Source organism: Limanda limanda, chromosome 11 (genome assembly GCF_963576545.1).
Source record: "Limanda limanda chromosome 11, fLimLim1.1, whole genome shotgun sequence".
Lineage (NCBI taxonomy): Eukaryota > Metazoa > Chordata > Actinopteri > Pleuronectiformes > Pleuronectidae > Limanda > Limanda limanda.
In genome coordinates this window covers 11,376,168-11,514,921 of record NC_083646.1, presented here as the reverse complement: position 1 = coordinate 11,514,921, position 138,754 = coordinate 11,376,168, and the positions used below count along the sequence as shown (strand labels likewise).

Here is a 138,754-nt window from a genome sequence, read left to right as displayed (position 1 = left end):
AGTTTCATAGATGAAAAGTATTATCATTATCACCTTTGCATTTGTTTGGCACATATTTATTTGTTGTGCTCTTCTTTTTTTTCTTTGTCTGCATGGTTTTCGTTTGTTCTGTGTCATACAAACACAATGAAAATAGTGTTCTTTCTTCACTTTATATTGTTAAAACATTTTTGTGAAAATCTGAACAAAATTTGACACAATGAAAACAAAAAATTCCTTGAGGAGGAATAATTGATTCTACTTTCTGTTATTCTAAAAATAAACTACTGGTGTGTACTATATATGTTCGACTAATGAACTCAAAGCATCACACAGTACATAATAAAAAGTGATTTATGTATATTGAATTTGTATTTAGTTTTTTCTAACAAACAATGCGATATGAAGGTACCTTTCATTGCCAGGTTTGCAGTGGGCTGAGGTGTTGGAACCTCAGGTTGTTCAATCACAGTGAGCGGCTCTTCTTTAGGTTCTTCATGTTCGTCGATGTCGGGTTGACAGCTGGGAACAGTTTCCTGCTCCTCTTCACTACAACAACAGCAGAAATATTCATTTAAAATGGGGTCAATTGACCAAAATACTAAAAACAAGAGCATGTCTATAAATAGCGCTGGTGATAGGCATGCATTAGGTTTTGGGTTTCATTGTCTCTGTGGGTTTTGCTGCAACCTCAGGACAATAGAGCTGAATGGAATTGTATTTGTAGAGCTTTCAGTATGAAAAAAATGCAGTTAAGAGATATCAATGTCTATAGTTTTTATTTAAATTAACAAAATCAAATCTGGCAGCAGAGTGTTCTGTAGATGTCTGACAGTAACAGAGATGCTGATACCGACACTGCAATGTAGATTGTTCTCTTTACATCATAAATAATGATCAGGGAGAGATATTTTAAAACAAATAAAAGCATAAATAAATATGTGTTTGGCCAAATTACGATGAAGCCCTAAAAGTCTAGAATAGTCCGACAAAGAACATGCAAAAAAAAATTTTTTTTCCCCAAAAGATTTCAGGACTCAAGTGTAGATAGAGAAAAAGACTCATTACTACGAGATGTAAAAAGGAAAATCTGTATTTTTGTGTTTTCCATTTGCATGAACCAACCCCTTAAATATAAAATAAGATATTAAGGGTAAGATCTCCAAGTTAAACCTTCATCTTACCTTTCATCGTCTTTCAGCTCTTTCACAGTGACCAGCTTGCTGCCCTCTGAGATTTGTTCTCCCCACGGTCGCAGCGTTACATTGTCTTTCACAGTCGCTCCCCAAAGCATATTTGTTTTCACATTTTCACTGAGGGAGAACTGCAGCCTCTCCTCACACACCTACAGCAACAAAACAACAGAGACAGTTGAATAAAGTCTGAATAATAAAAAGGGCAAACTTCACTCACGAGAAAAAGTACTCGCCTGCATCATGAGGCCGTTCTTCGTCGTCATCTTGGAGAGAGATCCCTGGTCTTTGACGTCAGATGTCTGGACTGAGGATCTCAGCTCGTCATTGCTCACCTCCTGTGAATCCAGGATCATGGCTGGTGCAGACTCACCCAGATTATCAAAGTTATTGGAGATTCCATCCACCTTCAAATCCACCCTGCTCTCCCCGGGAGGAGAGGAGCCACAAATCTCCTCACTTGTGTCCCGATCCCCGGAGCTGCCACCTTTCTGATCAGGGGATTTCTTCAAAGATTCCAGGAGCTCCAGGTTCCCCAAGAAAAGCTCCCCCAGAGTGTCCTCCTCGTCCCCAGATATGCAGCACAACTGCTCCAGTTTTTCAAAATCCTCCAGGGGCTCCTCGTCCAAATCTTTCCACTCAGAAATCAATAGTTCTGGGAGATTGTTGAGAGGAGCTTGGGGTACAGTGGGGGTGGTGGGTGATGTTTTCTGGCAGAGGTCATTATGTTCCTCCTGACTTTCACTGTGGGATGTAAAGTCGCCGTCATCATGCATTGTTATATGCACAGAGGGCAGGTTCAGGTTGGCCAAGATCCCTTTACTCTGGGTTGTAGCAGGGGGGGGGTCTTGCAGAGGAGGCTGTGAGACGTCTCTGTTGTGAGGTGGGGAAATATACGGCTCAATGTCAGTGCTGGCAATAAAGTCGTCTAGATTAATGTTAGTAATGAAGTCCTCTCCCTCGATAACAGTTGGCGGTGGGCTAGGAAACGAGTCGTCCAAACTTTCCAATTTATCATCTTGCACATCAAGGTCTATGCTCATTGGAGGACTTGGAAAATCGACGGAGCTGAAATTATCTACCTGTGGATCTATCTCCTCCTGTGAGTCAAGGTCACAGGGAGCACAGATGGGATTTGACTGACTGTCTCTGTTATCCTCCTCTGTGTTCATGAAGATAATTCTATCTTCTATGTACTGGCCAGACGGCTGTGGTCTCATTTCGGCCTCTGATTCTAAACCTGATTCTTCATTTTCCAGGTCTGCAAAGTTCACATGAGGAGCTTCTGTGATGCAAATCGATATATTGGCGCTGTTATTCGGAGTGTGACTTAAGTAGTCATCTAAATTAGATCCAGTTTCCTGGTCACCATGCTCAGATGATGCCTGCTCCTCCGTTTGGATCTCGCTGAGGTGATTCTGAGGCCAACTGTTAAAATTGTGATTCTCCTCTATCTCCGTGGAGTCTAGCCGACCTTCCCCGTACCCGACCGTCTCTGTGCATGATAAAATCTGCCTCTCTCTTTCCTCTGAGGTCTCCTGCTCGGGGATTTCTATATTCTCCACTTCAATATCTGACATTTCTCCTTTCAGCTCCTTGTTGAAACTGTCAATTTCTCCAAGATCCTCAATATTTTCGTCCTGTTGTATGCGTACTGATTGGGAAGCCGGCTGGTTTTCTTTGTCTTCCTGGTCAATGTCTTCCTTCAGGCTGAGATTAGAGGTCAGTCCTTGTGTTTCATCGTTCCACGTTTCTTCACAACCCTCCTGGACAGCTGGGTGAGGTTCACTTTCTGCACGTTCATCGTTTTCCTCAGTCTCCCAAAACTCCTGACCCACCACGAGCCTCTCCCCCACCTCCCAAGCTTTATTACTGAAGCCAGAGAAGAATTCAGCTCTGAGCTCCATATCTTGGCACCTCTTCTCCGGAGACGCCCACTGGTCATTTTCATTGGGCCACAAGCGCAAGTTCCCCGACTGTGAGAAACGGTGGCAGTCGAACTCTCCTCTGACCACCTCAGAACCTGATCTTTCTTCATCGTCCTCCAGAGCACTCCACAACTCTTTAGATTTAACATCCAGACCCTCGCAGGAATCGGTATCCGCATCTTTAGGAGAGTCAACGCCACTTGCTCGTTCTCTCATGGGAGACTTTTCCTTCATGGCGTTACTCATCTCTGCAGCAGCCAGCTGTTTCTCCGTCTCTGTAGACGTCTTCTTTTCCACAGTGCGGTTTGAGAAGCAGAGGTTTCTCAGGCCCAGCTCATTGTGGTCGACACCAGGCCTTTCTTCACGTCTCTCAGGGTCTTCATCATCCCCCTGATCCCACCTCAGTTCACTCTCTTTATCACTGTCAGACTTCCCATCATCACTTGGCTCAACCACTGACAGCGTTTCTACCATGAGTACGGCGTTACTGCTTGTAATGCTGTACAGTTGAGATATTCTGGACTCTCCATTTTCCACAGTGTCACTTCCATGTTTGAGGGAATTCAGTGCAGAGAGATCAACATCTGTCTCTGAAACACCCGTGTCCTCTTTGATGCTTGATCTTAACATGCAGTCTTTGGATTGACCAGATACAGACTTGATCACAACGTTTGTCTCAGTCAGGCTCTTTGAATCGTTATCTTCAGAGTCCTGGTATCTGCAATCTGTTATCTGAGAGACGATGCCATCTGTGTAGTGGCTGTCTACACTACTGTGTGGCCGCCCTTTCAGTGGCTCATCGTCTGATTTAGGGAACAACTTGTCAATAAGGTCAACACAGTCCTTGGCCTGGGGATCGTCACATGACAATGTTGACATTTTGCTGTCGTTGTGGAAAATGCCAGAATCGTCTCTCTGTGTTGACTGTAGCGCTTTGCCAAGAATATCTTTGTCATCAGCCAAATTAGAGAAGCAATTTTCGGTATTTGTAATTGTTATACCCTTCTCTTCACACGTCATGACAGTTTTTCCAGTTCCGGTTCTTAAAGGACTCTTTTCCCAAAACTCTCCCTCCTCCTCAGTTTTCTCCTCAATCCCTGTCAGTATTCCCCGATCTCCTCCTCGACCGCTGCTCGGCCTTGAGGCGTTGAGTCCATCGCTGCTCCTCCTGTTCGTCCCGTCCCCCTCCCAGTCACTGTCTGAGAAATAGGCAGAGTCTCGATGAGGTGTTTCATTTCCCAGCGCTCGCCACCCGCTGCTTCCCACTACTCCCGTCCATGAGTCACTAGGTGTGAGGCAGTCGGCCGAGCTGGAGGTCATAGGTGACAGGACCGAGTCTGTGGGGGTGACGAGTGAGACATCAGAGGAGGGGTCCCAGTCTGGAGTGGTTGGAGTGGCGGCAGGAGTGGCTGCCTTTTGGCAGTATTTTTCTTGGCTGCGATCATTGAAGTGAAGTACACTTTCTGTCTTTGTCTTTACAGAGCTTTCGTCGTCGTTTTGAAAACCCACATTTTTTGAGTTCTCCAAATCCGCTGCTGCAGAAATGGTATCAGCGTGGTTCTCTTCTTTCTCAGGATCATGTGACGAGGTATCAGTCTTTTCACATATCTGATCTCCTCCCTCAGGACTAGTGGCCCGTAGGTCTTCCATCACCATCTCACCGTTCCCTACAACAGCAGCATTTTGAGTATTTGCCTCATGCGTAAAAAGCGATTGGTTCTCACGCAGCGTCACAGTGTTGGATTCTTTAACATTCTCAGAGGACTCCGGAGAAGACTCCTCTGGGGGATCTGTTTGCTCTCCTCTGGCGGGTAAAGCAGGGCCATCCACACACTCCTCCTCCTTCTGACATGCAAGCGTCTGGTTGTGCAGTAAACCGTTTTTGGGCATGATTTCTGAAAACACAAACTCACCAGATTGGCAGGCGTCGGCATCGTTTCCTGGGCTGTCAAGTTTGAGATTCTGTTTGTTTGATCCTATGTGAAGGATTGGGATCTCGGGTCTGATGGAAACTTTTATCTCGCTTTTTTTAGCACGCTTGGTCACTTGGGCATAGATGGCCTCAGTTTGCACTTCATCTTTGCCTTTGCTTCGCATGGAGCTCTCTGACTGAAAACTAATGGTCTGTGTGGAGTCTGGGTCAATGCATATGGACTCATATTCAGGTGATAGGGGAGTAGGAGAGGAAGCGGGTTCGGCCTCCTTCTTGTTTGCCGCAGCGTTTTGTCTTGATATTATTTCGGTCAAAAATGTCTCTGCCGACTGGATCTCCTTCAGGAACTCCTCCCTGGTCATTTCAGTTCTCCGTGGCTCCTTCTCAGTCTGCTGTAGATCCGACTCCTGCTTGCCGATGGTGATCTCAGAGAGTAGAGAACGAGACCTGCGTATACCCTTTGAATAAGCCTCCTCAGCCTCAGTGCATGAGGGAAAGCCTGGAGGGCAGACAAATGGCCGTAATCTGGATCCTGCAGGATAGAGGTATTTTACTGGGTCACTCGATCCTTCCTCCACATCTGCTTCCATACTCCCTGTGTCTATCTCTGTGAGGAAAAGTTCCCTCTGAAGTGACTCTTTAGTAACTGTATATTCCTCCTCAGCTCCTGTCTGGTTGATATGTTTCTCTGGCCCCCACGACTGCCCCACTGAGCCCAGCTCTGTAATCAGAGACTGGGAACGTCGCATCCCTCTGTTGGGCAAGACAAAGTTCCCCCATCCCTCTCCATCTCTTTTCTCCTCTTTCTCTCCCTCCCATGGAGCCTCGGACTTGGACTCATTGGACTCCGTCACAGTGGATATTTCTGTCAGAAACAGATGCATAGGGGATTTTTTCGCTGCGGCTACACGTTCGGCCTGAAGTTCAGCATCTTCTTTCCAAATGGCGGGGAGGATAGTGTCGAGCCGAGACTGCGTCCTTTTCATTCCCCTGTAGAAGTTGTCTGAAATGGCTGGGTCTGCGTCTTCAGACAGGCTGGAGTGGGGGACATAATTCCCAGGGCTGGGTCTCTCAGGAGACGTGAAGGGAGAGTCATCCTCGTCTGAGTAGGTGGGGCTGGACGAAGACTGGCGTTCATTCTGGGGGCGGGGTAGATTGCGATAAATAGGGCGCAAAGGGTTTTCTCGACGAACAGGGGAGTCAAAGGCTTTTGCACGTGTATGAGAAGTCTCCTTGGAGTTGTGCGACGACGCTGCATGTCTGGTGACGCTCTCTCTATGTGACAGGTCACAGGATAGTGGGTCTCTATTGCATCTCTGCATCTGCGGCTTACTGTATCTGGAGTAAAATTCATTGTAGCTGGGGCAGCTTCTTTGTGGTTTGGAGTGGGGAGGGAGAGGAGGAGGACACATTTGAGGAGGCTGAGGGTAAATCGGATGGCTGCACGGGGGGAGGGACGGGGAGAGGGACGGGGACGGGGGTAGAGTCTGTCTGGAGCGATGGAGCCCAAAGTGATCAAAAGTTGAAGGCGGACAGCAGCTCATGTGATGGGGGTCTGTCTCGATTTTACCGCTAATGCTGTAATGAGGCAGTCCTCTGTATCCCAGCGGAGGGGCGGGAAGGGGGCGTGAGTGAAGGTGATTGGCTGATGACATGGACATAGAGCGAGGTTTGGGAGGGAGGACTGGGGCTTGGGAACATGAGGATTTCTTATCTCCCTCACTGCTCTTCTTGTACTCCTCCTCTTCGTCGTCCCCTAAATCGACCACTGAGAAGTCAGTCACTCTGCTGGAAGTGTCTCTGAACTCTGCCACACCTGAGCTAGGCACCTGGAGCTGAACCTCGCTGGATCTGACCGTCTGCAGCCCCTTCCCACACTTGTCAGAGGAACAATACGGGATGCGCTCTTTACCCAGCAGCCCACTGCGAATCTCCACCAACTCAACGTCTCCAGGGCAAATCGAGTCGGAGCGGAAAGAGGACTGTGCCATCCCTTTAAGAGTTGGCGACCTGTCCTGGGGAGTGTGCTCCTCTAACCTAATGTAGTACTCGCTGGCGAGGGAGGGACTGCGAGCGCTAATAACCGGGACCACAGTGGGAGTGTCCAAAGACTGTCTGTGGTTATTAGTCACAGTAGGGATTGGCTGAGGAGGAGGAAGTGGCTTGTAGCCTCGTCTGGCGTGAGCCTTCTCCCAGAAATACTCAAAGTTCAATCCTTTGCTAGTTTCAGTGACTGTCAGGATGTCGTCCAATTCAGACGAGGACGAGGTGATACAGTTCCCCACCGGGTCCAGCAGGGGGTAGGAGTTGTCTCGGTCTTCCCTGCCGTACTGTCTCTCCCTTTGCCGCTCGCTTGCTGCAGTCTGGAAGGCAGGTGGTCGAAGTAAGTCCCAGCGTCTTTCAAACGACTCCTCGCTCTCGCCTCTCCTTCCCCTGCCCTCCTCATACTCCTCGTCCTCTTCATCCTCTTCCCCGACACTCCCCCTGGCCATTCCTCGCTCTGCGGCCAGGAGGGAGGAGAGGAGGAGGAATATCTCAGCTACAGATGGACGCTGAGATGGAGGTAACCAGGAGGACTGCATGATCTCATACCTGCAGACAGGAGCAAACAGAGGAGCCAAGTTACGAGAGACACAATTAGGGTGTTTTTGCCTTCGATTAACATCATTAATAAATAATAGTTTCTGCACAATTCTTTCTGTGACTAAGTGCACTGACCAGTAGTCTGCGTGGGAGAGTTTGAGTCTGGGCTGGGCCAGCGTGATCTGTCTCTCCCGAATAACGAAGGTGAGCACCTCTTCATCACTTAGGTGTCTGTGGGGTTGGGAGCCAAATTCAAATAGCTCCCATATCACCACGCCCAGCGACCTGAAAGAGACAAGGATGAAGGGACAGTGAGACTAGTGCTAACAGGCCTCTTAGGATTTGGTTATGTAATGCTTGTACCACCATATTCACACAGAGGTCTGACTTCCCAACAGACAAGATTGAAAGCATAAAAAAAAAAAAATGTGTGTAAAGATATTATGTATGTGACTAAATTATTAAAGGGAAATGTCTGAAGACGGAACAAGATCATTTGTATCTTCAAGTCAATACACTTCCACTTTGTTTTGTTTCAGGATTTTTTAGTTTTGGTTCCTTTAAATAAAAACACATTCAAGTGGAGTCCGTATTATCAGTTATCGGTTCAGTCCATTTTGGGCGTTTGCTTTTCGATCACTCCCTTTGGTATTTCTGGGCCTGGCTATAACAAGAAGACTGCTGACACACAGGTGGAAATCCAGACTCTGCTTCAGCAGCATTGAGGTCGCACTGATTTTTAAACAGAAGGCTTACTTTTCTGTGGAATGAGTTGTTGGAGAGCATTTTCAAATCAGCTGCCTTTGTCTCTTTATTTTCACTTCACTTCAATGTAAGATTCAGAAGAGTTTTACATTTCTAAACTACAAACAACACTCATCACACTCATTTGTGTTTCAATAACAATTTCCGCTACAATGTTCAAAACATGTCGTCCAATGAGTTCAATGAGTTCAACTGAATATGTATCAAGAGATTAAAGGTATATTCTTTAACATTTACTCTTTTTGTCTATTTAAAAATTATTTTACTTATGTAAAATGTGTGAGTACTTAGGGTTAGGGTTCCACCACTGATGAGAACAGGGGAAGCAGACTTTAAGTTTAGTATTTTTTACAGCAGATAAAGGAGCAGGATCACACGGGAAACCTACCACACATTGCTGGTCTTGGTCTGGTCAGTAACGATAAGAGATCCTCTGTACTCCTCCAGCAGCTCAGGAGCAATCCAGCGCAGTGGGATCCATAGCTTGTCTGGGGTTAGGTAATAGTCCTCCTGCACAAACACACAGCAGAATTAGTTAGAATACATAACCTCACACACATCAACAAAGAGGAAAAACAGTGCATGGTTTAGGATCGGAAGCACACATCCACATACCTTATAATGGTTGTGTGAAAGGCCGTAGTCGCCTATCCTCACAGTGAGGTCGGAGGTCAGCAGACAGTTTCTTAAAGCCAAATCACTGCAGGACCAGAACACAACCACCAAACATCGATCAGAGAACCACACTCTCTGTCTCTAACTAAACGAGATATGCAATCTTGTTTAAAGACTATGGTTGTGTTATAATTGAACTGAGCTGAATAATGCATGAGGCTGAAGCCACAGCTGACCTGTGGATGTAGTTGTTATCATGGAGATGCAGCAGGCCCGAGGTGATCTCAAAAGCCATTCTCTGAAGAGTCAGCAAATCCCGAGTCGGCAAATCTGGAGTCATCCCATCTGACTTGCGCTGGGCTCGCAGATATCTCTTCAGGTCACCCTGTTTGGAGATTAACACAATAATAATGCAGCAATTGGAATGTATGTAGACTTTAGTAGAAGATGAGATAATGCCATATCGGCAGTAAGCAGGTTTGCCAAGTGTTTGTGCTCTTTCTCCTGCTGCAAGAGATCAAACCTGCAGGCAACAAGGATATTTGTGACTTCTGCATTAAACGTGTCCTCATTTAGGTACTTTCCATAATAGAGAGAGAGAGAGAAACAGCAGGGGAATAGGTAATGAGCTGGCGACTTTGTATTAGTCATCTGTGCTTCAGCAAGGGCAAGGAAATAAGATGAGGACTTTATAAACGGATGAAAAATATCAGCGAGGAGAGAACCATCAGAGACTTTGTCGAAGAGGGTAATGGCCATGTATTGGAACATCAGTGTGGTTTGGCTTCTCTCACTGTGTTGCTGTCATTGATCTGCTTGTGTCTTTGTTTGGCCTGAGAGCCCACTCACATGGTTTTCTTAATCAGCCAGTGATTAGGGCAGCTAATGGAGGGAAAACAAACTGACCGTCTTGATGCAAAGATGTCATAGTCTCTGCGACACCTACAGTTCTAATGACGCAGTAATAAACAGAGCTACTGAAATGAAAACAAGCCATAAACATAGTAAAGCACTCATTAAAAATAACTTCATGTTTGATGCGGTTAAAGCCTGATTACAAACTGCAAGAAATGCTGAATATAACAGCTTGCATGCTAATTAACAGAATTTGTGATAAAAGCAGTCTGGTCATTAGCACTTTTCCCCTCAAAATGTTACAATTAATAGGACTCCAAAGCTGCCATATTATTTGTGTACGAATATGCAGGGGCACAAAAACCCCAAATAAAACAAAAGAATAGTAAAATTAGGTAGATATTGTATTCTGTTCAACATGACCCACCTCTCATGCAGTGCTTGAAATGTGAGGCACTTTTAGCTGCTTTTCAAGGCACATATATTATTTTGTCAATCCCCTGTATGTTCAGTTTCACCTTTTCCCTTTGTCCTAAACGGTTTACTACAATGTGTATTGTCATATCATTATTAATGGTCTGATTTGTATTTACCAGCTGACAGAACTCCATAACCAGGAGGAAAGGGATGCTCTCACTGCACTGCCCCAAACACTGAAGGACGTTGGGATGTTTCAGGCTCCTGTAGGGAGAAAGATAAACAAGAGAGAGATGGACACATTGATTAAAGGGCAGTTAGAGATAAACAAGACAGATAGAATGTGTGTGAAACTGACTCCTTGTGATTGTATTATTAGGGCCCGAGCACCTACGGTGGGAGGCCCTATTGTATTTCGAAGGATTTGTATTTCCCTTTGGGGCTTTTTCAGGGCCTAGACATGCTCAAATTCTTACCAAAGTTTGCAGGAAATTCAAAACCCCAAAAAGTAATTGTATTCTGGGGTAATTTGAAATGGGTGTGGCAACATGGCTCAACAGCGCCACTATGGAAAAGCCCCTCAATTAGCTTTCACCGATCTTCAAAAAAATCGTAGCCAAGGTGTATCATGACTAGACAAAAAAAGTCTGAGTTGTAATGGGAAAACCAAATAGGAAGCCCGCCATTTTGGATTTAGCGGCCATTTTGGCCGTTTTCTACATTTTTCCTTTTACGTACTTGTCCTAGGGTTTTCATCAGATCAACTTCATATGGACATGAGTGTCCTCACACGAAGATGGAGATATAAACTACCTCGAATTTCAAGTTTTCATCAGACGGTGTGATCGTAGCATGGCGTAAAAGTTTGATCACACGCCATCAAAACACGATGTTCTGTATCTCAGACATATTTGGTCCAATCAAGTCCAAACTAGGAATGTAAGACAAGAGTCCCGGCCTGATGACATCTACAAAGAAATTATGAATTAAAATCACAGCGCCCACTGATGGCAACAGGAAATGTCTTGTTTTTGGAACATTTTACACTTGGAAGTATTCCTCCTCATCACTTACTGCAACCGTGTCAAACTGTGTCAAAATTGTCTCAAGACATTGATAATGGCATAAGATTAATGTGACATTTCATCAAACGCCATATTAGTGGCGTAGCGTCAAAGTTCATCAATTCGCCGTTAAACACAAAATTGCTGTGACTTCAGGGTTCATTCTTCAGTCTCTCTCAAAATACATACAACAGCATCCCCCTGAAGATATTTATATGGTTTTAAGGAATTGGGGTGACAAAATAACTGACTAGCGCCCCCTAAAGTGCAGCCCTGGCACTAAGATTGGCCGAAATCGATGGGGATATTTGTCTTTTCATGACAAACAAATAAGTCTGATGAACTTGTCCTTGGGCTTTCATTAGATCAACTTCAATTTCTGTGAATGTCATCTCAGCAAGATGGAGATATAAACTACCTCGGTACATATGATTTCATCACACGGTGTGACCGTGCAAAAAGCATGCAACGCGGAGACGTGCGCTTGGTCATCGATTGCTCTCTCTCCACCGACCGCAACAGAGTTCAACGTCGAGTGCTCGGGCCCGTCAGTGCTACAACGCAGCCCTAGTTCAGTTTGTGTTTGAGTTGGGATGGTAAACGCTGGTTTTGAGTAGAGAGTAGAGAAAAAGAACAGACAGGCCTGACCTTGAATGTTCTCTCGCTCACCCTCTCTCTCTCCCTCTGTGTGTGTGTGAGTGTGTGTGTGTGTGTGTGTGTGTGTGTGTGTGTGTGTGTGTGTGTGTGTGTGTGGAGGGAGGTGACAGACAGAATTATACTCAGATTCTGAGTCTTTGAATAGGTTACTTGTGTTTCATCTACCTGCAGGAACATGACCGATGTAAATATACAAATAACACAAAAAAACCTCTATAAACTATTTTTAGATATAGTGTGGTTTGTTGTCCTGTCTGTCCTGAGACCAATTATATTAATTCAAACTATATGTTGTTTGCTCTATTCATCAGTGAGTAAGGTGAGTCTTATAATAGTTGATAGCAGATCATTTTGATTTGGTAACACTAGGTGTCATTATATAAACATTTAATTAACTTTTATTACACATGTGTTTTTTTATATTTTGATTTGGTATCTATTAATAGTGCAGCTTCCACTTATGGGTGATCACAGGACTCACAGTTGTTGACAAACTCAATTATATTTAGCTATAGCTGATGACCCTTTACTTGTGCTTATCTTAAACTAATGTCACCATACTACGGCTCAGTGGCTCCTCTTGAACAAAGGTTACACTGTCTGACTTTAAGGTCCAAAAATGGTTACTTGACTTTCAGAAGTTTCTCCCACCTGTACGGCTCGGACTCAGCCAAGAACTTCCTCTGCTCCAGAGGGCTGGCACTGACACGCAGCTCCTTCACCACAGCCTGAGAGGAGCTGCAGTCACACAGCACTTCAGCCAGGATCACCTAGGAGAGATCAATGGACTATAACATGGAAGAATGCCCAGGAGGAGTTCGGCAGTAAAAGAGCTATTTTGACTCTGACTTGACCTGGTCGGTCTCCAGTATTAAATTAAACGTAGCACACTGTGTGTAGTAAGGAAAAAGAGAATCCACAGCATGACGAGGCTCAAACTGAAATGATCTGATTGTGAGAGGTGAACATCTTACCTTTCCAAACCAGCCATTTCCGATTTCCTGAAGGTAGTTTAAAGTGTGTCTTTTGAAGCACTTAGACTTAGAGTCTGCAAAGGAGAAGAGAAATATAAAAAGATCAGGGTCATGCAGCCGTCAGCAAGTGATGTTCTTTCATGATATAATATCACACAACAGAGGAAAAAACTGCTCAAAAAACTGAGACGCTGAGGAAAGCTCATAGGCACAGCTCACATGAAATAAAAAAAACACGCATTCTTGCAATGTGCTGCAAAATAGGAAACACTGACAGACACAAAGCGTTCCCTCAGACAACAATCTATTCCCATGTGCCAATTATTTTATCAAGTCACTTATAAATTGTTCAATATATAAAACATCAGAGGATCAGGAACAATGTGAATGACAATCTCTTACCGCTGAGGGTAACGTCATTTAACAGCTTGTTTTGTTTGACCAACAGAACGAAACCTTGAGATTTTCAATTTACTTCCAACTCTCAAATTTGTAAGGCTGGAAACAAAATAATGTTTGATTGAAATAAGCAATAAATTAATTATTAAAAATGCTGCCAATTAATTTTCAGCTGATCAATATTTGATTAATCAGCTAATCGTTGGAGTTCTAATCGTTACCATCCCACAGCTCTGGGATCTCTGACCATGAATCTCTCACTCTGTCACTGCAGGTCAGACAAATGTCAAACATCACCTGCTCACACAGAGCGAGGACACAGATCATAGTTTCCACTTCACTGATGTTGAGCACGGAGGCCGACGATACCGGTTGAACACTCGGTTTGAGGCCTTTAATGGATCCACTTCACTGATTCAGGCAAAAGAGCCTGAAGGCGTTTTAGTGCCGGGTCTCATCCCAGCTTCAAATCCTTACAAAACAAAAATGAACTCATGCTGAAACAAGAGAGAGTGAGAGCAGGATAATGGTTACCTGCTCCCTCCTGCAGGGCGGGGCAGCTGGACCTGTCCCTGACTGGTAAGGTGTAGACCTCGGGGAGGGAGGGACATGACGACAGGCTGTCCTCCTGGATGGGGCTGGAGCCTCCGGAGCACTCCTCCCCATCCGCATTGTCAAACTCCTGGTCAAATATTAAGAATAGACAATAAACCACACTCTTTCACTCTGTCTCATTTCACTTAATGAGGTAAAAAGGTTGACTTGAGCTGTAAGTATCAGGGGCAGACAATGAGTGAGCAGCTCCTCAGAGTAATGACAGCCTGTGTGCCAGCTAAACAACAACAACTCTGTGGGGTGGAAAGATGGAGGCTTAGTCAAGATTAGTCAGACAGATGATTATTGACCATTTCTACCTCATTAAATAGGAAGCATTGCTATTTCCATCAGTTTACCAAGTGAGTCTAGCTTATAAGAAAACCCATGCAGGAATGCACAAGACGGTGTGACACAACAAACTAACTAGAGGGAGGTGAATAAATCTCTTACATGTTGAAGACTTACATTGAACCCCACTCCTTTCTTACAGCACAGGCAGGTGAGGAGCAATAGGACGAAAGAGACCAGCCCAGAGCAAGAGATGAGGATGACGACATAGGGAGGTGGAGAGAGGGGCGCAGCCCTAGATTGAGAGACTGAGGGGACGACAGGAAGGAGAAAAGAAAGAAGGAGGAGAGGAGTTAATACAGCAAGTGAGGGTGTCTGTGCTTCTGTAAGGTGGGGAGGGGCAAACTGGTAGGTTTGAGTCAGTGAGAAGAGAAAGAGAAACTTCACTGAATCAGAAAAGTGTAAATTCTTGTTACATAGACTTTTTATTAAGAAGGGGAAACGACTGGAGCTTTTTCTTAGCAGCAGGTTTGGGACACAGTGGAGGACCCCAATGGACAGCTTGCATCAGGGGGTTTGGGGTGGGGGTTAAAAAAGCAGGAAGAGAAACTGAGCTGAAGATCAAAAACATTGTCTGGGTCAGTAAAAGAAAATGGAGACTGGAATTGAGAGTTTGAAAGTGGGAGAATATACCATTCCAGTAAGGACATAAGCACGGGGGGGAGGGGGAGATATCAGAAATGGCATTCCACTCAGGAAACACAATTAAGAAGCAGGGGAGGGGGGGGGAGCTGGAGTTGTCATTTAGGTAAAAAACGGGAGCGCTAAATTGGGAAAGGGTTGGAAATTGGAAAAGATTGACTCAAATCAGGAAGGTTGATTACTCAGGTGAGAGAGGGAGGGATCGGGACATTTGATATTTGTACCTCAACATGGTCGATTGTGAGAAGTGAACCATCTGTAGAAAAGAAAAGGGGCAGGGCAGGGTGGTTAAATACCCTTCAGGTGGTTTCGAGAAGCTTTCATGTAAATACGACAGACAAACATTTCAGTGCTAATGACGAGAGAGGAGCAGCAGCACCTTGAAATAAACAGAAGGCGTCCAGCTCAATCGTAGATACTAATATTTAAACCACATGCGGTGATAAAATACTCATATTAATGTCTGTTTAAACAAAAGAGCAGTTAGGCTGCCAGAATAACATATAGATCCATGTAGCTCCAAATGCTTAAAGGCTGCTCGCAATGACATTATGTAAAGTACATTATACACATTTGAAATATGTAACAATACAAACACAATATAAAACAATCCCCAATAACTCTAAGTAATTAAAAAATGTCCAAAAACAATCACAGACGTTTTTTGGGGGTGATATTAAAACCTGCAAATAAAAAACTTATTCTATTTTTTATTCACTTTGTCTTAAAATATCTCGGTGTCCTTTATAGAAATCCAAAAATACATTCATTCACAAGGTCATGATAGTGTAAACACTGCATACATCAATTTTGAAGTACATTGAATAATTTACCAACTTAATAAATATTGTAAAGAAGAAGATCAACATTCCTCTAAAAATATGAGAAAGACACTAAGTGGTGATGTCTCTGTTTGTGATTTCTAGGAAACAGGCTTGAATTCTATTGACATTTTGATCATGAATCTCATTTTGTTGCTTATGAAAAGTTGCAACAGAAATACGAGTCACCTATTGAACACAGGCTCCCTGAGCAAAGGTAAGTGAGGATGTGTTCAGCATGTAAAACCACCTTCATATCAACGTATACAGGCTGCTGGTGGAACGGGAAAAATTTGGCACATTGCGGATTTCAATAAATTCTCGATAAGTTGGAGCAGGGGGAACAAAGAGGGATACAGCTAATCTGCTGATCAGAATCATTTGTCCATGCACCTGCACAAACAGTGGAGTCTACTTAAAAAAGAGACATGCACCACAGACGACGTGATTGTGTTGGCTCCAGATTCCTTGTGCACAATTCCAGTACATGTGCCTTTCTTTCATCTCTCCCCAGACAGAAAGACACTGCATATAAATAGGAAGCTAACACACAGGGCCTTTTCCCACCAGCAGCAGCAGCCCCGGTGCCAGCAGCTCTCATCAAAACAATACACCACCAATACAATGACTGCACACACACACACACACAGACATCACACAAACAGCCCTCTGCCAGCTCTTGTGGGATGGGGGGGGAGGCATATTCAGATTGAGGAGAATAAAGATGCCAGCAGTGGTTGATAGGCTAAATAACATCCAGGGGCTATTTATAGACCCAATATCTCGCACTGACCGAGGGTTTTTAATGTTGATGACCACGTATTACATTGTGTTTTGAAATGGCATCGACGTGAGGCCCGGGATCGAAGCATAAAGACCCCCCCCCCCCCCCTCTAATATTTGCATCACGGCATGCAAACATGGTGCCCTCCCCATCACCCACCAGCCTCGCACTGCAATAATAACACATCGCATTATGTCTCAGGCATATTATATATATACAGAGAGAGAGAGGCCTTTTCATAGCAGACTACATCCCCCCTCCTCCTCCTCCTCTTCCTCCTTTCTCCAGCATCCCTCACAGGTTTTCAAACCTCCTCCTCCTCCTCCTCCTCCTCCTGCTCCACCGACTCCGCTCACCTTCCCTCTGCGGGGCTCCGAGCGCTCTCTCCGGGCTGAGGTAGGACATGATCCCCGCCAGCGCCACCATCATCCAGCAGTGTGGCCGCATCGTCGCCGCGTCCGGAGCGGAGGAGGCGACCACAGCATCCGAGCGACGCCGCCGACCGTCGCTGTTCTCCCGCTGCTCTGCTCCGCCTGCACCGCCGCCGCCACGGTCCGTGTCGTCTCCGGGGCTCACGCTGTCTCTGCCTCCCCCTCCTCCTCCTGTTCCTCGGCTCTCCTCCTAATAAATAAAGAGCGTCTCCTCGTTGTCCTCCCTCCTCCTCCTCATCCCCCCCTTCCCTCTAATCCGGCAATTAAACACGGTGTGAGAGGAGATGCTCTTTTGTGCCTCCTCAGTCCACAGCGGCTCCCCGGGTGAACGCTCACATCCCCGCGTCTGAGAGCAAGCCCACCGTCATCCCCCTCTTCTCTCACTCATCTTCTTTTCTTCCTCCCTCTGTCCTCAGCTTGTCTGTGTTTTTCTCCTCCGCCAGCCTACGTCACACTCACACGGCGCGCATTGTCATGGTCCAAGCTCCATCATCAAGAAGCCATAAAAACATATCTGTGATCATATTCCCACAGGAAGCTACAGTGGGGAGGTGTTCAGAGTAGTGTGTTTATTTTTATTTTATTTTTTATTTGTCTTTGAATATCATTTCAGTATTCATGTGATGACTTTTGTTCTAATTGAAAATCGTAGGGTTAAAATGGTGTTAATTGACCACACCTTCAAAAAGACAAAATGCCCAATATTGTTACTTTCTATAAAAATAACAATATTCAATTAAATATTCTCCCTTCAGCAATTAAATATCATTTCATTACTGCAGAAAACACTTCCTCACAAAATTGTCTGTCACTAATGCTGGGCAATAAAACAATAACTAACAGAGATCCAATATATATACCTTCTTCATATTTACTGTATATATATATATATATATCATTATGATTAATTAATTGTGTCAGGTGGTATAACTCAATTGATCCACCTCAGACAATATTTTGCTGTTTATCAAGTGTTTTTCATTCTCTGCTCATAAAGACGAGTTTAAAACAAGAACCTTCACTCTTAATATAAGTAATAATGTGACGTTTATTGTGACATCACATAGCATATCATTTAGCTAGCTTTTATCCAAAGCGGCCTACAATTTTTGTAATCATTATAACATTTTTGGCCATATCACCCAGCCCTAGTTTAACATAATATATTTGTATAAAAAATACTAGCAGAGGAAAAAAAAGCAAGTTAATGTCAATATTTTGTGTGACTTCTTTTTCATCTATCCTTCTCTCTGGCGTCTTCACTTGTTCCATTTCTTTAACAGTTTCCAGGTACCAGGCAGTGACCTCAGACCCAGGTGATGATACGAGACATTTTGAAAAGTCACGACAGAGAGCTACTGCTGTTCACACATCTGCTTTTGTTGCTGTGATACGTTTTCTCTGAAAGTGTCCCATAGAGTTTAATAACAGCAAACCAAATAAGGAGGCTACACAAGGATTATAGAGACGTAAACATCAGAAATGGTCAAAATGACTCTTGATGATCTTTTACAGTGGATGTGTACTGAATGATTTCACCTCTATCTGCAGATAACAATACTCTATTCTTGGGTAAGGGTTAACTGTTGACTGTAAAAGTCACAACACTCTGAGATTGTTTGTTTTATTCAACCAAAATTACAAAACTCAACAAGATTAAGCTTTTATCATATATGACAATGAAAAGCAGCAAATCAACAAATATGAGACGATTAATTTTGATCCCCAAAACTGAAAATTTGATTTGCAGATTAATTTTCTCACGACATGACTATCTCAGCTCTGCTCTTCACAGTGTGATGATTGAGACTTCAGTGTGTGAGAGATCAGTGTGCGCTGTGGTTGTTCACCTTACACCACACACCTTACTTTTCACGTTTCATACTGACCATGACAATAGTGAATAATAATTATAATATGAACCATGTTAACAGAGCGCTTTCTTTGTTGACAGTCTGGATTCTAGCCCCCTGTGAAGGCAACCATCTGCCCTGCTGACGTAACAAAACACAGCATGGGCAGAGGTAGCTGCAGCTGAACCTCACTTCTGACTTTGATGCAAGTATTTAAATAAATAAAAATGGACGATCTGGTGCCTCATCATCCTCAGTATCACCAGGTTACAGGTATGTATATAATGTGGCTCTTTGCCTAGTTCCCATGTTACCTTCTTTTCCTCTGGGTTTCTACAAATAGAAGCAAACTCTCAAATAACTGGGGAAGGACAGTTCATGATTTTAATATCTCGTCTCTCCAGCTGTCTCGATCCCGCCTTTGTCTCTTTCGGGCCAGTTCTGGGAAGTAGGCGGCGTTGTACGGCCTTTCCCTCTCATTCAGCTCACTCGCAGCCTCCTTGTCCTTTCCTTTGCCGCTCCTCTGATCGATCAGGGCCTGGGCTCGTCTCCTTTCTTCAACCTCCCTCTGTAAACGCTCAGCACGTAATTGTTCCATGGAGCTGGACACGACAGAAGAGACATTATGTTAATGCTCCATGTGGACACTCTCCACAACATCACATTCATATCCCCAATGGTTCAGGAGAAGAACTGATGAAAAAAATATGTTCAGAATTTATGTAGAGTTGAGATTCAGAGAAGGATAACAAAAACAAAAAAGTAATTTGGATAACCTTCATATTCTAAATAACGAGGCTAAAATACTTATTGAATATAATGTTTATTATATAATAAAAAGTTAAAAGCAAGATAAAGATTCAGGTGATTAAAAAATTCCCAGAAAAGCCGTATTCATGTTCTTACCTCTCTCCACTGCTCTTCTTTACCCCCAGGTATCGGTTTAGCCTTTTCTTGCTCTTGTGTCCTTTTTTGTCTTTTACAGCCATTAGTTTTTTCATATTTTTCAATGGATCCAACATATCCTTCAGTCTACGATCCCTCTTCTCTTTCTCCTCCTCACTTACTGCCTTTTTCTTTTCTGTTTCTTTTCTTTCTTCTTTTTTTTCTTCTTTTTCTTGACCCGTTTTCAGGTACCATGGAGTGACCTCAGACCCAGGCTGGGGTCCGAGAGACACCAGCAAGCCGATGGCACGCTCCTGCTTCTCCTGGGGAAAAACAAGGAACACAAATTGGGTCAGACTCAGAATGGAAACAACAGCCGGGATACCCTGATTATTGCTTCAGTGTAAAGAAAGGAACAGTATCAAAATAATGAATAAATCATGTCAGAGGAGAGTGAAAGACATTTTAGCCCCGTCACCTGTTCATCTTTCTTTTCTTTAAGGTAATCTTTATTCCCTTTCTTGTCTGAGGGATCCTCCAGAGGAAACAGATTGAGATGCTCCAGAACTCCACTTCCTCCACTCGGTTCCTCAACAGCCTCATCTGGCAGTAGTCCTTCGGCCTGAAGAGCAGCTCGGGACTTTCTTCTTAGATATTCTGTACGTGCCTGTGAGGAGGAATTGTTATTAACCTTCTTTTCCCAGTTGTTTGACAGGGAAATAAAAGGGAGGCCAGTAAACAGTACAACATTCTTAGGACGTATTTACAGTAGGTGTTTCACTGGATTACATTATATTGAGAGATGTTTGCATTGTCTTCAATCCTATTTACGTAAAGTAATACTTGACTGAACATTATAAACACCAACTATAATGTAGTCCAATACAACACCTACCTACTGCATCGCTGACCTCACTGCCTAAACCTAACTAAATCACCATCTTTACGACAGTATCTGTGACCGTAACTCTGACGGCTCCAGTTTGTGATGCTGTTGAATTGTATACCATTAAACACATTAACAGCATTTTATTCTCTCATCCACCTCATCCTGAACTGCCTGCTGCTGTAAAAACTGAATGTGTCTGGATCAATACAGTTTGATCTGATCTCATCTTTAATCAGTTATAGAAGTAGCTGCCAACTCATTTTCTGTTGATGAACTAATTGATTAAAAGCTTTATTTAAAATACACTTTTGACTTAGTATCAGACTTGAGGGCTTGTGTCGATCTACAAATGACCATCTCAAACATGAGTGTCTGAACAACACAAAGAAACTGGTGGACAGTTTTAGAACCAGACTATTGTATGATGTCTGCCCTTTGACCTCATTGCTTGAACAAACTAAATCACCATCTTTACGACAGTATCTGTGACCGTAACTTTGACGGCTGCAGTTTGTGATGCTGTTGAATTGTATAACATTAAACACATTAACAGCATTTTATTCTCTCATCCACCTCATCCTGACCTGCCTGCTGCTGTAACAACCGAATGTCCCCGGTGTCTGGATCAACACAGTTTTATCTTATCTCATCTTTAATCGGTTATAAAAGTAGCTGCCAACTCATTTTCTGATGAACTAATTGATTAAAAGCTTTATTTACAAATACACTTTTGACTCAGTAACAGACTTGAGGGCTTGTGTCGATCTACAAATGATCATCTCAGAAATAAGTGTAATGATGATGTCTGCCCTTTGAAATACTTGAACCTTTATTAACTATAACCTGCTGCACGGATAAAGATTGATTGATTGATTGACTAATTGATTGATTGATTGATTGATTGATTGACTGATCGATTGATTGATTGACTGATCGATTGATTGATTGATTGATTGATTGATTGATTGGTCCCTCAACGTCTGCAAGACCAAGGAGATGATCGTTGACTTCAGGAAGCTGCAGAGGGGGGGTCATGATCCCATACATAACGATGGAGCTTTGGTGGAAAGAGTTTCCGAGTTCAAGCTCCTCGGTGTGTTCATCACGGATGACATGACCTGCTCTAAACAAGTGGACTCGGCGGTGAAAACTGCACAAAAGCGACTTTACTTCCTAAGGCGACTGAAGAAGTTTGGCATGGCTGCAAAAACCCTGACAAACTTTTACAGATGCACCATCGAGAGCATCCTCTCAGGCTGCATCACTGTCTGGTTTGGTAGCTGCTCCGCTGCTGATCGCAAGGCCCTGCAGAGGGTGGTGAAGACAGCGGAGCGGATCATTGGCTGCCATCTCCCTTCCGTGCAAGGCATCTACAGCACAAGATGCCTGAGAAAAGCACGGAAGATCATCAAGGACCACAGCCACCCAGGCTGTGGACTTCTCACTCTGCTGCCGTCTGGGAAACGCTTTCGGAGCATCCGAGCACGGACTACCAGACTCAAAAACAGCTTCTTCCCCCAGGCCGTAAGGCTTTTGAACAATCAACACTGACCCTCTGAACAGTTACCATGCACATTCTGCTCCACCACCCATACAAATACACTTACTACACATATATTCATATTCATATTATTTAATTTAATATTCCCCACTCCTTCACCCAGTGAACACTTACTGCTGCTTCTTTTTGCAATCTGCTGCTTCATTTTGATATGTTGCTGCTTCGTTCTGCTATATGTTATATGTTATATAGTATGTCATTTTTTAAAATTTTGTAAAAAGCCTGTCTACTGCGTAGATGTTGCCTGTCATGTCACAAGAATTTTACTGCTCCGATGACATTGTCAGTGGTGCATGTGACAATAAACTTTGATTTGACTGACTGACTGACTGACTGACTGACTGACTCATTTACTAATTGATTGATTGATTGATCATCACCTCCTGCTCCGCCCGCTCCACGCGCTTCTGGGCCTCGCGCTCCTCCTCAGCAGCTTGGGCCTCGTCCTTCCTCACGCGCGCGACGTTGTCCTTGTTCCGCACGTGCCAGCTCTTCTTCGGGAGGATGTTCATGGTTGCCTTGACGACTGCTGATGCTGCACGCTAGCGGCTAGCTAGCTCAGAGAGGCTAGCGTCGACTGTAGTCGGATAGATCAAAGGAAACCGGGGGAACAGTTTCCGGTGACGTAAGACCTGAGGGAAGGCGGGGAGTTAGCAAAGCTGCTAAATGACAACACAGATACACACAGTGTTGATGTCAGTGGGCTGGCTACGGCTAAGCTAACGTTAGCATATGTTTGCTACCTCCCAACCTACGCAACACACGTAACTGCGCAGCTTCGACCTTTAACATTTAACTTTCACCTTCACAACAAACGCGTCACTTCAACCATTTTGATACTAAAACAAATTCAAACGGAGATATTGTCGCAGAGAGAAGAGCTGACGATACTCACAGCTGGCAGACAGGAAGTAGTTGAGCCAAACAGGAAGTAAACATTACATAGTGGTGCAGCCTATGGGTGCAGCACCCTGAGTTTGACACTGGAGGTCGCTGTACCTCCTGTTATTATTTAATTGTGCATAGAGGAAACAAAAACATTAAAAAAATCTATTTTCAATGGACAGACACAAGGTGTGAAACTTTTGTAATAATTTATTATAATATACATATGATATAATGATTTTTATAAAAACTGTTTTCACGTAAATAACCGTACCGCATAGGTTTACTCAATATAGACATCTTGATTTCCATCTGTTAAGAACCACAGGATTTTAAATTCAATAATCTTGGTGCAGGATTGTCAGCTAAAACCCAGTCAGCATTGGATTTTAAACATTGGAGTACATACAGGTGCATAAGGTGCTTTTGGATGTCTCACCTTGTTTCATTTCTAAAGATCTGATCCAGACATTTTCAAACAGATGTATAAAAAATACTCAACTTTGAACTATAAACTGTGTCTCTTAAGGTTTCTCCATACAAAAATAAAATTACTCGGTTGTAAAAATTTCACACGTACATTGCCAGAAATCACCTTAAACCCCAGTTTATAATGAGCACAGAGAAACTGTTTTGGCAAAACAGGACAGACGTGTCAATCACCACAACAGTTTTGAAGACAGTGAAAAAAGGTTGAAGGAACCAAATATTTTCCATATGTTTAGTCTTGTACTCCTGCATTATGTATGGGTATGTGAAGCTGTCGACCCAGCTGCTCGATCTGCTTGACCAAGAACTGCTTGTCACGGCCCTCCTGCAAGTCAAACACTGTAAAAGTAAAACTGAATGCCTGTGAGTGTTAGGCAGTCCAATGGCCAGCCTGCATATGATCACAGTTTAAGACCATGTAAGTCTTTACTTTAGAGTGCCCTATAAATGTTAATGCTAATTACTTACCAGTTTTAGCTGCATTCTTAGAAGAGCAACACTTTTCCCATAGACAGAGGCCAAGGCTATGAAATAACACATCACCACACTGTCAGGAAGAAATGAGACAGGATTAAACTTCATAAAATAGAAAATGAAGGACCACATAGTTAGATTGTAAATTATAGGCTTAAATCAACATTTAGGGTTAAATACAGTGCTGTTTACTCCAGAGTAATAATCCTGCAGAAAATAACAAATTGACTCACCACGATAGTGCAAACAGAGGGATGGAGAACGACTGGGAGCCAATGAAGAAGAGGAACTCCTGTGTAGTTTCAGAGAGGTTGTAGAAAGACGTCGGGACGACTGACCACATGTTGGGGAACAAACGGAAAGGACCACAACTCAAAGACGGACGAATCCTGCGAGGACAGAGGGAAACATTTCTCTTCAACAATGTAATACATCATGGAAAAACCTATCCATAAACAAATAATTTCCTTAATCAAAAAGAGCCTCTGTTATATTTGTTAAAGAGAACAATGCAGCAATCAGCACTCACTCGGACAGACTGTAAACCATAACAACTGTGGCCATGCCCCAGCCGAACAGCAGGACCACCAGGAAAAAGAAGGTGGAGGTGGTGGAGCGAAACGTCCTGTTTGCTGGTCGGCAGTTATGGAAGAGCGTGATCTGAGGGGGGACAGTGATGATGAGACGTGAGACACTTTTAGGGACAAAACCAAGTGGAGTTGGTTGACATGTTTTTACAGCAACGTCTTCACCTTCTTGAGGTAAAAGATGATGATGAACTTGATGGTATTGATGAGCGGCAGCAGAGGGCAAAAAAGAGTCCCAGTCCAAACAACAGCCTGACCATAAACAAGGCCGAGCACGTTGGAGGGAACCACAAACTCCTGCCGACCCACCCACTGGGCCAGCTTACAGGAACATTTGTCCACCACGATCCTGACACACACAAAAAACACAGTCACATAACTAAACAACTTACTCTCAGCACAGTCTGTGTATACATTTTTCATAAATTGATTTTTACCTGCGGGGAAACTCCACCAGGACGAGCACAGCGATGTTGATGAGGAGGTCAAATAGTGTCAGTTTGTACATCTCCTGTCCGATACGTGTTTCCCAGCACTAAAGCATGAGACAAACATGTAAAACACGTGCATGTGTGTATCCTAGGTAGTCATGTTAACTTCTGACTATGTTTCTCTACAGTAACCTACATACAAGATTTAATTGAATCTTCATGGTATTTTATTAAATTCTCTAAAGTGTCAGGACATGAGGCAGTTAGCTACTATCATCATGAGTTAATGAAAATCTTGTTGGGCAAAAAAAAATTCTATCACTGATATATGACTTATTAGACAGTAGCAGATTTACTTGTTTTCTTGCAGAATTATTTAATTTATAACTAAATAAACCTTAAGACCTGTTTAGTTGAGCATTCTCTTAACTCATTGGATTGAATCTACCTGCTTTATTTCAATCTATATAATTATTAAACATTTTCTCAATTTATTTTGTTGTTCATTGTATTGTTGTGTTTTATTTCAATGTTGTAATTTAACTGTATTGTTCACCAGCTTGTTTTGCAGCTTTGCATGAAAGGCGCAATATCCTATAACTACTTAACATCCCACTACTTTAACATAGTCCCTGCCTCTAGGATGTGTTGTTGCAAAATGTCAACACATTTCAGGAAGTTGGATTAGAAAATGTCTCATCTCAAACTGCAGAATTTTATCATGTTTCTTATTTTCAAGTGTTCCCTCTGGGTTTTGTCTTAAATAGCCGGTACTTGTTTTGGCTTGGTGCGACTCATTCGATCCTATTAATAAAAAAAAAGCATCTTTGAAAAAAACAAGCATGCACTCAAAGGCTGTCAAGTGTTACTTACGGGGTATAAATTATAGTTGTACTTGCAAAGTGTACAATTTGCACTATTTATGTTCCCATCGCAGGTGATCTGACGCCACAGGGTGAAGAGGAGAACTCCCAGACTCACAAGTCGCAGGAACACGGCCCTGGACAGGGAGAACAAAATGACTATCCACTGTTCTCATACTAAGATTACTTGAGTTACTGAAGAGATTCTTCAGCTTAAATCTATACACGATTATCCCATGGAAACACCAGTGCAAACCTTAGTAGTGCCACTATGACAGTGCCGCTGGGGGAGTATCTCTCTATTAGGGCGATCTGGTCACACATCATAGGCACCAGGAAGTTCCCAGTGGTGATGACGATGGAGGGAAGATACTCATAAAACAAACCCAGGATGCCTTGCACCGCGATATTTTTCTGTTTGGATGATATGAGAGCTGACATGTCACATATGAGTTGAACAAGACAACCTAAGCATCACCTCTTGGCTCTAGCATGATTTACCTGGCTGAAGTCGGCGGCCAGAAAGATGCTGTAGAAGGCTGCTCCAATGAGCCCAAAAGCAACCAGGTGCAAAAAAATACGTAGAGAGTATAGAAAAACTTTTTGACACGAGGTCAGAGCAGCTGCCCGTTTCTTTAATCTCTCCTCCTCCAGATCCACCTGACGGAGACAGAGAGTACAGAAGGGGGGGGGGGGGAGGGGTCAGTAACTACTGTGTAAAACTGCAGAGAGATAAACTGACACATGTCGGTCACGTTTCTCTTCTTCTGCCCTAATTCTTGCTAAGTGGGACGGATCCCCTCTGACCTGCAGCCGGTAGTGGATGTTTTTCTGTTTCAGTCTGGTATCTCGGTCTCTGAGGCAACTGTAGTCCCAACCGGTGAACACTACCATGCTGTAGATGCCCATGGTGCGGCCTCCCGTTGCCACGGCAACCCGAGCGTTAGTCCCCATGCTGTGTGGGAGAGGAGGATGCACTGAAAGCTCGACTCAGGCACTGACCCTTCGCTGAGACGCTACACAAACACACACAGACACACACTCCACATACTGACTGTTGATGCTGAATGTGAACGTGTTTGTACGACTCACCGTGCTATGATACAAATGAGACAGAAGGCGAAGTAGAACACGGCAGTCAGGATGTAGGCCAGGGGAAGGTTGTAGGTGACGTTCTCGTTCTCCACCACTTTGTCGTTGTAGAAGCCGTAAAACAGATAGGAATACTCCATAAAACCCTGAGCAAAGAGGAGAGGATCAGAAACTCGGATGTTCTTAAATATTTGTTGACTTTCATCAGCAGAAGATAAAGGAGGAGGAGCCTACAGCCACTGAGGTCATGTCCACTGTATTTTTGATGGAAGATGGGGATGACTTTCAGTTTTGTGTAAAGGGTAAGGGTGCTAAGTGTTGAGCCTGCTATCATTTTGATAACTTACTTTATTAACTTTTATTTTAAAATGTACACTTCAGCTCCCATCTATTTCAGTCTGTTATGTACAGTATCTGGTATTTTTAACTTTATAACCACATATATTTATTTGTGCACTCATAAGACAATAGTCACAGATGCCTTATTGAATGATTAGAATAAAGTAGACTTTATTATTTATTTATTTGCTTTCTTGCTGAGACTCAGATGTGAGAATCAACACCAATCTCATGTCTATTCATGTCTCCAGCTCCAAATATGGAGACAGACAAAAAGCAATAGTCTGTGGGTCCACAAATAGCTAATATCTTAGTGTTGCACTATTGCTTGGATGTAAGCAGTTTCTTCTTGTAGTGTTTTATCCGAAACAAGTCACAGACCTCAGTGTTTCTTAAATCCAGGTTTTGTCAGTTCTGTCATGGAGAGTCCAAGCTCTTATATGTGAAAAGTGTGGAGGATCATGTTCAGTGGTTCACATGCTGCAGTTTCTCACCGTTCCCGACAGAAAATCCAGGAAGTATTGATAGAACACCGTTTCATTAGGATTAGGGTTATACGCAATACATTGACCTGCAAAACACAAAAACAATATTATTTCTACAGGTTCTTCTGCACTTCTCTGATTGAACCGGCCTTTTGTTTTAGACCTACGGTTTTAGGATTAACTCAATCTAGATTCATTTTTACAGTTTAGAAGAATAAAATGGCTTTCATTCCTAAAATGTATTTTTTTCCTCCTTTGACAAATCAAAATGTCTGCAGTGAAAAATGTTTATTGTAACCACTATGTTTTTAATGAATAATAAACTTCTCATAGTTACATTTTTCTCCAGTGTTTTGGGATCTTGCACCTGAGCATTCTTTCTTATTAATCCTGAGTAAAAACCCCTGAATGATAACATGGACTCTACAATCACCCCGGCCTTGGGGGCTGTTGCCTAGAAACTGGTGCATCAAACTGTGAGGACGTTTCCTGTTTACAACGTAAATAACTAAGCCAAAACTTAAAAATGAAACCAAGAACCATGAAAACACAATGTTTGTTCAAAACTAAATGTTGTGGGCTACCAAACTGGATCTTGGACACATGATTACCGGTGCTATTATCGAGGCTTGAGCCAACATATCTGAAGACGATTCTGGGGGCGAGGACAAATCCAGCGATCAGAAAGAAGGAAACAAAGTTGAGCACCACCAAGAATCTCAGGAAAAGAAAGTAGGAGTGGACACCACTTCCAAAGTTTCCTGCGGAGGAAGAACAAGAGGCTTGATTGAGTACACTTGTTCACATTTGTTTGAAAGAATACACATTGTGATTTGTAATCTGAAAAAAGCTTTTGAAACCAAGCTCCTTCATTTCTATAAGAAATAATCAAATGTGTACCTCCAATCTTTTGCAAAGTCTTGTGCCACAGTGCAAAAACATAGAGAACTTGTTTGGAGTTGTCTTGAAGTTTACGCAGAGATTTGGTTTTCTTCCGTTTCCAAGACTCAGCTCGGGAAACCACGGGAACCTTCATCTGCTGCACCTGCCTGTGGAGGACAAGTGTTAACTGTGACTCTGGAGGAGTTTAGTTTCATTATTTGTAAGACTTTATGTTTGGTAATTTCTAGTTATAGGAAACTGGGAACAGTGTTTAGTTGATATATTGTAAGTTAATGAATTCCAATTTATTGCTGATTGAACCTGGGGGAGCATTTTTTCAGTGTACAGCTGAACACGCAAATGTGTGGAAAAAAGGAACAACAATATTTTAAACATTAAGATTCCATTAATTAACGAAAAGAACAAATGATTATATTATATAATCATTTGTTCTTTTTGTTTAAACCCAAGTATATAATTTATATACTTGGGTTTAAACATTGTTTTCAAGAAAATGCATATTTTCCCTATAATCTACAAAATTACGTAGTCATTTTCCAGGAAATGTCTTATATTTTGTTAAAACCTGTCTCAAGAAGATTTTTATCCAATAAATGACTAATGGTCCTCTAAATCTTAACAAGTACTTTTGGTACCTCACAGCTCTTTTCAGACTCATGGGCAGTGGGATGCTCCTGAGTTCCCGGGGCTCGCTGGTGCCCTCCTCATCCTCCTCTGTGTTCCAGTTGAACTGAGGATAATTCTGATTTGAGTCTTGAGATGAAACTCTGCGTGACCTCAGCGAATGCTGCTCACTAGGGTAACTGCTGCTCCCTGTGAGCGAGCAGTGCAGCCAAGGAGGGAAAACAGCAAAAGGAGATCAATCCAGAAGTTTGTATCATGACAGTTCACTCACATTACAATGGGATTTCATATCAACAGTTACATTATTTAGATAGTCAGGCAATTCAGATTTAAAATGAATAATATGAACAAAGGCAAAAGACAAACCTTCTGTGTATTCATACACTCCACTTGAGTCTTGTAGTTCACTGGCCATTTCTCTGATTCAGTTCAACACAACCACCATTAAAAAAATCTATTCCTCAGTAACATCTAATATTTCACCAACAACAGACTGAGAATCAAGCAAATGTTGAAGCAGCTTGTCATGAGGAAATGTCGCTGATCCTGGAATCCTTCCCGTCGACTTCTCTCACGGACTTTACTCCCTTTTTAACTGGACACACAGGTACTTCCTTGTGCGCTTTAACCCATTATATCCAGGGAGATAGTTACCACTGCTGTTCTTATGTGTTCACTGAACCAACAGTGTTGCTGTGGGAACCATAGAAATGTGTCATGACTCGAAGCCATGAGGGATTACTTTTTGGATTCATTGCAGGAAGTGAACTTATGAAAAACACATCATCAATCATGTAAGTAAATAATGTGAATTCATCAGGGATGTGGTTAACTATGGGATCAAACTAGGGTAACTAATATTCTGCACTTGTAAAAATGTTAATGTTGTAGTTGTATATCACTTGCTGTGTGTGTGTGTAAAAGAGGTTTGTCGTTTTAGCAACTTTTAATGTATAATAATTTTATAAGGGATAAATTTGTGCAGGAATATTTTAACAGTTTGTGAGAGACAGACACACAAAGGTCCTATATTTGCATGATGAAATACAAACAAGAATTTCTTGACCCAGTCCTAACACTTGTTAACTACACCCACTGGCTCTTAGCTGAGAGAAAGCAATGAAACTCTGTTGTGAGGTTACTACACAGGTGTGTTTGTGTTCACTGAGGCTGCAGAGTTAATGATTTTCCAGACCGACAGGTGAAATCATTTGACAAATAGAAACCTTTTTCCACAAGTTTTATCTTAATGCATTACACAAAGTCACCATGAAGTTTATAAGGAACAAATAATTCACCCACAACCACATCAGGTAGACTTTAAAAAGAGAAGACACGTAACATTGGTGAGGACTGGCTGAAGTAGGGTCACTCCACATGTAACACTAACAGAGAAGGGAGTGTTACAGTTGGTGAAGGATACGAAGGCAAAGACACGTAAACAACACTCTGTTGTAGTCATAAAAATAAAATAAAAGTATTTCTGTAAGGGTTGAGGTTTGGCACAGAAACGACAAAGGGAAGCAGCAAACCATAAAATCTATGTAATGACGTTTTGATTCTGCATTCAGGCATGCTCATATAAAACAAATTTCTTTTGGCAGAAACAGATCATTCCAAAAATCTTCATTTTCTGCCGTTTCAGTTTGATCATTTTGTTTATGTATAACCTTAGATTAGTCTTGTGTGATTTGCAATTTTTTTTATGGTGTGACATTTATCAATACTGGAAAACATTGTATTTAACATTGTGATATCACTTCCACTGTATCGTCCAGACGCAACTGTGCTGTTTTCCTGACGTTGGCAATATTTTTCTTATACGATGTTAACGTGCCACATTTTGTATCAAACGTTTGGTCCCAACCCTGAATGGTCCCCCGATGGCAGTACAGACGTTTTGGCAGTGAGTGGACTGTTGCTGTTTTTCACATGGCACTCTCTTCACTGGATGCAACACTGCTATAGAGATGTCAGTGCATGCAATACCCTGATATGAGCTGAGAGGAAAAATCAAACACAAACAGAGAAACATCTCGGATTCACAGGATCAGGGGAGAAAACTATTTTACACAGAAATAATTAACCACTAATAATAACGCTGAAAATGCTTCAGCTTATCTAAACACATACAGAGGTCCTTGTGTTGTTGGGCAGCGATATAGATGGAATCTGGACCTTGCTGTGCTCTGTCAAGACCAAATTTGTTTCACTGTGCACCACAATCCATGTATTATCTACATCTAACTAGAAACTCAATTTAGTTGAGGTTGTTTGCTGTTGGTGTTGATTTGAGATCGAAACAGCAGCAAAATCCGTTTTGTTCCATACAATTTATAAATTACAATCACACATGCTCAGACAAAAACAACATCCTCAATTGAAATTGCGTGAAAAGCAAACAGAAGTCTGGTTTAGGAAAATCAACAAATGTGCAGTTGCCTCAGGGAAGTTCCAGGCATGGCTGCATCAGCCCGGTGAGCTGGAAGCCAGGAGGAGAGGGGCGGCGAACCGTGTGTGGTTAAACGTAAAGTTGTTTAGTTGTTTAAACACTTAAACACATATTATTTGTTGAAATCATCTTCACGTCCTGAAAGCCATAAATGAAATTATGAAAAAATGCTGATATCTGTGGCCAAATGTAATGATCGGCCGGCCCTACCAGTCGGTCACTAACTGACCTGTCTGCACCAACCCTACTCGTGCTCTCACTGTGCATGACCAGATCTTCACAAGCGGGAGATGTACACCGCTGAAACCGAGATGAATTTAGCAAGTCAAGGATAAACTTGCTTCTAGGAGTTGCTTCACCTAAATGCGCTTTGGGGGCATAGATTTGACAAGAGGACTGAAGAAAGGGGGTCGGATGAATCAGTCCTAAATGTAGCCTGCTCTTAGCTTCTTCAGGTCCACCTACCCTAGCTTTAAAGGTCGTAACATTCCAGTGCATTTGGGCACCACGTGAAGACCTCTTCTCCTGGCCGAGACCAGACTAGTTTAGGGGCAACATAGAGATGTTTCTATCTATCTACAGAGGGACTGGTGTTATGACTCAGGCCATTACAGCTGAGCCCTGAAGTCTATGCCATGCTAATGTGTTTTCCATCACTATCCATTCATCCTTTACTCCAGTATAAACGTACTGTAACACAATACTGAGTGCTGCTGGAATGATTTGTTGGTTGTGGTTAGTACACAAGATAATTCTGATGGTTACACTGGTTTGTCAATGACGAGCGATACACCTCCAAACCCACTTAGGACTGAGAATGATAACTTGAAGTAAATCACACAGTAAGTACAGGCAGACGCCGAGGTTACCTCTCACAATACAAAAGTAACATTCATTGTGCTCAAACATTCCTACACCAGTGTTCACAGTCCTTGTATATGAAAAGTCTCCAGTGGCGACCAGTTACCGACATTTACATGTGACATTTTTGTCTGACTCGGTGTATTTGCATTTAATAAAATTGAGTTGAACTTTTCTCACTGGAAATCTTGTTGGCCTCGTATTGGTGTTGTGAGTGTTGGTGCAAAGGATGAAAATAGCTCATGTCCGAAAAAGCATCACCTCGTTTTTTTTTATCATACCTTTAGTCTGTTTTTTCTCCAGGTTTCTCGTTCACTTCTTCTACTTTCCCTCCCTCTCTTTTCTCCTCCTTTTCCCCTCGCCTCCCTTCCCTTCTCCCTCCCCCCAGCACCCTGCCCACTACTATGCAGCCAACAGCGATGATGTGCATGATGAAGTAGATGGACGACCAGTAGTTGATAGTGTCGGAGGCCTGGAGCAGCACAAAGCCCATGCACATGTAGTCGTAGGCCCTCATCTTCAAGAACCAGTGGACCCAGTCGAAGACGTTCTGGCCACGAGGACCCAGTTTGGCTCGGACGGAGGCTTCCATGGCCGACTCGGCTGCGATGCACAGGGGGATGGTGAGGAAGGAGAAGTAGTAGCCGACGTGTAGTCCGTGCCAGTAGGCGCTGATGAACATAGTCCAGCCCGCCCTGAGATATGAAGAAAGAGAGGAGAGATGTGAAAGTCATACAGAAACACAGCTCCCATTAAGTGGTACACAACCAGCAGCACACAACCAGCCTCACTTGAGAGCGTAGGCTTTGAAGGGGGAGTTGGGGTAGATGTAGTGATGCAGCCACCACTGCACCGTCATGTTCCAGTAACGCATGCCGTGTCGGACCTTCACACAGAAGTCCGTGTTGTAGCAGTCAATGTTCTGGATGGTTTTGAAGTCGTATTCTTCTTCAACTGAGGGATCAGGACTGAAGACATTTTATAAAGAGAAAAAGAGAAGAAACTGACGTAAATACAAAATGAATGTAACAAAACCATAACCCACACACGTTAAAAAATGTCAGTTAGCCATGAAGTCCCATTTTACTGCATAACTATATTTACAGAGGTGGAAATATTGATGCACACTCTTGTAATCTACTTGGTGATGTACCTGTAGTTGACTGTGGGTCCTCCTCCCGGTTTGCACAACGCCTTTTCTGGATAACAGCCCAGACCTGCACTGATACAACCGGCCTCAGCTCCACACCAGGCCGCATAGAAACGCATCCGAAACACGAAGAACACAGCTATCATGTAGAACAACCTGGTAAAAAAGAAAACAGAGAAATCTTCATATTACTAAATAACAACTCTGTTCATTTTATGCCTACTTTATCTATCTTTTATAAAATTATTACCAAAATAGTGTGATTACATGAATGTTTAACAATTCTAATACCCAACATTGTTATGTTTATTAAAAGACATTATCGGGGCAGTAATGCTTTTTCACAATACCTGAAGAAATAGTTTTGATCCAGGAAGTCGTCCGTGCGAACATAAGCCAGAGGAAAGACGGAGTTTACGGCCAGGAACAGAGCGCCGTAGACCGGCACCAGCTTCAACCGCTGCAGGCATGGTGCCAAGCCGGGGAGGGCGAGCGGCGCCGGCTGCGTCAGCCAATCAACGTACGTTTGGAAGCGAAAGAAGGGACCTTTACCGAGATGGGCCGATGAGATAAAGGGATAAAGGCAGTGTTGAGAAGACAGTGGCAGACACAAATGGACAAACGTGATAATGTAAGACACAAGGGGGGAAACAAGTGGAGGACGATGGGGTTCAAATGATGAGAGGGTGTTTTTGGAGAACAGAGGAAAAAAAAACAAAAAGAGAAATATTTAAAAATTGATGCAGTTAGGATATAATACTGAAGACAGTATGGACTCACACAATATTGGACAAGAAGCAGAGAGCGAGACAAAAAGAGACAACAGTTAAAATTCATGCAAAAGCAAATGGATCAACAACAACAGCTCACACACAACAGCATGCACAATATTCAAATATTGACTTTACATCTCAACTGAAAAAAGAGAGAAGATTCTGAAGAGACATTTCTACGTACCGGTCATTATACCGACATAACAGTAGCTATAGGACAGAATATCGTAGAGAGAAGGCTCCTCGGACAGACCCCCGACCACAGGAGACTTAGAGAAAGAGCTCACGTCCATTTTCTTCTTCATGTGGAAAGTTTTCACCTCATTGGCTAAACTCACCATCTGGGGTAAAAACAGAAAGACAGAAAAAAAAGTTCAACAAAGATCGTGTTGTTAGAGGAATCTGCAGATGTCTGCTCCTGTGTTTCTGTACCTTGAGGGTGAGAAGGAGCTGGACGGCATTGGCGAAAGGTGTCGGTGGGGGGAGACCGAACCAGGTGACCAGCCGGAAGAAGAGCAGGTAGAGAAAAGTCCAGCTGAGACTCAGTGCTGGGGCATGTCTTGTAGACACAGGACAAAAGTTAGCAGTGAGTTCATGTGTTATGTCTGTACAGTTACAAAAAGTACTAAGCGGGTTTCCATGAAACTTGATGAAATCAACATTTGAACTGACTATAGTCTAACTAATACTTAATGGAATTTAAGGGAGTTGTTGAGCCTCATGCTGTACTGAGTGACATTCTAGTTTATATATTTGTTTACAGTTGAAAAACCACAATTATTTAAAATAAATGTGACACAAAGACATTCACATGTACACAAAAGCTAGAAGTAAAGGAAGAAACAGAAGGTCCAACAATCAGTATGGTAATTCATGGGTTACCAGTGGTGGTTTAATGTTTTTTAACCTGCAGCTATTTGATGATGGATTCATCGTTTTAGTGTCTTAAAAAATGTGGTGCAGATCCTGACTTTTGCGCTAACAGTGATATATAGTGATAATGAATTTTGGAAATATGTTTATCACTCACTTCCAGCTGCTCTTTATAATGATCCATGTTCCAATCACCGTCACCAGAGAGTGGAGTGTGTGGATGTTGCAGGTGGCGATGGTGATGGAGAGGCCCAGGAGAAGCGCTGCCCCCTGCTTCCCTGGCGGACCTGAGATCAAAGCAAAGTTACACAATCAAACCACAAACAGGAAGAGGGGGGAACAGTGTGAAATTCTCACTGCTTTTAACTGCTTTTGAATTTACTGTCAATCAAAGCAGGTGGAACCCAAATGCAACAGGTTCGTCAACAGAGGTTTAAAATGCTGGTGAGGTATGTGGGGATTCATACGTGTTCACACTCTAGACAGAGGTCGTACAATCGTCCATTTCATTTCAGATGCTTTTCTCCATTAGACTGAAAAGGAAACAAAGAAAAATGACATACGTATGATATTTTCCACTCTTGAACAAAATACCCACTGAGGTAACGGAAGAGGAATCCAGCTGGGATAGAGGCAGCAAGAATCCCCAAGTACACCAGCTCATCGGGGGACATGGCTCTGCCGGCACAGGAACACGACTCAGCTCCAAACTTATGGAAAACAATGCAAATATGACGAGTCAATACAACACATTGTAATACACTGCAGCAAATGACCCACTGCCTTGGTGAAGCAGATAATTCCAACAGGTGTTTGTGGTGATTCACATAATATTGCAAATTGTAGGTAAAACTTTTTCCATAACATCTCCATATAAAGAGAAAGGGCTGTGTTTAAATGAAGTTATGTGAAGAAATAAGGCCTGAGGAGTTTGTAAGAAGAACATCACAACTTTGAGACTGTACAGACTAGTTTACTTTACTTTATCCCATGCCTGATTTCTGACATTTAACAGCTACTTCATATACAGTTTATTACAATAGTTTCCAATTTAGGTCAGGTCACTCCAAAGTGTCCCTAAATAAATCTGTTAAGATTGTTTATTGATGTGAAAAAGATTTAAACAGATGTTCTCTTGCACAAATGTATGAGTTTTTTCAATCCTACTTTATTTTTTGTATATGATTGGATCATTTGACTTTGAGCTTCAAACGACTCCAAAAATGAAACTGTGTTCGACAATATCTCATTAGTTGAGCTGCTGCAACATTTGTTTCTTAAAGTGCACTTTAAATTGGAGAAGTCCCCAAAGCTGCATGGTAGCTGAGTTGTATTAATAGTGCAATATTTCCTTCCATGTAGTGGAGTAGAAGTATACAATCAAATGGGAATACTTAGTACGATAAGTACAAGATACATTTTATGCTTATGTAATAGTACTTTCCAACACTGGGGCGTGTTATAGTAGGCACGTTGTAACCTTGTTTAGATAAGTGCAATACAAATACACTTTATCTGACTGAAGTTCTTGAATCTTTCTTTTATCTCAGGGTCTCATCTTTCCAGTGTCAGCTCAGAGAGAAGTGACTAAGTTTTGAGCAGCAACATTTGAGAAATCTTCAGTTTGTATTTCCCCACATGTCCAAGTGTGAAGTAAACACCACCACGGTTAATGCAACATCCCGGAAGGAGCAGGAAACACGAAGCAGCGATGGATGTGGACGTTGAATTACAAAAGGTTCATGAATACGTTAAAACAGAAACGTTACATAACATGGCTGAACATGTCTGAGCTACTTACATTTGTAACAAAGCAGCCATGTTTTGTCATTAAGCAGTGGAAATGTTTATATTAAATGAATGCACCGTTTAGGAACATGTCGATCACATGCTGTTCTGTTTCTGCTTTAAACATAACATGACACCGGGCGGAACAGAAAGAACGGAGGTTTACCCGGGTCTGCGTTTACCGTTAAAACGTGTTCATACAAATCACTCACTACTTTAGTCACCAACAGTTACATTAACAAGCAGCTAAACTTTCCATTACTCACGAGTGTTTAATCTCTCCTCTCAGAGGGCTCCAGGCACCAGATGAGCTTTAACATCCACAACGCAGTCCTGCTAACATCTACTGCTTTTAGTTCCGGGTCGAGGGAATATGACGTCGTATGGTGCACCAGGACGGTACTACTTCTACTGCAGGGGTGTGGACCTCTGCACTCTGTTATTCAGGCGCTGTGCAGGCAACATTTATGAAGCAACATGCTCCCTATTTACAGACTTTATAAAGATCTGCACTCATGGTACCAAGAAATATCAAAATATATCATTCATAACTATTTAAATACCCAAATGTATAATTTATAACTATTAAATAAACAAGACACAAGTCAGTTTTCTGGTCAAAGAAAATATTTTTTTATTGAACAGTTATTTTCAACACAGTCCGTGGAGGAGACCCTTCTTAATCCTCTTCCTCATCGTCAGCTCCTCCAGCTCCACCCTGGCCCTTCTTGGCGTTCTTTCTCTTGACGCGGCCTGGGCGTCCGCCACCGTATGGCGACCTCAGGGAGAAGTCGATGTGCTTCTGGCTGTCCAGGCGCACCACGAAGGAGGGGATGTTCACCACCTGCTTGCGCACACTGCCAAGAGAGAAAGAAACATTTAATTGGATGACAAACTCAGGTTTAATCTCAAGCATTGACCATCTAATGAAATCTATAATTGTTTACTGCAGGGTTCATTTTAAAAAAAAAAGGACTAAGACATAAAATCTTAAATCAGCCTGTTTACAGCAAAGTGTATAAAATGAGCACTATAATTGCCCGAGGTGCAATCCCCCGTACCTTACCTGACAGCCACACCACAGAGGCACAGTCTGAGCCCTCAGCAGCAGGATTGGCTCTGGGCAATGTCTATTGACAAGGTATACGGTTTTGATACCGAATTGACCTTATGAAATGTATATCTGACCTCATGGGACAGTGTTACAAGCTGGCAGTTCTCTGATGGAACAGGAAGCAGCAAGAGTTTCTTGTGAGTCCCCAAGAAGACTCAACACCCTTGTATGTTTGCCATTTGTTCCGCAGGAGCCTTGAAGCTTACCGGATGTGCCTCTGGCGGATGAGGACACGGGCATGGTGGATGCTCTTGGCGAGTCCGAGCTTGAAGACCTGTGTCTGCAGCCTCCTCTCCAAGAAGTCTTCAACCTTCAGGCCCAGGATGTAATCGAGCTTCATCTTACCCTCATCCAGCACACCGATCCTCACCAGACGCCTGAGCAAAGCATTACCTGGAAAAACCACAGAGATGCCATTAACTTACAGTTCCAAAGACAATCTGTGCACGTTATTAAGTTTACAGTTTTGGCCTCATTCACGAGGAATTCTTGACACCATAGAGAGTCTGTCAGTTGATTATTTAATCATCGACCAACCTAATGATAAATGCAGTGTGGACTTGTTAGTTTACCTTCAAACAGACGCTTGGGTTCCTTCTCGTCCAGAGTCAGCAGCTCTCTGGCAGCTTTGCGGATCTTGGCCAGGGTGAACTTGACCCTCCACACCTCACGCTTGTTCCTCAGACCATACTCGCCTGGAGAGGACAACAGATTGCAACTTCAGTTAAGACAAAGGAAATATAGAGCTTTACTACTTAAATTGAAGTGTTGAAATCAATAAAATCACCAGACGCCTGAGAAAGGCATTAACTGGATAAACCACAGAGCGCCAGTAACTAATAGTTCCAAAGACATTGTGTGTTATTAAATTTAGAGTTTTGGCCTCATTCACGAGGAATTCTTGACACCATAGAGAGTCTGTCAGTTGATTATGAAATCATCGGCCAAACTAATGATAAAAGCAGTGTGGACTTTACTTCAGTAAAGACAAATGAGCTTTACTACTTAAATTGAATAGTGTTGAAATCAATAAAATCACAGCATACCAATGAGTTTCAACTCCTGGTCGAGACGGGACTTCTCGAAGGGACGGCGGGGGGTGACATAAGTCTTGCGACAAACCCAACTCCTGGCAACGGGCATGGCGGCTTAGAAGTGCCTGCAACATGAGGACACCAGACACAAAGTTAGACAGAGTACAAACATTGAGACGCTATGCGAGTGAATATCCTGTGGGTAATTCTGCCATATGAGTTGTAATCATAGCCTGATATTTAAATCTTAATTTCGTTCATACTGAATAAACTCTTCACTTACAGCTCCAAAGACACTGTGTTTGTTATAAAATTTAGAGTTTTGGCCTCATTCACGAGGAATTCTTGACACCATAGAGAGTCTGTCAGTTGATTATGTAATCATCGGCCAACCTAATGATAAATGCAGTGTGGACTTTACTTCAGTAAAGACAAATAAGGAGAAATAGAGCTTTACTACTTGAATAGTGTTGAAATCAATTAAATCACAACATACCAATTCTGCCAAATGAGTTGTAATCAGCCTGATATTTAAACCTTAATTTCGTTCATACTGAATTAACTCTTCATCGTATTTACTTTTGAACAGTTTACTGCTCAGTGGACTTAAGCATGTTTAATTACGTGGTATGGGTAAGAACATTGAAAGGTAATCAGCGTCACACGAAGGTAAATAGATCGACTAAAAACGACCCGATTAACTAGCTTAATGTCGGAAGCTCGGAGATCGTAACTGATGAAACACGCATGTTTGAGTCAATTCAAAGACAAACACATTAAGTGTATTAATAACTTGTAAAAATAGTCAATGAGCATTAGAAGCCGCAGACTGTCAGCCATACGAGCAGGCCGCAGCACCACCACGTTGCCCACCGGTAGAAGCTAACGTTAGCTTAGCCTACCTAGCCTTCCCTCTATCAAACAACCCCAAAATATAAAACAGGCGGTTTAAAATACACATTCTGCAAAGTACACCGGCTTCCCTGTACTACTCACGAACTTCTGTGGATTCAAATACTTGTAAAGTGGTGTTTCTGTGTGGTTGTGCAGCCGGAGGCCGCTGGTCGTACCTGTTTCGCTCAGGCTGGAGCAGTAAAGAGAACGTAACAGGAAGTCCCATTGAATTTATAGGACACAACGCACGCACTACATATCCCGTCAGGCCCCTCTGCACCGGAACGGAAGTTGGAGCGTTGGTGTTTTCGCCCCCTGTTGGTCACAGATGTTGTAGGTTACGAGCAAAGTGCTGAAAGAACAGAATTTGCGAGATTAAAATTAGATAAGTAACTTTTCCCTCACCTAACCTCATTTTTTTATATTTATTTTTGAATTTACAGTTATGTCTGCTTTTATTTGTTTATATATACATCATTGAGTCCTTTATTCATTTAGTTCCAATTCTGGTAGTTTAGATACTGGATATGTATATCATGAATATAAGTACATGTGCTGGATGAATTAATTAATTAATGAATGTAGAAATGCCCGAATAGATAAATGCAGAATTGAATAAATAAACTTTTCCCTCAGCTAACTGCATTTATTTTTTCTTCTATACATGTATTTACTATTCTGTCCTTTATTTATTTATTTTAAATTTCAGTAGTTTTGGTTCTGCATGTTTGTCAAAAATATAATTAAAATAATAAAAGACTGTCACCTGCTATACTTAACGGAGGAGATTTTATCTTTATGATACACAAGGAGTTTGAGTTCAGCGAACTTCTCTCGTCCGCCGAGGCCTGAATGTTCTTACATGTGTAACAAGCTGTAAGAAAACATCTGATGACAAAGTGTTTGTGAGTGAGGGAGGTAAGGTGGTAAACTCAGAGAGAAGGACATGGGGGACTATTTATATAACTCTGAAATGAGACCCTGAGCATGTGTTTCTGTCTGTCAGGCTGCACGATCAACTGATGGACACACAGAAGCTCACTTGCTTTCTCTTTCATTGCCTTATATCCTGTATTTTCCTGGCAGGACACCGGTTGTTCTGTGGAATCCTCTCTGTATTTTCACCTTTGACTCACTTCTAGAGTTAAACAGAGTCTTAAACTTTTTCCCTCTCACATTCTTGGATCTGCTCTTTTCTCCTGTTGGGATTTTTTCTTCTCCTTTTTTTCACTGCCTGGTTGCTTGCTCTACTGTGTGAATATCAAGCCTTCCTCTCCCCCCTGCTCTCCTTCTCCTCTTCCTCCCATCTTCCACCGTTCCCTATTTCCTTGTGCGTAGCTTTTGGGCTATGCTCTCGTCGCCCACTATGATTCTCCAGCCTTATGGACTGCCTGTCTACCAACAGACACCCACATGCTACCCCGGCATGGTTCAGGTAAACACTCTCCTTCGTTTGCTGTGTAAACTCAAAAATCTTGATCAAATGTTTGTCTTCACAAGCCAGCGTTGTCAAAAGTCCTTCCTGTCAGACACCCGGGAGCATTGAAGCCTCTTTATATGGTTCCGGGCTAGGAACTGAGAAACTAGAGATGCCATTACATGAATGGAATTCAAATAAAATGGTTAATGAGAAGCAACCACAAGTCTTTTCAATTATTCAATTAGCAGCACCAATTTATTAATGATTTGGTTGCAAAAGGGTACAAAACTCCTTGCTGACATGTTAAAATTGTATTTTTTACCAAGATAACAACAAATTTCAACTTTGAATGATTTTTTCTACTAAATTGGAAATTAGTCTCAGTATAGCAAATAATCTATCGATACAACATTCCAGTAAGGGAAGGAATTCAAAATCAGAGAAAACAGAAAATGGCCTTGACTCAGTGAGACACATCTTGAATGTACTTCAGATTAGTGATGTTTTGCTTAATAGTGACATGACATCTCATTCACAGAGGAGATACGAGGAAGTTAAAACCAAAGAGGCCTGATGGGAGCAGGACAAAGTTCCCTGATTGTAAAATATCTCATTTAGACAATACTAATGATACGTGGAGGGTTATCTTTAGTTCACTTGTCGTAGTGATGCCAGCAGGCTATACATGTGTGTGTGTGTGCGTGTTTGTATGTGTGTGTTTGTGTGTGTATTTGTGTGTGTGTGTAAGTGTCCCTGACATACCAGTAATGCCACCATGCGTCTGGTATTTCTCTACCTTGTCTCTATGCTTCACACCAGCTGTATTTTTAGCTGTCCTGATAATCACAGGAGGAGATTCTGACACCTATCTTGTTTTCTGCAGTTCCTGTTTTTAAACCAGTGTGAAACCGGCCTCATGTGAACTCACCTTCACTATTGCCCCTTTAGATATTATGTATTTATTAGCCTCTAAATAATATTTACAACAGAATACTTAATTTAATAGAGACTTAAGGTGTACTGAAAAGTATGTGTGACTGGAACCAAAATAAGAATAATTATTTCAATATAATAGATAGAATTTCCAAGACAGGTTCCCGTTTAAAGAAGATCATGCTTTCATTAACCATCTTGTCCTCACTGGATCATGTTTCAGTACACAGAGTCCTTCATCAAGGATGGCTGAGGCCTTCACTGTACTTTACTGACTGACATGTTTATGATGACATCTTGATTCATTTGATGATTTTTTTTTTATGATGAGGGAGTTAATTCTCTAAAATATGCTGGCACTATAAAATGAAGCTAACCAAGTTTGTGACAGTTTTATTGAAGTGCGCCATTGCTTTTGATTTTATAGAAGTATTCTGTCAGAGCAACCAATCATAAAACATGTCAGTCTTGTTTTTGTCTGTGTCAAAAGTGTTTCCTGTCTCTCTTCCTTGTCAAAAAATTATAAATCTGCCAAAATATACTTTCTGTGGGAACTAGTGTAGGAGAAATCAAGGCCAAGACAACAGACGAAAGTTTGAACCATTAGTTTCCTGTTGCCAGCATGTGTAGCTTGGCCGCTGCTAAAAGGCCACATCTGCAGTCAGTGTCGTCTGTGCGTAAATCCCGCGGCAGCTGTCCCAGCAGGCACCTGGCTCAGAGCTGTTGACCTCTGACCAGGAGGTGACAGCTGAGAAGGGAGACGAGAGAAACAGGGAACAAATGGAAATCAAAAAAAGCCTGTGAGGAGGAGAAGGGGACATGGTGTCTGTCATGCTCCATCAGGCAGAGGCTGGAGGATACAACAGATTGTGTTATCTTCACTTATTCAACACTTTTTATCTCCGTTTTCTTGAGATAAACAGAACGCAGGCAAATGTTAGCGTTGGGAACATGATCCAGACTGATAGTTAATGCCTCTAGTAAATGACTAAGCTGTTGCATGATGGAGTTTGAGTCACAACCATAGGTCACAACCTCTCCAGACTTCTGATAACAATTAGAAAGCCAGGTAAAAATCCATTTAAATTATTTTTTATTTACAATTAGTCCTGCAGCACAAGATGAACAGTACTCTGCTGTAAGTTCAGTCTCACCGAGCAGCAGGAGACAAGTTCCAGTCTGGATTTTTTTCTGTGTTAAACAAAACACAGCATCCGAATCAGCATTCAACATAAATAACACATGAGCATACAGCAAGTGACAAGGACCAGGACAACTGAACAAATTAATTTAAGAAATAAATAATAAATATTGGATGAATATTCATGGGATGGATGAGTATGTGCAGTACCTTGTATGACATACGTATCTACATATATAATCATATCATTTTGAGCAGAACAGGATTTACAGTTATATGATGTCCATTCAAATCTTATCCACCACATTCACATAGTTTCAGTGCATTTAACTCCCACACCTGTTTCTTTCTTGAGTAGTTGAACACAGGTGAACAGCTCCTCAACTCAGACCCCTGATGTTTTATTACTGTTCAGTCTGAGCTGTGAGACTCTCTGGTTGTCTGCATTGTTGCTGGCAGTGGCTACACACAACATTACTTCAGTGGATGTGGTTTAGAGAATCCATCTCGTTGTTTCTGCGGCCCTGCTTCTTCCAATTCCTACCACACATGTTTACCAGCATATGCATATATCTAATTTATCACACGTCTGAGACAGCTCATTGAGAGATATATGAGATATATGAGACATTATGAGACGACAGAGGACGGAGATTTAATTATAACAGATCCTTTCTAAATCCCGATGCTGGCTGGCAAAGTTGTGGTATTTTGTTTGTAAGGCAACACGAGATGTAGAGAGAGCACTTTAATCCTTCATGTACTGAACGTATTGATGATGCAGTGGAAAAATACTCATGAACCAGACTAGTGAATATATCAGCTTATATCAGGTCAAGGCTGAGAGAATAGTATGAGCTGGTGAGAGAAAGTAATTGCCATAAAAATCCCTGTAAATAAATTGTTGGGCACTTTCGGTAATAATGAGGAGTAAGGTTTCACTTAAAAGTAAATGTGAGTGCTATCATTAAAATGTCCAGAAATGAACATGATTTCAGTGTTTGGGAAATTTCCATTATTGTATGTTTCTTTCCAGGCTGAAGAAAGTTCTCTGTTCTTTTCTTTAATAAATAAGTTTTAGATAATGTCATGTAGAGCCAAGTCTGTTTTTTCATGGTCCATGAGACGTTTACATTAGATTGAACTAACAACAGCTGCATCTTAAAGGGTTATTTCATGTTCCAGTGTGTTAAGCAGCAGCTGCAGTTGCCGGATAAATGTGTCACAGCTAAAATATTAGGTTGCACTAAACATTAAGGTACAAAGTGAGGAGTGAAAGTAACAGTAATTCCAAATTGTAAAGACGTTACTCTGCTTACTCTTCTGTATCCTACAGTAAGGGGTTATCTGTGTTGTTTTGCTTTACCTCCTCAGAGGACTGCTAATACATTTTTATGTTTGAGCATGAAAAAATAAGACCTTATACTACAAGTTGATTCCTCCATTTTTTAAAAGGCAAATTAGCATATCCACATATCATTAATGTTATTGAAATGTAGTTGGTGATTTAAAACATGTCTCTGTAAAGTAATAGAACCATTTTGGTTTTTATTCTCAGAGGAAACATATATATAATGTCCAAAAACTAAAGGAAAATACAACTTTAGAGAAGAGCTGTGTGTGTGTGTGTGTGTGTGTGTGTGTGTGTGTGTGTGTGTGTGTGTGTGTGTGTGTGTGTGTGTGTGTGTGAGTGTGTGTGTGTGTAGGTGTGTAGGTGTGTAGGTGTGTAAAGTGAAGACAGGGTGGGGGGGGGGGGCAGAGAGGTGATTGACAGGTACAGATGACCACAGCTGGCGTGGCCCCCTGCTCCCTTTTGCTCCTGCCATCATTTGATGTGATTGGTGGCTGAGCAGAAGTGCTGGTGCAGTGGGCGGGTGGTCAGCTAGCGTTACTATAACATGAGGCAGTTGTCGGACAATGCATCAGAGATTGAGGAATGCAGTAAAGGGGTAAGACAATGCTTTTTGTATTGAGGCCAGGATGGTTTTTCATCTCTCTTTTCTTCTGTGGTTTTGGTCTGTTCTCACATGTACTCATGTGTTTTCATTGTTTGTCTTTTGATTTCTTAACAAAGTTTGAGTTTGGTTTGTTAAACCACATCAAACTGAATGAAAGAACAACATGATGTGAGGAAAAAGAGGTTGCGCTGTCCAGATTTTTCTCTGAATCTATGATGGTTGTTAGAAAGGCTACACCATTGGCTAGATTGATCTGGATATTGCTTTTTGATTGCTGATCATTTCATACGTAAAATGTCAGAAATAGTAAATAATTCCTCTCGTTTTGCTGTCTAAAACTAAAAAACTCACTTTACACTGAAAAAGAAGCAAATCTTGAAGAGCAATTGTATCAAAACTGTTTTTTGAATCGACGGATTGTTTTGGCTCTATTTGTTAGAGATTCTTTCATTTTAGTAAATCTCTGAAGACCCTCAGTCATCCAGGTCATGGTGTCTTCAGAAGTTTGCATAGGCAACTGGACTTGCTTGTGTTCCTTCAAGACGTTTCACTTCTCAAACAAAAAGCATCTTCAGTTCTTAAGAAGTTTTCATTCTCTTCATTTTAGTATTTGTACCTAAGTATTTGTACTAGAAGTTACAAAGCATGTGGACATTTAAAGGTTGTGACTCTTAAGGAGGATTAAACATATGTTTCCATTAAGTTGGAATACTCTAACTCTTGTAAGAGTTGTCAAAAGGCCTGACAGATTTTTGGTTCCTAGTGCAAGTGATGCAGCAAAAATGTCCTGGATCCCAGACTTCCGAACATCACAAATCAAGAAAATAAAAGTATGAAGTCTGAATTCAAGGATCCAAGAAAACCCTATCGACATTTTTGTCTCAAATTTTAGAAACGGTTCTCCAGAGCCACAGAAAACATTATTCAAGTATTTACACCAGTTGACTTGTATTCCCTGTGAGAAGTAACCTGATGATTATGTGTAAAATCAGTGGTGTGACCCCTGCTACAGAATGTTTATTTGTGATAAACCTTACATTATATGATATTAACTATGATATTTAGTCCTTTATTCCGGCATATTGTGAAAACAGAGAAACTCATCATGTTTAGCTTGTTTACACCTCTTACACTATCCTCATCCCCCCTCCCTCTTCTCTCTCCTCTTCAGGGAGGTGCCACCCAGGAGGCCGGCCCAGGCAGCGGCGACCCCGCCCTGTCTCAGGTCTACGCCCAGCCTCCCTCTTACCCCCCACCGGGTCAAGGTCCGCCAACCTCTGCAGGCAGACTGCCACCTCTGGACTTCACCTCTGTCCATGCCGGCACAGAGTATGCAGAGCATCACCAACTCAGAATCTATCAGGGCCCTCAGCTGGAAGGCGCCGAGGCCCTGACATCCGGATCCGCGGTAAGAGCAGTTTGTAAAGATGTTCATGAATACACATGATGACAAAACCTTCACGTCCCAACAAAAACATGTTCTTCCAGAAGCTAATGTGGCAACAGACCCTGCTGTGACAGGTAGTCCGTCCATATGTCCCATGAGAGGAACATGGCCAGATAGAGTTTCCCTCTATATTTAGAGAAGCACTGATGTGTCCATGTATGGGAATGCAGCTCACACTCGGTGCAGTTAAGTTGGGGGGGGGGGGGGGGGGGGGGGCAGCTGAGAGGGGGTTTGTTGTTGAAAACTAATCCCCCCTCTTCCGTCTCCCCTGTGTCTTATTTAGCTACCGTTAGAACAGATCAGCTTTCCAGATCCGAGCTGAGACAGTTTGACTCGATGCTGACGCTTCACTGTCAAGTAGAAGATTTAATGTTGTGCTTTTTCTTCCATTTCAAAAACAAAAGATTTCCCATGAAGGTTAAAAAAGGAGATACATTACATTTCATTTCATTTCATTTCCCATGAGGGTAAAATTCCAGAACAACAAGAATCCAGAAAGTACAATTTTCTTCACGAGTTAACGTGAGAGGTTGTTACAGATAAAGTAAATAAATGTGATCGACTCGAGATGTTAACTTTAGGTTGATGTTTGTTCTCCACTATGGTTTTGTCTCAAAGTGTTTTTTTCAATGAAAAAAAGAAAATTGTTGGACCAACTTAAAAAAAAAAAAAATACCTCACAGAAATGAATTAACTTGTATTATTTGGTTCAAACTGAAGCAATCAAGTTATATTTAGACAATCGATAACTCCAATTTGAAAAAACCTAATTCATCTATGTGTTAACAAGTCATTTTTTAAGTTGGTCAAACACTTTTCTTTTTCAGTGATCAGCAAGATTATTTCTGGTGGTGGGAAGTAACTAAGTACATTTACTAATTTACTACTTAAGAATAATTTTTGAGATACGTGTACTTTCTGAGTGCTTCAACTTTTTATACTTTTTACTTATTCTCTTCTACATTTAATTCCACTATTTTTATCTGACACAGTAGTTACCAATTAATTGTTACCTTTTGTGTTTTATGATTTTCAAAAATGTAATTATGCATTTTTATAGATTAACAACAACTTACATTAACATGTAGCACCACATTGACCAGCTACACTGTAAAAAGAGAATTTTCATGCCAACCTATTTAATGACTTCAATTGATAACATTTAGTAATTGTGTTGATGGAGATTAATTTTTATAAATTTTTGTGTTATTGCTTTAAGCTGGTTCACAATGATCTTTTTCAGTGTACAACGATAAGATGTATAAATTAATGCATCAGTAATATTGTGAAATAGCACTTTCATGTTGTTTTTTTATATATTTTGATACATTTTCAAGATGCTTATTGCTGGTACATCCAGGAGGAGATTTTAAAAAGATTCTTGTGATATTGGCAGATTTTTTTCCGACTTTTACTAAATTAAGAACTCACTTTAGACGCATGTTTTTTTGCAGTTTAGGATATGACATGAAAACTATGGCAGGTCGACTCTGCGTCCTGTCGCTGCAGCACATCTCTCTGCTTCCTCCTCTCATAAATGGTGTTTTGTGGCCCCATCTATATATTTTATTACTAGAGCCCCTGACATACTCGGCTCTGCGCTGATTTTCGGGGAAAAGTTGAGACATCGCCATGGAGGGAGGGGGGGAAAGGGGGAGGCTGACCAGATGAGCCCCTTCCTCCCAATGAGATATCGCTCAGGTCCAGAAACACAAATCTGCATCGTGACTTGACACCACTGCCCAACTCAACCCTCTCTCCCTCTCTCCCTGTTCCCCCCCCCCCCCCCCCCCCCCCAGCCTGTGTCTGTGTGGGTGGATGAGATATCATGTAGTTCCCCCCCGCCGCTCGCTGTCGTGTAACACAGCAGCGGCCTGTGTGTGTGTGTCTGTGTTTGTGAAACACTTCCCTCTGTGAGTGTGTGTCTGTGCCTTTTCTCTGTCAATCCCCACTTATTAATTATGCCCGGTGACATATGACCTTTAACCTTTGGCAGAAAAGCAGCACCGTGATCCCCTCCCCCCCCCCCCCCTCCCAAACTGACCCTTGTGGAACGTTTAGTGTAGATCTCTCCCCCCACTCCCCCATCACCTCTTCCTTTTCAAGCTTTCTGCGCACCTTCTTTGCCTTGTGTACTTTGGTTTCTTTTTATCTTTTCACCGCTGCACCGAGGCCCCCCCACTCTGTATCTGCCTCTTGGTACTACAATGCTAATACTTGGGACTGCAATTCATTTGATATTTTTTATATTTTTTCCTGTCAACATTTTTTTTGTTGCTCCCTGTCTTTTCTTTCTCTCTTTGCTGAAGCTCACTGTACTTTCTATACTTTTCTTTTTGCCTTTTCTTTCTCTTATTCTCATCTGGACTCATTCACAATTTTTTAACTCTGTTTATGCAATGGTTGATGATGCTGGTTGACGAACACAAACCTGTACACCCGCACACACTAGCATCGTGGTGCATTGTGGGATAGTGAATGTTTTGGTTTTGGCACATTAGTCCTTGATTTTCTTTTCTTTTGCATGAGGCAGTTTTAATTTGTCTATTATTACTGTATTTTTATATGTATTTTACAGATTATTGTTTAGATGAAATGAGATGATATAAAGTACTGTATGGTTTTTCAGAGGAATGTTAATGTTTAACCATCTTTGCCTCAGCTGGAGTGAGTGCAGTTAATTGTTGGATATTTAATCTTATATATACTCAATGGACAGGCATGTATTTAAGACGCCTCACTAAAAATGGAACCCTTTTCACGGCTCCTCACATTTGCCTGAGAGGGATCACTGGTTGCTGAATGCTCTTTGGATTTTGGTTTGGATCACTTGACTTCATGGACGTTATCTTTGCCTAATGCCATGTGATGCTTACGCGACTGAACTTTTACACAAAGCAGAAACACTCTGACAGATATTGCTCAATAGAAATTAAATGATTATTCTACCCTCTTTTCTTTTTTTGCTTTTCTACTGATGCCCTCTCCCCATTTTTCCTCACATCTGTCTCATTCTCCCCATTGTTTGTTCTCCATCTTTCTGTTCTTGTGCGTTCCTTCCCTCTCGTTCGTTCTTCTTTGGTCCGTGCGCTGGCAACCCTTCCTTTTTTCCCTCTTCGTCCTCCTCCTTCTATTTCATACTTTCTCGCTGTCAGGAGGACGCTTTGGTACCTGTGACCTCTGACCCCCAGTGTCTGAGTGTGTCCGTGTCATCGGGAGGGGGTGCAGGAAGTGGAAGTGACGAGGAGGGGTCAGGTAAGGCCCAACCCAAACGCCTCCACGTCTCCAACATCCCGTTCCGCTTCAGAGACCCAGACCTCCGCCAGATGTTTGGGGTATGAAGCTCATCCTATACACTACAGATAATAAGAATACACAGATTTGTCATATGGATGCAATTATCACAAACACTAATTACTGTTATTCCAAAATCCATCCATCTGACACCTGCAGCAATTTGGCAAGATCCTTGATGTGGAAATCATCTTCAATGAGAGGGGGTCCAAGGTGAGTGTCACAGAAACAAACATGAGAAGAATATATAATGAAGAGACATAAGGAAAATAACCATAAGATCGTACAAACCTGAAGGGCTTTGGATTCGTCACCTTCGAGAGCGCGGCTGAGGCGGACCGAGCCCGAGAAAAGCTAAACGGAACAATCGTGGAAGGGAGAAAGATTGAGGTCAGTGAAATTTACCAACATTTGTCAGTTTTCCCCGTGATTATTCTGTAAAATCCCGCTTTTATCGCTGCTTTATTGTTGTTGTTGTCCTCAGGTTAACAATGCCACTGCAAGAGTAGTGACCAAGAAGCCACAGACGCCTCTGGTGAACGGGGAAATTTCAAGTAAGATGCAACTTGTTAATAAAACGCACATTTCTGTTTTGAGGGCTGAGGGATTCTGGGAAGTTTCAGCTTCTAACAATGTTTTTTTTTCTTCTGTGCAGCTTCTGGATGGAAGATCAACCCAGTCATGGGAGCAATGTATGCACCTGAGCTCTATACAGGTGAATAAACTTATCAACTTCATTGCTTTTTTCAGATCCGTATAATTAACCATTTAAAATGAAATGTATTGTTCTTTGTTTTCTGCAGTTGCCGGTTTCCCGTACCCTGTAGCGGCTCCAGCCTTGGCCTACCGCGGCTCTGCCCTGCGTGGTCGAGGTCGAGCCGTCTACAACACGATTCGCTCTGCAGCTGCAGCCACACCCACTGCTGCTGTCCCCGCCTACCCTGGGTAAGAGTCTGAATCCTGTGGTGTCAGGTCAACGTTTAATTTATTCACTACAAATCACTGATCACTTGTACTCGTTTGGTTTCAGGGTTGTATACCAGGAAGGCTTGTATGGACCAGAGGTCTATGTAAGTATCTATGCTTTTTTCTTACACTCCATCTATTCATCTATACATCCTTCCATCATATCACACTGTTGTTTGAAATCAGTAAATATCCTGTATGTCTCTGTCTGTATTTGTACCAGGGTGGATATCCAGCAGCGTATAGAATGGCGCAATCAGCATCTCCTGCCACAGCGACCTACAGTGATGGGTAGGTGGATAAATATCATATCAGTCATCAATGTGTTACTCACAACAACACTTGAAATGTTGAAAATAAAACAGTGATGTACCATTGTAACTGTTGGATAGATGTTGAGACTCGGGTTCTCCCGTAAATGGAGACATATCACAAGTGATTTGATGGGTTTCAAATGGAAGAAAAAAAGTTTTTTGTAATTTTCAGTAAAGTAAATATGTCGTCCAAGTTAATAGCTACCATCAGAAATGACCTTTGTATTCTTTTGGTGTTTAAATGACATGTTAAGTCTCTTTTAACCAGAAGTTCCCATTGTGGCTTTTATAATGTGTTGAATTAAAATCTAATAGTTTTGTATTTCGGAGTGCTGAGAAGGTTTGGACATGGCTCTGGACTGAAGGCGACTGTTTGTTAGTCAGAACTTCCTGTGGGACCATCCTGGCAGCGGCCTCCATCATGACATGTGTGATATTTACATCTGTCTTTGTCCAGATATGGACGGGTGTTCACCACAGCCGCAGACCCCTATCACCACACAGTCGGACCAACGACGACATATGGAGTCGGAACAATGGTGAGTGGAATCAAAACACACACACGCACACACACACACACAGAGACACACACTGCAGCTGCTGTGTTCCTACATCTGCGCTGACACCTGCTGTACTGATCTGTCAACAGGCCAGTTTGTACAGAGGAGGATACAACCGCTTCACCCCATACTGAGTGCCCCCAGCAGAGGGGGGAGAGAGAGGCTGGTGTTTGTCTCTCTTGGGACTCTGGGATTGGCTGATCCGTGGACACAGGACAGTTTATGAGATCCTTATACTGAACGTGGAAGTGGTTTTTACCTCCTGCCTTCATCGCACTCACCTCTCCCCCGGGAGACTCAGCTGCCGGAAGTTGTAAATACTGTAGGAACCAGTTGCTCTCCACAAGGAAAACTCAGCACATGGAAGAGGATGATATGTAATATTTATATAGATATAGATATATAAACAGATGCTTAAAGCCTTTAACGGATGATTGTTTTCTGAATTTAAAGAGTTAAACAGTAGAGAAGTAGGAAGCTGCTGAGAAAAATACTGTGAGAAAGACTTTGGGGATTCGTGTCTGGGGTTTGTCAAGTTTTCCCGGGTCAAACTGTACAATGTTAAAGGACTAATTTTCAAATGACAAGTATTTACATGTGTGTTTGAGTGTGTGTGCGTGTGTGTGTGTGTGTGTGTGTGTGTGTGAGCATATGAGAGAGGGTCATGCATCAACACTGAACCCAGAGACAGCTCTGACACTGGTTTTACAAACACACAACTAATGTTTGTCTGGATGTAGTTGGAATTTCACCATTTTTCGTTCTCTTTTCCTTTTCTCTAACAATCTACCTCTCGTTCATTTTTAGCTTTTCACACATCGACCCTGTTTCTTTTTCTCTGATCTTTAATCCTAAGGAATTTTCTTTTCCTCTCAATGAATTCTATCTAGTTTCTGTTTCCGTGGCTCTGTACCTCACTGCCTGACGAGCCTGGGGCCTGTATCCAGAGCTTTGAGTTACTTTTTCCAGGTTCTTTTAAATATTTATCTTACTTGTGTTCACCCAGGGAAGTTTGATTTTACTGAGTTGCTTTTATCCCGGTTTTATTCTCAACGCTAGTTGCAGTGAGAAGCAGTGTTTTGCTGTTGGCTTGACTTCACAGACTGAGGATTAGAATCCTTGGTTTCCAGAACTTTTCTGCTGAAAAGACAGATACAATCTCACTGTGTAAGAATTTAATTATTTTCTTCTGTACTTTGCCTTGTTTCTTTCTCTGTTTCCTGTATTTTCTCTCCTCCCTCGCTCAAATCTGCTGTTAGACCTCTAGTGTTGATGGTTTCCTCTTGGTTTTGTCTTCGTGTTTGTTGCACTCTTTGCTGCTGAGCTTGACATTTACACCTTTGAATAAAACTTTTCTCTCTTTTCTTTTTCTCTGTCCTTTATTCTAGTCTATTGGTTTTCCTTTCTGTTCCTTTTTTTTGCCATTTCTTATCATTTGCTTTGCCTCTTAGATAGATATTTATCCTATGCACCTTTCACCAAAAGGCCTTGATTTCGATTTGACTGAGGCTTTCACCTCATCAGAAAATGAATCAGCCTCTTTCCTTCTATTTATTGCTTCTGTTTTCTGCTTCCTACTTTTTTTCCTCCAGTTTCCATGCATTCTGCCTTGTTTCCTTATTTTTCTCCTCTGTTTTCTCTCTTAATTCTGTGTGAACTCCTCCTGTCATTCTCTCGCTTTAATCTGCTGTGCAGTAGTTATACTTAGTGTCATAGATTGAAATCTCTCTTCCTGCTATTGAACTTTTCTTTGAGCATCTTTCCTTTCAAACATTTTCTTCTGACTTCTCTCTTTTTGCAAGATGCTTAGTTTCCTCTTCTCATTTTCTCTCTTCTGCTCCTGTATATAGATCTTGCTTTATTATTTGCTCCTAGTTTCTCTGCTACTTTTCCTCTGTCCTCTCTGACTTTACACTTTTTATATGATAAGACTGAGTTTTTCATCTCTTTTTCCTATTTCTCTTTCCTGATTAGTTCTTCAATTGTCTATTTTAAATATAGTTTATGTTCCTCTATCTCTCAGCTCTTTCTCTGTCTGCTTCATTTCCTTTAAAACTCACTCAACATAAAATTATATTATATTATAATTATATATAATTAAAATATGTTGAATATTTGATTTCATTTTAATGGTTTATTGTAAAACACAAGAGGCTGTGGTCTTCTAAAGACAATTAAATCAACATGCATCTTTAAAAGGTGATGTTATTCTAAGTGTTGTGAAAAATATCTAAATTTATGTCAAATTAAACATAAACCTTCACAAGATTTTGAGCCACAAATTATTATTGGTTCATCCCATTGAACGATTATTTTGATTCTTTTCCACTTTGAATGCACTTTCTGCTAACAGCTTTGAACTTTTAATCTTCTTCTGCTGCTTTTCCAATTTTCTTTACTGCCTTCTGAATTTTCCAGTAGCTTAACTTTTCCCTTTAAATCTAACCCGCATGAGCTCAATTCCTTTTTCAACTTATCGCTTGTAATTTTACATTTTCTCTATTCTTCTGTTTCTGCTCTACTTTCTATCATTTCAGTTTTCTTATCTTATTTCAGCTTTTCTCAATGTATTCCTGTCTAGAATTAAATACTTTTTCCTACCAACTACTCCATTCAATAACTTAAAGGTTGTATTTTACTTTGAACAAAGCTGTCAAATTAGTTTTATGCAGGAAGTGTTCATTGCAACCTTTAATAAGTTGATTTGTTTTTCTCATGTCACAGGTTCCTTATTCCACAATAAACTGTTGATGCGAAACTTGACGTCTCGCTTCTTCTGCCTCATTTTAAAACTGGTCAGTTTCATATCTTGTATTTTAACTATTATTGTATTTTAGATATTTGTAATTAGATTTAATTTAGTTTCTGGTTGCCTTGTGAGAACTGGCTTGAGACATGAAAATGACCCATTTTGCCTGTTGGTTAATAAGCACAGCCCCTGTCCACCAAAGAGACAACTAATTAAGATACAATTACTCAAACCACATTAATTTGCTCTTTATTAGTTTTTCAAAAGATATTATGTACACAATATTTACAAAATGGCAGTTTGTCATATTAGATCTGTAGAGGCAAGGGGAAGTGAGGGACGGGGATTGGGTGATGCAGATAAACCTTCAGTTGTTAGTGAGCTGGAACATAAACTATCCAAGCATTGCAGAAGCAATACAATACTTACTAGTGAGAGTGACTTTAGTTGCACCTGGCAAACAGTCACAAACAAACTCAACAACATTTAGGGAAAAGAGGAGAATGAGAATAGAACCAATAGTGTTTAGTTTTGGAGGAGAGGAGGGAGGGAAGAATGCAGGGAGACGGAGTGAGAGAAAGTGAGAAGAGAGACGAGATCAACTTAACTTAAATGAAGTTAAATAGGGGAAATGGGAGGAAATGAACAGAGCTGAGGTGAAGAGACACATGGGAGTTCTTCCAGAGTGACGTGTCAAGGAAGAAGTTACAGACTGATGGGAGATATACAGCAAAACAAGGGAGCAAAAAATACTGAAAACATGACTCAGGCATCGGAGGAGGGTGGAGGCGGGACATCCAAATTAAATGTGTATCGTTAGTTATCTGGGGTGAATTTCTATTAAAAAGAAATGATAATAAAGTGAACTTCCTGGTCTGTTTCAACCTGAGACATCAAAAGTACACACTTTAACCCTGTGTAAAAAGTGCACATTTACACAAGCCTAAGGAAACAAACAATCACAGTCAACAATCATCACATGTGACGCTACTGAAAGGGGAATCTGAGCATGGAAGCACACACCAGCACTTTTCAAAATAGAAACTTTGCCTAGATACCAGAGAAAGTTTTGTAGGAAAACGATTTGTTCTGTATGTGCAGACACATTCAAGACTATGAGGGAAAAACTCTCTAAAATAAACAACTCCGATTCACGTAAATCTGCTCAAGCAAACCCAGGCCTAAAGATTCCTGGCAATAAATTAATTAGGTGAAAGAAAAAAAAGTAAATAGCGAAACTTCAGAAGAAAAAAAAAAAAAAATAGAAAAATAAGCTACAAATGTGTCTGGACAAACAGATAAGCACATTATGACTTCCATCAAAACAGAGTCTAAAACTAAACAGGCGTCTCATAGTACAAGCAAAGTGTTGAAATATCTGGACTAAGCAGAAAAATCACATCTGCAGCAGATCAACATTTTCATTACATTTCATTACGTGAGGCTCCCATAGATCAGCTGTACAGCTTCAACTTGAGCACCAGACTTGGATTTTGCTCACAATTCTCTCTCCCTCTCTCCGGCTGGCGTCTGGAGGAGGTTCGCCCACTTTCTGTGCTCCTGCATTGCAGCAGTGCTGTGAGCTGGAGAACGAGACGTCTGGTGGTGTGTGAGAGGGGTTTGGGGAGTGAGGAGGGGGGGAACAGTAAAGACGACAGAGGTCAGATGGATGAAGGGGGGGGAGAAAGAAAACATGTTGAGATCATTGTCATTGCACAACACTTTGACAAACATCCAGGTTTAAACAATCACATTGCCAACTTGATGGAAAATCTATGCTACTTAACAAGAAGCGATTGTTTTGTCTGAGGAACAAGTTTAAAAAGTTCTCTCATGAAAGGATCATAACAAAATTTGGTTTAAGATATTTCACAGGAAAAAACTACCACTGTACTGATGTTAAAGACACTGCACACAATCCAATTCAGACCCATCTGCATTTAACTTTACATATTCACATAGTTTTGAGAAACTCAGGGGAAAAAAACCTTCACACTTACCCATGTGTGAAAAAAATAATGCATTAACTGAAAGGAAATCATTATCATACAATATTTACATAAGACATTTTTTTTACAAAAAGCCTGCATCCAACTTGTGCCCAGGTCAGTTCAACCAAAGTTTACCACATCAATCTTTCTTCCATAGTTATTCATACTGTTAAAGACCACAACTCAATTAATGAGGGACTGTATCAATTTGTGTTTTCAATTTCAGGCGAGTATTAAATGAGAATATTGTAAAAAGTATCAGGAAACGTCACTGTGAAATGTTCACCTGGTTAAATTTCCTCACATTTATGAGCGGCTGAAGAATTTTTACTGAAATAACATACGCCTTTTCCTGGTCAAAAATCTATCTACGCACCCTCAAGTCACATACCTGAAGAAGAAAATGTGCTGAATCAGAGAGATGGAAGTCTGCTACGATTTCACTGCCACGTCAAGGAAACTGGTCTGCACCAGTAAAACTACAGATTTTAACTCAGATAGTTTAAAAATAATGTGTTTTGATTTCAATTACTTGATCATGACATTGAAACAGTCTGGGATCTTCCTTCAATCTTTTCTTCAGTCTGACATTTTCTTATGAAAGATGAATGTTTTTCTTTCGTCAGGACAATTAATATTGCTGCTCCATAAAAAAAAAAAAACCCACAGAAGAGATGTCGTCATCCACCGCCTTCCAGAAGAAGTCCCTTTTTTCTTACCAGCCATGCGAATACCAACAGCAGATGTAGCATCATACAAACCACTCGTTACTCTTTTGAGAAGCAGCAGCACGTTTCCCCTCCGGGGCCCTGAGCTGGTGAAGTCAAGGTGACGTCACTGGTGCACTTTGCTGTGATGACCGGGCTGGGCTGGATTCCAGGTGCTGACAGGATCTTCCACCCTAGGATGATGGAAACAGGTTTTCCTTTCTGCCTCAAGCTGCTTAGATCCTAGAGATGGCGTTTAGCTTCCAGGATGTGGAGGAGCGATGACACAACCTTGATGTAGAACACTGGCCTGTATCCTTTATCATACAGAGTCAATGCTCAACAGGTTGAGACTTCTTCCCAATGCTGGAATACCATTCTAAACTGACCAGGCGGTTTAACAGTTCTGAACACAACCAGGTGACTTTAGACTTCAGTCCGTCGTTTTGAAACAGCATGTGTTGGGGAGAAGGAACGGGATGAACCGCCTGGTGCAGATCAAACATGGAGGACATGGGTAGCAGGGCAGGACATACAAACCACCACTTCTTCTCGCAGACAAACTGCATCTTCTCACCTGGCCGTCTCACAGTCTCTGAGGGGATAATGTGAAGTTGACTTGATTCAACGATCGGCTTGACTTCGATCAAGAGAGCGCACGATACGTGACTTGAAGAAGAGCTGTGCATTTCCCTTTTTGATTGACATGGCTTGAATCTTCAGGCCTTGGAGCTGTTGACTTGAGGAAGGAAAAGACATAACAGAACACTGTTAGCTGTGACACCTGATGGTCGTAAGGGAACAGGAACCATGGAGGGGGGGGCACCCTGATCTTGTACTTGGCCTCTAAGTCCTGAGACTACATGACTTTTCCCAATCTGATCTGTTGATTCACTTTTCTGGCATCACAACTATTGTGTTAAGTTGGGAATTAGGCTATCTGGCAATAGTTGAGTGTGCAAATATTCTCCCTCATGTTTGAAACTGTTCTTATCGCAGTGTCAGATAATTAACCCTGTATCCTGAAATCTCATTCTCTCAGCAGCGTGTTAGAATGTTTCCTTCTCAATAGGGCTGGTAAAGGTGTTAATCTGAATCTTATCTGAACTGACTAAGGTGACTAAAGTGCAGTGCAGTGAATATGTAAGTATCCATGAGGGTCTCCCCACATTCTACTACTCCACCCAACCACTCAGGAGGCAGCCAAAGCTGCGGCGCTGGCTTTACAGTCTATCTTTGTGGCGTCATATGGGGCGAAGGTGACACCTAGCCCAGTAAGAAAGGTCACACAGGAGTCTAAACAAGTGAAGCCCAGACTGGACTGAACATATTCGACTGGCAAGTCAGGCCTGAACCTGCAGACACAGAAACACAGAAATACAAGGTCAGCGCATGTTAGGAGCTGCTACAATGTGCGAATACTTGAGCATTCAGCATGACTTACGATTTGAATAAGGCCCGAAGAGCAATCTTTCTTTCCCTCTCTACAAACTTGTCAATGAGATATGAGGCCATTCGTGGTGCTTCCAGGTAGAGCTTAAAGAAACGGCGAAAGTTTCCTAATGCCCAGGCAGCTCGGAGTGCAAGAGCATGAGCCACACACTTATCTGCCTGCAATGCCGGGGTCAAGTACACCAACTCAGTGGTGAGATCTGAAGGAAAATGAAAGGTCCGCGTTAAAATGTGGTGAAATAATGTATAAACGCTGACAACACATGTGATGTGAAATAGTGACTCAAAAGACAATGTGGGCCTACCGCCAGAGTTTTTGGTGAAGATGTAATACAGCAACCTATATGCCGTAAACTCTCCTATGTTCACGGAGGGATGGTCCTTGTACAAGGCCTTCAGCTGGGTCTGGCACTGATTGAACTCCTCATGGTCTCCCTAAAGACGAGAAATATTCAGAGTATGAAAATCCAGTTACTTTTAGCTCTGCAGCTCTGCCAGAGGTCAAGAGACTCACCTTTTCGAGAGCAATACGTGCATGACACTCGTACACTTCCACTGTGAAGTCTGTTCTAACTCCCTGGACCTGGAAAGTGAGGATAAAGGGAAGAATAATTAAGAAAATACAAGATAAACATTAACATTAAAAAAGGTCAAAGATAGAAAGACAAATGAAAGTAACCAACCGTGAGGTCTTGTCGTATGGACTTCATCTGCTCACAGGCGTAAGTGTAGTCCTGGTTGTTTTTCCAGTCGAGTTTCACAAGCGGCAGAGATTTTCTCAGCACCTGAGTGGAAAATAAATGTTATATATCAAAGTCTGGATCCTTATGGTCTTTGAAGTACAATCTTAGAAATATCCACACATAGTAACAAGGTTTCGTACCCTTACTCCTCCCTTTTTCTCTGAGTAATATATGGGGAAAAAACATTTAGAACTATTTAGAAATAATGACAACTTACGTGCACAGGGCGCACAGTGCTGGGGTCAGGGGCACATGTGAGCCTCAGGTAGTGCTTGGTGATGTCCTGACATGTTCCCACAATAGGACAGTCCTCCCAGCTGAGGCCCTCCTGTGTACCATTAGGCAGGTCTACTGTATTGACAGAGAGAACCAGGGGCTCTACACGGAGCTGCTTGTGGAAGCGAGCGGCTCTGCTCTGTTTCTTGGCTTCTCTGTTGGGGTCATGGAAATCCAGACCGGCATTTCCTCCTTTCCTCTTCTTCCCACCGGTTTCTTCCATGCTTCTGAGAGAAGAGGTAAAAGGTTATTAACGGGGCTGTCCCCATGGCACAGGGTAAAAAAACTAAACAAACATTTTATTTTACTTTGTCTTTTATAAAAGGAAAAAACTGAAGCACCAGACACCTCACACTTGAGGAACACATTTGTCTTTTGTCAACAATTAACATACTCATGTGTACTGTCCATTTTTTTTTCAAGGCTAGATATTATGCATTAATGTGCACAGATTTTGTTTGTGTTTATTGAATTTTTTATTGTGTTGTTTTGTTAAAAAATATTTTTTCTTCCAGTAAATCAATGAAATCTAGGGGTTTAATAAAATGGTTCAAGATGATTCTTATATTAAAATATCTAGAAATTTACCGTCTTCCTCTATTAGCTTTTCCTCCTCTTCCTCTTCCTCTCTCTCCACCCCCTCGGCCTCTATCTCTGTCATTACCACGACCACGGGCTCCTTTCTGACCTCGTCTTGAAATTTGACTACGAAGGTCACTGGAGATGCTGCTGTCTGACTGTGAGCCAGAATCACTGAAAGCACAGAGAAACAAAACATTTAGGAAATAACTACACTTGGTGTCTCCAGTTCCCAAGAAAAAAAGATGCTAAACAGTGGGTTACCTTCTCCTGTGCCTTTGGTTGCTGCGGTCCCTGTGTCGGCCATGAGAGGGGGATGGAGAGCGGGAGGAGGAACGGGAGGAACTAGAGGATGGACTCCTTTGAGAAAATATATTCCTGTAGTGGCCCAGTCTGTGTCCTCCGGCCCTGCCTCTCAAAGATGCAGCCACTGTACTTCCACCACGGCCATTTGAACCATCTGAGGACCTCAGGGATGAGACAGATTCCCAACGAGACTGCTTGGCCCTTAGTCTAAAACACAAACAAAGATCTAAATGTTAATGCCTATTCAACCTAAAGGCAACATAATCAACAAGTCACAGAAATCCAAAAATGTTCAGAGCATTCAATTATATTGAAGTTGGTTAAAGTTTGAACAAGAATTCACCTCAGTTCTAAATTCACCAGATCAAGGTATTGCAAATTCATATTTTCTGCTGTACTATGACTTGCGAGACAACAATTTACATACACAAATAAGCACTAAACCACAACAAAACTCACTCTGGCAGTGGCTCACGATTCCAGTCAATGGTGTAAGCAGAGCCGTCCTTTAGTCGATCCTGCAGGACTTCCTTCAGCGTTTTCTCTGTGCGATCTTTGTCTTCCTCTGTCTCACATGCTGTAAAACAGCGCTGCACATATTCCTTCATGGCTTGGGGCCAGTCCTGGGGCCTGTAGTGAGGAAATTAAAGTAAACATATTATATATATGTATATTATAACAATCAAAAAAGACCAAGTCAAAACCTAGCTTATGGCTAGTCATGGAAACAGTTTGAAAGTTAACTCAATCATTTAATTGCATTATATTTCAATTCAACTTATTGTTAGCGGTGTTCAGCCCTTTATCTGTTTGCACATCAGTTTAATTAAATATTGCACAGACTTTGAACCAGGAAGTTAGTAGAGTAAAGTCTGTTTATTGTCCAGTTTAACTGATTTGGTCATTTGCCTTCACACGCACGCCATATGGTTGTGTCTTAATGTTTCGGTTAAGAGTGATTGTCTCAAGGTAGCATTTTTTGTCTGCCGCACAATGTTCTCAGTTCTCACCTTGTCTGAGCACCTGCAGATGCAGCGTTGGCAGAACCTGGGGAGGACGGAGCTGGATTTAATCCTGAGGGCTGCTCGCCTGGAGGGAAAGCCTGATTCGACGTTGGAGAACACTGTACCTGATAGGGCTTCTTGGGAATATTGAACTTCACACTACCTGCCCCAGGTGCTTCTGAGAAAACAAATAATGCAACATAAAAATATGAAAAAACAAATACTATCATTATCTTTTATAACATAAACTGAGATTTGGATGAAATCCCACTAAATAATGTTTTCTGCCTTCCATCTGAAATCTTCCTTTCAAACCTGCTGCACTGACAATATAGATTTAATACAACTTTTAAATATATCAGAAACAAGCAAATAGTTACTGCCCTCAGATGACAATTGTGGATACAACAAGTAAGCAAAAGAGTAAATCTTACGTTTCATGCGATGCCACAGTTGTTGTCCTTGGGTTTGGTTTTTGTTGGCCTCTCCTCTGCCCAATCCTGGTACATACTGGCCTGGATGCTGAGAGTTACTCTGAGAGGACTGATAGGTGCTCTGGGGCTGGAAGCCCTGGCCATAGTTAGGCCTTCCCTGGGAATGATTATAGTGTTGCATTTGGTTGGGGTCACCAGATGGGTATGGCATGGAGTTATTGGCACTGTAAGCATTTTGGGAAGGAGGGGGGGGATACTGGGAGTTGGGAGAGGAAGGAATGGGTGGGGTTGGAGGGGGAGGGTGTTTCTCTGAGGTGGTTGGACTCTGGGGGGGTTGGGGAGTAGCAGGGGGAGGGGGTTGTGGTTGAGAGGGGTAGCTGGGGGACTGGTCTTCCATTCCAGGCACTGGAGGAGGCTACAATAAAAAAATGAAGGAAAAGGAACAACAAAGCATTAAAATAAATTACAGAGACCCAGGAGGGATGAAGTCAATTTTATTTACACCAAACAATTTCAACAACTTTCATTTAACAAAATGATCACATCTGAAGCCATTACACAGGCTAGCTGAGCATAATCATCCACTCAATCTCTCATAGTTTAACTATGCAAACATGACATTTTATGTCTGATTTTATGCTGTACTGGTGGGTTGAAGGCAATTTTTCACACTTGGTGAAGAATAAAGTTCAATCATTCATTCAGGTCCATGATCAGTCACACAATGTCATTATTGTGTCGCCAAATCAATACAAATTTTAAATATTTTGATTCATTAAGAAAATTCTTGCAACGTACCTGGCCATTGGCTAGAGGACTTCCTGGGTAAGGCCCTGGGGGTACACCATACTGGTTTGGTGGATATGTAGCTCCATACTGGAAAATCAGGGGGGAAAAGCCACAGTCATTTTTTGTCACCTTCATTTTGTAACTGTTAAACCACATTCCATTCCTGCAGCTTTTGATATCACACAGACATACAAGCCTTATGTAGCCAAGAGCTTTGAGTTCAGTACAGGCCCTGGAGATTGCATTAAAAGTCATTGAGATTACATTTTGATTAGAATAAAACTCCTTCCTTTACTTACTGGACCCATGGGGTAATAATAGTTATAGGGGTATGTGTATCCAGGGTAGTGCTGCTGTGATTGTTGGTACCACGGATAGTATTGCTGCTGCTGCTGCTGCTGCTGCTGCTGCTGCTGCTGCTGCTGCTGCTGCTGCTGCTGCTGCTGCTGCTGCGGTGGCGGTGGCAGCGCCATGGGAACTGAGTCAGTCACTGCTGGCTGGAACTGACCGGCCTGAAATAACACACGTGCACAAATGGCCTTGGTCAGACGACTCAGAGGAAATGACAATTCCACAAGAACGTAAAAAAAACATTATGAATCAAATTACGAAAGCATTTGTGAACATTTAAGATAAATCATGTTTATAGTAAATTTCCCAAACTTTACACACCTATATACACACCCTTTAGCCATTTGGCTTATTAAATCAGTATAACAACGCGTGTTTGTTTTACAGAATAGTGATTGCTGTAAGAGAACAGCGTAGATATAAGAAAAAAGAAAACAATCCACCGGGAATCTACTGGTAATGTGTTAAGCTGCACCCTTGATGTCGACAGCATGTAAAAGTACCTGTGCTAACACAGATGAGGTTTAATGTAGTCAGGAAGCATACATGCACTCACTGTAAATAAACAGGTCACCTTCAAACGGGGTTGATCAGATTACTTTGATGTCCCTATTTTCACACACTATGTTGTAATCAGATCACCTAAATGGGATTTCAATGTAAGGTGTAACTAAAATAGAAACGCAAAGAGATTTAAACACACCTCTGCTGTGGTCCGGTTGGCTTGTGCAGCCTTTGCAGTGCTCTGACTCTTGGTAATGGATGCTAGTGCTTGTCTTGCTTTCTCCCACTCTGGGTTTTCGTGAACCCGGCCATCGTCAGGACCAGCATAAGACCTGTCACCCACACAACAACAATTGAAGGCGTTTTAGAATCCCAACCAACTCAATCAACAGCAAAAAATCAAATAAATTGTTTCGTACAGCTGCTCTCCCAATCACTGTGGTCACAAGGAGGACAAATAAGGTGACAAACCATCACCTTAGCCCCCTTCCAACACACTATTGAGCAAGGGGACCCTGTTTATGTCAAAATCTTCCCCTACAATAAACCCTGGATTAGGACTCAGGGAAATCATAACCAGGTAGGAAAGAGTCTTCTTTAGTGTTTCCGATATGGAAAAAAAAAGGACGAACCCAACCGTCACAATCTGCTCTAAAGCTTATCAGGCTTCCCCTGAGATCACTCACTAATATCTATGAGCAGCAGACATGGAGGTTAGCAAGTCAGATTCTTCTCGACCCAGGACATGCTCTCTTTTCAGTGTTTGAATGGCTCCCCTCAGCACACAGGACCAGGCTGAAGGACCCAGAAAAGGGCAACCCTTTTCCTCAGGGCTGTTCATGTGTGTGTGTATATATAATCATATGCTATAATTGTTATTTATCTGCTACCGATCCTATAAATATATTCTTCATCATCAGTATTCACCTTCTCTGTTCATGATCTGTATACACATGTATCTGATACACATATTTATTCATACGTGTCTGTATTTATTCATCTGCTGCTACCTGGACCTGTAGACATATTCGTATTCACTTCAACTGTAAATATCACTCAGTTTTTATCTACGTTCTTACAATCAGTTTTATAATGTTCGTCCTCCTTTTACATCCATATAAATCATTTTAGTATACTGCACTGATTCTAAACTGTCCTTGGACCGTTACCATGCTCCATGTGCCTTAGAATTGCCCTCTGCGAACAAATAAAGTTGTTATGAATTTAAACGGGTGTAACTTTCGAAGTTTGAAGGACTGAGACCAAAGCACCGACCCTGATTATAGAATATATAACCTCAATACAGCCACATTAACACTTAACTTGACGGTGGTTGCTACTCCAAGACGGAAGACGGAAAATAGAGAAGTTAGCCCAACGGCCTGGGTGTAGCTAGGTATGCTAACACTTTAACACACCCTGAGCTCAGCTAACAACCATCTATTCAAGATTATATAAGCTATCACCTTCTACCACACCGTGTATTGACTGTCCTATAAGTCCAGAGTATGTCGTTGTCTACCCTACAGCTTGCTTCGAGGCTAGAGAAAGCGACCTACCAGTTACTCGCTGGTGCTGTCTGTGTCTTGTTGGCCGCCATTTCGCCACAGATTCAGCGTTACGAAGCTAACGCTAGCACTGCGCGGGCTAGCGACCGAGCTAACGACGTTAGCTCGTCTGCTAGAGTTGATGGTAAACAAGATGAAGTCCGACACGACTGTCAACCGGCCGGTGACAATCGACTCAGCCAGACAACCGCGAACAAGGCCACCTACAAACCAAACTCTGATAGACTTTAAATACAGATTAAAATAAGAAATATCAGTTAACATTAACACTTGAGCTTCGCTGGATCCTCGTCTTCGTCTGAGCAGGTTGTGCGGGACACAAAATGGCTGATATAGCCCAGATTACGTCATCAAAATTCATACTGTCTTTGTATCAAAGGCAGAACGCCGGCCCTGCTCCGGAATTCTCCACCAATCAAATCGCAGTTTTATGTTCGATAAGATTTCTATTCGGCTAAAAGCCTGTCAATTAAAGATACAAAATAAAATAGAGTTTACTTTACTCCAAGACAAATAATGTCTATATAAAAATAGTTCTGTAAAGCATTTAGCCTATATAGCATCAAGTGCTTTAAAGCATATAGCCTATATAGCATCAAGTTGTATTTATTTCTATTTTATTATTATTATATCATAATCCTTTATTAGGTAAATTTGCTGTATTCATTCAGCAAAGGGGTGAGTAAAAAACATATTCAGTGAAATTAATAAATTAGTAAAGATATAAACAAAATGGATTTGTTCTTCAACCCATCAAGAATCATAGATCAGGGACATAACATTCATTATGGTGACCTGCATACATGTTCTCCCTACCTTCCTGTGCAGCACACACAGCTGCAGGATGTGAAGCCCGGTGTGTGTGTGTCTGTGTGTGTGTGTGTTACACAGAAGGGAGTCATTTCCTGTCAGTCAGTTTCTCCCACACTGGACCCCCCACATAATTTGGAGGTCTCTATGGAGTGGGTCTCTGTGGAGTGCAAATAATACCCCCCTTGCTATTTGTAATGAAAAGCAAGCATCAACATGTCTTATTCAGGATTGTCAAGGATATATTCCTCTAGGGGGATATTCTGGTACCAAATTAAACAAAAGATTGAGACATTTCCTTGTTTTTTCCCCTCTGACTGTCTTTCAACTATTCCCGCTTCTTAATACTGACAGGTCTACAGTATATCTCTTGAATGGAGGACTCAATGCCTTCATCTCAAATTTACATATCAGTTTCTTTATAATATCTCACTTTAGTGGGCCCAGTCCTATCAGATTCCAGGAGAAAAGCTTTCAAATTAATCTATTATTTGTACTTTCCAGTTAATTTCTCTCAATGAATGAAATTCTGTGCCAGCTGAATGAATGATTTGTTCCCATTGTTGTGTTGTTGGCTACATCCTTACACAAATATGTTCAGCATTTGTGACAAGATCGCACAAACAATGACTCACAACCTAGCACCATTGTCTGAATACCTTGGGTCTGGTAATGCCCCTAGGTCTTTACCCCCATGGCAGGAAGCTGGATGATACGTAATCCTGAAAAGCCTCTCACGCTCCACTGCTGTTAAAAGCAGTCAGGTACTCTTCGTGTCGTTTGTCAGAAAAATCCTGATTAACTGGATGTTCGAGTGAATGGCTCTGAGTCAATCATGCACAAGACAGACACCCTTCTAAAGTATTCTTTCATCATTTAAGCGGTACAAATGAGGATTGGCTTCACTGACTACATTCCGTAACTGATCCGTCATAATAGCTCAGTTTGCAACTGAAGTTGTTTGGTACACGGGTGTGACATTAAACTGAAACACAACGTGAATAGAGTCTGTAACATGTGACTCAGCCCAGTGATGCTACTGCTAACATCTGTTTTTGTCTTGTAATGTAGGAATTTAAGCGATTTGTGGAGACTTAAATTCAAATTTTGATAGAATAAAGATTGATTTAGGGTTTATATAGTTTTTTACATTCTGTAGGCTAGTTGTGTCAATTGTTGAATTGAAAAGATCAAAACCAACATGTATTCTCTCAAACTAACAGGAATTGTCTAGTAAAGCCTGACACCCCATTGAAAACAAAACACACTGTTGCTCATTGTGACTCAGTTCTGACTGTTCCCTCCCTCACCAAACCCAATGTGGATTAGCGCTCTGCTGAAAATTGACCCAAACTAATGCACTATTACTTCCTGATGGAGTAAGGTTTGGAAGAAACTATAAAAACCAGCATTCAAGAAAATAAACGTGTCTTTTTTTTCATTCAAATATGTTTTAAATGTTAAAAAGTGTTTTTTTTTCAGGAGGAATAAGTAAGCCTGGGGCTGGTTCATAATGATACAAATTATAGAATATATCTGACCTCATCATTTAAATAGATCTTAAAAATATAACTGCGTAAATAAATAGGATAGATAGAAAGAAAAAAAGAAAGAAAGAAAGAAAGAAAGAAAGTTATTGCCTAGTTTAACTCAAAAATGTATAGTTAATAAACATAACATATGTCAGAAATAAAAGTTGTTTTGTTAGGGAAACACCGTCCACTAACTCTGGTGTCTTTAACATTCACCCTCCACAGAACTCAGTTTACTTTCATTTCAGGTTTGATTTCAGACCCTTGTTGTGGGGATTCCTGATGTTATTGATTTCACATAAAAGGTTAATGATAAAAGCAAGAGTTTGATACTTTTTAATTGGATACTTGGATAAACCAATTTACATAAACTTAAAGATTTTTTTGTTGCTTATTTAATCACCTCTGGTTCATATAACAATAAAATTTAGAATAAAAACACAGAAAGAAGGAAAGAAAGAAAGAAAGAAAGAAAGAAAGAAAACTGAAATAGTTTAAATACTTTAGAAAAATACTTGTTGACAGTGACAGGACTTTAACTCATGATTTTTTTTTAACATAAGTTATAGCCTTCTTTAACTCGTTATTTTCAAATTCACGTTTACATTTTACAAAAACATTAAAATTTAAGTTGACATCAGTTACAGTTTGATACTTTTTCACTGGATACCTAAACTTATTTACCTAAACTTATTATCCTGCTTGTAATGGCCACAGTTGTAACAATACAACTTCAAACATAAACAGCAGTAAATAGAAACAAATAAATAAAATAGCAGGTCGCTGGTTTCTATTTGACCAATGTGTGTGTGTGTGTGGAGGACTTTGATCCAGCTGCGCTCCCCCAATAACGTGGCGTCACTTCCTCGCCCTGCGCCCATCCCTGTGGAAGAAAGAGAAAAAAGTCCCACAGACTCACGACCGACGGCGAGAAAAACCGCGAGGGAAGCGAGTGAGAGAGGGCAGATCCACCGGAGCCCCATGAAAAGACAGTTTGTCCAGTGAGGAGGACGAAGAGAGGAACACCCCGCTTCGAGTGAGTTTCACACACTTTCACTTGTTTTCAGGACGAATCACTCTGATCGATTGATAGAGTTTTACATTGATCGCCCGAACGATCCCCTCAGTGCTTTGCCAGGAGGCGTTCACCTCGCATGCTCTTCTTATGAGTTCTGGTGTTAATGTGTAACTGTGATATAAAGTGTCATTGACTTAAGTTATCAGTGGAAAGTCTTGAGGGTTTGGAGTTAGGCCTGTGAGCCCCCTCCCCTCCTAGATCTAACTTACTCACAACCATACAAAGTTTGAGAATAGTGTCTTGAATGTACATAGTGGTTTGCAATGTGGCCTATAACTTTAATAAAGAAAGGAAAATGTCATTAAAGTGTCTTAACTTCTAGGAAATCATTAAATATATTGAGTAATAGCGGCTGGCACCTACTGTCATAAATATTCATTAAAACAATGTGGCAGCAGGATTAGTTTTGCTGCTGACATGTACATTTAACCCCCCTACCCCCCCCTCACAGAAGCACAGCCCAGCCGTGTGATTAAACACCAAGTTGCCCCCTATAGAATGTTACAGTCTTGTTTTTGTGCACAAACACGCCTCAGGGGAGAGAAAAGTATGTGCGAGCGTTGCATGTGAGCGCTTCAAGTACAAGTCTCAGCATGGCCGTCACAGCCACACCAGTGCCAGAACGCTCACTGCTGTCCCACAGGGTTGCACAACGTGGTGAGGCTCTTCACGCCGACTTGTCTTATCAGGACCAGGCTGCATCATGGCTCAAGCGCTCACTTGTTTTTTTGGCCCCATTTAATGGGTTATCTCACTGGCTCAGACTCTTCCATTCCCTATGTGCTGTGCGTGAAATAAATGATCATTCACCCCCACTGATTTTGCTCTCGCCTTCACCCCCTTTCACAGCTATGCCGCTTCACAAGTCCACCCGGGCCCCTCGCCTGGACCCCACCATGATCTCAGCGCCACTGGGCGACTTCCGCCACACCATGCACATTGGTAGGGGAGGGGACGTCTTTGGGGACACCTCGTTCCTGTCCACCCTGGGCCCGAGTCGAGCCAACTCCGAGCCGGGGAGTCCAGGGGGGGCACCAGCTGCTGATCCAGAGGTGGCAGTTGACAGCAGTGATCTCCACACAGAGGCTCCAGGAGGCCAGCAGGACAATGGGCTCCAGCACTCTGAGTCAGTGTCTTCGTTCGACCTGGACTTTGATCTGGGCCCGTCCATGCTGGGAGACGTATTAGGAGTGATGGATGGATTGGGGCTCGACTCCAATGAGGAGGACGTGTTCGGTCTCAGAAGCGGCATGTCCTCGGTGGAAACCAAGCCGGGAAAAGGGGCCACGGAGATGTCTGTGAATTTGCAGAATGAGCTGAATGGGAAGAACTTGGTCGGGCTGGATGGAAACCAGGTGGGAGACAGCAGGATACCAGATGGGAATGGAATCAAGCCAAAGGGGTTAAAACCAAAAGTGAGATTCAGCGACAAACGGGAGGAGATCATTCGCCAGGCGTCTGAGGAGGAAGAGGGTCAAGCGTTCGACTTCCAGGACGAGGTCGAGCCGGTGTGTTTGAGTCCAACGAGGAGCGAAAGCGAGAAGGTCGAGAGCCGAGTAGCAGAAGGGGAAACTGAATTCAGCAATCACAAAGCAGATTTGCCACCTAGTCCGGCCTCATCACATAGCTCGGAGTATGAAGGAGTCATCCCATTGGACAGGAGGAGGGTCGACAGCTGCCACTCAGAGACTGATTCCGAGGAGGAAGAGGAGGAGGAGGAGGAGGGGGGGGAGGCAGGAAGAGGCTACACATTTGAAGACGAGTTTGATGATGAAATCGGTCTATAGGGGGAACGTATGGTTTTTCCATGAAAACAAATCTTTGCTGTTGAGTAAATCATGGACACTGTACTTTCCTTTAACTCAGCATGTCTGTATCTTTCGAGTGGGAGGCTTCAACAGAATATAACTGAATGCAAACTGGATTTTTCGGAGACTCAGAGGTTTACGCTTGAGACGATGTTGCTCAACTGGAAAAGACATTTTATGTTTTATCTGCGAGGGTGACAGATTTGCCAAAGACTGCCATTTTGATAAGGAAAAAAAAGCAAAATGTAATTATTACAGTGAAACGTTTGTAGCACTTTGATTTGATTCATTCACCTGGAAGCTTTGCTCTGTGGAAAGTTCCGGCTGAACGAATGATGCTTGCATTGTTAAATCGTGTTTTTTACTACGTCTTGTATTTGCCATCTAATCACACAGGCGTTGTGATTGTGGAGCTTTATGTTATAGTGGAGCTGTACTTATTATTCCACCCTGTGCTATACCAATGTCTTATTACTTATTGCTTGTATTGCATGTTTACTATAGTCTCCTCGTCTTCTCTTGATGTTTATTACATTTGAAAACTTTACAAACCAAAGGTCCCCTGAGACCCTTAAAGAAAATAAAGTTATCCTGTGCATTCTGAATTACTGTGAATTTATCACATTCCTAATCTGACACTGTTTCTCTACATTAAACCCAACATGTGTTCTGTTATTTTGTTTTCATACTTACCAAAGTTTTCTTGGGCTGGACTGATGCTTTTTAAATGCTGAGACAATCATGGGATTTAAAGGTCAAATTATGAATGAGGATCAGTGGTTTATTTTTGTACGTTTTATTCTTGTATACTGCTCGTTTATTCCCCCCTCCCCCTTTCAGATTTATTTCATGATGCTGTAAAAGGGAGAGATTGTTGTGTTTCTGTTAAAAATGCTGGTTCAAACCGCATAACCTGTGGTTTAATAAGTATGACAGTGAAAACAATAAAACCATTATTGGGATTTAAAATCATCACCGGACTTGGCTGTGACTTATTTTGGAAATGCCCCCAGAGAAAAACCGAAGCATAAAGGAAAATGATCATATAATTATTATACTTTTGGAAGATTAGACATTAAAAATTCTAGATAATCCTGCAAGCCAATAAAATGTCCATGGCACTGACCCTACTTTGTTGACATCAATTCAGTGTGTTTTATGGTCATACAATATCATGCCTGTTACTGATTATGAAACTGAAACTGTCAACAAATTGAATTTACTGCTTCTTATTATTTACAGAGTAGAACATTTTTATGTGCTGCTAATACTTGACATAAAATGATTGTGTGTTTTCTTTTATGAGTGAAGATACAAATAGAGCAGCTTTAACTTCTCAATTTAAAAATATCAATCAGGTAAAACAAGAGACATCTGGTTTTGAACATTTTATTTTAAGCCTGCACTTGGAAATGCCTAAAATATCTGTAAAACATACAGACTGAAAGTTCATTGATAAAGATAACACCAGATGAAACTGGCAAATAAATGTCAAAAAGAAAAAAGAAATCCTACACAGCTAAGTTATGTACATTAGAAGCTCCATAAAGAGGAAACACATGGATTTCCTGCTCATTACACAGTAAATGTGTATTAGAAATGTAAAATCCTCTGTTTCTCTCACACTCACACGCACACACACACACACTCAGACAGACACACACTACACAGATATTGTCCTGAACACGTTGAATCCTGACAGCGCCGTGGAGACCATCACACCAGTTAACTGTGGGTGCCAGTGAATCTCCTTAATCTCCGACTGACCCTGGTGCAGGAACAGCAGTTGAGGGGGTAAGTCCTTCACCCCCTCCACCCTGGCACCGACGTCACACGACTCCACCGACAGATCCCACTGGCTGACCACGTCGTCCGCTGCCGAGGCGGCGAACACACTCGAGTCCACGGGGTTCCACTCCACCGAGGTGACGGGGGCGCTGTGTTGCTTGAAGTTCGCCACGGGTTTGCCGCCCTGCGTGTTCAGAACAAGGGTAAATCAGACATTAGGCAACAAAAACTACTGTTTCTGCCTTGTTTTTCAAGTAATTAAGTGCGTCTGAACGGAATAATTTGACATTTACTCTTAACTCGTGGAAAGACATCAAATGATTCCAGTATTATGACAGAGGTATTAACCGCAATCGTCACACACCGTTGCGTCACAGGTAAAAGAATGGAACGATTATTTAGGTGGGGCTGCCAAACTGCAGGTGTGACATCTAATGGTGCAAGATCCCAGGCCCTTTTTGGACCAACAATAGGATTACTATTGTGGTGACACCCACTTGGATCACAGTAAAATCCTCATCATACAAACCAGTCATCACTCACTGATGGGACAGTGGGGACGATCTTGCATGTGTTGAATCATTAAATCATCAGAATGGATTTCGATTAATTGTTGTTGGTTTTTACCTTAAACTGTCGCAGATCCCAGACTTTCAGAAGGCCGTCGTCCCCTCCTGACAGCAGGAATGGTTCAGTCCTGTTCCAGCTGATCACGTTGATGTCTGATGAGTGAGCAGCATTGGCCGAGAGCATTGAATTGGGCGGTGAGCGGATGTCCCAGACACGAATCGACTGATCCACGGAACAAGATGCAAAAACCTGAGGCAAAAGAGCGAGAACAAATCTTGAGATATGATCTTTGGATTAAATATTAAAGGACAAACTGTAAAATGCATCTTCTTTATCAAGGGACATAACAAGTAGAAACAAGCACAACACAGTTAAGTGTTTTGAAGGAGTGTGTTTATGAGTAAACACTAATTAGGTTGCAAAGTGAAAACACATTACACACATGCAGTAAGGTAGAAGCAACCCTTACAGAAGAGGTTGCACATCCACATACCACAAACTAGTCCAGTCACATATTAAGTGTAGCAGCTAAGGAGACACATAAATAACATACTTAAGACGGATTCTTGGTTGCAACACTGACATTGTGGTTTTTAAAGGCAACATACTAACCTCGGCCAAGGAAGTTACATTTTCAGTTTGATGGTATGCTATTTAGCAGGATTAGGCAAAAACTATTCCACAGATTACCATGAAACTTGGTGGAAGGATGCGGGAGGGGTCATGGACAAAACATTTGTATTTTGTGTTTCAATCTATAGCCAGTGTCCACAAACAACACTGAGATTCTGAGTGACAGGTACACAGACCAAACAGTGAAAGGCAAGTTCTCATGTGAGAGAGAAAATACGGCATCGCATGCCACCTGTGGGTAAGTGCAGAACTGCAGCTTAAACTATGACGATGTATGTTAACAAACATTGTTTGGTTGATTATGAAACTCTGGGTGCCACAGTCTACATTATTGGGAAACACTGCTTTGACATGGTGGGATAGGGCAGTAGCCTTGGCGGAGTTGTACGTTCTCAGAGAGCCTTTCTAGTTCATTTCAGTCGTTCATTTTGAACTGGGGAACACATTTGATGTTGTAAATTCATCCTCTGCATTTGAGGAAAAGTGTTCATGAGCAGTGGTGCTACACCTGCTCTGAGGTCAGCACTGTGGTCAAGGGGGAAGTGGGACAGATAACATACACGTCTAATACTGAGCATCATTGAGAGGTTTTGCTTTTGCGAGAAAAAGAAGAGAAATGTTTCACTCGGTCGTCTTGCAGTGACACATCAGTGGGAACCAGTGTCCCCATCCACCTCAGTCTCACCCGCCACATCACTAATTATACCGTAAACAAAACATAACGTACTGTAGCCTCAGTCGGCGACCACTGCAGATCCTCCACAGACTTGGTGTGGGAGCTGAAAGGTCGTTGGTCAATCTGCCACGAGGTCCCGCCCTCCTGCGGCTCCCACACATGGATGTTCTTTTTGCAGTCTCCGCTGACGAGACGACCTGTTCATATAAAACACAGTAAGGAGTTTGGTGGATAGACACACACACACAAACACATCAATGCGGTTACACATTTTCTCATGAAGATGACATTTTACTGTTGTATAAAACATTACTACATTTATATGTTTAATTTTTAATTCAAATTTTTACAGTTCATGTTTTATTCTTTGTGGTTGTGCACAATTTAATCATGTGTATAGAAATTATTGCCAATTATTTTGCAGAGCACACATTTTATTTCTCTTCTGAGGAGCTTTTTCTTTTTGTTAACTTTCATATTTACCAGATTGACCCAGTTTTCAATCAGATTTGTTCAAAAGGTGCTTCATGAGCCAAGTAAATCATTTGATGTGGATCTTGAGCCAAGGTTTTTTACGATGTTTGTGAATCAGAAATTGAATGATTCCCTGCTCATAACTAGTTAATTTATATGACGTTTTGCTGCAAAACACCAAACAAACATAGACGTTGTGAAAAAGACACAGCGCTTTAATTCCTCTTATACAAAAGTCTATGTTGTGTCAGGGTGAGACAGTTCAGACTGTGAGAAGAGAGGAATTGACAGGTTATATTTAGCACAGACTGTTATAATGTTAGTCACACACTGAGTAGACCAAGTGCAGTTGAGGGCATGTTTACACGTTGTGCTCATCAGAGGTTAAACTGGGTATTTTTTTATCTGCAAATTTTAGTACAGGTTAAAAGACTCACTTACCAGGAACTATGGGCGACCAATCAATTGCAAAGCCTTCAGTCATGTGACCTGCGTAGCTGAAGAGAGCTGTGGCCTCCTTCTGCTGTTTCATGAAAGTTGCCATGGCAGCGGAACTATGGACGGCCTCCATCTGAGGTTGGAGGTCGAATATTTCTACCTGTCCCTTCTCTGACCAGACAGCAGCCAATGACTGCTCACCGCGCCGGGTCACCTGGAGATGAAGAAGTAAAACATCTGTGATTAGTAAGGGATATAGGAAAATAACGTCACTGGTACAAAAGGTTTATCTTATTTAAATGGTCAACTTACTCTGACTCTGTTAATTCCTCCATAGTGAGGCATCATGGCCAGTTCCATCTGTGGCTTCTTGTCTTCATCCTCATCATCTTCATCACTTTCTTCATCACTGCTTTCTTCCTCCCCCTCTTTTTCTTTCTCTGTTCCATGAAGGTTGTACATGCGCATGACGATAAGTCTGCAAGAGAGTACAAGGATGCACTTAAGTGGAAGTTGACAAATTACCACCCTCATTACATTATTTCATAGTGGTCTTATCTCTAAAATAGTTTGCCACCATAGAAGGTAGAAAACTGATTAAGAGATACGCCTTCAAGATCGTCTGATATGTTTATTCAGGTCTGGAGTTTTAGCATCAAACTAAATAAAATAAAATAACCAACTTCAAGTACCATTGAAAAGTTCCCTACTTTATCCAACACCATGTGACTGATGTAAAAATATAACGCAAACTGTGCAATAGAAAAAGCTCTACTACTCCCTAGTTAAATGTTAATGATATGAAGGACACACTTCCAACACAATCTGCTGTTAAATTGGTAATTTATACCAACGGCCCCCACCATTACTGATTGGTACTGTCCTACTATAATATGGGATAATATGGGAAAGGGATCTATTGGCAGGAATTGAGTATATTATAATTGGTGTGATGTTTTCACTACTGTTTTATCATCTCAAATTGTACAAATTGTTGTTTCTTCCCCCTATAATGGAGCCTGTTTCCTGTTTGGAAGGGGAGGGTGAGGGGTATTCAGGTGCAACATGCAACTTCACCACTAGATGTCTGTAAATTCTACACACTGAACCTCTAAAGAAACACACACTATTAAAAATGATTTTTTAAATATCCTAAAATGAGATTTCCAGATCAAGTCAGTTAATAAACAATAAGAGTCCCAGTGTGTGTGTTTTTAATAAAAAGGGACGAAAGATGCAGGCTCAGGACTAAACCAAGCTGTCACTACCCCTACACAGCAAAATCTGGCGTGTTGTTTTTTCAGTGTTAAAATTTTTGAGTTGGTGGGTGTTGATTTTGGAGTTGTTTTAACACCACTAGTGTTAAAAAAGCTCTACGAGCGTTGTCAACCAAGCGAGTTAAATGTTAACACCTGTGACTGAGTTAGATTCACTTCAGGTGGAGTTGATCATAAAATATGGGAGGAGCTTCACCACAAATCTCTGCACCCAATGAACCATAACAAAATCCCTCGGCTCTCTTTATCAAGACAGGTGTGAGACTGACCCTCAGTCTCATTTTAGTGTTAAAAATACACTTTAATGAGTCATAAAATAACACTATGTATGTTTAAAATTCACACTCACAGTGAAAGGGAATAACACAATTTAGAGTTAAAGGTGCACTTATGTGGCACCAAGGGCGTCAAATATTTATCACTGTTAAAGAGTTAAAATATTAACACTTTTCAAAGTGTAATTTTAACTCAGAATCGTGAGGATTATATAGACTCAGAAAAAGTGTTAAATTTAACACTGTGAGTTGAATTAACACTCCCGATTTTGCTGTGTTGAGTGAAAAAATAACTAATAACACAATTAATGTGTCTCTACTTATTAATGGAGCTGTTTATGGCTTCATCTAAAGCTAAGTGTCATGATAGATTAACTATGTGATATTTGCCTGAACTTAATGTCAAGAAGTTTAATTGTAAACAAAACATATTTGTAAGCATTGTGTAAGTGTTTTAATGCAAAAGTGTAGTGTAGAGTAAAGCGATCAAAATAAACACACACTGCAGAACATTTAACAGTGAAATGTAGTGGAGTAGAAATACGCATAGGGGAATACTCAAAAGTATGCATGTATAAGTATAGTAACTTGTCTGAAGTACAAGTACCTCAATGGTGTAGATGTGTACTTCCAGTGACATTCCACCAGTGTTGCTCTGATCTGAGTTTAATTCACACCATAGAACCACAGTGAGAGTGTTGTTGATGCATGGGGGGGGGGGGGGGGGTGTTCCTGTTGTGTGGAGGTGGTACCGACCTGTTGCTCAGGGCTGAGTCCGCCTGTGTGCCCGCACAGAGCAGCATGGACAGAGGGAACTTGTCCCTGCTCTCTCCGTCTCCATCTCTCAGGACGTCGAAGCTCAGACACGGAGCACCTGAACACAACACAACACACAGGAAGCTCCATCATTACAAACCCAGATTGTTTCCGTCAACAAAAAACACAACTTCTGCAGCGGGACTCACCGGTCTGACACTCGTGGTACATGCGGTACGCGGAGCGGTCCATCTCCAGCTCCTCCCCGGGCTTCAGCGGCTCGATGCCGGGCACGTACACCTTCTTGTCGGCCTCTCCGCCGGCTCCTTCGTCCTCCATCTCGACCCCTTCGTCGTCGTCGCTGCCGGCTTCGTCCATCTCCACCATGTCGGCTGCTTCCTCAGCAAACGTGTCTTCGTCGGGCGCAGACATCTTGGCACAGGGGCGGAGTTTGGCTGCTTCCGGTGTGACCACGTGGCTTAAACACCCTGCGCTGTCACTCCCCCTCCTCCGCTGCTGCCTCCCTCCCTCTCTTTTTCCCCTCTCTCTCTCTCTCTCTCTCTCTCCCCTCCTCTCCCACTCCCACTCCCACTCCCTGTCTCTCCCCCCATTTACGGGAATTCGTCTGGCCCCTTTGGCTCCTGGTCCCTGCTGGCTGGAAAGATCAGACCAACAAACATTTTGTATTGAGAAGCCTGCAACCCTCCTATAGATTTAAGATTTTTAAGATTTAAGATACATTTATTTGTCCCAAACACATGCACAGACATGCACAAGCACACTCATGCACAAGCACACTCATGCAAGGAGGGAAATTTAACCTCTGCTTTTTAACCCATCTGGTGCAGGACACACAGAGCAGTGAGCAGCCATGTACGGCACCCGGGGAGCAGATGTTGGGGGAGTAAGGTGCCTTGCTCAGGGGCACTAGACAGGGTAGGCAGAATCCTCTTGGATTTTTGGACAGATCAATCCAGGTTCGTCTTTTTGTTGTTTCTCCGTGGAGTCGAACCAGAGACGAACCAGAGACCTTTTCTGCCCATAGTCCAGGTTTCTGCCACTAGCCCACCTAAACGACTCATGTGACTGCAGCCTGATGTCATGGGAGTGAAGAGGAGGATGTTCTTTATCATCTTCCTCGCTCCTGCAGGAGAAGAGTATCTGTCTGAGGAATTGGATGAGTCATTTCCACCCTAAGAGTCATAGTCATGTGCTCTCCCACATGCTCAGTCATGACTGATGTGCATTGATTTCTCACCTGCAGGAGCACGGCCTGGTACTGACACTGACTCAGAAGCTCCTGCAACACTGACAAAAAGGGATTAACTGCAGCTGGACGTCTGAATTTGCCAGGAACAGGATCCTGACCTTCAGTGATAAACAGTCCAGAAGAACTGGAGCCCCTCACTTCATTTGTATCTTCCTTATTTGTCCAAGATTTGCAGCACAACTATTTTCTAACTCTTTATTAGTAATTTACATTCATGCAGCATTACGTCTGTCCCATCCTTCCAAATAATGACATCAATTCTCTGGGCCAGTGACAGCTAGAGGTGCAGGCCAAAAATCGACCACCCCCCAGCCCCTCACAGTAGCAAATGCAATATAGCCTACCTCTGTATCTTGAGAATTAGGAAAGACATGCAAGGTCCTGTAAGGACAATGTCTTGCAGTAAAAAGCGTGGGCGTGTGCAAGCATGGGCAAGTGCGAGCAACAAATGGCGCACTTTAGTTTCCAGTGTCTATCCTGACTGGAACAGAACAGAGCCTCTCTGAAGCTGAGGTCCCTTCCCAGAGCGCATTCCTCTCTCATCTGCAACTCATCAATCTCAGAGTCAGAGTTACAAAATAGTTAAAAAGAATTTCTTCATAGGAAATGGCTCTTAAGAAAGAACTGGCAGTATTGGTTGAGCTAACATGAATGTGAACATAATCTCTGTGACCTGTTTGTGAGATAATAAACAAAACATTATTTCACTTCGACAAATGCAAATATCCAACATTCTTACTGACGAGCAGCTGTGGAGGAAACACTATAGGAAGAGAAGCAACGTCACGTCATGCATAGTCTTGCATTCAGAAATCATACTGGATAGAAGTCTTGTTAGTTAAATGTTCTCAATAGTATTTAAAATAGTTGTAACTACCTCCATCGAGGAGGTTATGTTTTCACCCCTGTCCGTATGTTTGATTGTAACAGGATTGCACAAAAAACAACTGGTATTGAGGATGCATTCTTATTTCATGTGGAGCTGATTTAATAACATAATAAACTGTGTCAAATTTATAACTTGATCACATGTTTTACAGGTAAAATCTTTATATGTAAATTATAATTGTAACAGAGTAAAATGACAATATTTCCCTCTTAGCAGTACTTGAGTAGAATTAGAAAGTGAAATTAGGTAGAAAAACTTAAGTACAAATACCTTGAAAGTCCCTTTAAGTACAATGCTTGAGTAAATTTACTTTCACCATGATAAATATATTATAGCTTGCAACTGATGGGATATAAAATTCTGCAAAGTTAAATCAAAAACTAGAACTGCTTATATCTAAATGTCTTTAATTTACATTTATTTACAAAAGTAAACACCCATAGACTTACATTTACATAGTAATCATTGTAAACAGTGATGAACTCCACATCAATAGGCGAGCTTTACGTGCATTGGCTTGCTCAACATTTACCTCTTGTTAGCATAAAGAGCACAGCTAGCTGGAGTCGGGGGCTCGCTCTTGAGAGGATGGCTATAAGTTTCATATCTGTGATATCAGTTGTTACAGGAGCGCTGTTGGACAGTGGACGTAGCTATTCAAACTGACTTTGGACATTAAATGCAACCTGTTGCATGTCACTTCATATTATCAAAGCTTACTGCCTGAAGCACAGACACACACAGAAGAAACATTCATTCAGTGCCAGGAAATGTCTTGCATTTTGTGTGCATCAACACAGAAGATCCTTTATAGTGACTATGGCAGCAACCAGCGGTAGAGTCTGAGTAGTAAGGGGCTCCACACAGAAGCGGAGTAAGAGAAGTGCAGAGGAGCTCCGCTGGACGGGGGCTGTGTGATGTCCATCCTCTTGTAAGGCTGTCCCTCCTCCACACTGTTGATGGTTCGAGTTGTCAAGAGTCTCGCCCTCGATGGAGCGTAGTCCTTCCTGTCCACGGAGGGGGGCAAAGTGGGCAGTGTGCAGGTTTCAATGTCAGGTGAACATCCCACATCAAGCCACTTAGTGAAAAGGTCCGACGTGAACTTGAGGAGTTCCTCAGGAGAAGAAGAAGATGTGGCGAAATGGGATAGCTCCGTCTCCTCTCGGAACATCTGGGAGGCACAAAGACACAAGGACCATATAAAGATTTGCATTAAAAAGTAAAAAGCACAAATATCACACAGCTCTGACTATTGTGCTTTTAGATAAATTCATCAAAACTTTCTGTTAATATTAATGCAGTAAGTAAAATGACCAGACAAAATTCTGGCTTTTTGCAATTGAGTTTTTTTCCCTTTCTATTTAAATAAAGTATTATAATAGGAAACAGTTGAAATGAAACCCACCTCTGTGTTTCTGTTCTTTTTAATAATCTTATCCAGTGTCTGCTTCAGGTCGAGAATGAAGGAGTGATTTAAATGGGCATCCCAGAGATTTCTGAGGAGGACGTGCCAGGAGTCCAGGAGGACGACTGCAGCAGGGAACACACAACACTGTAGGGAGAGGAACGACAACAACCACAAAGTTAGGTTCAATGTGCAAACACGTGACAAATTACCACGAGCCACATCAATCGCTCAATCACAAGTCACAATCCATGCTACATAATAAAGCAACAGTTTGCTAAACCAAGAATTTACAAGGCCTGTTACAGCCGAGGATTAAGTAAAGCTCATGATTATATGATTAGTCTGTCAAATAAATAAAATGCTTTCAGCAGAAGGAAAATAATGGAAGACTTTACTAGGTACGACACAAGTGCTGCACATCAAACATGACTTCATCTGTTGATGTGAAACTCACCGGATCAGTGTCACACAGCATGTTTTTTTTGTAGTGGTGCACTACATAGTAATCTTTCGGAAATACTGTGCGCTGAAAAGAGATGAAAAGGGAAGACAAAGATTTGAATGAAAGCAAGGATTAAGAAGTAAAATAATATTTATGATGTAATTATCACAGTACTAAAGTTGAGCAAGGAGAGAGCTGACAAGAACAATGTATAAAAAACTTCCACTAAAACGTCTGCTAAAGGTAGATATGGCAAAAAACAATCTAAAGGAAAAACAACCAGAGGTGAAACGACACAATGTTCGATCCAGAGCTCGACATGTCAGTTGTAAGTTTGTCATCTCGTGCAGGCAAGGTGAGAGCAAGCAGGGGTGTTTATTTTGGCTTTTATATGAGGGTGATCTTTAACCACATAGTTAAACCCTCTAACTGAGCACACGCAATATTAGTCACCGAATAGTAAGAACATGTGTGCTCTGCATGGTACAAACACTAAAACGGAGGCTGAATGAAATCACAAGCAAAGTTTTTGAACTTACAAATCCATTCGGATTAGAGTCGATGGTTGCTTTAATGTGTTGCACAGCCTGCGAGTCAAAGTCACATCCACCACATTGGACTGTCCAGAGTGATAACAAAAGCAAAACTGTTTGAGACGAGAGCGTGGAGGGAAAAGAGACAGAACACAGTCAGTTAATTGCTGGAAACTTTCTGTGGTTTGCAGCTTGCAGACCTATGAACAAACATGACATCATTTCCTGGGACAAACTGATAATTCTCTAGAAAAACAACACCAAGCAGGGGCTGTTAATAAATTAACCCTTAATTAAATAAGGAAGTGGAAATATAATAGTAACCACACGTCAGATCTGTGTTAAATCACTGGTTAAACTTGTTCTTATTAGAGCTGGTTGTTATATAATCAAGTTTAAGTCATTACTATGTAATAACCAGTTATAATATTACATTTTTTGCTATTGTAAGCTCCTGAAAGAAAGTTTCCAAAAAGCATAAATATGATATTTATTTGTATTCCTCACCTGGGAGTGACATCCTTTTATCTTTCTAAGAATGGACACTTCTCCATTTCTCTTGTTGACAGCAAACTCTCTGCAGACCGGTTTCTGTGTCAGTCTGTGAAAGGCTGAGTTTCCTCCTCTGTGGTTTCTTCAGGGCTTTGACACAGGGTGCGTTGCTGCTGCGTCTTCTCCTTCACAGCCTGATGTTTAGTCTTCTTGTTGACAGCCCTTATACATTCCTTCCTTTTGAGGTCCTTTGGTACTTTCCAAAAAAAAAAATGCCCGATTTATCCTCTCACGGCATCCTGCCCTCTCACTTTGGATTTTCCCACTTAATCCTGAGTGGCTGCAGCCTTTCCCTATCAGAGCTTTTGTTTGTTTTTCCTCTTTCTTTTTTTTTTTTTTTTTACTATATCCCTTTCTTCCTTTCACTGCTGACCTAGAATCTTCCTGGTCGGCCTAATCTGAATCCGTCGCCTCTCCCTAAGACCTGGTTAATGGATAAAGCGGGAGAGACACTGGCCTCCTCTTCTCTGTCTCTCCCTCTGGCCACAGAGTGTGTGTCCTCACTCAGACGCTCAAAGTGAAAGTGCTCTGCTGGATGGCTCGTCTGCTCCCTTTAAGTCCCGGCCCCTCCCATCGCCACACGTTTTACCTCACTATTGACTGACCCGGCTCCCTCCCCCCTGCTCCCCACATTCCCTGACACCCACTCTCTTGCCCCCGTCCTCCTCCCACCAAACCGGGCCTGAAGGCTTAGTCATGCAGTTGGAGCGTATGTTTTTCATTTAGACTCTCCCCCACACCTCTGCGCCTCTGGTCTTTATCCCTCCATTGTCAGTTTGCAATATCATCCTCTCTAATTGTCCCGTTCCTGACGAAACAGGACAGAGTTGCATTGCCAGAACTTGCAAGTCATTCCACGTGTGCTGTTACTGTTAAAACCTGCTCCACAGGGATGCACCGATTGATTGTGACGTCTGATTCTGTGCACAGCTGTCCTCGCCCCTCAGGTCATGTGAAGGATCATGTTATTTGTGATTCATTTATGCGTCAGTAAAGAGTTTGATTACAAGTGAGAGGAAGGAAGCACACAGTTGTTGCTTTAAGTCAAATAGGAATTGTTTCTTTCCAAACCTTTTTCAACACAGGCCAAAGGAAACAAGACGGTTTCCCAAAGTCCCATCACCGCCGGAGGGAAGAAGAAACAAGAGAGCAGCAGCCTCACAGCAAGCAATGCATTAACTCTCCCAGAGGCGTCATTAACTCCAAACCTCTTCACCTACACACTATATGTCTTAATGACGGGCATAAATACCCAGGCACCGTGCCGCCTTCCTGTTTCATACGTCACTTGCATACCGAGCGGCTGAATATGTAACTCATTTGAGGAGCTGCTGCAACCTTCTGTTTGTGCTTCCATCTGTGAGGCTTGTAAAATGAAATCCAGATCCGAGTTGAATGTAGAAGCATAAAAACATAAAAGATTATAGACAATAAAAACTGTTAAGCAACACTTGTACTCCAACAATGCTGACCAGCAGATTCCTTTTCAATCCTAATATTTACAAACTCAGTGTTCCTTTTAAGTGGGACGAGAACATGAGCTTTAACACAAGCGCTTCATTGGTATGGGTAAAAAACAACAACTCCTGATTTAAACAAAGCCGCATGTACCTGAATTTTATTGAGTGAAGTCTGCAAACTTCAGCAAAGAAGCAGACTGCAATAACTGTGGCATGGGAGAAGAAAACGCAGAGTGGATCAGTATGAAACTGGCTCATTAAGAAGCCAAAATCTGCTGATGTGGTCAGGGCGTACTGGAGTGTGGACTTGTTATACAACTATTTTGCACACTTCAGGGCACCACAGTACCTTAAAAAACCTGTTGTCGTACAGCACTTGGTACTTGATGGCCGACAGCCACTTAAAACAAGTGAGTGGAAACAGGCTGAGAAAAGCAGCTCTGTTCCTGTACTTCACTTTCAACCCCTTTATTCTTCCTGTTCACCACAAGATGGAGCCACTTTTGGAATAAATAAACAAAAGGATGTGCAACTGACCTTTCACATGAATTTATTTCATTTTACAATCAGTGAAAGAGTAAACAAACTGCAAAGCCTTTTTGTGATAAGTTAAACTTTACATATTAGTACAAAGTGGTGGACTGCAATAATTCCCTTTGACAAATAAGAGCCCTCATAAATCATCGCAACTTTAAAAAGGTTTCAGGGCAAGAAACATAATGAATCCCTTTTTTCTTGCACATTAGACAATAATGAATGAGCCAAGGAATCTGTCATTAACTCAGAGTCTTCTTTCATTCCACAAAAAGTCCCAACCAGTTTACAAAACTGATTCTCGCTTTCACTTTCCTTTCTTTGGTATCCCCCTCTCTTTCCATGTCCCTTTGCTTCACCCCATGCTTACCCCCCCCCCTCCCGCCCTCCTCCTCCTCCTCCTTTCTTCTCTTTGTCACTGGCTGGGGCTCCTCTCCCCTCCTCGGACCGCCGTCATTAAATGACTCTTGTAAGTTTTGCTGAGTCCAGTCATCCAGAACTTGAGAAGCCTGACATTGTCCTCTTCGCCCGGCCCAGTGGCACCAAGGAGGGCCAGGACCTTCTGCGTGTCCTCCCTCCCTCGCCCGTCCACTTTGGAGAACTTGAACAGCACTTTGACTTTGCTGAAAGAGTGAGAAGTAGCTATGAGAACGCGTTCATGTGGTGAAACCTTTCCTAATACCCAAATAATCTTCATTGAGACTGAGTGAACTTTACTCACTTCATACACTCTTCCTTCAAACACAGCAGGCAGTGAGACACCACGTCCACGGACAAGTTCTCGTTGGACAGAGCCACCTCAAGCTTGTTGAGTAACGTCGGACCTGGAAAAATATATTTTCTTTATATTCTGTAGTTCCAAGTACAACAGTTCCAAGTTCCAAGTTCACCAAAGCTGCTCTTCATGTTGCCTTAAAATTAAAATTCCTCAGAGGAGGTTTTGTTTTTTAAAACCTTTTGCCCACATATCTCAAAACCTTGCTGATTAAACAGCTAAGATAGAATCCAGGGGCGGGGCCAGGGGGGCCCCAGCTAAAATAAGATTGCCCCCTGGAGTGCCCCTGTCCAGTCAATAGACCTGAATTAGAAAAAACTTACATCCTCCACTGGTAGAAAGAAGGAACAAATCCTTTCTGATATTCTAAATAGTTTCTGATGTGGATGCAGATCATGTAGGCTGGTATGTGGCTGAATTAAAGCGTATTCTTGCTGTTACTGTCCATCACTGTGTATTCAGATTGAGATTCTGATTAAAATATAATTTGCTATACTACTAAATTATAAAGTGCACAGATTGCGAAGGTATATGCAACCCTACTCTTATCGTTTAGCCAAGAAGCATTTTACATTGAAAATGAAAGCAAATGTTAAATGAGGTGTTTGCTCACCCCTGTCAGTGGGCTGTGGGTTGGCACTGCTGATGGTGAACTGATAAAGTGAGCAGATATCCTCGTCTCCGACAGCTGAGATTTGACAGTTTCTCTCGATGCTGACATCTACCAGCACTGAAAACTCTGCAGGGTAAAATAAAAGGAAGGTAAAATCCACACAATGTGATCTACATGTGAGAAACAACAATAAGCATCTCTGAGGTTTCCGGCTGTGATGTATCGTTTTAGAGACTCTCTTGTACCTGAGGAGCTGACGTGGGCAGGAATGGGCACATCTGGGCTCAGACCCAGGAAGTTGCACTTGTAGGCCTCCTCATACTGACCACTGTATGGCACAGAACGCACACAGCCAACTGGGAGCAAGGACTGATGGGAGAAAGGACAGAAATTCAGAAATGAGATGCAGCAAGAAGAGAATTGTATCCAGCAAAGTAAGTTGAAGTTAAAACTAGTAGCCCTATTCAACTCCACAGCATGTCTTCACTTGTTCTGGGACTAAAGGGATTCTGAAATCAGGACTAAATCATGGAATGCGATAGCCCAAACCCCTCCTGCTGAGGCAGCTGCAGGTGCACCCTGTTGAGCTGGTATTGTTTTTACCGATGTGTAAAGTCAGGGCAACGTGTACGTTTGTAAATATTTCCATGACACCTATTTTATTATGTCCCAAGACTGCTTTGTTCCAATCGTGATCAAACTAAAACTTTGATTAGGTCAAGATGTATAATAACCCTGGGATTACAGACCCTCCAGGCACATCTGAGTTGCTAGTGTGGGAACATTTTGTACCCCCATTCCCTCGGACAGTATGTACAGTTGTTCTATTCCTATATTGCAATAAAACTAAAACACACAAAGGCCCAATAGGTGGAACAACGCTGCCACGTGAGCGGGACAAAAGGGAATTCAAGTGCAGTCTGTCACAGCTTAGTGACGCCTTTGAATAGAACAGGGCTGTCATACGTGTGATTAATAACACATGTGCTATTCCTGCTGTGACGCGTTAACACGTTTGCTATGAAAAACACCTGGGAAGCAACATGCAGCAATGTAACTGTAATCAATTACAAAAATTAAACAATTACAAAAACACGATAACAATGATAAAAACAGTTTAAATGAACAGGAAAGCATTATAAACAATCACAACCAAATAATAAACAGCAACACTGTATATCTATCTCCTGTAATGTATCTATCATAGTCTAGTGTTTTGCAAAGAAAGGTAGGTGTGGAAAACGTGTAGAGGCAAAGAAAATGTCAGGGTGTGTACCCATAGCGTGAATAAAAATATCTCCATGGAAGAACAGAATAACAGAAAAACAAAGTGAATAGAGAGCACATAGTCTCTGGATGTTAGACGAAAATGATATTTATCAAGTGATCCTAAAATGACACTTGTAATCTATAATTTTAATTTTAAACTTTAGACTATGTTTTACCATGCCTCAAAAAACCAGGACCCTCAGATGATATCACTTGTTCCAGTTCCTCTTTACCTGCTGTATGTTAATAAGACTGAGAAATAAACACAGTAGTGAAGTACCTTCAGAACGATAAACGCTGATTGGATGAGTCCAGGGTGAGCGCCTCTCCATATGACCTGATTTCCCATGAGCACATGCCAAGCTAGCTGCCTGAAGTCAGCCACCCCGAGAACCTGTGGAAAAGATAGTCATCATCATCATCATCATCATCATCATCATCATCATCATCATCATCATCATCATCATCATCATCATCATCATCATCATCATCATCATCATCATCATCATTTACTCAATTAGGGCTGTAAAACAAAACTACAGGACAGATAACCACAAAACTAGCTGAAACGATGCCTTACGGGTTCGTCATTCAATTTTGCTGCAGAATTTCTATCATCTTCTTTAACATTGTGAGATGCATTTTTTTGACATTCTCACTTCGCATGGACTCATTTACAGATCTTAATGAAAAAAATCTGGCAACCGACTATGCAAAAAAAAAAACAAGCTCAAAAGGTTCTTAGGTTTACCTGTCTCAAATGTCGCAGGGACCTAAATTTCGGACCAGGAATTTCTTCTAGTTTTGTGTCGTCACACAGGAAGTCATGGCCCAGCTCATTCACTGACTGGTGGCGTGACTTTGAAGACCCTCCCTCGGCTCCCTCCCAGCAGCTCATTTCCTCCTCTTGTTCTTTTGGAACCAGAAAATGATATCAAAGGATGAAAAGCGATGACAAGATGTTTGTTACTTGAGCTTCTTTACAGATATGGGGAATTCCACAGGAAAATTCCGGAAGAGACAGGATTGTTATCACCAGTGTGTATCCTGTCCATGACGTGATGTGCACACTCATCTCGTCTTTCCAAAGCAAAAATGAAACTGTACAATTTCACTTCTAATAAGTGACAAATTTCCACACCTACAGTAAAAGAATGCTGCTACGCACATAATGGAAAAGTGTCCCTCACAAAAAAGTCTGGACAACCATCAAATAAACAAATTAAGGATAAATTAAACAGGCATTTAATATCATACTACAAACAGTTGTTTTCTTGGGTTTTATGTGTATTTAGCTACAGAAAGTAGCTCAATCATATTAGTATTAGAAAACAGAATATGAAATGCGTCTGTAATTTTTCACTGTTTAAACACTTCCTGGTAAGGCTCTGTATTTGAGAGTAAGGGTAAAGTGAATCACTGTTTTTCTGGCCGACTGTCTGAGTGGCTGAGACAGTGAATCAGAATTTCATTTAAGTCTATTTCCTCCTGATGATAAAACCATCATGCAATTGTGCAAACACATGACATCAGCTTAGAAAACCCTCATTCAAGCAGCTTATTGGGCCGACAAGGCAAAACATGTTGAGGCATTGACCAGGTAGACAGAGTTCTTTTAGTCTGATAAACTATTATGAGACATTTATTTGTTCAGCTTTTACAAATTACAGGGCTCAGTCCAAATCTCTATGCTAAAGAATTATAATCCCATTGAATTATGGACTATGTCTGTACCTGTCTGTCTCTCTATAAGCACCAGGGTGTCTTCAGTGGGGGCTCCCTCCAGCAGCTTCTCCGTCAGACGGCTGCCACAGGCCTTCAGCAGCCTGGGAATACGGTGAAAGCACACATCAGTAAGTCCAGGTGAGTGACTGCAAACAGCTCACACTGAAAAAGACCACAGCATGTATGTCATAGTGGGACTGACAGTGGATCAACTCACCAGCTAAAGGAGGAGTGCAGGCTGGCCCACAGGTTGGGATGCTCGGTGAGAGAGGTTAATGATCGGGCTGCGTTGCCGCTCCTCTGATGTGGGAAAACTGCTGGTGAAAACGCACTGTTCATCCTCGCAGCTCGCTGGGGGCAAACTCCTTGTTCACTGTCAAACACCTGATGCAGAGCACAAATACCAAGACATTAGGTGTTGGGTTAAATAAGAGAATTAAGTCTTTATATTTTGTATTTGAGAAAAACTGAGAAAACACATGTAGTGTCCTACCTTGAGAGCAGTGCTTTGCAGGCTCTGTATGGTGAGTTTGAGGTGGCGTAACAGAAAAGGCCAAGAGTTGATAAGGTATATTCTGTCCATGGCTACCATGACAATACTGTACCACCGCTGAAAGCCCCTGGCCAAGCTGTCTTTGATGAAGAAGGTGTGTGAGAACACAAAACCGTGTTGCTCATCTCCAAAGAAAATTGGCCCTTCACGGCCAGGACACACCTGACGAATCAGACGGAGAGAGTTAGAGGAAGGATGTGAGGAGATAAAAGAATTAAACAGACAAATGTGTTTGTTAACTCAATGCATGACATGTGTGACTTACAGGCACACACACACAGACTAACGCTGACGTACGTCACTGTTTACCTCACAGCTGAGGCTGCGGACACAAGCTTGGCGTACAACGCTGAAGAGCTGTGGCTCTCTGGGATGCTGGTGGCTCAGGAAGCGAATGCCCGTTTCATCATCAATGCTCATGAAGCCCGGGTGAGACGCAGGTAGAGATCGGCATCCCTGTGAGGCAGAGAGAGGAGGAGCATGAGCACTTTGAGATACACACCAGGAATATGAATTCACACACAAACCAGACGGTGAAAGCTTAAGTGTGAGGTAGAGAGAAGGGTAGGTCTGATCAGACTGAGGCTAGTATTACATCTGGCAGAGGTCATGCTTTTGTCTGTATTAATTTGTTGGTTTGTTGTTCTTAACAGGATTATGCAAAAGCTACTCTACTTTATTTACAATTCAATATGGGGAGGTGAGGCATTTTTCAAATCTGCCATTTTTGTGTGTGCAGTTTGGTGTCATGTTTTCACCAGTGTTCATTTGTCTGATAGTTATCCTGATAATGCAAAAACTACTGAATGGATTAATATGAACCTTGGTCAGAGGTCAGTGTCTAACCCATTCAACTTTGATGTGGATGTAGCTTTTTTAACTTTGTAACATTTTGACCAATTTCACAGGGAATAATTCATAAATATTTATGACAATAATCAGTTTATGTGACTGAGATCTATGAGTGTGTATAATTAGGTGGGGTCTGGTTGAATTCAAGGGGACTGTTGGCCCCAGGTAGAGATATGCACTGTTTGATATAATAATAATAATATCATGGTGAGTTGACGCTCTGGCCTCGGATCCACCACCTCGGCTCACCTCACACATTTCTCCTCTCTGCGTGGCCGAGCTGTTGGCTCTCATGGTCAGCCCTTCACCTTCCCGGTCCCCGTCCCGGTCCCTGTCCCCGGGGGCCGGGACCCCTGCGTGGGATGAGGGGGATGGGGACGGAGGGTGCAGGGCCTCGGTGCAGAACAGGGTCCGGGGCCCGTGGAGCTCACAGAAGTGACAGAGAGCCACCAGGGCATTCATCTGAGAGACACAGGGGGAGATAGGGTTTACTGAGGCGAGTGTGTGAAACAGTCAGTTCAACCCACATGGTTACAGTAACTTAGTGTTCCTTTTTTTAAACATTGGTTATTGATTTTATACATTTAAATCAATTTACATACATACAAGAACCTTCCCCAACCTGAACATTAATTATACCAATATAATAGTAGTATAGTAATAATGGCAGCAACAGTAATGTTGTTTTATGTTTTATTATATACTATATATACTGTACTATTTTTATATACTGTCTAACAATAACATTACCATCATATCATCAGTACTATTACCATCATCTTGCCACTGCACCTTATCTACCTATTTATCTTGTGTTTCTGTTTTTTTATTCTTTCTACCTCAATATTTTTTATTTTATTCTATTGTATTGTATTTTATTGTATTCAAAGATACCGGCTGCTATGACGACTTAATTTCCCTTCGGGGATGAATAAAGTAATCTAGCTATCTCTCTATCTAACATATGGCAGTATGAAATAACAGTAAATAATACAAATATCACATAAATAAATGGCTAAGTTATGATTCGACATAAATTCAAGAAGGACTTAGTGTTTCTTACCTTGTCTTGACTTTCAGTTCAACTAATGGAGCTCAGAGCTGCTTCTCATGACACTAGTCGCAGTGTTTACGTCCAATGAGCAGTGATATACAAGAGCAGCATATTCAGAACAGTGGTTTGAAACAGACCGTATGTTTGAACACAGTCTGTTGATCAAAGCTGCGAGTTCCTCAGTGTTTCATGTTGAGGTTTGCTGTTGTTTTGCCTCCATGTCGCGTCCTCATCGTGTTGTTTCCTCTCTGTTGTGTAGCCGCTAAGCTAACACAACACACACAAACACAGCGCCAGGTCACGTGGGGAGGCACAGTCAGTCACGCGCTCCAGCCACGGTGACTCATGGCCGCCGTGCTGCGTTCAAGAACACCGGGAAAAAGGGATGATGACAGCACAGACGACCTGACACGTCGAGTGTTTCAGAGAAGAGCTGGAACTTTATCGATCCCATTTCGGGGAAATCCACTCGTTGAAAATTAAAATGTAATTATAATACAGAGAATATATTCATAATATACTCCTTTCACGACGGAAATATTGTTTTTAGAGATATATGTAACTGGGTTAAGTGCAAGTGGCACAGGCATGAGGATGTAAACTTTATTTTGTGCATTAGCATGCTCTCTTTAAGCAATGCTCAAGTATAAAATAGAATAAAAAAAGAATAAAATAGAATAACAATGAAATAGAATATCAAAAATTTAAAATAGAAAATAAAATATATACATCTAAATATATATCCTAACAGGCTTTTTCTTAACCATACTCAGTTTGAGAAGTTATTTGTTACTTGATTACAGTTTTGACCTAAAACAGTCAGCACTCAATCATTAAGATTTGTAGTTTGAGGTTAGCGATGTCAGGCTCACCTGTGGTTGCACAGGTGATGGACTATATGATATATGTATGTTTGCCCCAAAAAAGTGAGGCAACAGAGGCTGCTGCCCCCAAACAGTGAGTGAATAATTGGTATATGTTATATGGATAATGTGCAAAAGGACACCAATGTCATAGTTACTATTTTGGGTTCTGGAGAAAGTTGTTTCCATCTGTGACCACCCATAACGAGCCCTTATAGCTCTTCTTATCTTATTGCCTTTTTCTCTCTCAACACACTGTTAACAAACCTGTGGTTCTTTTCACCTGGAATTTCTCCATATGCGTGACTCGTTTTTAACCCCATGGTTTTAACCTCAAAATTGGTTGACAGTTTTTCTCACTTTGTGGTTGTTTTAACCCACATATCATAGATACAGCATTCACTGCAATATTTGTGAACATATTTTATTTAAAAATATTTGGTGAATCCGGCCTTTTTTGAGAGTGAAAACTACATTACCCACAACCCCTTGAGGTGACACGCTCAAGGTCAAAGAGCGATATATGGTGAGAACTGTCAGTGACACCTGCCCCAAACAGTGAGGCAACAGAGGCAGCTACTTGTTAACAGTGAGGCAACAGAGGCAGCTGCCCCCAAACAGTGAGGCAACAGAGGCAGCTTCTTCTAAACAGTGAGGAAACAGAGGCAGCTGTCCCCAAACAGTGAGGAAACAGAGGCAGCTACTTCTTAACAGTGAGGAAACAGAGGCAGCTGCCCCCAAACAGTGAGGCAACAGAGGCAGCTACTTCTTAACAGTTAGGCAACAGAGGCAGCTACTTCTTAACAGTGAGGCAACAGAGGCAGCTACTTATAAACAGTAAGGAAACAGAGGCAGCTGCCCCCAAACAGTGAGGCAACAGAGGCAGCTGTCCCCAAACAGTGAGGCAACAAAGGCAGCTGTCCCCAAAACGTGAGGCAACTGAGGCACCTACTTCTAAACAGTTAGGCAGCTGAGGCAGCTGCTTCTAAACAGTTAGGCAACTGAGGCAGCTGCTTCTAAACAGTTGGGCAACTGAGGCAGCTGCTTCTAAACAGTTAGGCAACTGAGGCAGCTGCTTCTAAACAGTTAGGCAACTGAGGCAGCTGCTTCTAAACAGTTAGGCAACTGAGGCAGCTGCCCCCAAACAGTGAGGCAACTGAAGCAGCTGCTTCTAAACAGTTAGGAAACAGAGGCAGCTACTTCTAAACAGTGTGGCAGCAACGGCAGCTGCCTCTAAACAGTGTGGCAGCAACGGCAGCTGCCTCTAAACAGTGAGGAAACCATAGGCAGCTTCCGTTACAGCGGCAGTGTCTGTTGACACCGGAAGTGCCTCTACGAGCTACCGCTGCCACAGCTGATTTGAGCTAGCCGTTGCAGTACCCGCGCACTTCCTTAGCACTGAGCTCTCCACGTCCAGGAGTCAAGTGTGTGACTCTGTCGTTGTGTGTCAGCTGAAACAAAAGCTGCAGGTGTGTCGAGTCTCCACAGGGACACACAGCAGGAGTCCGAAGGAACCTCGTCTCATAGAAAACAACAGGCAGGAAGAGAATGGCGTCAGAAATGTCCCCAGGTTCCCCAGAGCAGCTCAGAGAGGATGGGACCCAGCTGGGGGACACAGGCAGTCCAGAGGCAGGGGTCCCAGCTGAGACCCACACTGATCCAGACACCCAGAGACCCCCAGCAGGTAAATCCCACTGGTTAGTTAGTTATACACCCACTGCTCCATAATAACTGTTTGTTTGGTTTATTTTATTGTTATATTTCCATGTGTAAGTCAATATAATGTGTCAAATTTGAAAGCATAGTTTAGATCTGCTGGATTACTGAAGTCAGACTTAATCTTTTACTTATAAATCAAATTCCTTAGTGTTTGTCACTGTGAGCGAGGGGAGTTCTGGTAAGTCCTGTTATCATGTGTCTGGACCTCCTGACCTCAGAGGTGATCACTGGATGAGTGACCCGGATCCCGTAATGTCAGATCATGTCTTAACTTAACGCCTGACTGCTCTGCTGGAATCAGGAAGTGACTCAGCAGCTGTATGTATCCAGAGTATGCTCCCACTCCCATTTGTATCACTGGGCCCAAGTCCAGATGAACTTCATCAGGAATGAACAAGGTCTCGATAACCGTTACTCCAGTTAAGACCTAATAACTGGAAGCTGATGATAAAGATCAGTGGCTGTCGTCCCAGCCTGTGCCAACTGGTGCCACCTCAGTGGAAAAGGAAGATATCCCAGTTCATGATTAAAGTATTTGTGTTGTGAGTCACATTCAGTCCTCCTATCTGGAAATAGAGCCGCGGGGCGTGTGGTATGTGCCAGAGTTCACCGGCAGACCACATCCTTACTACTTGGCTGACATTTCAGACCTCGGGAGCAAGTCATTGCCACCTGTTACATTATTTATTCACTTTAACAAACCACTAGTTTCCTTCTGGGCATTTATTGTTTATTTCTTAATTTATTGCCATACCCAATTAAGATAAGATTCAAGGGGATCAAATTAAGATATGGAGGCTCTTAAACTGTCTTCTGACATCTTGCATCCGCCTGCTTGACCCAACTGAACTGTTCCAATAAGAAATCAAATCTCACTTGCACATCTGTTTGTATCAGTCGGCCTCACATCACGTCCACCCTACATAACATCTTATGTATCCCTCACTAGCCAGATGCTATAGTAATCATATACAAATCATCTTTGCCTCTTAATCTGATTTTAACCTTGCTTTGACTTTTCAACTATTCTTGTGTCACATATGTGGTATTGACAGGTGTTTGCCACTCACATTTTTTTTACTTTTTACTTAGTTTATGATGTATTGTTAGGTGTCCTTGAGTGTCAGGAGTTGGTGCTGTGAAATAAAATTTATTATTGTTATTATAATTTACTGTATAAAGAACGAATCTCACATAATACTGTATATTGATATTTCCATTTATCCCGCTTACTGGCTTAAGTTAATAGTCGTCACTCTAATCTGAGAACATCCTGCCGCACTGTTTTAGGTATTTAGGTAATTGAAAACTGCCTTACACTGGCAGAGGGACTTTTCCTCATATCCGTTTAGTTTCTCTGACTAACAGCCTGGGTCAAGCTTCTGGGAAAGGATGTCTCCATATCTTGTACATCATTTGTCAGTAGTGCACTCGTCTTATCTGCAACTTTCCTCAGAAGTCAGCCTTTGAGTGACGATGTAAAAAGTTTTAAGTCAATGTGTTGATACCGTAACTCGGACCTTCACACAGACCAGACTCCCTCGTGTGTCGTGATATTTTATCAATCAATCAAACAATTGAACTTTATTCATAAAGAACCTTATCAAATGCAATTCAACGTTCTTTACAGGTGATTGACAAAACATAGGTTAAATGCAGAATCCAAATTGAAAGGAGACTTTCTTTACAGTTTGATTCCACATCTGGCTCTCGCACTTTTGCTTATACTTTTCTCTTTCTATCGTTTTAACAGAGTCGGCAGAGCGGGTCCAGGAGAAGGTGAAAGTGTGCCCGTTTTTCCTCAGGCAAAAGTGTCATTTTGGAAACCGATGTCGTCTGAGTCACAGGTCTGTTCTCCTCACCTGGTTCTCACAAACTCACCGACAGCTTAACAGATCACTTTCAGTGTTTCAGATGTATTGTAGACAAATGTTTAATCCCTTTTTAGCAACACCAAAGAAGCTGGAAATGGTTGTAGTTCAGCAGTAATGTAATCTGAATATCATAGTTTTTTACATTATTTAATTATTATTTAAACAAGTAACTAATCATTGTTGTAATAAACTAATCAACCTGAAGATAAACTCATTGCTAATATCCACCTGTGTGGATTTTCGTTTCTCTTAGACAGAGGCGATTAAATACAGAAAAATGCTGTTCTGTGTCAAAGGGAATTTAGAAGTGCAATTGTTTTCCATCTGATATTTTTCACATGTTTTCTCTCCCACTATTTACTCCTTCATTCCTCAGTGATCCGACACTGGATGACTCATTGGCTGTGTCTTCTGACCAGGATGACACATTGGATGAAGAGAAGACAGAAAAACACAAGAAGGAGAAAAGAAATGTGGACAAAGCCAAAAAGCCCGGATACCATGGAGACGGTTACTTCATATTTTGCTATTTTCTCTAAGTCATCTGATACTGATGACATACTTTTAAGATCCAGTATGAATCTTTTATTTTTTATCTCTTTTATTAATATTAAATTCTCCCAACAGAAAAAAACAAAAAGCCCCGCATGCGAACTGCAGCTGACGTTATCAACCGGATCCAGTGGGACCCATTGATGGATTCGTCACAATTTGTGGTTGGTTACTTGGATCGCTTCCTCGGCGTGCTCGAGCGCCCCTTCTGTGACTTCAACTGGAAAGTCAGCCCATGCGACTGTGACTATACTTATGAGCTGGCCCTGCCCAGACACAGGATCCAGTACTTCACCTACAGAGGGCTCCGCGTCTGGGACCGCCACACCAGACAGGACAGGGTGTTTGGCTCCACCGGTCAATCTCTGGCTCCCCCCTTTGGAAAGGAGGAGGAAGTAAAGGGTAAGAGAGGACCTTTTATTGCTGCGCCCACCTCACACACACACCCAGACACAGACTAATAGAGACAAAATATACTCACGCAGAATGTTTGCTGACTGAATAGAACCATTTGTTTTCACAAGAAACAAACCCAGACGTCCAAGAGCAACAAGACGGTCTAAAAACAACAGAGGAGCGGCCGCCTGCTGTCAGTGAGAAGGAGGAGAGTGACACAGGGGAGTGTGGTGACACGCAGAACACACATCTGGAGGAAGAGAAGCAGAATGAGATGAATATTCACGTCCCTGACTCAACGGGAGCGGCTCCAACTTGGAGAGGAAACACGTCTCAGGAACAACTGGAATCACAGGGAGCATGTGTTGTGGAGGAGGCCGCAAATAGGTCTGGTCTTCATGTTCATCCTTTATATTTAACTGAGAACAGACGACTACTGTACTGAACATAAATGTTTATGTAGAGTTTACATGCTCCAAACTAATGTGCCAGTTTCAAGTCAACTACAAGTCAACTGTTCATTCAGTCATGCGAAGCAGAATATGTGTGAGAGGTGTAGTAACGGGAGGGATTTGAATCAGACCCACTTGATTGGCTTGCTCAGAAATGGGTATCACTTAGAGATTTTGCCATCATAATACTATGAGGACAATTCACTGGCAGCTTCCTCACTCGCACTGTTAGACCAGGATGTAGAGGGTTCGGGTGAAACCAAAAAGGGAATTCTCAAAAATCATCCTTTTGGTGAAGAAGGTTTTTGCAAACTGACGTCAAAACACAAATATCTTATCCTGGATATCATACCGCTAACTAATACAACCTACGAGCTAAAGGTCAAGCATTGTTATATATGATGTACACAGTTTCCTTGTGGCCTTACATCACATGTGACTGGATACATGTATTCCTGAATTCAAGATGAGTCTTTACAGATGTCATAATGCATTGCAGGGATTTTATTTAAGAATACTAAAACATGTAATTGTGACAAACTGTATATTTGGCATATACACCGTATAAGCCAAATATAGAGTTGGTCAGAACTAGTGATTCAATGAGATAACTGAATAACTAAGGACACAGGATTATGGTATAACGCTACATTTAGGAGATTTATGTTTATAGGAACGTCTTGGTTTGAAGTTCAAGTTAAAAGCTGAAAAATATTCTCTGAAGTTCCCTCGCTGCCTCTTGAATAATTTTACTCATCTGATATGATTTCAGACTCAACGATCCAACAGACCAAATGTCCCCAAAAGAGAAAGAGACTGTAAAAGAGGAGGCTGAGGAAGAGTCGGAATGCAAAGAAAGCTGTGAGGGCAAGGAGGATGCTTTGGTGAGTCCAGCACTGCTCACGCTTTACGGTTCCTTGCTCTGCTGTAGAAGTTCAGGTTTTGTTTTTTTTTTAACTTATTTTTTATTTAGTTTTCAACAAAACCATATGCATTTTCAGACAGTTACTTTCTTTGTCCATTTTTCAACTGTATACAATATTGTTATACATGGTATTCAAGTACAGTGTACAATGCATATAAAGAACAACAAACATCAAACAGTGCTCACTCCAAGAGAAAAAGAGGGGGGATAATAATAATAATAAATGGTTGATTACATACATAATTTATTAAATTAAAAGAGGAAAGAAAAAGAAATAAGAAAAAACAAGTAAAATGAAAATAAAACCAGAGGTAAAGAAATAGTAATTGTCCACTCCAGAATGTGGTATATGCTATATATGCTTTTCAGAGAGGATGGTGTATAATGTATGTGAGTAGGGAGAGTTGACAGATAACCGCTCAACCAGAGGCCCGGAGCAAGATTAATTAGTGACCCTCATTGTATTAATAACGCAGAGACAGGACCCCATCGTTTAGTAAAGACAGACTTTTGGAGCCTTAATGAATATGTGATTTGCTAGATGTACCATACTTTTTGGGTTCATATATTGTATGTTGGTGGGTCGGGTTTTGAATTTCAGGTTTAACAGAGTGTTTCTCCTTCATTGCACACAGGGTGGTCTTGCAGCCCTGAACATCAACAAGTCACCTCTGGAGCAGAGAAAGGAAAAGGAGACACAAGGTGTTCGCCCTCCTAGAATAAAACCCACGCACTTCATCACCTTCAGGGCCAACACTCCTGCCATCCTCTCCTGTTTCCAGCTGCTGCAACAGGAGCTCACCTCTGTTCTGCCCTCGTCTGCCCCTCACTGGCAGTCGGCCTCCAGCCTTCACGTCACCCTGTGCCTCCTGGTGCTGAGCGGCCCAGCTGAAGTGGCCGCTGCCGGGGAGATCCTCCGAAAGTTTGCCAGTTTCGATCACAACCCCCTGGTGAACGTGAACTTTCCCGTGAAGCTGAAACACTTCAACGGGAAGGTGCTCTACCTGAGCCCCCAGCCTCAGCTGCCCCTGCAGCAGCTCAACAGCAGCCTGCAGGAAGCCTACAGGAAGGAGGGCTGGCTCCACAGGGACTCCAACAACCCGCGCTACCACCTGACTCTGGCCAAGGTAGAGGACAGAGAGGGGGAGAGGGTTTTTGAACGGGTGGGGGACCTGAAGGTGGGGAAGGGTTTGAACTTCGGTCGTCTGCCAATCAACACCTTACACCTTTGTGTCGTGGACGGTTCCCATGTAGATGGTTTCTATAGGATCTTGTGCACAGTAAATCTTCGATGATTCCACATGGACACACAACAAACACGTATGTTTGTATGTGTCATGTGATCGTTGCACTGGCCCTGCTGCCTGACCAACCAAATTTAATACCTGTGTGTTTACATTGTTTTACGTATGCACTTTTAAATATATTTGGGTAAAAATCTGTGAGACAATGGTAAACACCTTGTGTCCAGTTACGCCTGTAGTTGCGTTCTTGTTTCAACCTTCAGGTCCAGGAGGAAACCCATGATTTGAATGTTTAAATTTAGCATCCAATGAAAACTACTCTAAATGATGTAACAGCTTTAAATCTTTATACTTGACACGTTCAGTTGAGTTTCCACTTCCTTACAATACAAAAAAATAAAAAAAACTGCATCAAGAAGAATGTTATTTTTCAGTTATTGATTCCAACTTTAGGCGACTTTGACATTTGCCTGGACATGTGCACCTGCCATTAAGGCGTATACAGGAAACACAAATGATTTATGAAGGGAGGAGATGATTTTTTTTCTTAAGAGCCATGAATTTACTCAAGTAGTTGCAGCTCATAATTACACGACTCATACAATCTGTTTAATATGAATATTTCATGGATTTGTGTGAGTGATGACTTTGTGCGATTGTGCGATGAATTGCAACCACTCAGACGTGAAGACCATTAAATATTGAATTGGTTATTGTGAGTCCAGTGAGTGGTGATATTTTATCAGAGCGGTGATGGACTGGCCTGGATCTTTGTCCTGTTGCTGCTACAGACACACAGAGGCCGTGGAAAACGCTCCGTGAGCAACTCTTGCATACATAATATCCTTTCCTGTCTTCTTTCCCCTCCTTCCTCCCAGATACACACATGCACTTTACATAGGCTCCATGAGTCAGTGGGTGCGCGCTCCAGCTCTCTACTGTTTGCTCCCTCGCTCGCATTATCTCCCTGCCTCCCTTCCCCCACTCACTTTCAGTGACACAGAAAAACTAACGCCGCCCCTTCCCTCTTTGCTCGCTTGCTTCTGCCCCCCTTTCTCCACTGGCAGACAAACACCATACCCTTTCTACTCTTTCTTGCAGAGTTTCACCATTTTATCCCCAATTTGCATTTCTCATTTGACAGAGCACTCAGGTAGCACCTCCATCGGCACGCTCCCATCACCTCCGTGTGGTCGCCTGTCCCCCTCTGCCTCCCTGTCATCGAATCACAGTTGATGCTTCTCTGCAGCCTCCACTGGAAAACTGGTTTTGCCTACAAATCCACTGCATGCCGTGTTTCCCCCCCCTCTCTGTTCATTGTTCACTCTATCACTCTCCCTCCCTCCTCTTTTCTCTCAGCATCTCTCCCTGGGAACCCACTTTTTTTTTGTCCTCAGTATTTCATGTTGCTTTTCCCTGCATCTCCCCCTCCCCATGTTCATCTGTGTTGCTCTCTTTCGCTTCTCTTCCTCTGATTTCATGTGCATCCCTTCTTCACATCAGCTCGTGACAAATTTCACCCTAATGGGGCTGTTATAGGCAGGAGTTCACTGTTTTTTTGCATCAAACATGTGAGTGAATTTTTCAATGATTCTTTTCACTATTATTCAGTGCACACAGTCGGCTGGCAGTTCTTTCTGCTCCTCTCAGTAATCTGGTCAGGGTTCAGTCTGGTGGTCTGGAGAGAGATTGGTCAGGTTGATGGGAGTGTGTATAGGTTGATGGTGGGGGTCGGTGCCTCTGGTTTCTCAGTATGAAGCGAGTGAGGGGTTAGAACCCGCTAATCCCTGTTAACATAATAATTATCTTTAGGCAAAATCGTGTCGCTGACGTGTTGTGGAGGCGCTTCGGCATTAAGTTACGAAGGGCTACAATGCAATGATAAAGACTCCCTTAGGGGTGTCTCCTCAATCTTAATCCCCCCCCCCCCTCTCTCTCTCTCTCTCTCTCTCTCTCTCGCTCTCTCTCTCTCTCTCTCTCTCGTTTTCACCGAGAGCTCTCCTCTCCCATCCATCAACACAAGCACCTCTCCACTGTCACCAGACAACCATACAATTATCGGCAATTTAATTTTTTTTTAATAATTGCAAGAATTATTGGCTTATTTCCATTGTGACATTTCATTGGCTTGTCCCCGAGCCATTTTTTTTTTAGGATGATGTTTTTTCAGGAGCATCAGGCGGTGATGGCTGGCAGTATACCTCTCTGAGTGGGTAAATATTTCACGGACACCGGCGAAGAGAAGAGACAGAAGGAGAGAGAGAAAGCTCCCGGCACCGGCGACAGAAGGTAAGAGGCTGATCTCTGTTTTCCATTGTGGCTCAGTTGCTGTAAGTGGTCGCACAGATTGATGGACGAGGCTGTGATGTTTTGATTGCATCCGATAATTTCCCACCCAGTTGCTCTTTCATCTGTCTTTGAATTCTCCCAGAATCTTTAATCTGCAGGATAATTTAATATTTAATTCCGTGTGGGATTTTCCAGCTACGGTCGTTAGTGTGGAGGCATTTTTTTGTCGCCGTCAACTTCTCCTGCTGGACTCTTGCACACATCAATGCACTGATTTGCTCTGACTTACTGACTAGGAGCTGCACTCACCTTCGCTCAGCTGCACTCACTCTGAGGCTCATTGTCGGAGCTGGACCTTCATTTTTTTGGGGCAAACGAAGGTGATGTGAAAATTGAATTTTAATTGAGATGTAGTGGCTTCAGCAGACAAAGGTAATTTGTAAACCCTTCAGCGAGATGTAAATTCATTTCTCCTGGCCGATGGAGTGTGTGACGAGGCTGTAATGCTCCCTCATAAATTACAGTCATTAAGGTTGTTGTTAAGCGGCTGTTGGAGGACCACTCGGAGCTGTCAGGTGAATTAGAGAGGATTTTATGAGGCAAACTGCAAATGTGAGTCATTTCAGCAGCAAAATAGCGACATCATTTTTATTCTGTGATGCACAGAGTTGTATTCTCTTAAAAAAAAGATGAAGGTGATGAAGATTTTTTTTTTCTTTTCATATCCTAATTCCAGCTGACACAAATGCCCCAGTCTCTTTCACTGCCTCACAAAATGGCTCTTTTCTTTACATTCAGACATCATGGAGCTTTCCATTCTCCGTGTTCCGCTCTGTGCAGACAGAATTATCCTCCTGCTCGGTTTGCTCTTCAGAGCTCATGGTCGCGTGAGCTTCGTTGGTTTTTTTGTTCACCATCTCTTCCTTTTTTTTTTTTTTTTCTCCTCTTTCTTTTCTCTCCACCGTCTGAGCTCAAACTCACGTTTTGTCCGCCTCCAGTTATGCAACGGTAACAGGCATGATAACAAGCGTGCAGGGAGGCATCACGTCAACTTGAGGCTTCCTATCTGTGACAGCTGCTGAGTAACTGCTGCTCCAGGACCGTGAACCCCCCCCTTCACTCTCAGCAGGTTGCCTCATTAACTTTCGGGGGGGGTTTGCATGACAATCTGCACCTGAACTCTGACCTTCTGTCTGTCCTCACTTTTTATTTCCTCACTTGTTTATCTGGAGTGAGTGAATATTGTGCAAGAAGTGACTTCACAGTTGGACCTGGTGTCAGACCTGCTGGTTATTTGTGTTTCTTTATCTGTTATTGTTCGATAACAGGTTTTATATGATGCATTCTGCTTGTGTCACCTCTCATTTGCGTAACAGTGAAAATCATTATTAGCACAGTGTCGTCGTCCGTCAAGGGAAATGCTTTTTCATAATGACCCACATTGTTGGCGGTTGTTACCACAACAGGTACACTGATTCTTCTTTTGAAGAATAAGCCTTTACTCAGCTTTTTAAGAACATTTCCCCCTTTTAAAATCTAATAAATGTTGCTAATAATACATTATATCTAATAATTCACTTAAGACCATGAGTCCTTAGTCTGTTTACTCTGCTGATGGAGGATGGATGTAGTTATCACTGTGTGTGAACCATTATGTTCAGTTTTAATAAGGGAAAGTGAGTGTTGGCAATGATTCGATTTGTGACACTTGAGCTGCTGGAACCATTAAGGTGAACAGACTTATTGTAATGGGCTCAGAGTCTGGCCTGTCTGGCCTGGGGGCGAAGTGTTAACTTGTTCTGGGGCACCTCCGGCCCACATATGAATGGGGCAAATTGTGTTGTACTGCAATCGACATGCGGCTCGATCTAAACTTACATCTTGCACAGTGCTCAACACAGTAAAACAGTGGATTGTGATCCTGAATCAATGGGAGCAGAAAGCCTCACTTGGGTCCAATACTGTGCTGATTGAAAGTTGTGCTGAAAACATAGCAGCTGCATTTGAAGATAATAAAATCCTACACAAGTATCGAATTCAGAATCCATTCGACGTGTTTGACTCAAATGCAGAATTGTATCTGTCTGTATTGAGTTGTGAAAACCTATTATATTTAAGCATCAGTGCTGTTGTTGTTGTGAATGGTCGTCTCTGTGCTCTGGACTTAAAACGCCTCTTTCTTTAGGAGTAAAGCTCTGAATCGGGACGGCCAGTATCAGAAGCCGGCCAGCCTCTGTCTTGCCCCCTGTTCTCCCTAGGCTCTGTCATTGTAATGAGGATTCCACTGTGTGTTTTGGCTAACAGGATTTGCCCTTTGTATTTACCCTACTTTCTCTCTCTTAGTCGGCCATAAGTAAGGGATGCTGAGCTCTAAACGGAGGCTGGTGTAGGAGTTAAATACAGCCTCAAATATATTCTACCACTAGAACACTTCAAAGGGCCCCTGTATATTCCCTATATAGGTTTCAGCCCTTATAGCACATACCATGTTTTATAAGGTTAGGGTCTGTGGAAAAACAGCCACGTTTTATCATGTAATATGTTTTACATGTGCTCAAGGCAAAATGCAACAAGCCATAACTTACCATTATTTGTTTTTTATTAGAAATCAATCGGTTGATTGTTTTTTTTGGGGGGGGGGGTCCAATCTTTAATTCATTTGTGCAGTTAAATGTCAAAAATAGCAATTCACTATCCAGAAGAGAAATATTTTATTTTGTCTGCAAAAGCCCAAAACCTGAATATATTCAACTTCAGATGATTTTAAATGTGCGAGTAGCTGAAATTTGAACATTTGAACAGTTACAACTGGCAGATTTGTTTTTGTTTGCTTGATTAAATGTCTAAACTGATTAACATATGATTAAGGTCAATGTTAATTTTCAGCTACTGGATTAGTCAACAAATCGTTAGAGCTTTAAACACATCACATACAAACAACAAAAGAAGGTTCACGTGTGTATCTGTCCCCAACAATCTAAACTGATAACCCGGTCCGGTGTTGAACTGAATGTAAATGATTGAGTTTGCCACGAGGAGGCTGGACTCTGCTCATTACCTGAACCTTGGCACACACACCTCCCCTGGGCCTGAGGTGTGTGAGGTGTGTGTCTGCACTGATTTATGCTCCTGAGAGTTCCTCTCCAGTAACTATGTCTGACATTTTGATCTGCACCTTGCTCAGGTGATCACTGATCATAAATTGCATCAGGGCGGAGGAGGAGGAGGGGGTGGGGTCGGTGACCTCTCTGCCCTCTCGGCTCCTTCACCTCCTCCTTACCTACTTTTCCTTCTCCTCTGCTCTTACCTCACATCCTTTGACCCCTCTTTCCTTCCTCCCGCAGGGTGGAGGAGGGAACCAGTGGCAGGAGAAAATGGCTGCCATGACAACGGTGCCCAGCTACAGTCCCTCGCTGTGGGTGCGGGTATGTCACGCCCTCCCCCGGCTGGACCTCAGCATGCAGATGAGGGACAACCTCTTTATCCCCGACAGCTGGGAGTACCAGCAGGTAACAGACACCTGCCTCGACCGCTCACATGACACCGTAACCACATGCTGCACTTCATCTGTCAAATCTGAGGCGCCACACGGCATAATGATGATTACACCATAATAGTTAGAAATGTATGGGGGATACTGTGCTATATTGCTGGGTGAATGGGCAATTTGCTTTACATGGCTCCATCAATTGCTCCATAAATCCCTGACTTTACAAGAGCAATCTGCAGAGAAGTGGTGAGAGCCTGCCGACTCCTGTTTTCGTGCCAATATATTTACTTCATTTTTGGTTTGAAGATGGCACCAGACCCCTGAGCTAAACTGTTTAATGTTTCTACTTTGATTTACATGCTTTGATGCATAATTTCTCAGCTCTGCTTCTCTGCATGCAAATTTGAGACGTTTCATGTGATTCAGACTCAAGGAAAGCGCAAGATTCCTCATGCACTGAGTCCTCCTGCAGGTTGCTGTGGTCTGAACTGAACTGAGCAGTTTCTGCAGCAAAATGTCAGGTCTCTCTCCTCTCCTCCAGCAGGCTCTCATGTAAAACGCTCCAGCTATAGCCGTGTCTCACAGTGCGTGTTTGTGACTTCAGAGACGGAGGGTGGGGGGGGGAAGCAAATTATCCTGCAGAATAGAAAGACAAAAGAGACCGAAAGTGCTGCGAGAGAGGGAATGAGTAATGCGAGGAGGTTGCTGAACAGAAGACGGGCAGCGAGATGGAGAGAGGGAAGGCACATCGAGTAGGAGTGAGAGAGAGAGAGAGGAATAGAGAGAGGGAGAGAGAGAGAGAGTGGCAGTGAATGTATTTAAGTAGGTCACAGATTATTAATAGAGATTCAGTGGTGTGGATAGAAAGAAAGCGAGGGGAGAGTGGGGGAGAGAGAGAGAGTGGGAGCGAGCGAGAGCGTGGGGAAAGAGGGACGGGTGGAGGGGAGGGGTTGGGTGAGAACAGGAGGTGAGATGGAGGGAAGGTGGAGGAATGGGAAGTGACAGACGGGCAGATGGAGGAAGGATAATACTGTAGTTATGCGTTGGAGGGAAAAGCATTTCAGTAATGTTGACTTTATGACATGGAGCCCGATCAGAAGTGAAAGTCTGACGTGGCTTAGTGACATTAATATTCAGACAGATCAGGGATCTAAGGGTTAAACCCCAGAGACGGTCAAGAGTCCCTTCAAATGAATAGTGTTAAATTTGTCCGTCTATTTGCAGAGTGCACGTCGAGAGTGAATCTGAATCCCTTACACCTCCTGCTGCGTTGAATCACACAATGTATAGACTCACACCTTTTTAATCAGCATCTCCTACTGCTAATGGGGGCGGAACAATAAGAAAAGCTAAGGAATCTAACGGGATTAGCTGCTATTTTACTTTCTCCAATTGCTCATCTCCTCTTGTAAATATGGAATTAAAGTATAATTTTTCACATTCTCTGACTCATCCGCTGACTGATCCTCCTCTTCACCACTTCCATTCCAGACTCTGCTGGTTTTGTCCAGTTTATCGGCCATCGCTCTCGTCGTCTCCCTCCTGGTGGTCCTCTCCTTCCTCATACACTACTGCTGCTGCCACCGCGGTGACCGGGGCGAGGGTTCAGAGGAGGAGGAGGAGGATGAAGATGGCAGCACGGGTCACGGTTACAGCGGGAAGAAGGGGAGGGGCATCTGCTGCGTCACGTGGGTGGCCGTGGCATCTGTCACGCTGTGTTGGTGAGGAGGAGGAGTCAGATGTCATCATCAACCTCAGAGCTCTTACTTTTTTACAACATTACACACAGGTCACCTTCCAGCAGTGATGGAAAAAGTACTCGGATTGTTTACTCACTATAAAATAAGTACGAGTCCTGCAAAACATTAAATATAGAAAATAAAAGGACCCCTGTGACTAATAAAATATGTGTAACTTTATCAGCATTGGTTCAATCTAACTTAGAACACCCTTAGAAACCCTTAAAGCCCATAAATAAGAAGTATCTAGTTAAGGCCCCTTGTCAAATCCGATATTTCACAATAAGGGAAGATTGTAATAACACTGCCACAGTTATCTTTTTATTACACCCCTCAGATATATCTTGCAGATTTTTGGAAGAACCCTGGCGCCTTTGTTAGTAACCACTGGAATAAACTGCATACAAAGTATTTCAATGTTGTTCCATCTTCACCAGCAACAACAACTCAATGTTTTTACATATTGATGGATCTGTATTAAAAATCTATTGTCACAGAGGCATTATTATATAGATATTTAAGTTTGAAAACAGGACTTTGACTTGCTATGGAGTATTACATAAGCAATTGCGGTTATTCAAAGCAACTTGTCAGTTCTTTATTTACAGTTTGCTGGTTTCCAAACTAAGCAAAATTAAAACACAAGACGTTAATCACTGAGCTTTAGTTTCACTGGTGGAAGGAATTTCTTCTCTTTGGACAAAGCCTGACTGTTTCCCTCGACTTCCGTTCCTTCTGCTAAAATAATCTGCTGCTGGCTGAAACACATCATTCATATCCAGTGCACAGATGTGAGAGCGATATTGATCTCGGCTAGAAATCCAACCAGCTTATTTCCCAAGACGTTGAAAAAAATGTTTATTTTAGGAGAAACAGTTTGAGACGTTAAAAGGGAAAATGTTTTTCGGTGGAACTGGAAACAACTCATCAGTTTCACATTTATGAAATTGTGACAAGAAAGGAACAAAAATATCAGAAACTACTACTCGTACTCTTAGTTCATTATTTCCCTCTGAAATATAGTGGAGTGATGTAAAGTAACATGTTAATACTCAAGCAAAGTACAGGTTACTTAAGTAGAATACTTGAGTAGATGTACTCAGTTTCCACCACTGCCTTTAAGGTGCAACAGCAACAAGGCTGTGATTCACAAGCTGTCACCCTCTGCATCATCATCATCATCACCATCATCATGTGCTTTTGAGACTCTCACACAGTCACCAATGTCATGCACAGGAAAGGACGCCTGGATGACAGCTGATGGTCATGTTGTGTTGCTGTTTACCAACCACAGGCCTGTGGCAACAGAGTGTGTTCACTGGTTCCTCATCTATATGTGTGTGTGTAAGTGTGTGTGTGTGAGGGGAATATCTGAGCATGCCCAGTTCAGTCTTTTACCCACTTGGAGTCATCCAGTCAGTCCCTGGCCTAAGCTCTACTCTACAAAGAGATGCAGCTTGACGTCTGTCGCTCACGCTCTTGTAAAGCTGCAGCACAAGTCACGGAGGAGAAGCTCTACTGCATCAGACCTTTTAAATCTACAGCTTAATGCTATAATGCAATTATTGTGCAATTTAATATTCCAGTCCATTCCCAGTAATGCATCCTAGTTGCTATACCACAGAACATAATGTACTGGGGAGATGTTTTCAGCCGTCATAAGGATGCCATCACATACATGTCTCCCCCTTATGGACCTTAATGTAATATAATATAATGTCTTCCTCTCCTCTGATGCCCTCTGTTCTAGACCCGATGAAAAAAATGGAGCTGCAGTTTCTCCTCTTGAAAATATTTCAAGTGAAACTGTCTTTCCTCCAGACGGTGGCCTTTTGGTCACAATCACAAAAGCGGTTTGTGTCATTTGTCGACGCAGCCGCATTAGATGGCGTTCCCATTCGCCAGCTTGAAATGCAGAGCACACACAGACGCAGACACACATTCCTCTTTTCCCCCCCTGCTTTCTAATCTGGGTCACATACTTTGTGGGAGATTGGGCCGTACCATTCCTCTGGCGTTTGAGGGGATTTGATGAACATCTGGCCCGGGCCTTAATCTGAATATTTGAATAACAGAAAGATGTGTAAACACGTCGCTATGTTTAACATTTCGAATATTTTCCTTGCTGGAGCTTAACCGTCGAGTGCTAAGAGTCAGTCAGATTCCCCCCCCCCCCCCCCATCATCTGTTTATTCCTTCCCCAGCGCTCCACTGAGGGTAATGCTCATCCCGAGCGCTCATATCACATCCTCACCAGCTCTGTCTCTTTGTGTCACATTCATTTAAAATGTACTTACACACTGAATTAAACATTACATTTATGCCTCTGCTATCTGTTCCTCTACCCCCCCCCCCCACACAATGTTTTCATGTCTCTTTTTTTCTCCTCCCTTTGCAGTGTTGCCATAGGCATCGGTTTCTATGGCAACAGCGAGGCTAATGATGGGATGTATCAGTTGACCTCGTCTCTTCTCACAGCCAATTATACGCTAGCTTCCATCGATCTGCTGGTGAGTGCTGCTCTCCGCAAGTAAAATGTCAAGCTGACGATCTACCATGCTGTGTGTGTTTGTTTGTGTGTGTGTGCGCGCGCGCGTGTGTGTGTGTGCTCGTGTGATTGAGTGTGTGTGTGTGTGTGGGAGAGAGAAAGAGACAGAAACAGAGATGATGTGCTGATGCTTACATGTGGTCTGCAGAGAGAGGAGGGAAATCCGATAAAAACTTTTGTGTTATTGATTTCCCCGATGTGGTCAGACAGTGGTTGGTGTGTTAGACTGCTAAATGTCCTTACACTGTGAAAAGCAACACAAGTGAATCTGCTCTGATCCATCGATGGAAACAAAACAATAATCATAACTAAAGCAGGATTTCTTATCTAACCCTAGTCAAGCAATAACTAAGCCGGAGAATAGGTCCACATTTAAACCAGTAATCTGAACCTCGGTCCCAATATCTCGCCTGGTTGAGTGGATGCTCATGTATGAAGGGTTGAGTCCTCCGGCGATGGTTCAGCTCCATCCTCGTCCTCTACTGCATTTCTTCCCCTGTCCTGTCAAATAAAGGCCAAAGATATCTTTAAAAGAGATAATAATGTAGATCATTCTGTAGTAAACTTAAACTTTTATTAAACCTTAGTTCACTGGAGCCATTTCAAGACTTATATTTTAATTTAATTGTATCTGTGTGTGATCCTTAATATCCCAAGTAGCAAAATTTTAAATTATTTAAACAGCATAAGTATATATACATGATATAATATTAAAGATTATATAATTATAAATGAAACGATTTTCTCTGAAAGGGAAACAAAAAGAAAACTCAGGTGGAGAAGCAAAGGAATTCTGAAGCTGGTAGATGAGGTTCATCAGAGAAATCATTGAATATGAAGTCAACTGCAGACGAAGAGGAAGCATGATCTCAAACTTATATGAGGATTTTTCATTTTAGCCCTAAAGTTTACTTGAAGCACTTTGCAGGACCAGAGTTCTAACTTGTGTTGTAATCTCTCTGGGACATTCAATAGAAAGTTGCTCTACTTTTCATCCTCCATAACACACCCACTCTTTGCTGAACTTGACTTTATGAGCATCAACATCCTCTACTCTGTGGTTTCCACGCCACTTAACTCCCCTCACATTCTTCCGTCCTCCCATTTCAGATTTCAGATACAATCTCTGGGCTGCAGCTGTCCGTCTCTGGCCCGCTGTCCACCATGGAGGAGCTGTTTACCGGCAGTAAACCCTTCCTGGTGTCCACGCGGAACTGCCGGCGGTTATCTGACAACGTGATCAACCTGCTCTCCTCCATCTCTCTGGCTCAGTCCGGCATCGACACAGGGTTGGCGAATGACAGCGGCGTCAGTGGGGCGTCCATCATACCTCTCACACCGGCTCCGCCCTCTGTGGCCCCCACATTGGTGCCCACCAACGGCCTGATGCCCACCCCCTTCTCACCTGGCTGGGCGGCCAACACACTGATGGTCAATGAAGACTACAGGTGAGGCCGCAGTCCAAGTGGACAGATTCCCCCAGGTGTCAAACTTGTGTGTCTAAGACTCAATATGCATCAAATTACATGGTCATTAATTTCCGCTACAATTGAGTTAATTGAATGGTCCAAAATTTCCAATTAATTCCCTCAAAGTTTCAAAGTAAATTCCATTAAATCAATACGATTTGATGCTAGTTAGAATACTAGAGACAGTGCTTAATTTGTTATGTGAACTTTGCAAAAATATCTGAGTTGAGTTCATGCAACAAAAAACTAATTTAATAGTTGTTTCCAGAAAATGTCTGTATTGTTTTTGCAGAGACTAAATAAAGAAACATCAATACTTGAGATTTTGCAATCAGAAAACGATGTGTATTGCTTAACGCACAGCAGCAAACATTGGCAGTAGGCATCTCCCAGTTTACGACTTTTAATGTTCTTTTGCTGTTTCCCATTTGACATTTATTAGTTTTTCCATATAAAATCTTCGTCTTTCTTGTGGTGATTGTGTAAGACGTAATGATCCCTCTTAAAGACGGAGGAAGTTAATTTTTATCTTTTTTTTTCTTCTAATGAGACAATCTGGGTTTACGACATTTAGAGCCCCGCTAACACTCATCTGTCAAATCTTCCATTTCAATCATTTACGTCACATCAAGACTATTGACACATCGTTTTACTGGAACATGGGAATTGTCATTTGTTCTGCAGGAGCAGGAGAAGGTCAAAAAGAGTAGATTTCACACACAGAGGCGTTCGATGGATAATAATCTGTGTGTGTCAGTGCAGCCACACCCCTGCTCTCAGCTCTGCATGAGTCTGAGGAAACTGTCCTCCCCACACTCTCATAAATACTGCATGTTTATTAAGATCCATTTGTTTGGGTGATGCAGTGGAAACTTTTTCATTCCTCAAAAACGACAAAGCGTTCGTGCACGTAATGGCTTGACAGGATGCTTTTATCTTCCATATCCCATGATGAAGACACTTTAATTGATTAGTAAAAGCCCACGATTATAGTTTATCCTATTTAATGTCAGTGGGTTATAATATAAAAGACCTGCTTCCCATCAACAGACTGCAAACACACAAACCTCATCCCGACCACACAACTTCCCTGACCTCAAGGAGAGGACTTTTGTGTCTGACTCATCTCAAACATCACAGGAACAAGATACAAACTTAATCTTCTTCCAGCAGAGCACAGGCTGAGTGAATGTGATCTTTTGTTTGATAGAAACATAAATATATTTTTTTTCAGATCTGCAGTGTTATTAAAGTCTGATTAATAATATTACACATCTCAGCTGTTGTGATTCTGCATGAGAACATGACTGAAGGGGCTGGAAGGTTATAGTTTAAAGAGACACATCTAAAAAAAAAAAGAAAGATGACAACGTATATTTTTAGTCCATATCTGTCTTTAGTGCACTCATAAACTGTATGTTGTAGCTGACTAATAACACACCCATAGGCCTTTTTGACATTTTGATTTGTCATAACAGTAAAAACACATGTGTCACAATAATAACGGCTAAGTCCCGCTCACGAGTCCCAGTAAGTCACAGCAGTGTCACAGCAGTGTCACAGAGAATCAGCACACTCTACATCAGGACCCCGACCGAATGTAGAAACAGCTATTTTTATGATGTGCTTTTATCAGTGTAGAGTGTAGATGTGTTTACTGTGTGAAGGGGGATACCATGTGTTTGGGCTGGAGTTTGATACTGTACATTAAATCCAGATAGTCCCCAATTCTTACCAAGACATCCCTGAAGACGTCATGTTTCATACTCCAGCAAACTAGAAACTGTTATTGAAGTCCCTTCTGCACAAAGACACAACAAAAAAGCTACAGTTGCAGTTTAGCAAAATTGCAATCTGCTATAATAGGTTTTAACTATACCCTCATGGAACCATCTGGTCTGAGGTAGAGGAAATCTAAAAACAACTATCACTGTGGGAATAATCTTTACGACAAGTATTTGCTACAATAAGAAAACAAATGAAAACTATAGACCATATAGATTAAAAGAAAAGTTTAGTTCCTTCTGAATTAATTCCCTGTGGCATAACATGGCATGAAAGGTCACTCAAGGTCAAAAAAACATTGTCTGTTTTCACCAGACAACTGTGTCTCATGTAGAGAATAACCTTGTGCATGTATGTTTATCACAGGTGGCTGTCATACGTGTTGCTGCTGCTGCTTGACCTCATAGTGTGTCTGTTCATCCTGCTGGGACTGGCCAAGCAAGCCCGCTGGCTGCTCATCCTGTGAGTACGCACACACAAACAAACAAACACACACACACACACACGCTTGTATCTTCAGACCAACAAACCATACAGCACTGGACTGAGCTGGTGATCATGGTGTCCTCTTGGCTGAAGAGTTTGTGTCGTTCTCCCACAGGATGACCGTGCTGGCATGGCTGGCTCTGTTCCTGAGCTGGGGCTCCCTGGGCCTGGAGACGGCCACTGTAGTGGTGAGTAGATCCAGTGAAGCTGGGATGGTGAGCAGGGCCAGGACTGGAGGGAGGGAGGGAGGGAGGGAGGGAGGGAGGGAGGGAGGGAGGGAGGGAGGGAGGGAGGGAGGGAGGGAGGGAGGGAGGGAGGGAGGGAGGGAGGGAGGAAGAGGAAGTGAATGGGGCTGTCATGGGAGGGATTGGAGGACCCCAGCTGAGGGAAGAGAGCTTTAAGAGGCTGACCCGTGATGTGTGTGTGTGTGTGTGTGTGTGTGTGTGTGTGTGTGTGTGTGTGTGTGTGTGTGTGTGTGTGTGTGTGTGTGTGTGTGTGTGTGTGTGTGTGTGTGTGTGTGTGTGTGTGTGTGTGTGTGTGTGTGTGTGTGTGTGTGTGAGTTTGTGTGTTTGTGTGTTTGTGTGTTTGTGTGTGTGTGTGTGTTTGTGTGTGATTTCTGTGCCCATTGTGCCCATTGTGAAAAGAGCTGCCTCCCCAGGAACACTGCAGTCGTGGCAGAAGACCAAAATGGCAGGAAAATGGGGCAGAGATTAAAGATTCAATGCGCGTGTCCATGAGCGTGTTTGTGTACAAAGTGTGTTTGTGCGCAAAAGTGCGGGTTTTTCCTGTAAGTGTGTTTGCAAGTGTGTGGGCGTTTGGCTCCGAGACGCAAAGATAGAAGATGAAGAGTGGGGCCTTTCAGCGAGAGTGAGGAAGGGGAGAGGAGGAGCGGGAGAGTGCATCGAGATTGGTTTGAGAGACACAGCGAGCTAAAGTGAAAGAGAGAGAAGGAGAGAGACGGAGAGCGAGAAAGAGAGAGAGAGACCATCAGCCTTCCATCAGCACTGTAAAGCTTGAGGCTGCAACTCTTCCCAGGCCCCTTGAGGCCTTGGACAGAGTGGACAAGGAGGCCCAAGTGTGAATGTCATCCTGTTCAAATAAATATCTCAAACATGTCCTTGGACCACGTTCAGCTGAAAGTCCAACAACACCATCCGAGTCCAGACAACGCAGCCTCTTTCAGCACGGTGACATTTATGGAGAACAAAGAACACAGAGAGAAAAGTTTAAAGGGAAGTTTGGTGGTGCTCTCTAAAGGGGAGACTGTCTCGGTCTGGGGGTTAAAGGGGTGTGGGGGGGGGTAAATGGCTGTTTTTCTGCTCCGCTGCACGTTTTTTAAGAGTCCTCTGTGTCATGTGGAGCTGGCGGGAGATGTCCCAAGGCCTGTGGGTCCGGACAGAGCCGCTCTGTCCCTGGTCATTTACGGAGAAACAATGGGCCAGCTGCGAGCCGGCCCACCCTGTTCTGTCTCAGGCTCGGTCGGCCTCTCCGTGTGGCTCTCGCTCCCTCTCCTGGTCTCATGGAATCACCGTCCCTGAACTAATAACTTCCTCTGCAAAAGTAGGCTACAACAATGTATTGGCGGGATTTGGAAAAGGAGGTCAACAGGGATATGGGACTAAGTGTATGAGTGATGATGTCATGGAAAGAGGAGCCCAGTTTTATCCAGGACAGTGTGATGAAGGCTGATCGATAACTGTCACTATACTGTGAGCTGCTGTCAGATACTTGAGGTGGAAAATATGTCAGTCGGTCAGTGTGTCTGCTAACTTTTCCCTTGTGATCATTTTCTCCCACTCTCTCTCTCTCTCTCTCTCTCTCTCTCTCTCTCTCTCTCTCTCTCTCTCTCGCTGTTCTTTTCTCCTCTCCTGTCACCCTTCCTCACTCCTCCTGTCACTCTTCTTCATCGCCAGGCTCTCAGTGACTTCTGCACGGACCCAAACACATTTGTCCTCAACTCCACCAACTTCAACACTGGGACCAGCTCAGGTACAGAGTTAACCCCCCCACCTCCCCAGTGCCAGAGCAGCAGCACTCTCTGGAAGAGCGAGCAGCCACGCACTGGGTTGTACATATGTCAGCAGAAGTCAATATAACGACAGTTAAATGTTTCTTTTGTGCGCTGACGTGTTGTGGGCTGGTGTTTTGTTTGGCCATTCAGATGTGTTGGATTATTACCTGACCTGCGGCAGGCGCATGAACAGTCCATTCCAGCAGGTAAAGCCACCATGTTAACACAGAGCCCAATAATCTGACTACTGATCATATTCTGACATTACTGCTGCTGATCAGATATCCCATTCATGCTCCTGTTTACATTTTATAGAGTATTGTCTGATTATCACTAGCGTCAAAGTTATTTCCTACTACTTGTTCAAACTTGAACCCAGGACATGCGTCGTCAAGCATGTTGGTTTGTCAGAAAATGCAGTAAAACTCCAACAGGACGTAATAATGCAATTAAGACATAATGCAACTATACGGTCAGAATACTCCACACATACTCACTTAATTTGATTATTGCTCATCCAGCAGAGTCTAATTCAGACTATTGGCTTAATCGTGTCATAATTGGAACATTGTTGTCCATGTAAATATCTTCAGTCATATGTCAGTCAATCAATTGATCAATCATTCAAACAATAAAATAAAGATATTTCAAACAGTGTCTAACATTCATGAAGAATTGTATCGATGTTTTAAGCATATATATAAAAACAAAATGTCTTATTGTATGTACCATGTTACACGTCAGACCTTTACTGACTCATCTCAAATGGCATATTTTATGTCAGACCTGCTCAAACATACATTATGTTTTTGTGTGTAGCTGTGTGTCCTGTCCTCCAATGAAGTTAAATAGCAACGGTCTCAGCATATTTATTGTATATTTGAGGAAGAAAGCAAAATAAAGGAGTAAAATTCCACTGATGTCGTGTCCAGGTGCTGACCCAGTCTCAGAGGGCGCTGTCAAACATCCACACACACCTCTCCAATCTGGACAGAAACTCTCTCACACAGTTCCCCAAAGCTGAGGTACGTTCTCACTTAAACACACAATTTCACGAGAAACACAACATTTTTCTCACATATTCTCACAAAATGTTTTTGTAACGACAGAAATCACTGAGGGAGGTTCAACAGATACTCAACTCCACAGAGGGAAACTTCCATCAGCTGGTGGCTCTGCTGAACTGCAGGGGTCTGAATAAGGTAATCTATTTGACATAAAATTATAAATTACCACGCCACTGCTTCTTTTTATCATCACTCGTTCCTTTTGGTTTCTGCTCCTCTCTTGTAGGACTACATCGATTCACTGAAAGGCTTGTGCTATGATGGCATGGAGGGATTGCTCTACCTCTCCCTGTACTCCTTCCTCTCTGCTCTGGCCTTCACTGCCATCCTCTGCTCTCTGCCCGGTGCCTGGAGGAGCTTCCCCAGGTGAGAGAGGGACTGTCAATGTGTGTGTTTGTGCATAGGTAGATACACTCATATTTATATACATCATATGTACTGCAATGTATAAATAAAGATAAGTAGGGAATATCTATTTCCACACTCCACCATGAATTGCCCACCATAAATATGGAAGAAATAAATCCATCTTTTCCCAGAGTGTTAGAAAGAATATACTGTACACTGTATACAGCGTTTACACTTTATACATTATTTAAATCGTATTATTATATTGTGTTTAATGCCTATTTTTAATCTCTTTGGTGCTGTAACACAGCAGATTTCCCCGTTGGGAGAATAATGAAGAATTGTCTTATCTTACACGCCTCTATTCATGAAAGCTGGAGGTTCTGCAGGTCATATCATGCTGTTTGGCATATGATGCAGAAACATACTGATCTAATACTTAGTTTGTGGGATTTTCGTCTAGCTCAAGTACAATATACTAGTAATATGATAGAATTACATCAAATTGACCCATAACAGCTGAATGTTGGATTCTCCTTAATCCATTTTCAGTCACATTTGCTTTTGACAGTTTAGCACCAGGGGTTTGCAGCAGTAGCTCAGGTCTGTTGTATCTGCAGAATGTGGATATGAAGCAGCTTGTTCCAGATTTGCTGAAATCCACCAGAGCCCTTTTCAAGTGTCGTCAGCTCAGAGCGAGAAAAGGTGGTTTGTGATCGGTGCTGCTTCCGCAGTTTGTGTAGATCAGCAGTTTGATGTTTTCTGTGCTGGAAAATCCATTTGAAGTCCTCATCTGATGCACGCTTTCTTTGAATGTAAGTGTCTGACGAAACAAGATGAGTGGCCGAGAGAATAAATGCAGCTATATTTTAAGATGTATTTTCGTTTTAAGAGGTAAGAACCATGTAACCATAGTAATGAATACAGCTTGGTATGAAGACACATCATTCCTTTGCTCTCTCTCACATCGCTTTCTCTCTCTTTCCTGGACAATGACAGTGAATCAGAGGAGTACGAAGACTCGGACAGCGAGAGTGAGGACCCCTTCACCTCCCATCAGGCACGTAGACAGACGGCCTCGGGGTCTCAGCGAGGGGCCATGGCCCCCTTCTATAATTACCCGGGGGCCGGGTGGACACCCCCGTTTTCTAGTGCGCCGCCCCTCCCGTGAGTAACACAGACCCACAGACACACAGACAGACAGACAGACAGACAGACAGAATGTTCCAAGAGGAGGGAGGAAGTTGCCCTTGGATGCAGTTTGTGCTTTTTCTTTTTTGAGATCTGCACCTGTGGGCAACTTTAGTACTGATGCAGGATCAGGGATTGTAAAAGGTCCAGGGTGTAGAATAACAACACAGAGAAAACGTGAACAACACATAGAGACTGACGGAGAACTGTTGAGATACTTTTGAGCACACACATCATCTTTTTATCTCAAAACAGACACATCTCTCCTGATGACAGACACAACAGATGTTGGACATAATGCACACTCATCTGTATATGGACATAGTAGCAGTGCAGTCAGCTAGGTTGACATGCTTTTGTCTATATAGGATATATTTATATATATATATATGGTCCATGTAGGATTAGTCCAAATCCACAGAGCTGTCAGGTTCAGCACATGCATTGCAGACAGACACACAGACAGGTCAATATGGACTACAGTGTAGGCAGAGAAACAGACACAACTCCAGAGGTCTGTCTGTCTGTCTGTGTGTCTGTCTCTCCGTCTGTCGAGTGTTTCAGGACAGACGATGTAGGCCGCTCGCTCATTTCACGGACTCGTCTCAAATGGCGCCCTGTCTCCGAAAAGGCAGTAGACTACTGCTTGTGTCGTAAAAACTCCGGCGCTGTGAGGCTCAGGTTGACTATAGGTAACCCCCCCCCCCACCCCAACCCAGCCCCTCCACGGCCTCCTGCATCGCTCTCATCCGTCTCCTCACTGTGGTGTCCAACATCTCTCAGGTTATCTCTCTGCATCTGTCCTGCTGCTTCTCTCTTCCACAATCCTCCTTGGTTCTCCCACCTCTTCACTCTCTGTTTTCTCATCTTTTTACGTTCTATCCCTTTCTCTCTCTCTCTTGTCAAAGCTTCCCAGTTTAGTTAGTGCTACCTAATCGTGGACTAGTTAACCTCCTCTTCTAATGCCGGCAGATCATCCTGAAACTCCCACATCCAGTATTAACACACACAAACACGACACTGACTCAGAAACTCAGCAGAACAGGAACAATACAGTCCACTCCTCCGAGATGGAGTCTGCTCAGGATTGCTCTAAAAGCTTTCTGGGGTTTATTGTGCAGATAAACAGATTCATTAGGGAAACAAGGTTATAGCAGAAATGGGACTGGTGGGTCACACCCAGCTCTAAATGCATGTAATTGCAGATTATTGTATAAATCCTGCAGTGCATCAGGAGTCGGGAGTGGACTGTACGCCTGCTGCTTGAGCAACAGTGGTGCTACTAGTTAAACTGAGTGCTGTGTATTTCCGCACTATATTTCTAACCACTTTCTCCTTGTTTCCTGTTGCCTATCCTTGGCTCCCGTCACCCCCGCGGTTCCCCGCTCCCCTCTGTCTTTCTCAATGTGTCTCGCCCCTGCTCCCTCTCTCCCCTTCATCCTCCATTTCCTCCTTTCCCCCTCTCTTCTGTCGTTGTCTCTTTCTATCTCTACACAGGACTCCAAACGTTTCCTCCAATGGCAACCCTGGCTATGAGAGCCTACCCTTGACTGAAAGGCAGTCCCCACCCCCCTCTGTGAGTTCCTATGTACCTTTGGCAGCACTTGATCGCGGCTGTTAGTGCACACGCTCGCTTCAGTAATCAGTATCAGACGGACTAACGTGGTGGTGGGGGGGGGGGGGGGGGGCTTCGACCTCGCAGGACCCTGAGGGCTGGCCTTTTGCTCGTTTTTATCACAATGCTTCAAAATGTCCAAAAATATCAACTTGTGTCTTTTCTCTGTCACCAATTAACTTTTGATACTAACATGATTTTGAATTGTATTATCACTATCTGGCCATTTGAAAGAATAAAGTGACCAAAAACTGTTTTAATGAATAAAACAATAATGATAGATTCAATACTTGATCTTAAAGACAGTGTCCCCTTACTGGCTTCTTTCTCAATTGCATCTCATGGTCCTCAAGATTATGGAGCTAGAACCAGTTCGCCTTTACATGATGACATGTTATCACCTATATACAGTCTATGGTCATCACATAATTTTCAGTTAAATGACGTAGCTTCTGACCCTGTGATACACTGGTGTTATGTCCATGGTGTCACCCTGCTTTTCGCCCAAAGCCAGCTGAGATTGGTATAATGATGGATGGATGGATGAATGGATGGATGGATGGATGGAAGGGGTTAGCTACATCCTTGAAAACTGAGCAAACTAAACTGGCTGAGGAAGACCATGAGATGTGGTTGCATGCCGGGGAAAAAAGCTATTCAGTGGACTAAACTGTAATTAGTTACTTTTTGACGATGGATTGAAGGAGAGGCAGTTCAAGTACTTCTCCTTCTCTCTTGAGTTTGAATTGATAAGTTTTAAAATCTAAATGATTTTCTAATAACATAGTGGTCAGATAGTGAGAGAAAAATGTTCTGTGTTCTTTCTGTCTGAGTTGATGTTGCCTGATTAACTTACATTCTTCTCTTCTTTCTTTATTATTTGTCTCAATCCATCTTTGGACCGTCTCTCGTCGTGTTTTCTGGAAGTACAGTACTCTCCCAGCATGCTGACTGGTTACGGGGGAGGTCAATCACACCCCAACCCCGCCCATTCGAGGAACCTGTATTCACGTTGATTATTATTATTACTATTATTTTTGTTAGGAAATGTATAGAAAAAATATGTTTAGTTTTCATATGAATGGACACTTTACTGAAATGAAAAAGAAACTAATCTAAATAAAATGAATGCTAGGTGTGAATTCAAAGTGCGTAACGTCAGTACCACTGAATATTATTATTATTATTATTATTATCATTGTTGAAAGCACTTAAAATAAACGGGTCTAACGGGACGGTTGATTGCACCGACAGTGGTGATGCTGGTTTAGGGATGGCTGTGCAAAGAACCAAGTGGTCTTGGTCTAAATTCTTTCCCCTTGTCTGGTCGAACTCTGTGTAAACTGTGAACAGTGGTGAGGCAAGTCAGAAAGGTAATGACGTTACTACGTTGTAGTTTTATATTCTTAAATGTATCAGTACCACCGCTTTTATTTTCAAGTTTTTATATAAATATTGTTGTAGAAAAAAAAAGCACTGGCACGTAGCAACATGACACATTTTTTTCTGTGAATGGTTATGCAGTTCCCTCACTTGGTTCTAATATTTTTTTTATTACTTTTTATAGGTGGCAATTCTGTATTTTCCTTGTATTACCTTATGGTATTCTGTATATCTCACTGTCTATAATATCTGAATAATCAAGAACCTTTGCTCTTAAAAAAAATACTTGAGGGCTATCAAGACCCCGTTTTAACGATTGAATGGAGAACTGCCACTCAAGTCCACAGAGTGGAGAACTACAAATCCCATGCAATGACACAAGGTACATAGCAATATGATTCTTGCTACTGGTGCTGCAGTAGCCCTACCGTAACTAGCAATAATAACTATGTATAGCATTGGGCTTCTGAGATCTCTCCAAGATGTTTTGTGTATATATGGTATGGTACGTTGGAGATTTCATTGAATCCCCCTTCTTCGCCAACTGCCCTTGTTAACCCCTTGAATTGAGTTTGTATGGTTATCAATGCTCCTTTTGAATGGCATCCTTTTACACTCAAGAGTCTAATATAAATAAAAATAACTTCAATAACCCGACACTGGTCTCCATCATGTCTACAAGAAACGCACACACAGCATGCGTTATAACAGATTCATACTGAAAAGAGGAGGTCAAAGTTTAATATAAATAAGCTTCAATATAATGAACCTCTGAGCTTCTGAGGTGCGAGTTAGTCACTAGTGAGAACCGGAGACGTGCTCCTTTTCTTTTGGATATGCATAGATCAACAAGAGATACGAGGTACAAACATTAAGGTTACATACAGTCACAGCACCAGTGCGCTTACAGGTTTAACTCAACAACTTACAACTAATCAGGTGGATTTAATATTTTTAAAAGTGATTTTACTAACAACCACTGGTTAAAAGCTTCGGTTTATGAAGTATTTGTCATTCTCTGCTATCAAAGAAGAGTTTAAAAACACAACCTTTACTCAGGAGCAAAAATCTATCTTTAAAAATTAAAAAGAAATAACAATATGACATTTATCAAATTGACTGATATGAATATTTATGTCTTGCCCAGCCCTGAGTTGCCAGCCATCATGTTTTCTTACATTTTTGTCAAAGCTTCATTACTGTGAGGACTCGTTATCACACTACAGCAACAAAGCTTGCACCACAATGTAAGAAATTAAATAATTAACTAGTAAGGGAACACAAGTTCTGAGCAAAGTCTGAAGTTGTGACTGATTTGTAGTAAGTTGTTGAAAACATGCTAAGACACTGGTATAGTCCTTCAACGTCTCAGCAGCTGACACCTTCACACAACATGTGCCTGTATGAACACACACAAAGACAAACGGTGCTAACTAATCTAACTCTGTAGTGCATAGAAAGTCTACAACGAAGGTCGTGGGAAGAGAGGGTGCACCCAGGTGCTAAGAGATAACTGATCAATTTTACAATCTTGTACATAATGATCTACTATTGGCATCTGGATAATAACAGTCCAGTGATGTCCTACTTGGCAAATTCAAATCTTTTTACATAATGAACAAAGTCCAGTTATCTTTACTGCGAATGTAGATTATCATGCACAAACACTGTCTGCAATTTTTCTACCACAAAAACAGTGAAAGTTCAGTTACACAGTATGTCTCAAGTCAAGTATCATCAAACGCCCTCATTGGCTTCAAACTTGCAGACATGTTAGCTTAGATGCACCTTCTCAAACAAACGTACCAAGAGCAGGAGAGTGCAAGTACACGTCTTTTTTCAAAAGTTGTTACAATCAAAACAGTTCTTCATTTCAGGAGCAAACGCCCGTCTCTGCTTCTCTTTGGAACTCCCTCTGTGTGTATATTTGCAGATACTTAAATGTATTTTAGTGCATTCCCTGAAGAGGTTTTTGAAATGAGGTGTTCGTTTAAAAGAAAAAAAAAAACAGTCAGTCATTTTTCCAGAGGAGTTTTTCTTCCATGCTAAAATGTAAAAGGTGTGTCCGGGGCCAAGGCATCACTTATTGGGATTGTCAGGGTTCAGCCATGAACCGTCGTCCTCCACGTCCCGCTGGACGACCAGGAGCATCTCTGCCACATCCTGAGAAAGCTGTTCACTGACAAATGAGCTGGAACAAGGACGACAGGAGGGAGACGGTTAACAGAGCGTGGACACAGATTACCAGAGAGCAGCATCCAGACACAAACAGTGAGGTAAGCCTCATGTGACCACTCATATGGGATGACTCACTCACCGAGACAGAGTCAGGGTTCAAGCAGCAAACGCCAAGTTTTAATCTAATTCAGAGCAGAAGCACGCACACACACAGATGTAAATTCACATTCTTACCGTAGCTCTGCTTCTCCACCAATACACATGGGACTCTTCAGTTTGGAGTCGAGGTTGTAGTATTGCCCGTTTACTTGCCGAACCGCAAGCCAGTGCCGCCGTCGGAGCGGGAGGGAAACGATCCCAAGCGAGACTCGTGATGGAACGTTAAGAATAAAGCCCTGGACCTTCGCCACGCAAAGGCTCTGTACCGTCCTGCATTCAAAAGTAACAGAGAAAGAGTGAATTAAACAAAACTTCCACTTTTAGATATTTTAGCTACCTGTTGATTATATTCTTTGCATTCCAGGAGATATTTAATGATGAACTGTTCATTACCTCAACCTCGAACACAGATTCAATGCAATGCAATATGCCCTTGGGTTGCACTTAATGATTTTCCAGTATAACAGTAAATACGGAATTAAAGAATTAGCATATGGAAATAAGTATCTCTTCATCTATCTGTGAATCCAAAAGGACTGTCCTTTGATTAAGACACAAAGGTCAACAAACAAATCAACAATCATGAAAAACAAGCTCAGACATATGAGTTATGTTGTAAGTGCTCTGGGTGTGTGATCTGAGTTGGACTGCCCCATGTTACAGCAGTAGCAGGCCTGTAGTTCCTGAAAATAAAGATTATCTAATCCCAGGGCTCAGTGTCTCCCTCACCTGCGTTTGTCCCACCACACTGCAGCCAGCTCCCTGCTCTGTAGTGCTGCCATTATGACGTTGACGTCATAGTTCCCTGTGCCCAACACGGACCTATGAGGGTTCACCACACACTGTGGAGCCAGCCTGCGAAGAGAGAGCAACAGACCAAACACTTTAAACTCAAAACCCACAGAGTGTTTTGTGTCCATTTGAGGGAAGGACTCTTCCTGCAAGGGCTGCTGGGAATCATGACCACACTCTGTCCTCTCTCTCCTGTGAGAATATCTTTGGGTTCTGTCAACTGTCATCCATTGTAATTTCGATTTCATGAAATTCTTTTTCAGGACATGCTCCATCCAAAAAAGACTGTTTTAAACAGAAGATTCTTTGAGTTCCTGGAGTCACATGCGTTCCCACAGGAAAATCTTTTTCATGGAGGCACATTGGATTGCATGCTGTTTAATGTGCTTTACAAATAAACTCGCCTTGTCTTTAGCCAAGGTCATGAGTCCAGATCATGAATCACCTTGTCCCACAGTCAATTCATTTAGTAGATAAACTCCCTAACAATGGCAAACCTTTTAGCTTAATTATCAAACCGTAGGTAACATATTCAAATCTATTTTTTTTATAAACTCTAGTCTTCCTTGAATGATCAAATGCAGAATCATGTGGTGTCACAAACAGCAACTGTGAAGATTCAATCAGTTGCTGCATAAAAGGTAAAACAATCATGTTTCCATGGGGAACAATATGTAAATAAATTATTATTATGTCTTTATTAAATTACTTTAGTGAAGGATATAAACTGTGTTTTGTCTGTTTATTAATTATAATCTCACTTGAACTAAAGCAGTTTAATCCAACAGTCCTGAAACAATTCCTCCCTTAGTGAGGTCTTTATTGAAACTATATAAAAGATGTGTCGATTCAAATCTACGATCATTCTGGAGGTGACAGTTTCTGCTGCTGTTGAAACTACATTGTGTTGTACAGAGAGGTGGGTTTCATATTTGGAGAACTCCCATTGATTTGAGTTCGGAGGACAAAATAGAAACATGTGCTTATCAAGTGCATTTAATGTAGTTTCAACAGCACCAGAAACGGTCACCTCCAGAATGATCGTAGATTTGAATCGACACATCTTTTTCATGGTTTCAACAAAGACCTCACTAAGGGAGGAATTGTTTCAGGACTATTGGAATTAACTGCTTTAGTTCCAGTGAGCTGTTCTTAATAAACAGACAAAAAACAGATTATATCCTTTACTAAAGTTGTTTAAAAAAGACGTAATAATATTTTGTATTTATTGTTTTACCTTTTATGCAGCAACTGATTGAATCTTCACAGTTACTGCTTGTGACACCACATGATTCTGCATTTGATCATTTAAGATTTGAATATGTTACCTACGGTTTGAAAAAAGGTAAATATGTATGAAATGAAACGGGACAACAGTGTGTGGAGGTGGTGTGTGCTGGTCCCACACACCGACCCGTCGAGCAGCTGCTTCCCTACCGTTTGCAGATGTCGTCGGCTGTCTCCTTGGTGAACACCCGCTCCTGGAGCACGTTGTTCAGCGCATGGATGGCGCACAGCTCCAGTCGTTGCTTCTCATGGAACACGTCTCCTTCACTCATGCTAACGCTAAACACACACAGAGACAAGGGAGAAAAGCAGCGTTAGCGAAGTGTACACACCGGGTGACAGATGGTTAGCTAACGCAGCAGCTAGCCACTCAGCTAACCCACAGGTCTCCAGCTAGCGGCTAAAGGAGGCTAACGTGTGGACTTCATATGTGGCTGCTGACAGTTCACCAGGAAGCCACTGTTGTTAGTCCCAGCGGCGACATGAGGTCACTGACCTGCTGATGAAGCGGATTCTCGTTAGAAAGATGCTGGACACTGACAGTTACATCCAGAACAACCGGAAGCAGAGCCGTGGTGGTGGTCTGGTTGTTGTTGTTGTGTTGTTGTTGTGCGGCAGCCACGCCCATTTACGGTACACACAGAGCAGGACCAGAGACACGCTTCACCTCAACCTTTAACTGTAAAAATCATTAATATATACAAATCAATAGTAGAAGTAAATCTTGAAGGTAAGTTTCCTCTTTGTTTAGGATCAGCGAACTTAACGCTCTCAACCCACCAGGCTCTGTCCCTGCTCATAACTACAGGCGTTATGTTAGTGCGCCACCTAGTGTTCAGCCTGATTGTTGGCAATGATGGTGATGATGATGATGATCTATCTATCTATCTATCTATCTATCTATCTATCTATCTATCTATCTATCTATCTATCTATCTATCTATCTATCTATCTATCTATCTATCTATCTATCTATCTATCTATCTATCTATCTATGACAGTTTCTGGTGCTGTTGAAACTACATTAAATGCACTTGATTGCACGTGTTTCTAATTCGTCCTCCCAACTCAAATCAATGGGAGTTGTCCAAATATGAAACCCACCTCTCTGTACAACACAATGTAGTTTCAACAGCAGCAGAAACTGTCACTTCCAGAATGATCGTAGATTTGAATCTATCTATCTATCTATCTATCTATCTATCTATCTATCTATCTATCTATCTATCTATCTATCTATCTATCTATCTATCTATCTATCTATCTATCTATCTATCTATCTATCTATCTGTCCATCAATGCATCTGTCCATCTATCTATCAATCTATGTATCTATCTATCTATCTATCTATCTATCTATCTATCTATCTATCTATCTATCTATCTATCTATCTATCTATCTATCTATCTATCTATCTATCTATCTATCTATCTATCTATCTATCTATCTATCTATCTATCTATCTGTCCATCCATGCATCTGTCCATCTATCTATCCATGCATCTGTCCACCTCTCTGTACAACACAATGTAGTTTCAACAGCAGCAGAAACTGTCACTTCCAGAATGATCGTAGATTTGAATCTATCTATCTATCTATCTATCTATCTATCTATCTATCTATCTATCTATCTATCTATCTATCTATCTATCTATCTATCTATCTATCTATCTATCTATCTATCTATCTATCTATCTATCTATCTATCTATCTATGACAGTTTCTGGTGCTGTTGAAACTACATTAAATGCACTTGATTGCACGTGTTTCTAATTCGTCCTCCCAACTCAAATCAATGGGAGTTGTCCAAATATGAAACCCACCTCTCTGTACAACACAATGTAGTTTCAACAGCAGCAGAAACTGTCACTTCCAGAATGATCGTAGATTTGAATCTATCTATCTATCTATCTATCTATCTATCTATCTATCTATCTATCTATCTATCTATCTATCTATCTATCTATCTATCTATCTATCTATCTATCTATCTATCTATCTATCTATCTATCTATCTATCTATCTATCTATCTATCTATCTGTCCATCAATGCATCTGTCCATCTATCTATCAATCTATGTATCTATCTATCTATCTATCTATCTATCTATCTATCTATCTATCTATCTATCTATCTATCTATCTATCTATCTATCTATCTATCTATCTATCTATCTATCTATCTATCTATCTATCTATCTATCTATCTATCTATCTATCTATCTATCTGTCCATCCATGCATCTGTCCATCTATCTATCCATGCATCTGTCCACCTCTCTGTACAACACAATGTAGTTTCAACAGCAGCAGAAACTGTCACTTCCAGAATGATCGTAGATTTGAATCTATCTATCTATCTATCTATCTATCTATCTATCTATCTATCTATCTATCTATCTATCTATCTATCTATCTATCTATCTATCTATCTATCTATCTATCTATCTATCTATCTATCTATCTATCTATCTGTCCATCAATGCATCTGTCCATCTATCTATCAATCTATCTATCTATCTATCTATCTATCTATCTATCTATCTATCTATCTATCTATCTATCTATCTATCTATCTATCTATCTATCTATCTATCTATCTATCTATCTATCTATCTATCTATCTATCTATCTATCTATCTGTCCATCCATGCATCTGTCCATCTATCTATCCATGCATCTGTCCACCTCTCTGTACAACACAATGTAGTTTCAACAGCAGCAGAAACTGTCACTTCCAGAATGATCGTAGATTTGAATCTATCTATCTATCTATCTATCTATCTATCTATCTATCTATCTATCTATCTATCTATCTATCTATCTATCTATCTATCTATCTATCTATCTATCTATCTATCTATCTATCTATCTATCTATCTATCTATCTATCTATCTATCTATCTATCTATCTATCTATCTATCTATCTATCTATCTATCTATCTATCTATCTATCTATCTATCTGTCCATCAATGCATCTGTCCATCTATCTATCTATCTATCTATCTATCTATCTATCTATCTATCTATCTATCTATCTATCTATCTATCTATCTATCTATCTATCTATCTATCTATCTATCTATCTATCTATCTATCTATCTATCTATCTATCTATCTATCTATCTATCTATCTATCATCCATCCATCCATCCATCCATCCATCCATCCATCCATCCATCCATCCATCCATCCATCCATCCATCCATCCATCCATCCATCCATCCATCCATCCATCCATGCATCTGTCTGTCTATCTATTCACACTCTGTCACTAACTTCCTGTGAATTACTATACTTTGCACAATCCATTCTCAAGTGTTATTTACAACTTTTTGCTCAGTCCCTTCCCTGGTGCTTATATATGTATATTTATATATATTTATGCATGCACAAACACACCACAGCAAATTATTTGTATGTGTAAACCTACTTGGCAATAAACCTGATTCTGATTCTAATATCAAATTATGTCAAATATATTAAACTACAGAAAAAAATCCTATTATGTTGTATGGTTCAATAGCATTTTACTGCTATAGCTCTGTCTAAACTGGCAGCCACAACAATAAATTGCAGCTAAGAAATGAATGCATGAATAGTATTAATTCAATAATATAACATAATAACACACACTCTGCAGTACCGCTTTACTGCATTGTGTTCGTTTGTCTGACACCTAAGTTATATTTTCTGATAGTACTTAAGATAAGAGAAGATAAGTTACAACTTCATTGATTCAATCACCAGGGAAATTGAGTTGTTACAGCAGCAGGCAGGTCTGAATGAGGTAGACAAGAGAATACAAATCATTTTTTAAAAGTATGTTCATTATATCCACCTTTAAGTGTCGCGGTTTGTATAGAAATGTTTATTAAGTAAAGTGCAGTGACACAGGATGATCGTAAGAGCAAGTAGAACAACCATTTGTACATAAATGTAAAGGACATATTGTGATGTGCAGATGACACAAATGGGCCTAAAGTTACTTTCTGTTGAAACTACTACAAATAGTAAAAGTATTTATTTATTTACATACTCTTACAAAAGCAACATAGACGTAGTACTTTCAACTTTACTTTCAATTGTTTAAGTACTGCTGGGGGCGGGGTCTGGAGCTGAGTTTTTCAAACAGACCAATAGCTGACCAGTATCCGTCTCGTTCTCGACACCGTGTGGCGGACGGAGCCTTTGTTTGTGACGCACGGACAACACTGCATGGTGATTGGCTGAAGCTCTGCAGCGTCCGCCATCAGGAAGAAGCCCATTGGTCAGCGCTGGTAGGTTAAACCGAGGATCGTATTTTTGTTCCTGTGTCAACGGGAAAAAAGAAAAGAGCAGCAGCCAGTGAGACTAAGTTGACATCAAATATATTATTTTACTTTCAAGCTTTAACGGAAAAGACGCCTCGGACCTCTCGCCAGCCAGGAGACCCCCCACTCCACAGAAGTCCTTTTTAAAGATGGTAAGACACCTAGCCGAGCTCAATGCTAACGGCTAACCAGAGTAGCCGCTAGCTTGATCCGCTGTTTAGCCGTCGCCATCCGTCGAGCTTTTAAATTGGGGTCCTGTCTATTCACTGGAGTCTGTGGCCGTTGTTGGGAATCATTATCTGCGATTGATGAATTTATCCAATCAATTAAATTCAATAAAGACGATGTCACCTATTTAGAACCCACAGGGTAGCTTTAACTCTATCTGGTCGGGGCAAGGCTAGCATTGCTAATGCTAAGGTAAAGTTCCCTCTGGACGCTTGTAACATCTTCACCGATGCTCCAGTAAAACAGTGGATTAATGGGAACCTAGAGATATCAGATAATCACGTTAATCATGTTATGTTAAAACCTAAGTGACGATACACATCTGGTGTCACAACCTCAAAGCTAAAACTTTGCATCCCACATTAAAGCGATCAGGGTCTATTCTCTTGTTACACGGACAATAAGATTGATCATTCATTCTTGTTTCATTATTTAATAAAACGTACACTGTTAGGTAATCGTGGATATTATTAAAATGGATCACACTGCTTTGTGTTAGTCTCAACATAATTTATCATAATAATTCAAGCTAATACCTGTTTTCAATGTTATCTCAAGTTGGATGTGGCATTATTGCACAAGTCAAATTGCAGGTGCCAAACAAGTTGCCTATCTGAAGGAAACTAAACCCAACATTTTAGCCGCCTATAACTTCCATTTTATAAGTGAAACGTTTATTATTTAAACATAGGCCCTGGCTTATAGTTTTTCCCTTTGTTGAAGCCCTATGTTTGTATATGTTCTTAACCTGATTCGTGTTTGTTTCTCTCCAGAACTCCAATATGGAGAATTTGCCGCCTCATATTCTTCGCTTGGTTTACAAAGAGGTTTCAGCCTTAGCTGCGGACCCCCCCGAGGGTATAAAGATCTATCCGAGTGATGAAGATATCACTGAACTGCACACAGCCATAGAAGGACCAGGTGAGGATTACACAGTGATGGGTTTTCTGTGTTGGGTAATGCTTACTGAAACTACATATATAGAAAAAACATTGTGGAGGACATTGGTAATTGCCTACTCTGATCTTTCCATTACTGGTACTGTTTTCTTGTCGTCAGCCAGCGCATGTTACCGCTCATCTGCTTTAAGATAGAAATTTGCCACACCGTAGCGTCCCATTGCATAAGCCAGTGCAAACAATCATGTGGAAATTAAAGACGAATTGTGTGCAGCAGTGAATGACTCAGACAAATACAGGTTTTGAGATTTCAGATAAAGTTGGCTGTTGCCCAGTAGTTTATAGTTTTCCATAAATGCCAGGGAATTCTTTAATGTGCCAATGACCAGACATTGAAATGGTTCTATCCGACTTTTATTTTACACTCTAAAGTCACTGTCACTTTCTGTATACATACATATTTAATTATAGCCTACTCATAAACCGATGCAGGACTTTTGTCATCTGATGCCCGGACCTTCAAGTATCAGAAACGAGTAGAATAAACTACTGACACCCTGTGTCTGTCTAAACGCATCAGAGAAGCACAGATTTTTTAATGTGCAACCTTTCCACACACACCTGTATTCATATTTAAATTTGACTTTAATTAAAAATGTATAAAATTTACAAGAAAAAATGAGAAGGAGCATGTACAGCCTCAACAAGAACACTTAAGTTTACTTTGTTGAGTAGAACACCCCCAATGATAGAGATGTGATACAAAGTCTTTTGCGGAACATGGAGTAAGTAATCAGTCTTTTAGTTTGGAACAATATTCAAATGCCATCAGAGTAACATGAGCAATTGTCACCTCCAAGTCTGAAGATGTTTCACACAGCATCCCAATATATCTCCCTCTCCTTGTGCCAGCTAACAGCACATCCAAGGTGTTTGTATCCTATTGGAACCTTAAGCCTAAAGTATGCATTCCTAAATCATGGTGTGAGCTTACGTCTTGCCAATGGTGTAATACGCAAAAGAGATGAAGTGAGTGCCTGTCTGTCTGGGGCATCTGAATTAGATGTGAAAGTCCATGAGAGTAGACTCTACAATGTGCTGCTAGTTGGCCCTTTTTCTATAACCTCACCTTGGGTATTGCTCACAGAACAGAGTATGTGTGGAATTAGACAGGCACTGTTCTCCTAATGGTGCTGTACTGATGTAATGTGTCAGGATGTTCAAAAAATCCTTAAAAGCAGCTGCCCGAGACAAACGACACAATCAGACATAACAACATTGTTTGGTCTTAACACAAGTAAGTGTTCATTTGCATGTAGAGCGGAGAAGTGAGATGTGGTCACAGGAGACGCATTCCAGGACGCATTTTAATACCAGGTGTGAACACCCGTACTTAACGCTGGTCCCTTGTGATCGTATCTCTCAGGGCAGATGTTAATAGCAGGTGTGTACGGGGCCTATGAGCTCATTGTTTCAGACCTTGTTATTGTTAAGCAGGCCTTGAAGAGCCTGACAATTGTCCACATTTTATGAACTCCTCATATTGCTTTCCTCCGTCCCAGGACAATACACTTATAAGCTATTGCAGGTAATGTATTCATTATTTTCAAGTGGCAGTGGAGTACATTTCATAAGGTCACATTTTTTATTAGAGTGTACGTTTCCATCAGAACTGAAATGGATTCTAATAAAGTCGAGAAGTTTCAACTAAATGATCCACGCCTGACTTGGATTTAATGTTTTCCTTTTGTGCGAGTCAACTCGATTGCAGCTTTGTGGCCCTGTTTCTTTTTATGGAGCAAGTTTGGCACGGTCTTGACATATTGCTCATTTGATGAATTCTTTATGCTTTGACAGAGGGAACTCCATTTGCTGGTGGCATTTTCCGAATGCGTCTGGTCCTTGGGAAGGACTTCCCTGCGGTTCCCCCCAAGGGGTATTTCCTGACCAAGATTTTTCATCCCAATGTCGGTCACAAGGGAGAGATCTGTGTCAACGTGTTGAAAAGGGACTGGAAGGCAGAACTTGGCCTCCGACACGTCTTACTTGTAAGATGAATAATCACTCTTTATTGTTATGAGTATCAACATTATTCCCTCCGATTTTCAATTTCTTATCTTCTCTTTTTGTTTCCCAACAGACGATCAAGTGTCTTCTCATCCATCCAAACCCTGAATCGGCTCTGAACGAAGAGGCCGGGCGTTTGCTGTTCGAGGACTATGCAGAATACGAGTCCCGCGCTCGTCTGCTTACAGAAATCCACGCCATGAGCGGGCCTGGCGGGACATCTGGGACTCCTCCGGACCCCAATGATGGCCCACAGCCAAAGAAGCACGCAGGTGACCCCACAAAGAGAGCGGGACCCAGTGCAGCAGCCGTGCCTGCAACGCTGGGTAATGGAGCTAACGGAGCCAGTACCACCACCAGCAATAACAGTAGTAGTAGTAATAATGTAGCAGGGAAAAAGAAAGCAGATAAAAAGCGTGCATTGAGGCGACTTTAATACCTCAGCCAGATTCTCAGTGTGTGTGAGTGTGCGTGCGTTTGCGAGAGTGTGTAAATATAAATATGAAGTGTGCTAATGATGTTTTGATTCTCCTTTTTTCTGACTCTTTCTACCACCAGTCCAATCTTTCCCCTTTGTACTCATACCTTACACCTGGTTTTGCCACGACTTTGTCCTGTTGGCATTATATTGAGGTTGGTTAATTCTTTCCATACTTGAAGACATTATGAGAAATACTTGTTCCTATAGACTTTTCAGGATTTCATGCTGTCATTTGTTTCTTTTCTTGGCCGTTTTATGAGTGAATGACACAGGTAATTATTTTCACTTTGTAAAACATGGCCTCTAATGTCTGGCCATTAATGAAACAAAGCTAATGTTGCCTCAGACTTGATAGAATCTCTTTTTTAAAAGTGTTTCCTGATAAACGCTGCTGTGATGGTACTGTGTACTGCTCAGCCAGGCCCACTGTTGAGTCTAAGCCACGATGCTACTTACAATTTAAATCAGGTTTTCAAACTGAGCTCAAAAGGAAGGGATGGTAGAAGATGTTTTAACAATAATGTAAGAAGTCAGAATTGGGAGAGACATAATTGTTAATGTCACACAAAATTGTCTGGTGTTTTTAAAAATGAATTTTTCATAACTGAACTGAATGAAGTAAAGCTATGGAGTCTCAATGCCCTTTAATTTTTTTTTAATTTCTCTGTTTAACTGTCCAATATTTTCAAAAGCTGTTTATAATTGACATGATCCATATTCAGCTGTCTTGTGGTTGTGTGTGAAGACATAGACCAGTGGCTGTACGGGAACAGGGTAGGTTGACAAACAACTCTTATTAAACCTAAAATAAAGATAATCGTCTATTCTCTGTATTAACACAGTGATGTGACTTGAGCCGCCCCCCCTGCTTCCCCTACCAAGCAATATGTGCTCTTACATACCCAGCTCTCCTACCAGCCGTGTGGGTACCAGAGAATACATCAGTAGCAGAACTTCCACGTTTGATAGGAACTGTCTCCCCACCCGTTGCACCGGCAGGGTTTCTCGGGCAGGTTTTCTCTCTGATCTAAATGCATGCGGGGCCTACATTTCCCAAGGAAACTCACTGAAGCGCTGTCTTGAAGTGGATGGAGAATGTGCCTCTGAAACTCCTGTTAATGTGCAGACTGTCGGCGGGATATTTTGTGTCCATTTTAAATTATTTAAATAAATAAAACATTGAAATATGAGAAGTGAAATAAAAATGACTCGTTTACTCAATTATTTTTGCTTTGCTTATGTAGACAATGCTCGATAATGAGGTGAGAGTGTTTTGGTATAAAGCCTGAGATCAGATGGGGTGAAGCGCTTAGTGCCTGGTGACGTACAATTGCACTTCATTTTGTTTATAGTGGTCTCCTGTTCTGCAGTGATGGAATAACCATTATGAGCAAACCAGTAATTGCATCCACCCCAGCAAACCAGTGAGTGAAAGTGCACCCACTGGAGCGTCATCAGAGCTTCTAATGAAGGGCTCCGCTGACCTCTGCTGCAGACTGGCTGCGGCCCACCCACCTGTGTAGAAATAGCAGCTCGCCATGCAGGTAATTATCAGGCCTGTCTTAGACTCCCGGGGTTCCACAGAACCCTTTATACCTATTCTCTGTGGAAACTCCTGCCTCCTTTCAGTGGCATTGAATTCCCCTATTAATGGAAAGACAAATTTTCCCTTGCGATGTTTATTAAATTAATCTTTGGTCCAATGTTGCCATCAGATATATTGGGTAAGTATGTCTACACAAGGAATTTGGTTCCAGCTGTTAGTGACTCAAGCAGACGGTGTACAAGCAATATGCAGCAATAATGAGCACCACCAATAGTTATGAAATGGTGGTGTATATCTAGAGGGTGCAACAATTCTGAAGATACGAGAGCAGGAATGTATTAACGGATGATTCCGGTCAGCTCTAGACGTGGAGAGAAACTGCTCCTGTGTCTTGTTAGAGTGTAAAGTGCTGTGTAGTGCCAACTGGAGGGAAGGAGCTAATAAAGTTTGCAAGGTGTGAGGAAACTGTGATAGGTTTCCTGGCTCTCGGAGAGAACGAGTCCTGGTGGGTAGCCAGTGGAGCACCAATAATCATTTTAATATCAGCCTGTTTGGTCGAGTCGGCCATCATCAGACGTCTCAAGGACTTCATGGCCACAGACGTCAGGGCAACAGGTCTGTCGTCATGCAGTTCTGCGTTGGAGTGTTTTCCTGGGGAGTGGGGGATGGTGGTGGAGCAGTTGAAGCAGTGGGGGATTTCACGCAGCTCCAGGTATCTGCTGAAGCTCTGCGTGATTAAGATACATTTATTTGTCCCAAACACATGCACAGACATGCACAAGCACACTCATGCAATTGTAGGGAAATTTAACCTCTGCTTTTAACCCATCTGGTGCAGGACACACAGAGAAGTTGGCAGCCATGTACGGCGCCCGGGGAGCAGATGTTAGGGGAAGAAGGGTGCCTTGCTCAGGGGCACTAGACAGGGTAGGGAGAATCCTCTTGGATTTTTGGACAGATCAATCCAGGTTCGTCTTTTTGTTGTTTCTCCGAGGAGACGAACCAGAGACCTTTTCTGCCCATAGTCCAAGTTTCTGCCACTAGTCCACCGCCTCTCTATCGTCCTAAGTCCTTTCCGTACTGATGATGGCTCATTTGATGAACCCATTTTCAGGGAGGCTTCTGTTTGGCTCTGAACCGTGGCTCTGCTCAGGTGGTCGTCAGCACACGCTCATCCTCAGAAAAGCTGATGTCACAGGCCTCTCTCACAGTGCTGGTTCATCCAGGTTGCCATTACAGCCTCAAAAACACCCCAGTTGATGCAGCGTGTGCGTCAGATGAAGGCCTTCAGGAAACATATGCCGTGCTTTCCTGTGTCACACAGCTAATTGGGATTATTGTGATTCATCCTAATGTCTCACAGATTTCTCCTCATGTAAACAGAATGCTTAGAGTTACAATTTACAGAGAATCCCAAACCTGGTTTCATTCATATGCTGAGGATGGTGAGGGGGCAGTTACTTTGTGTGACGATGGACTGAAGCCAAACTAAATCTCACATTTTACCTCTCGATTTCGTGGCTCAGCCAGTCCCCAAACTTAAAGAGATTTTGGAATTGCCAATGTTGGCCCGTCTCTAATTGACAGTTTCGTTCACGCTCCAGTGTCGAAGCGTTTGCGCCAATCCGCTTCTCTTCTCCGTTTTCATCGCTTTCATAATTGCCACCAACATAATGACACAGTTGCTGTGGCAACCGTGTCTCTCGGTGTCGCTCCTTTTTTTCCACTCTCGCTCAGTTTGTGTGTGTGTGTGTGTGTGTTTGTGTGTATCTCTGAGGTCTTCAATTTACTAATATATAATACAATTGCAAGTTTTTATGTTTTCTTTACTTCCGTCTCATCCCTGTTTTTTACTCTCCATAAAGAACAATAGGCAAATCGTTGAGCAATTTTTGTCTTCTTGTACCAGAGCCTGTATAATCCAATCCAACTCCACCGGGGCTATTCACCTAATGAGAGAATAAAGATGAACGCCACCAGTTGAATGGGCCTAATGATCATCATCAGCGGCAGCAGCATCGCGGAGCTGGAGACTCTCATCAGCACCAGAGCGAGCGACCAATCACAGCGCTCCTCGGCTGACGGACCCCGGTGAGGTCCAGGCGCAGTTGCAGGCGGCGTAAAGGAAGTGATGGAGGGAAGCAGCCGTGGTCAGTAGTAGTAGAGAAAAGGAGAAAGTTGAAGCTTGAGCGACGTTTCTTTTTTTTTCACTTTTAAGATTTCGAACATCTGTACCGCTGCTGCTGCTGCGTCTTCTCCAGGACACGGGCGGTAACTTGACGGGATTTTCCCATTGAATTGCTTTTGTCACATGCATCAGACCAAACCTCAGAACATCTCAACGGGCACTGACTCTCTCATCATCTCTCTCTCTCTCTCTTTCTTTCCTGCTCGCCTTTTATTTATATTAACCATGGATTATCAGAAACCGGATGGAAACAGATGAAGAACGATTGAGATCTGCGGCACAGCTGTTTTTTTTTCCTTTTCTTTTCAAAAAGAAGAAGCATTCAAAGCAGGCGTCAGCTCCGGCAACAGTTCAAGCTGTCCTGATCTGTCCGCACCACAATAACAGGCATCTGCCATCTGACAGGGAACCAGTGCGCAGGCTCTCCCAGCGCTGCTCTCCAGCATCAGACCCCCACAGCAACGCACAGGTAAGACACGACATTTAATGCACCTTCTCTTAACGCAGCATCCATCACTGAATATCAGACACACGGCTTTTATTTTCTTTCTCTGTGTGTTTTTTTTGCATGCGGTAGAAATCCACAGTTTGGCTTCTGTTTTAAACGGGGCCAGGAGGATGTCAAACAAAACATTTGGATGAAAGCTGCGCCACAGAAACATCCACACACGCACGCACGCACGCACACACAGACACACACACACACACACACACACACACACACACACACACACACACACACACACACACACACACACACACACACACACACTAACAAATGCAGTGGCAGACATGTTTTTCATCACTTTGATCGACAAATGCCAGCACACTGCGACATTAGGGAACAAATTGATATTAAGATAACAGATACGCGCACGGAGACGCATCCAGCCGGACTACACACACACACACACACACACCGGCACGGATACACCCACGCACTCTCTGAAACGAGCACGTCTTGTCCATAACCCGCATGCTTGTTCATTGCAACTTATGAAGTGGAGAGGGGATTGTGCAGTGGCGTGAGGAGCCGATGCGCAACATCTCCGGGCTGATGCAAAGTCACTGCGCAGCGTTTATTTGACAGATGCTGCCCCCCCCCCCCCCCCCATTCTGTGTGTCAGTCATTTCTATTCACCTTTTATTTCCCCCATCGATTCACATCATTTAAAAAAAGGAGCCATTTTGTTTCATTTCTATAACAAACACCTGTTGAAGTGGTCGCATGCTCAGCCGTCTGCACAGATGCTGCAGCCAAACTAACGCAGCCCCGCTTTGCTTCGTGCACTGCTCACATCACGCACACACACGCGCACACGCACACGCACACACACACACACGCACACACACA

At 42.2% G+C, this 138,754-nt stretch overlaps 14 protein-coding genes across 18 annotated transcripts; 5 read left to right on the top strand and 9 right to left on the bottom strand.

Moving 5' to 3' along the window:
- Window positions 1–18,015: 18,015 nt before the first annotated feature.
- leng1 (leukocyte receptor cluster (LRC) member 1) lies at window positions 18,016–23,110 on the bottom strand. Its single transcript, XM_061081037.1, has 5 exons — window positions 23,069–23,110; window positions 22,554–22,805; window positions 20,202–20,390; window positions 19,745–20,046; window positions 18,016–19,440 (listed from the first exon to the last, which is right to left on the bottom strand). The coding sequence occupies exons 2-5, from the start codon at window positions 22,683–22,685 to the stop codon at window positions 19,215–19,217; spliced, it is 849 nt and encodes a 282-aa protein (XP_060937020.1). The 5' UTR covers window positions 22,686–22,805; window positions 23,069–23,110; the 3' UTR covers window positions 18,016–19,214.
- A 142-nt stretch (window positions 23,111–23,252) lies between these two features.
- tmc4 (transmembrane channel-like 4) lies at window positions 23,253–29,922 on the bottom strand. The gene is made up of 16 exons (XM_061081503.1): window positions 29,712–29,922; window positions 29,357–29,534; window positions 28,719–28,867; window positions 28,430–28,579; window positions 27,828–27,904; window positions 26,995–27,140; window positions 26,710–26,857; window positions 26,404–26,562; window positions 26,159–26,316; window positions 25,913–26,039; window positions 25,046–25,143; window positions 24,774–24,957; window positions 24,551–24,681; window positions 24,255–24,410; window positions 24,016–24,094; window positions 23,253–23,872 (listed from the first exon to the last, which is right to left on the bottom strand). Exons 1-16 carry the CDS (start codon window positions 29,758–29,760, stop codon window positions 23,780–23,782), a joined length of 2,082 nt encoding a protein of 693 aa, XP_060937486.1. The 5' UTR covers window positions 29,761–29,922; the 3' UTR covers window positions 23,253–23,779.
- A 646-nt stretch (window positions 29,923–30,568) lies between these two features.
- mboat7 (membrane bound O-acyltransferase domain containing 7) lies at window positions 30,569–37,597 on the bottom strand. The gene is made up of 9 exons (XM_061080561.1): window positions 37,509–37,597; window positions 36,053–36,164; window positions 35,612–35,741; window positions 35,014–35,140; window positions 34,766–34,922; window positions 34,159–34,354; window positions 33,812–33,964; window positions 33,450–33,626; window positions 30,569–33,353 (listed from the first exon to the last, which is right to left on the bottom strand). Exons 2-9 carry the CDS (start codon window positions 36,126–36,128, stop codon window positions 32,942–32,944), a joined length of 1,428 nt encoding a protein of 475 aa, XP_060936544.1. The 5' UTR covers window positions 36,129–36,164; window positions 37,509–37,597; the 3' UTR covers window positions 30,569–32,941.
- Window positions 37,598–37,851: 254 nt separating this feature from the next.
- On the bottom strand, window positions 37,852–136,949 carry rps9 (ribosomal protein S9). Of its 2 annotated transcripts, none has more exons than XM_061081548.1 (5): window positions 136,940–136,949; window positions 39,403–39,518; window positions 38,929–39,051; window positions 38,563–38,749; window positions 37,852–38,099 (listed from the first exon to the last, which is right to left on the bottom strand). In XM_061081548.1, exons 2-5 carry the CDS (start codon window positions 39,497–39,499, stop codon window positions 37,922–37,924), a joined length of 585 nt encoding a protein of 194 aa, XP_060937531.1. In that variant the 5' UTR covers window positions 39,500–39,518; window positions 136,940–136,949; the 3' UTR covers window positions 37,852–37,921. The 2 variants fall into 2 exon arrangements, with proteins under 2 accessions (XP_060937531.1, XP_060937530.1); XM_061081547.1 differs by lacking the exon at window positions 136,940–136,949 and adding an exon at window positions 40,461–40,493 and having other exon boundaries at window positions 39,403–39,515.
- On the top strand, window positions 41,633–52,451 carry rbfox1l (RNA binding fox-1 homolog 1, like). The gene is made up of 12 exons (XM_061081699.1): window positions 41,633–41,719; window positions 46,908–47,144; window positions 50,339–50,518; window positions 50,637–50,690; window positions 50,775–50,867; window positions 50,962–51,031; window positions 51,133–51,192; window positions 51,281–51,422; window positions 51,508–51,547; window positions 51,667–51,734; window positions 52,215–52,296; window positions 52,407–52,451. The coding sequence occupies exons 1-12, from the start codon at window positions 41,633–41,635 to the stop codon at window positions 52,449–52,451; spliced, it is 1,158 nt and encodes a 385-aa protein (XP_060937682.1).
- On the bottom strand, window positions 55,300–66,080 carry leng8 (leukocyte receptor cluster (LRC) member 8). Its single transcript, XM_061080508.1, has 15 exons — window positions 65,762–66,080; window positions 64,402–64,534; window positions 63,647–63,859; window positions 63,357–63,434; window positions 62,559–62,973; window positions 62,131–62,302; window positions 61,580–61,750; window positions 61,079–61,327; window positions 60,824–60,988; window positions 60,177–60,462; window positions 59,900–60,001; window positions 59,731–59,799; window positions 59,522–59,651; window positions 59,209–59,416; window positions 55,300–59,119 (listed from the first exon to the last, which is right to left on the bottom strand). The coding sequence occupies exons 1-15, from the start codon at window positions 65,800–65,802 to the stop codon at window positions 58,957–58,959; spliced, it is 2,595 nt and encodes an 864-aa protein (XP_060936491.1). The 5' UTR covers window positions 65,803–66,080; the 3' UTR covers window positions 55,300–58,956.
- Window positions 68,995–71,970, top strand: cdc42ep5 (CDC42 effector protein (Rho GTPase binding) 5). Its single transcript, XM_061080587.1, has 2 exons — window positions 68,995–69,148; window positions 70,040–71,970. The coding sequence occupies exon 2, from the start codon at window positions 70,042–70,044 to the stop codon at window positions 70,975–70,977; it is 936 nt and encodes a 311-aa protein (XP_060936570.1). The 5' UTR covers window positions 68,995–69,148; window positions 70,040–70,041; the 3' UTR covers window positions 70,978–71,970.
- grwd1 (glutamate-rich WD repeat containing 1) lies at window positions 72,372–78,317 on the bottom strand. The gene is made up of 7 exons (XM_061081381.1): window positions 78,095–78,317; window positions 77,886–78,003; window positions 75,890–76,055; window positions 75,581–75,791; window positions 74,717–74,862; window positions 73,414–73,605; window positions 72,372–72,970 (listed from the first exon to the last, which is right to left on the bottom strand). The coding sequence occupies exons 1-7, from the start codon at window positions 78,315–78,317 to the stop codon at window positions 72,662–72,664; spliced, it is 1,365 nt and encodes a 454-aa protein (XP_060937364.1). The 3' UTR covers window positions 72,372–72,661.
- zgc:174888 (uncharacterized protein LOC558116 homolog) lies at window positions 80,446–83,486 on the bottom strand. 2 transcript variants are annotated; one of them, XM_061081103.1, is made up of 5 exons: window positions 82,935–83,486; window positions 82,434–82,540; window positions 81,907–81,978; window positions 81,450–81,596; window positions 80,446–81,215 (listed from the first exon to the last, which is right to left on the bottom strand). In XM_061081103.1, the coding sequence occupies exons 1-5, from the start codon at window positions 82,945–82,947 to the stop codon at window positions 80,862–80,864; spliced, it is 693 nt and encodes a 230-aa protein (XP_060937086.1). In that variant the 5' UTR covers window positions 82,948–83,486; the 3' UTR covers window positions 80,446–80,861. The 2 variants fall into 2 exon arrangements, with proteins under 2 accessions (XP_060937086.1, XP_060937087.1); XM_061081104.1 differs by lacking the exon at window positions 81,907–81,978.
- flcn (folliculin) lies at window positions 85,368–92,116 on the bottom strand. Of its 2 annotated transcripts, none has more exons than XM_061080609.1 (12): window positions 91,824–92,116; window positions 91,010–91,222; window positions 90,206–90,364; window positions 89,849–90,070; window positions 89,573–89,739; window positions 89,365–89,456; window positions 88,382–88,542; window positions 87,911–88,024; window positions 86,607–86,730; window positions 86,362–86,487; window positions 85,695–85,797; window positions 85,368–85,596 (listed from the first exon to the last, which is right to left on the bottom strand). In XM_061080609.1, exons 2-12 carry the CDS (start codon window positions 91,220–91,222, stop codon window positions 85,389–85,391), a joined length of 1,689 nt encoding a protein of 562 aa, XP_060936592.1. In that variant the 5' UTR covers window positions 91,824–92,116; the 3' UTR covers window positions 85,368–85,388. The 2 variants fall into 2 exon arrangements, with proteins under 2 accessions (XP_060936592.1, XP_060936593.1); XM_061080610.1 differs by having other exon boundaries at window positions 90,218–90,364.
- On the top strand, window positions 94,047–100,550 carry leng9 (leukocyte receptor cluster (LRC) member 9). The gene is made up of 7 exons (XM_061081111.1): window positions 94,047–94,361; window positions 96,150–96,243; window positions 96,647–96,780; window positions 96,898–97,224; window positions 97,347–97,605; window positions 98,443–98,554; window positions 99,231–100,550. The coding sequence occupies exons 1-7, from the start codon at window positions 94,226–94,228 to the stop codon at window positions 99,888–99,890; spliced, it is 1,722 nt and encodes a 573-aa protein (XP_060937094.1). The 5' UTR covers window positions 94,047–94,225; the 3' UTR covers window positions 99,891–100,550.
- Window positions 105,503–121,908, top strand: ttyh1 (tweety family member 1). The gene is made up of 14 exons (XM_061081544.1): window positions 105,503–105,637; window positions 107,110–107,339; window positions 109,756–109,867; window positions 111,016–111,353; window positions 113,526–113,621; window positions 113,761–113,833; window positions 115,559–115,634; window positions 115,807–115,862; window positions 116,589–116,681; window positions 116,766–116,858; window positions 116,950–117,089; window positions 118,071–118,238; window positions 119,760–119,838; window positions 120,810–121,908. Exons 1-14 carry the CDS (start codon window positions 105,503–105,505, stop codon window positions 120,891–120,893), a joined length of 1,773 nt encoding a protein of 590 aa, XP_060937527.1. The 3' UTR covers window positions 120,894–121,908.
- josd2 (Josephin domain containing 2) lies at window positions 121,977–126,452 on the bottom strand. 2 transcript variants are annotated; one of them, XM_061081549.1, is made up of 5 exons: window positions 126,173–126,452; window positions 125,827–125,955; window positions 124,327–124,452; window positions 123,673–123,867; window positions 121,977–123,451 (listed from the first exon to the last, which is right to left on the bottom strand). In XM_061081549.1, exons 2-5 carry the CDS (start codon window positions 125,946–125,948, stop codon window positions 123,340–123,342), a joined length of 555 nt encoding a protein of 184 aa, XP_060937532.1. In that variant the 5' UTR covers window positions 125,949–125,955; window positions 126,173–126,452; the 3' UTR covers window positions 121,977–123,339. The 2 variants fall into 2 exon arrangements, with proteins under 2 accessions (XP_060937532.1, XP_060937533.1); XM_061081550.1 differs by lacking the exon at window positions 126,173–126,452 and having other exon boundaries at window positions 125,827–126,098.
- Window positions 129,986–134,857, top strand: ube2s (ubiquitin-conjugating enzyme E2S). The gene is made up of 4 exons (XM_061081255.1): window positions 129,986–130,143; window positions 130,993–131,140; window positions 132,976–133,166; window positions 133,259–134,857. Exons 1-4 carry the CDS (start codon window positions 130,141–130,143, stop codon window positions 133,619–133,621), a joined length of 705 nt encoding a protein of 234 aa, XP_060937238.1. The 5' UTR covers window positions 129,986–130,140; the 3' UTR covers window positions 133,622–134,857.
- Window positions 136,950–138,754: the final 1,805 nt, after the last annotated feature.

What these genes read in the sequence shown, in the direction of transcription:
- leng1 (XM_061081037.1), bottom strand. Translation starts at nt 22,685, where the DNA reads ATGAACATCCTCCCGAAGAAGAGCTGGCACGTGCGGAACAAGGACAAC. An exon ending in TGGAGCGGGCGGAGCAGGAG is followed by an intron (nt 20,391 to 22,553) that starts GTGATGATCAAT and finishes TCCTCCTCACAG; the next exon opens with GCACGTACAGAATATCTAAG. An exon ending in AAGAAAAGAAAGATGAACAG is followed by an intron (nt 20,047 to 20,201) that starts GTGACGGGGCTA and finishes GTTTTTCCCCAG; the next exon opens with GAGAAGCAGGAGCGTGCCAT.
- tmc4 (XM_061081503.1), bottom strand. Translation starts at nt 29,760, where the DNA reads ATGGCCAGTGAACTACAAGACTCAAGTGGAGTGTATGAATACACAGAA. An exon ending in ACATCCACTACCGGCTGCAG is followed by an intron (nt 26,563 to 26,709) that starts GTCAGAGGGGAT and finishes TGTCTCCGTCAG; the next exon opens with GTGGATCTGGAGGAGGAGAG. An exon ending in CCTCTGTTTGCACTATCGTG is followed by an intron (nt 24,095 to 24,254) that starts GTGAGTCAATTT and finishes TCTTCCTGACAG; the next exon opens with TGTGGTGATGTGTTATTTCA.
- mboat7 (XM_061080561.1), bottom strand. Translation starts at nt 36,128, where the DNA reads ATGTCCCCCGATGAGCTGGTGTACTTGGGGATTCTTGCTGCCTCTATC. An exon ending in GATCAAAACTATTTCTTCAG is followed by an intron (nt 33,965 to 34,158) that starts GTATTGTGAAAA and finishes CTTTTTTACCAG; the next exon opens with GTTGTTCTACATGATAGCTG. An exon ending in TTCAAAGCCTACGCTCTCAA is followed by an intron (nt 33,354 to 33,449) that starts GTGAGGCTGGTT and finishes TTCATATCTCAG; the next exon opens with GGCGGGCTGGACTATGTTCA.
- rps9 (XM_061081548.1), bottom strand. Translation starts at nt 39,499, where the DNA reads ATGCCCGTTGCCAGGAGTTGGGTTTGTCGCAAGACTTATGTCACCCCC. An exon ending in CCAGGAGTTGAAACTCATTG is followed by an intron (nt 39,052 to 39,402) that starts GTATGCTGTGAT and finishes TGTCCTCTCCAG; the next exon opens with GCGAGTATGGTCTGAGGAAC. An exon ending in ACCCAAGCGTCTGTTTGAAG is followed by an intron (nt 38,750 to 38,928) that starts GTAAACTAACAA and finishes TGGTTTTTCCAG; the next exon opens with GTAATGCTTTGCTCAGGCGT.
- rbfox1l (XM_061081699.1), top strand. Translation starts at nt 41,633, where the DNA reads ATGCTCTCGTCGCCCACTATGATTCTCCAGCCTTATGGACTGCCTGTC. An exon ending in TCAATGAGAGGGGGTCCAAG is followed by an intron (nt 50,691 to 50,774) that starts GTGAGTGTCACA and finishes ACAAACCTGAAG; the next exon opens with GGCTTTGGATTCGTCACCTT. An exon ending in TGCACCTGAGCTCTATACAG is followed by an intron (nt 51,193 to 51,280) that starts GTGAATAAACTT and finishes TGTTTTCTGCAG; the next exon opens with TTGCCGGTTTCCCGTACCCT.
- leng8 (XM_061080508.1), bottom strand. Translation starts at nt 65,802, where the DNA reads ATGGCGGCCAACAAGACACAGACAGCACCAGCGAGTAACTG. An exon ending in ACTGTGGCATCGCATGAAAC is followed by an intron (nt 62,303 to 62,558) that starts GTAAGATTTACT and finishes TTGTTTTCTCAG; the next exon opens with AAGCACCTGGGGCAGGTAGT. An exon ending in CCATACGACAAGACCTCACG is followed by an intron (nt 59,800 to 59,899) that starts GTTGGTTACTTT and finishes CTCACTTTCCAG; the next exon opens with GTCCAGGGAGTTAGAACAGA.
- cdc42ep5 (XM_061080587.1), top strand. Translation starts at nt 70,042, where the DNA reads ATGCCGCTTCACAAGTCCACCCGGGCCCCTCGCCTGGACCCCACCATG.
- grwd1 (XM_061081381.1), bottom strand. Translation starts at nt 78,317, where the DNA reads ATGTCTGCGCCCGACGAAGACACGTTTGCTGAGGAAGCAGCCGACATG. An exon ending in GTACCACGAGTGTCAGACCG is followed by an intron (nt 78,004 to 78,094) that starts GTGAGTCCCGCT and finishes TGTTGTGTTCAG; the next exon opens with GTGCTCCGTGTCTGAGCTTC. An exon ending in GACTCAGCCCTGAGCAACAG is followed by an intron (nt 76,056 to 77,885) that starts GTCGGTACCACC and finishes ACTCTCTTGCAG; the next exon opens with ACTTATCGTCATGCGCATGT.
- zgc:174888 (XM_061081103.1), bottom strand. An exon ending in TGCTGTGTGACACTGATCCG is followed by an intron (nt 81,597 to 81,906) that starts GTGAGTTTCACA and finishes CTCTCCCTACAG; the next exon opens with TGTTGTGTGTTCCCTGCTGC. An exon ending in AAAAGAACAGAAACACAGAG is followed by an intron (nt 81,216 to 81,449) that starts GTGGGTTTCATT and finishes TGTGCCTCCCAG; the next exon opens with ATGTTCCGAGAGGAGACGGA.
- flcn (XM_061080609.1), bottom strand. Translation starts at nt 91,222, where the DNA reads ATGAATGCCCTGGTGGCTCTCTGTCACTTCTGTGAGCTCCACGGGCCC. An exon ending in GCTGTGAGGTAAACAGTGAC is followed by an intron (nt 90,071 to 90,205) that starts GTACGTCAGCGT and finishes CTGATTCGTCAG; the next exon opens with GTGTGTCCTGGCCGTGAAGG. An exon ending in CAGCGTTTATCGTTCTGAAG is followed by an intron (nt 86,731 to 87,910) that starts GTACTTCACTAC and finishes TTCTCCCATCAG; the next exon opens with TCCTTGCTCCCAGTTGGCTG.
- leng9 (XM_061081111.1), top strand. Translation starts at nt 94,226, where the DNA reads ATGGCGTCAGAAATGTCCCCAGGTTCCCCAGAGCAGCTCAGAGAGGAT. An exon ending in CGATGTCGTCTGAGTCACAG is followed by an intron (nt 96,244 to 96,646) that starts GTCTGTTCTCCT and finishes TTCATTCCTCAG; the next exon opens with TGATCCGACACTGGATGACT. An exon ending in GTGGAGGAGGCCGCAAATAG is followed by an intron (nt 97,606 to 98,442) that starts GTCTGGTCTTCA and finishes ATATGATTTCAG; the next exon opens with ACTCAACGATCCAACAGACC.
- ttyh1 (XM_061081544.1), top strand. Translation starts at nt 105,503, where the DNA reads ATGGCTGCCATGACAACGGTGCCCAGCTACAGTCCCTCGCTGTGGGTG. An exon ending in GCATCTGTCACGCTGTGTTG is followed by an intron (nt 107,340 to 109,755) that starts GTGAGGAGGAGG and finishes CTCCCTTTGCAG; the next exon opens with TGTTGCCATAGGCATCGGTT. An exon ending in ATGGTCAATGAAGACTACAG is followed by an intron (nt 111,354 to 113,525) that starts GTGAGGCCGCAG and finishes TGTTTATCACAG; the next exon opens with GTGGCTGTCATACGTGTTGC.
- josd2 (XM_061081549.1), bottom strand. Translation starts at nt 125,948, where the DNA reads ATGAGTGAAGGAGACGTGTTCCATGAGAAGCAACGACTGGAGCTGTGC. An exon ending in GTGTGGTGGGACAAACGCAG is followed by an intron (nt 123,868 to 124,326) that starts GTGAGGGAGACA and finishes TTTTGAATGCAG; the next exon opens with GACGGTACAGAGCCTTTGCG. An exon ending in GGTGGAGAAGCAGAGCTACG is followed by an intron (nt 123,452 to 123,672) that starts GTAAGAATGTGA and finishes TCCTTGTTCCAG; the next exon opens with CTCATTTGTCAGTGAACAGC.
- ube2s (XM_061081255.1), top strand. An exon ending in CACAGCCATAGAAGGACCAG is followed by an intron (nt 131,141 to 132,975) that starts GTGAGGATTACA and finishes ATGCTTTGACAG; the next exon opens with AGGGAACTCCATTTGCTGGT. An exon ending in GCCTCCGACACGTCTTACTT is followed by an intron (nt 133,167 to 133,258) that starts GTAAGATGAATA and finishes GTTTCCCAACAG; the next exon opens with ACGATCAAGTGTCTTCTCAT.